The following is a 144,179-nucleotide window of genomic DNA, read 5'->3' on the forward strand; positions in this document are numbered from 1 at the left end:
TGCAACGATAACGAGAAGTGAAAATGAGAAACGTTTATTAGCGAATTATTGTCTTTTGTTTTTTACCTTCGTTTATTATATATAATTAATTGCCTCACCCTATTTATGTATTTCCTGTAGAGGCTATTTAAGAATTATAAGTACTTTAGGCGGTTCTGCATTAACGTAAATAATGACAATCATGCTAGTAAAGTATTATTAATTCTGACTGAGTTTAATTTTAATTTTAATTTTACTTCATATACACTTGTCCCTTTCTCACTTCATATATCTATTTACCTCATCCAATTTAATTTCAATGGTGTCTATTTGGCACTACTGTAAATGCTGACAACCACACACAAGTAAAACGTAAAAGACGACAACATGGCATCTATAAACCTACTGTGGCTTACTGATGAATCTGCATTTTTAAAAAGGCCAAAATCACTTTCACATCAGGTTCCAAAACATGTATTCAAGCGAACTGAAAACTTCATGATTCTTCAGACTCTTATTTTGTAATGTGTAAGGACTTGGCAACATACTAAGTGTTTGTGAAACGAAGTTATTCATGTAACTACCAAGTATCTACTGTCGCCTTGTCAGGTCACAGTGACATTCTCCCAGCTTCATGTCACGGCTCAGATGAAACAATGTGTACATTATTTCCGTCAAGAGCGCATCCCGTTCTCAGACTCAAGCAGCATAGATTGTGATCGATACATCAGCACAAGCTGAGCTGAAGCAGCACTGCAAAACATTATCTGACACAGTAACTCATATACAATCTCCACATAGAAACAACAGTAGAAGTGCGTTTCTTCACTGGCTTACAAAGCGACGTGGCTGGTCAACTTACCCTTCTATGTGTCGTTCAAGGTGTCTGAGAACAGGTCCCCCGCCGATACAAACACAGTCAACACGTTATTGACTTCGCTAAACACCGTTTAAGAGATTAAACGCTTTTCTAAAAAGCTCTTTTCCAACTTTTCTGTCAGTACCAACACGCAGCCTACAGTGGTCTATGCGAAAATGGGCTGCACATTTCCAGTTTCTCATTGATTGACAGGTCTTTGACGCTCTCACGGACGAGATCAGGATTTTGGCCAATCGCTGAGCTAGAACGACGCACAGTGGGCGGGTCATAGAGCAAGCGAGCTCTAGACCGCTTGTGTTTATTGCCCTGACTCGGATGGCTGTTCCGAGTGCTCTCTCCTCCTCTCGTAACGCGCTGTTCTGAAAGTGAGCGCGGCGGGGGGAGGACGAGCTTCTAGAACAGCACGCCTGGAAGTCATCTGAATTACTGGCAGTACCTACGTCATCTCAACTTTTAATTCAGTGGATGTAAAACGCGTACTGTGGTGACGTTTACTCAAATTATTTCTCCCCTTTTCACAACACGGTGTAGGTTTAAAGTGTGCCACTGGACACATACCTCACAACGAAACTAAATGACTACTTTGACAATACAATCAAAGCGCGTTTCATTTTATTTGAGAGAAAAATAGAAAATTCAAACCTATAGAATGGATCAAAGTGCTGTACATAAATGCACAGGACTTTAAAATGATTAAAAACATGAAATAACAGCAAATCACAACAAACAATTGCATATTAAATAATTAAATATCTAAACATGTATTTATTTATTTATTTATGTATTGAATGAATGAATAAAAAATGTATTGCTGCAAATGCAATCATTTTAGAAACAATATGGCTCAGCAAACAAATATCAATAAAGTTTACAATAAAGTTTTCCTGAGTGGACTATAGTTTTGTAATTACAGATGTTTAGTTCGTAGCCTCAAAACCTTATATAGTAGGTTAGGTTCAGGAATTTCTAATGGGTTTTTAGCAAAGCAATGGTTTCAAAATTCATGTTTCAGGTGTGACTGCCTGTAATTCATAACAAATCGAAAGCTTCTTCAAGTAGTGTTAACCACAGTCCTTTTTTACTCAGACATCAAAAAATGTTTTTAAAAACCCTCTGAAATTCCCAAAGGAAACCATGTGTTCGCCTACAAATTGACGTCATGATTGAGCTCTGATGTGTTTCTATCAAATTCAGGTTAATCTGTTCCCGCTCACACATTTCGACTGAACTTCGTCTTTGATTGATGGAAAATAATCTTTAACACAATGCTCCATTGTGTTCAGACCATTATCAGATATGTTTTTTTAAGTAGCTCTTCCAATCATATTTCCTTCAAGTATAAGAACTGGGTGTTACCAGGTCATATTTTCATCTGTTTGAATCAAACAGAGAGGCTTCTAAGGAAACGTCAAAGGATGTTTTCTACAGTCCAGAAGTCCCGGTCTAACTTCAGCAGGCTCTTGTTTTTTTCCCCCTTCGCATCTGGTTTCTCAATGCTGTCTTTAATACCAAACAGAAACTGTTGATGACAAAACACATTACTGTCTGTGTCACATTACTGATGCTGTGTCAAGAAATGATTCTGGAAATTACACATCACATGAGGTATATTAATACTGAAATGAAGGTCTTGTGCACATGCTTTTACTGTGAAAGAATGGTGTGTCTCATTGTTCTTAAAGGTGATTAATTATGCCCCTTATTACAAGATGTAATATAAGTCTTAGCTGTACCAAGTATTTATTTGTGAAGTTTCAGCCGGATTTTGAAAATGCCTATTTTGAGTGGAAGCAAAAACATGTGGTTTTCATGCATGGCTCTTTAAATGCAAATGAGCTGTTTCCCACCCCTTTTTCCACAATAGAGCTGTGCCTTTACAGCCTGGACCTCAGATATTCTGCTAAAAACATCTGTTTGGTTTTGATTAACATGTCTATTATGCTGAAATCATGCATTTTAAAGCCATATCTCTTAAAACTTGAGTGCACACATGAGAAGCACACATACTAGTGAGTACTAAACTAATTTCTCTTTCACGTCTTATTGCGCTTAAACTGTCAAATACAAACAAGTCTATGCTAAAAACAGACAGAAGTTACAAAAACAGTTGGTAATGTCTGTGAAGGTAAACAGCTGGGAAAGAAATCACATGTTTGTATTAGATCTGTGTGGCAGCAGCGCAATATACAATAGACAAAAAAGTAAATTCATTGCTCTCTTGTCTCTTCCAGGGCTGGGACTCCAAATAGTGTTCTTTGCAGCCAATGACAGAACAGTTTGCATGCTTTGCTTAAACTTTTGCCATTGCGTTAGAACTGGTAGACCATTGCTGCTTAAGAAAACAAAATGGAGGCGCCATGTGGAAACATGCTGATTAATGGGCGGTAATATTATAATAAGATCCCTTTATTATAGCAGCTCGTTTTTCACGTGTTTACAGAGAAAGGCTTACCAAAACAAAGTTGTTGTCCTTTATTTTTCACGTTTTCTTAGTTGATAGATGCACCTTTGACCCAATTATAGCACTTAAACACGGAAAAAGTCAGATTTTCATGATATGTCACCTTTAAGTTAAAATCTCACTTGGCTTAAGAATAAAAAAAATACACAGTAAACAATGTGAATATTTCACTCTTTCACTATGACAGAATTTTCATTGTTGCATTAAGTATTTCTCTAACACTTTTGCACAGAGCTGTTAAAAAGCTGCACATAGGCCTGTTGCTCACTAAATATAGCACTTCCTCAAGTTTTATTTTAGAAATACAAAGATATGTTTAGTTATGTTAACCACTGCAGAAGACAACAATGATGATGGAAGCAGAATAAAGAACCAGGAAATAATGAACATGTATTTACTGTCATTTCTCGCTAGTCAGCGCAGACGTCCTGTCACAATGGCACAAGTAAATATCCCCAAACATTCAGAGCATTTGATCTGGTTATTCAACAATGACTTACATTTTAATCATCCTCGTTTAAGTCACTTCTTGCCTGTCATCTCTCATCTGTTTATTTACCTGCACTTATCCACACAGCTGAATATATGCATGTAAAAAATTTTGTACAGAGTGATATAGTATGTGGTATGTATAGTATGTGCATTTCGAGTCCACAATACAAACTCACACAGGAAGAATGAGTATTCAGGAATGAAACACAAAAGATTTAAATTTGCATTCACACCCACAAAATGTTTGACTTATGATCTAATATGGTTAAGTGAAGTAATTCAGAAAGTGGCACATATGATTAATAACCAATGTATGCACCTCCCACATATTTAATAGTTTTATTTATTGATATAAAACAAAACTCATGCACACAATTTTTTTCTGTGACTGCAAGCCTCACATATTTTTGTCCTGGTGGGAAGTTCACATACAGCATTTACAGTATAGAGAAAATGCAGATAAACATCAGCTCAATGGGTTCTAGTTTGTTCTTCCTGCTGCTCTCTGCAAACACATAGCCATCTGTTCTCCTGAGACACTGATGGAAAACACAGATGTGCAGCAGTGCATGTTTGTGTGGTGCAGAGACCAATCCATACTGATGTCCATCTCATGCATCATTTATATTGCAAACAGTTTTCTTGCAATGAACAATATCGACACATCTGACATATATCCACAGAGACTGTAATCTATTTGAGTGATCATTATTTGTTCCATCATTAAGATTTTAAGACAGTTAATAGTAGCAGAGGTGTTATTAATAATAAAAAAGATACTCTTTACATAAGGCTAGCTAGCTAGATATAGATAGATAGATAGATAGATAGATAGATAGATAGATAGATAGATAGATAGATAGATAGATAGATAGATAGATAGATAGATAGATAGATAGATAGATAGATGCTGCTGTCCTGCTCCCCTTTTGGAAAAGCACTCTCCTTAATCAGATTCCTCGCATTGATTATTTAATGTAATCCCTCTACGACCAACACGACACCACCAAGGACAGAGAACATGAGGGAAGAAGCAGAGAAAGAGGCAGAGGCAAAAACAGCACACAGACAGAGAGTAGTCTGTCTTGCTTCTTTTAAAACCAGCAGCCTGTATAGTAATGCATTATGCCTTGTTACTGTCCAAACATGGCATCTATTTTTAGAAAACATGCTTTTACTTTTAGTGTAGTACTACATTGCATTAATAAGAAGCTTTTAAAACCTTCAAGTTAAATTATGGATTCACTTATAAATGTATTCATATCTGGTCTAAAGATACGAGAAATACTGCATTATTATGTAACATATTTAGAGCACTATAATCTGTACCACCATCCTTTTTTAACACTTTAAAGGCTTTAATTGTGGTCAAAAACATACATGTTTTAGTATTTTTTTGTTGTTTTATTTTTTAGTAGGGTTTGTTCCTGGCAAAAATTGGCCCTTAAAGGGAGAGTTCACCCAAAAATGAAAATTCTGTGTTACTCTAATGAATGTGTGTTGAAGACTGACACAGAAGAGAAGAAATTGTTGAATTTTTTTTTTCTTTGCACACAAATAGTATTCTCGTAGCTTCATAACATTACAGTTGAACCACTGATGTCACAAGGACTATTTTAACCATTTCTTTACTACCTTTCTGGTCTTGAACGTGTCAGTTGTGTTGCTGTCTATGCGGGGTCAAAAAAGCTCTCGGATTTCATCAAAAATATCTTCATTTGTGTTCTGAAGATGAACGAAGGTTTGGAACGACATGAGGGTGAGTAATTCATGACGGAATTTTCATTTTTGTGTGAACTATCCCTTTAAGGGGATTTTAATGCGGTCATCAGCTAAATCTGTTTGTCTGCAGTATCCAGCTGTTATTAGGGTGGATCACTGTTTGTACTCCACTTGCAATCCACTTGCATTCACTTGTCATTTTGCTGCACATTTGCATGTAGTTACTGTCACACATGTATAATTGAAAATGAAAATGAATTGCTTACTTCAATAAAAACTCTTTTTAAACTGGGGAAAAAGTTGGAAGTTTCTTAGTGTTGAAAGCTGCACATTGATTTAACTATTTAACCCTATGAAGGGCTGAGAAACCAAAATTCCCTTGATATTTTGACATATAAGAGGTCATTCTACTATAAAAACATCCTGTATGTTTCAGAACTCAAAACTTCCTTATTAGTCCAAAAACAGCTTATATTAAAGCCAAAATGATAGGTTGTGGAATGTACCACTTCATGATGTAATAATGACTAAACACCGCCTCAGCAGCAGATAAAGAAGCCACGCCCACCAATTCACACATGTAGTGTAATGCTGCGTTCCAGGCAGGTTTTTTAACTGGTAAATCACCACTTCAAACCACGACTCACGACTTTGTAGCGTTCCAGGCAAGTCATGCCAAACTGTCTGGGCACATTTATGAATTATTATTATTAATTTGATTGCAACGTTATATTGTCCTAAGATCTATTTTTCCACCGTGTGCCACTTGCATAAACACCGTACGCATTAGGGCTGACTTTGTTGTTTCGCGGGCTATGTTGTGTCAGAACTCGTAACTGGGAGTACATCGATCTAGTACGAGTTCACGAGTGGGAAGTCACGGGTTTGACTGCCGTTCCAGTGCACTTTCACTGGTAGAAGGTCGGAAAAACAAGGGTTACGGGTTGCCTGGAACGCGGCATAAGTAGCCAGAGAGGCGAAAGCAGGCCTTTGCAGATACCAAACGATAAAGATCGCTCTGAAGCGCCAAGATGTGGGAAAAACATTTGCATTACCTTCCTTCTAATCCCAACATTAGGAAAGAGTGGATGCACTTTATTTTTAATGAAATTCCAGACCGCATCAGTAAGAACTTGGTCTTTTGTTCACTTTATTTTCAAACAAGGAACGTTTAAAAATGTTTAAGGATTTTCAGAAAGATTGAAACTAAAATAAAACATTGTGCTGGCTATATTTATGCTGCGTTCCAGGCAGGTTTTTGAGCCCGTAAATCACGAATTCAAACCACGACTCACGACTTTGTAGCATTCCTGGCAAGTCACGACAAACTGCCTGAGCGCATTTATTATTATATTATTATTATTATTTTGATTGCAACGTTATATTGTCCTAAAGTCTATTTTTCCACCATGTACCACTTGCATAAACACCACACCAGTAGGGGCTGACGCTGTTTCGCGGGCTGTGTAATGTCAGAACTCGTAAATGGGAGTACATCGATCTAATACGAGTTTACGGGTGGGAAGTCACGGGTTTGACTGCCGTTCGAATGCACTTTCACGGGTAGAAGGTTGGAAAAACACGAGTAACGGTTTGCCTGGAACGCGGCATTAATCCAACAGTAATTGTCATGACTCTGGGCTGTGGGTTCCCTCAGCCACCTGAGGTCGCTGTTTCCCTTTCCCTTGCACTGCACTTTCCTGATTGTATACACCTGTCTGTGATCGTTAGCACTCATCATACCCACACCTGTTCACTATTATATGGACTATAAGAACTCTCATTCCCCACTAATCATCCTGGCTGCATTGTCTTCGTGTGTCTTCAGTTCTGTCTGTGTGTTCCCGGATCCTGTTATCTTGACCGTGTTTCAGTTCTGTATATTTTGTATTACATTTAAGTCGTGTTGTGCCATGTTGGCCTTTTGTTTATGTTTTGGTTTGTTTGTTTAATTAAAAATACTTACCTGCATTTGGACCCAGATCTCATCTCCTTCCAACGTGACAGAATGCAGCCAGCAACTATGGGTCCAGCAGGGAAGTTTTTTTTTTCAAAGCAGCGATGCCCGCTCACCCTATTCCCGATGCAGCGGCATCCGATTACGCTGTGCCCGAGTGGATGGCAGTCATCAATGCTCGCTTGGCGGCGGCGACCGCTATCTCTGTTCCCGAGGCGGCGGTGACCGCTCTCTCTGTTCCCGACGCGGCGGTGACCGCTCTCTCTGTTCCTGACGCGGCGGTGACCGCTCTCTCTGTTCCTGACCGCTCTCTCTGTTCCTGACGCGGCGGTGACCGCTATCTCTGTTCCTGACGCGGCGGTGACCGCTCACTCCGTGCCCAATGCGGCGGTGACCGCTATCTCTGTTCCCGAAGGGGCGGTGACCGCTTTCTCTGTTCCTGACGTGGCGGTGACCGCTATCTCTGTTCCTGACACGGCGGTGACCGCTATCTCTGTTCCTGATGCGGCGGCGACCGCTCACTCCGTGCCCGATGCGGCAGCGTCCGCTCACGCTGCACCCCAGTGGAGGGCGACCGTGTACGCTCATCTGGCGTCGATGGACGTTCACTTGGCGGCGGCGGCACGGGCGCGTGTCTGCCACACGGCGGCGATGGAGGCGTTCTTTCGGAGGAAGGCAGCCGCGCAGGGGCGCGCTCACGTTCCTCTGACGGCGGCGATGTCCGCAGACGTTTCTCTGATGGCGGCGATGTCCGCGGACGTTTCTCTGATGGCGGCGATGTCCGCGGACGTTTCTCTGGCGGCGGTGCCTGCTGACGTTTCTCTGACGGCGGCGATGTCCGCGGACGTTTCTCTGCTGGCGATGCCCGCTGAAGTTCCTCTGGCGGCGGTGCCCGCAGACGTTTCTCTGGTGGCGGCGCCCGCTGATGTTCCTGTGGCGGCGATGCCAGCTCACGTTCCTCTGACGGCGATGCCCGCTGATGTTCCTCTGCCGCCGATGCCAGCTCACGTTCCTCTGACGGTGATGCCCGCTGAGGTTCCTCTGGCGCCGATGCCAGCTCACGTTCCTCTGACGGTGATGCCCGCTGAGGTTCCTCTGGCGCCGATGCCAGCTCACGTTCCTCTGACAGTGATGCCCGCTGAGGTTCCTCTGCCGCCGATGCCAGCTCACGTTCCTCTGACGGTGATGCCCGCTGAGGTTCCTCTGGCGCCGATGCCAGCTCACGTTCCTCTGACGGTGATGCCCGCTGATGTTCCTCTGACGGTGATGCCAGCTCACGTTCCTCTGACGGTGATGCCCGCTGATGTTCCTCTGACGGTGATGCCCGCTGATGTTCCTCTGACAGTGATGCCCGCTGATGTTCCTCTGACGGCGATGCCCGCTGATGTTCCTCTGGCGCCGATGCCAGCTCACGTTCCTCTGACGGTGATGCCCGCTGAGGTTCCTCTGGCGGAGATGCCAGCTCACGTTCCTCTGACAGTGATGCCCGCTGATGTTCCTCTGGCGGCGATGCCCGCTGATGTTCCTCTGGCGCCGATGCCCGCTGATGTTCCTCTGACGGTGATGCCAGCTCACGTTCCTCTGGCGGCTGTGTCAACTCACGTTCCTCCGTTGCACGGGCCTGGCCCACCATCCCTCCCCCTGTTTTCGCCAGTCCTCCGTTCCACCTCCCACCAGACATTATGGAACGTCTGGTATCCCTTCCGTAGGGAGGGGGTACTGTCATGACTCTGGGCTGTGGGTTCCCTCAGCCACCTGAGGTCGCTGTTTCCCTTTCCCTTGCACTGCACTTTCCTGATTGTATACACCTGTCTGTGATCGTTAGCACTCATCATACCCACACCTGTTCACTATTATATGGACTATAAGAACTAATCCCCCACTAATCATCCTGGCTGCATTGTCTTCGTGTGTCTTCAGTTCTGTCTGTGTGTTCCCGGATCCTGTTATCTTGACCGTGTTTCAGTTCTGTTTATTTTGTATTACATTTAAGTCGTGTTGTGCCGTGTTGGCCTTTTGTTTATGTTTTGGTTTGTTTGTTTAATTAAAAATACTTACCTGCATTTGGACCCAGATCTCATCTCCTTCCAACGTGACAGTAATGTCACAACACATAAGCGTGAGTAATTGTTTTTATAATGTGGTCACTAATGCTTTGTCTGTTTTTACAGATCGTTTGATATGTACTGAGTATTTATGCATTTTTGACCCAAAGGATGACAATGACTGTGTGTAATGTAGACCGTTAGCCAATCATAGCAATGGGCATTTACTTCTCAGTCTACAATCTGCCACAGAGCGTTCTGATAAGGGGGTTAAAACAGGACAGAAAATGGCCTATTACTTCTAAATTATGTTTAAGTGTTTTTTTTTTTTTTTTTGTAAAAATTTTGATAACATTATAAGGGAACCTCAGAGAACAGTACAAAATAATAAAAAAGGCAGTTCATGACCTCTTTAAGGCCTATAAATTAGCTATGTGACTGTTGGGTCATACTTTTTAGCTGAATTCTCATGTTATTTCTACTGTTAAAGAGTTGGAGTATCATAGTAAACATGGCGAAAGTTCTTTACAACATCATGAAGCGCGGAATTCCTTATATGGGCACTACTTTCCCCATAGGTACGCGCTCGCGCACACATCGACTAAAGCGAGAGCAAGAGCGCGCCCATCACTGACTGTGCAGCGCTGCCGAGGAGACTCGAGAAGAATGTCTCCAAAGAAGTGTGTTTTTTGTTGTTGTTGTTGTTGTTGTTGTTGTTGTTGTGAGGGAACGTTAAGTTAAGTCTCCCAAAGAACCAAGCGTTACGTGAACAGTAGATGCAGTTTGTTATCCGGGGCAGCAACGGAGTTTAGCAAGTGTTTTTGATTGTTTCCGTCATTTCGGTGACGACTGCTTTATAAAAAAGGCCGTCGTTTGATACTGAAAGATAAACCGTTCCAAGCATGGTTCCAAGTGATAAACGATCCTGGTCATGATTCGGAACTGCAGGTGGTAAGTGAAACTGCATTTAATTTCTGTGTTTTGTAGAGATTTGTAGACTCTTTAGCTCCACCCACGACACGCCTGCAGGAACTCGACTGTTTTTGGATTTAAGTGTCAAAACTGTCCCTGCGTCCCAATGTTGATACTATACACCCTATCTGCCATAAATAATATTGGTAATGTCTAATATCACATAGAATTTAGGATGGATAGTATGCACATTGGGACGTAAGCGGTATCTTTCTTTGATAAATCTAACAAAACTAAAGACTCTTAAGAGATATGAAGGATGCAGTAGGTACTACTCTATAATTACTCAACATTAACATGAGATTGGCTGAAACTGTGTGTTATGTCTGCTTTAAGTAACATTAGTCTGTAATGCAGACTATAAAAAGATCTCATTGAATGAATGTAACCTTACATCTTCTGACCTTATAAATACCAGATTGCATATTTATGCCATTTGGGCTTCTGGAAAAAAAAAAAAACTGAGGTGTTTTATTCCTCACTGTAATGGACTCTTATATCTTGATTGTCATACAATGACACTCTCTGAAAGAATGCTGCATTATTTTTAGGAATGTAATGTCCATATTCACATACCATATAGACATCTTTTCATGTTTAAAAAAAAAAAAAACTAAATTTGAAAGAAAACATCCACATTGGACTGCAGATGCCTTGCTGTATGTCATGACTGTTTATCTGTCTGTGGCCAATGTCTGCTTCATCACAATACCACTTTTTACTACTGCTCACCAGAGCAATAACACAGGTGCTAATGATCTACAGTGTGCAGCTTCTGCTTTCTCTGATAGCTGTAAACAGGTCAGTAGAGAATGAAAGAGAGAGAGAGAGACTCAGGTCTCACAGCACAAAGGTGGGCACTTTTATTTGTTTATTAAAAGCAACCTATATCTAAAATCCATTTATACAGCCACAAATCTCACAAGGATAACAGCAGAGCCATAAGCAGCTTCATTCAGACCTTCATTTTCTCATAACACCAGATCATAAAAAGCATGATATAAAATGTGTTTTCAGTGAGTGTGTTTGTAAAAAATTAGTCTAGTCAAGCTATATGCAATAACGTGGGCCAATTGTTTGACATTAAAGCTTTTAAAGTACAATGAAATGTCAGTAATGGAGCTGAATACTCAGGAAACAACTATGATGTATTTCTCTTTACTTCAGTGAGCTGGACTACACAATGACTATTATATCAACACTACTTTTCCATTGAGTAGGTCCCTGTTCACTTAATACTCTATCTATTTGTGTGTATGAAAGATACCAGTTTTACTTTGAGCATGTAAAAGTGTATATGTACAAACAAGGTAAACATTCAAATGAATTTACCTCAGAATGAATAAAACTGAAGAGTGATATTCCGCTTGATTTTATAGGTTGTTGAGAGCTTCTTGTTTACATGTACAGATCAAAGATCAGATTGCGCCATCTGTAGACGTCAATTAAAGCAAGTCCAAGAGTGAAGCATTTAAAACCTTTGGAGCTGGGATTACATTCAAACCAGTGATTAGACCACAAAAACAACTCGCCATATCCACGTCATAATTAAATCTTTCAGTTTCAAAAGAAAAAAGTTCAGTCAGCAGTAGATATTTATAAATGTTTCTTTCCTTTTGTGTATTCTCTCTTCAATTAGAATATTTTACAATTAATTTCCCTCACAACATTTCTATCAGACAACTCTCTAGCACCTTAAAGTTTTTACTTTCAACAGCTTTCAACATTCATGGCATTAAAACAAAGCCCAGACGTTTTACAAGATCCATAGGGCCTGCTATTAATTTACACTGTTGAAATAAGCAGCCGTCACATCACATGATAGTACAAAGAACACAAGGTGTTTATTAAATACAGGCACTTATATAAATATATATTGGCAATATCTGGCTGCAACCGGGTAGCCTTGATTACAAATTAAGTTCATGTTAAATGTCTAATAGGAACTAAATGCCATGAGAGTGTTATGAAAATATCCTTACGGAGTGCAAAACTCCTCACATCCACCTTTTCTGAAAATACTATATGTTTGTTTTTTTTAAGATTTTGAATGTAGATTAAATCTTGTTATAAGGTATTTTATCTTTTTGAGCATACACACACTTGACCATTGGTCAGTTAAAAGATTGACAATTGAACAAAACAAAAAATGCAACCTTGGGGTTGAGAGAATAATAAGAAACAAACAAACAAAATGTTCATCCAAAGGTCCAGTCGATTCCATTCGTTAACTCTTTAAACCGTCCTCAAGCACATCTCAGTTCCCTACATCCTTTTAGCCTTATTTATCTCCAGACCTCCACATTATTTTTCCATTGGATTGAGCTTTTCCCAGGATTCATCATGTTGGACTTACTGTCCGGCCTTCTCTCTTGGCCTCACCGTCTCCTGGAACGCCAGCCGTGATTGATCAGCCGCCTCTAGTAAGGCCTCCATCTCTGGGCTGTCAAGACTGACCAGTTCACCTTCCTCCACCCCTGACACAAGGCCTCCTTCCTGAACTGCAAGACCCTCCTGGACCTCCTCATTCTGCTCCACCTGCTCCTCCTCTTCCTCAGGTTCTGGTGTGGGCTCGATCTCACCCTCACGGACCTTTTTGACGTGGAAGGTGAAGGGCGGTACGCGGTAGGTGGTTGATTTGGAGCGGGCGTAGATGGTGTGGTCAGGCGTCAGTGACTTCTTCATCTTCTCTCTGGAGCTACGGATCTTCTCACGGCGTTCAGTGGTGGGCGTCATCTTTGTTCCTATCTTACCCATCTTCATGCCCAGGGTCTTCTTGGTCTTCTCCAAGTTCTCTCGGGTTCTCTGACGTGTCTTCTCCAGGTTCTCCTTAGTTCTCATTCGGGTTTTCTCTAGGTTCTCCTTGGTTTTCTGTCTGGTCTTCTCCATCTGCTCCTTGCTGAAGGCCATCTTCACCTTTTCCACCTTCTGGAGGCCGCTGCGCTTGATCCGCTCAGCACGAGATTCCTCTATGATCTCCTCTACCTCAACTTCCTCTTCAGAGCCATGTTCTTCCTCTCCTCCTTCACTCAGCACAAGCTCTCCTTCCTCTCCCGCAGCCACTGGCTTCTTAGAGACCTTCACCGGTTTCACCTTGTCCTGAGAGAAAAGATGAGAAAGATTAAGGAACTAAGATTAGACCAGACAGATCAGAATATTTTTGAACTTCCAGATTTGAATTAGGCATTAATAGCACCATTTCATACCACAGTGAATCAGAGAACGTTTCACTTTCAGTATTACTGTCAGACAAAAAGTACTGAATATAAAAAGCAAGTATGTGCAAATATATGTTTCATATGAGCATAATCAGCAGGCTTTGTTCCTGTCTATACTCAGGGGGATTCATGACCCTTTTAACCAGAGCTTTTCAGCTAGTTTCTTTTGAGGGCTGGATAACAGGGTTGTACAGGGGGTGAGCCCAATATTTTAGCAATATTTGTCCTTGATTTGATCAATTACAATAATAAGATATATGCTTTTATGGTGGCTGGTTTTCTTAAATGTCTATATATCCACCTAATTTTCCCATAAAGGGGGCATTGTCATTTGTAAATGTTATATGCAAGGCTTCCAGGCTCATCCGTGTCTAGCTATTTCTAGCTGTACAAAACAGCTTGTTTTGCTGCTTGATATTGCAAACAGGTGTGTCTTATCATATTATTTTAATGTAGGCCTATTATCTTAATTATAAACACACTGGTTTGTAGTGGAAACAGTTTTACCGTTTACTATACTTTGTTATTCTTCACTCTATTTCCCAACAGCGGCTAACGAACAGGAAGTCTTGCACATTCAAAGAAAACGGCTAACTTTCAGGATAAAAACGTAACGTGGACAAAATAATAATGACAGCTGACAGTATCTAACAGTTTAATGATTGTACTCTATATCACTCTATATTGTTACCCTCTAAACCTGTTCTTAACATGTTGTATTATATCCCATTGAGTCATTCGGTCCTCGTTTGCAGATAATGCAGATAGACTGATATTTGGAATTCAGGACGTGCTATAACTCGTCGAGGCACTGGGAAAGATAATGACCATGATTACACGGGTGGAGGAGCTTTGTAGTAAGATAATGAACTGATTTCTATGCAACTAGAATGAGAAAATGTCAATGTGATTAATTTTAAATATGGGCCATTATTAAAATCATATCGAGTTCACAGACGAGTTAAGCACTCCCTCTAGAGGGCACTGTGAATGCGAACACTTTTATAACATTTTGCAAAGTTAGTTTTTTTTTTAAATTATACAACAGTGGATATATTACAAATTTGAACAATATCTAATATATAACATACAAACAGACTTTGAACAATATACACTACCAGTCAAAAGTTTTTGAACAGTAAGATGTTTTTTTTTTTAAAGAATTCTGTTCTGCTCACCAAACCTGCATTTATTTGATTCAAAATACAACAAAAACAGTAATATTGTGAAATACTTTTAAAATAACTGCTTTCTATTTGAATATATTTTAAAATGTAATTTATTCCTGTGTCAAAGGTGAAATTTTCAGCACCATTACTCCAGTCTTCAGTGTCACCTGTCACGTGATCCTTCAGAAATCATTCTGATATGCTAATTTGCTGTTAAAGAAATATTTCTTTTTATTATCAATATTTAAAGCAGTTGAGTAAAAATTTTTTATATGATTCGTTGATGAATAGAAAGATCCAAAGATCAGCATTTATCTGAAATAAAAAGCTTTATAAACATTAAACACTATACCATTCAAAAGTTTGGAGTCAGTATACTTTATTTTTCTGAGAAAGAAATTATAGAAATGAATACTTTTATTGAGCAAGGATGCTTTAAATTGACCAAAAGTGATGATAAAGACATTTATAATGTTACACAAGAATTCTATTTCAGATAAATGCTGTTCTTCTGAACTTTCTATTAATCAAAGAAACCTGAAAAACTCTACTCAGCTGTTTTCAGCATAATAATAACAGTAATAATAAATGTTTTTTGAGCAGCAGATCAGAATATTAGAATGATTTCTGAAGGATCATGTGACTGGAGTAATGATGCTAAAATGCAGCTTTGAAATCACAGGAATAAATTACATTTTAAAAATATATTCAAATAGAAAATATTTATTTTAAATAGTCAAAATATTTCAAATTGTGTTTTTTTCTGTAATTTGAATCAAATAAATGCAGAGGTGGACAGTAGTGAAGTATTTTTACTTTACTCAGGTAAATTTTAAAAAGTATCTGTACTTTGTGTTTATCTTTGGAAAACTTTTACTTCCCTACATTCCAAAGCATAATATATCATACTTTTTACTCTACTACATTACATAAATAAAAGTAGTTTTTTTGCCTTTAATATTTAAGAACATAAAAAAAATGTAGTACTCAAGTAAATCTTTGAATTATTTTTACTTGAGTAAAAAGTAAGAAAATAATAGATATCGAATGTAATTAAGTATTAAATGATAATGACAATATTATGCTTTGGAGTTTATAATGTTGTGAAGTAAAGTTTTCTTAAGAAAAACACTTTGATAAAGAACAGACACTTGAAAAGTACTTTTAAAGCAGAGTAAAAATACTTCACTTCTGTCCTCCTCTGAATAAATACTGGGTTGGTAAGCAGAAGAGACTTCTTTAAAAAAAAAAAAAAATTAAAAATCTCACTGTTCAAAAACTTTTTACTGGTAGTGTATATCAATTCTATATTTTTGAACAAACACACACACACATACAAAGCTCAGGTGCATATATAGTTTTAGAATGTGTAACAAAACTATAAAAAATATTAATAATATATTTGTTTAAAATAAAATAAATGTTATATTACTGTGTGACTTAAGTGTCCAAGTGCATTTTATGGCAGTAAAAACAGCACTGTATCACCTATAAAGCAAAGAATCAAAGTCCTCTGAAACACTGAAATGATAAAGCTCTAATTCAGTCTCTCTTGCACATTTAACCAGAACCGTGTGAGCAATCCAAAGAGATTTATCATCCAGAAAAAAGGCATCCCAGAATTTCCCTGGAGGACGGCTTCAAATAAATACACTCATTCAAGCACACACAGAAAAATGCGAAGTCATTTTACATTTGAGTAAGACAAGCCAACATAAGTTATTTGGTATTCGAACACAACTTGAAAACATCTGTGCTTGAAAAAGGACAAATGTGCTATCTATAAAACAGATACTTTTTTGAGAAGGCAAAACTCCCAGCTCAGCTTGTAAGTTGTCATCTTATGTAAATTTATGTTAAAGACAGCTGCTTTATTTTGTGTCTTGATCATAATGGCTGTATCCAAATGTACAGCACACCCTCTGCTGGTCAAAAGAAGAATAGACATTATACAGAGCTCTCCTTATAGTTTATAAACATTCAAATGATTCTGTTATCCCCGAATATGTTTTTCTCTGGCACTGCGCCAGTGAAAGTCCTTGTAAACTTGCATGCAGTTCCTTATGTGGTTGTGAAGGCTAAAGATGTGTGGTTATTTTAGTCCGGCCTTTCCTCTCTTTGCATTCCACCTGTCTCATTCCCTGAACAGTGCTCATTCATTCACTCCTTAACCACCTATTAATGTATCACTCTTCTGTTTTGCACCCTAGCCAGTACATGCTGATGCTGTCACCATAGTAACCGCATCCACTGACTGACTCACAGGCTGCTTAGAGACAAGCACTGGACTGAAGACCTGCAGGTAATGTGCTGTGTGTATGAGAACGAGACATAAGAGACACCTAATAAAATCCCACATAAACTGCATAGTGTTAGATGTGAGCTTTACTTTATGTCTTGGCTGACTTTGGTGACGCCAGTTCAGCAGCTGCTGTTGTTTTACAGTCATTTGCAATGTCAAAACAAACCATTTCCGGTTTTTGATGGAAAAGAGAAAGTCCTTATGTGAACCTTGGTTCAATAAACATCATAAAACTCCAGGACAAGCCAGAATATACAGGAACAGAGATGTCTGAGGTGTTACACAATGCTGGAAATGGGCAGTGATCATTGGACATACACCGCAAACAGCCAAAGCCAACAGAGAGAACTCAGTGCAAACACACAGAGCTACTGAGAATGTAAATACTGGGGAGGAAATCACATAATTGGAAAGATCCTTTTTCCAAAACAATTTTTTGGCCACAACAAATACCAGTTGCTGAGTAATACGGAAAATTAGCAAATACCATATGGATTACATCATATTTTGCAACTGAATCAGAGATATTCAGTGTTTGGGGTAACGCGTTACTTGTAACGCAGTAACATAATCAGATTACTTTTTTTTCAAGTAACTAGTAAAGTAATGCATTACTTTTACATTTTCAACCAAATATTTGACTTTTTCAAATAAGTAACACAAGTTACATTGTTTTTACATTTATTCACTGATACTTTCATGTTGAGAGAAATCGTGAGTAAGTGCTTTTCCTTCAGCCTTTTGGTGTGAAAGGACTCTTACAGTTGGCAAAGATAAAACTTTTCTCTTATAAAGCAACAGGCAACTTTTAATGCAGTAAACCATTGTCAAAATCATTAAAATCATTCCATTTCTTTCCAAATTATTCAGTTTCTTGCCATTACTGGAACATTTCACCCGGTACTAAGGCTAAAAGTGCCAAAACCCAATCACATGCACAGGAAAGTCCACTTTTAGAAAGATTCTTGTAAATATAACAATTTCAATTATTGTAAATGTACCAATCCTAACAAACCAAATGCCTAAAGTTGAGTCACTGGGTACAAGGCCAATACCAGAATCTGTTTCTTAGTGGAAGTTCTTCTAGGAAGTTTAAACTTTCACTGTGGTTACATTTTTAAGTTGACTGAAGGAAAAATGCAGCAAAAAGCAGTTGCTTTTTATATATATATTTTTTTGTGACAGATGCAGTGTTTTAAATAACACAGTGACCTGCGCTATTTTCCACTTAAATGTGGCTAAATAGTTCCAATGTAATAAAAATAAGTAGTCTCTTTTGTTCACCAAGCCTGCATTGACTTGATCCAAAGTACAGCAAAAACAGTAACATTCTGAAAAAGTTGTACTATTTAAAATAACTTTTCTATTTGAATGTTTTAAGATATAATTTATTCCTGTGATCAAAGCTAAATTTCCAGCATTATTACTCTAGTCTTCAGTGTTACATGATCATTCAGAAATCCTTCTAATATTATGATTTGCTGTTCAAGATTTTATTATTATTATCAATATTTAAAACAGTCGAGTAAAATCAACTCAGGATTCGTTGATGAATAAAGTAATGATGCTAAAAATGCAGCTTTGAAATCACAGGAATAAATTACATTTTAAAACGTATTCAAATAGAAAACCGTCATTTTAAATAAAAATATTTCAAAATTGTACTGTTTTTACTGTACTTTGTGTAAAATATGTGCAGGCTTGGCAAGCAAACATTAAAACATTAAACAAAATCTTACTGTTCAATCTTTGACTGGTAGTGTGTGTGTGTGTGTGTGTGTGTGTGTGTGTATGCAGGTGCTGGTCATATAATTAGAATATCTTCAAAACGTTGATTTATTTCACTAAGTCCATTCAAGAAGTGAAACTTGTATAATGCATACATTCATTCACAGACTGATATATTTCAAGTGTTTATTTCTTTTAATTTTGATGATTATAACTGACAACTAATGAAAACCCCAATTCAGTCTCTCAGAAAATTAGAATATTGTGAAAAGGTTCAGTATTGAAGACACCTGGTGCCACACTCTAATCAGCTAATTAACTCAAAACACCTGCAAAAGCCTTTAAATGGTCTCTCAGTCTAGTTCTGTAGGCTACACAATCATGGGGAAGACTGCTGATTTGACAGTTGTCCAAAAGACGACCGTTGACACCTTGCACAAGGAGGGCAAGACACAAAAGGTCATTGCAAAAGAGGCTGGCTGTTCACAGAGCTCTGTGTCCGAGCACATTAATAGAGAGGCGAAGGGAAGCAAAAGATGTGGTAGAAAAAAAAAAAAAGTGTACAAGCAATAGGGGGAACCGCACCCTGGAGAGAATTGTGAAACAAAACCCATTCAAAAATGTGGGGGAGATTCACAAAGAGTGGACTGCAGCTGGAGTCAGTGCTTCAAGAACCACTACGCACAGACGTATGCAAGACATGGGTTTCAGCCGTCGCATTCCTTGTGTCAAGCCACTCTTGAACAACAGACAGTGTCAGAAGCGTCTCAAGACAAAAAGGACTGGGCTGCTGCTGAGTGGTCCAAAGTTATGTTCTCTGATGAAAGTAAATTTAGCATTTCCTTTGGAAATCAGGGTCCCAGAGTCTGGAGGAAGAGAGGAGAGGCACAGAATCCACGTTGCTTGAGGTCCAGTGTAAAGTTTCCACAGTCAGTGATGGTTTGGGGTGCCATGTCATCTGCTGGTGTTGGTCCACTGTGTTTTCAACGCAGCTGTAAACCAGGATGTTTTAGAGCACTTCATGTTTCCTGCTGCTGACCAACTTTATGGAGATGCAGATTTCATTTTCCAACAGGACTTGGCACCTGCACACAGTGCCAAAGCTACCAATACCTGGTTTAAGGACCCTGTTCTTAATTGGCCAGCAAACTCGCCTGACCTTAACCCCTTAGAAAATCTGTGTAGAGGAAGATGCGATATGCCAGACCCAACAATGCAGAAGAGCTGAAGGCCACTATCAGAACAACCTGGGCTCTCATAACACCTGAGCAGTGGCACAGCCTGATTGACTCCATGCCACGCTGCATTGCTGCAGTAATTCAGGCAAAAGGAGCCCCAACTAAGTATTGAGTGCTGTACATGCTCATACTTTTCATGTTCATACTTTTCATTTGGCCAAGATTTCTAAAAATCCTTTCTTTGTATTGGTCTTAAGTAATATTCTAATTTTCTGCGATACTGAATTGAGGTTTTCATTAGTTGTCAGTTATAGTCATCAAAATTAAAAGAAATAAACACTTGAAATATATCAGTCTGTGTGGAATGAATGTAATGAATGTATACATTATACAAGTTTGACTTCTTGAATGGAATTAGTGAAATAAATCAACTTTTTGAAGATATTGTAATTATATGACCAGCACCTCTTTGTGTATATATATATATATATATATATATATATATATATATATATATATATAATGGCCAGTAAATTTTCGATTCTCTCAAAAAGTTAATTTTGGTTCCTGGTTGCAATTATGTAGTACTGGTAAAAACAATAGTAATACAGTGTCTATTAACACCACATTAATGCTGCTGCCAGTGTGTCTGGTGCTGTAATACCCTCAAACTCCTGCTCAAAGCTCTGGGCTAAAAAGAATGTCAGTCCATACTGTATATATAGAAGAATCCCCATCTAACCCCCTAAAACAGGCGAACAATTACCCAGATTATCAGCTATCTGTGGACCATGGCACCATGACAACCGTTACCAAGACATCCTTAAAAACATTTGGTGCTGTAGTTGCATTACATATACAGCTAAACAAATCAGCCGGTGATGAGTAGATAACAGCTGTGTGTGTGTGTGTGTGTGTGTGTGTGTTAGAGGCATGATGTTGAAAGGCATGTTAAGGTTGAGGCCCTGAGTAGCAGCTGTACAGCAGAACTCCCACTGAGAACCTGAAACAACCATAAATAACTTTAACCATGATTTTAATATGGGTTTTATAACAGGTGTTATAAAAATACTGTCTCTCTTGCATAAGAGATTAGATCTGTGTCGTGCCAGTCAGGACACCAGAACCACAGGCGCACATGCACTAGTTTTTCAAAGCTCAAAGAAGCCATTAATAAATGAATCAAACAGGCACAATAACACGCACTATTAATTCTCTCTTTGGCTGAAGGCTATATTAAACTACTGTGGTTGAAACAGGAGCCATCAGCTGTTTCTATGTATCTGACGGCTTCATAATGTCAAAGAGGTAAAGGCTTTTCACCCACTAACCTCCTTATGCATAGTAAAACACTGCCAATATTACAAAATATAACATTAAAAAGTGTATAATTTACTTATTTTTCAAAAAAAAAAAAAATTGTCCAACAGCGACATCAGCAGGTGAAGTAACAGTGGGACTCTGCGTCTCTCTCGCCTCACCTGAGGCCACTAAGTTTTAACAGACCCCTAAAGCATGTGGGAGGTAATTGGGAATTAATGGGGCAATGCCTCCATCACAGTATGATTGGATATGACTGGTTATGATCGGCTGTGATTGGTTCCTGCCTCGTGTTTGCGCGCATTCGCAAATCAGTCTGAATGAACCATACAATGGCATTAATAGGAAGACGTTATGCAACCTCAGTTTTTCACTCAATCTGAAAAAAAAAACACTGCAGTACAATTCTCTGTACTCTCTAGGTCAATAATTGACAAAAAACTGTTGTGATTTACCCTTTAGGGTCGTTTAGAAAAGGGGCCTGTCCAAAGATACCCAAAAGCCTATAAAGCTTAAACGAAAACTTCACAAAACCTGGTAAGCGCATGCAACATATGATTCTAAACAAGCATGCAAAGTTGAGGGAGATTGGACCACAGCTGGTGCTATAACAGTCATAACCATAAAAAAAAAAAAAACATTTCTATGGTAAATTACCTGGATTTGCTAAAATGATTTTTTTATATGATTGATTTAGGTCATTACAGGTCAATAAAATAACTCCTAATCCTGGTTTATTATAAGTAAAGGTGAATTTTAGCTCCAGTCTGGCTCTGCACTACCATATTAAGTGTTGCTCCATATTCATCTGCAGCCCTGCCCCATGCAAGCGATATGAAAGAATGCAGTAATTCCAAGACCTGGACACGAATGCAGATGTTATTTCCTGTATCTCATATTTGACATATTACATAACATGTTAAAATAAATAAAGACTACCTCTTCTGATGCATTTTTAAACACATGCACAAATAACATACGGGTGGCAACTCATGCCTCATTTATTCTCAGCCCATTCATCAAACATCACATTCTGCCCCAGACTACTGTATCATGCAATACACAGTCTACCTACAGTCGTGGCCAAAAGTTTTGAGAATTACATAAATATTGGAAATTGGAAAAGTTGCTGCTTAAGTTTTTGAGAACTTGTGGTCAATCCTCAAGAGGCGGTGGACAAACAAAAAGCCACTAATTCTGACAAACTCCAAGAAGTGATTATGAAAGAATGGGTTGCTATCAGTCAGGATTTGGCCCAGAAGTTGATTGAGAGCATGCCCAGTCGAATTGCAGAGGTCCTGAAAAAGAAGGGCCAACACTGCAAATACTGACTCTTTGCATAAATGTCATGTAATTGTCGATAAAAGCCTTTAAAAATGTATGAAGTGCTTGTAAATAAATTTCATTACATCACAGAAACAACTGAAACAAAGATCTAAAAGCAGTTTAGCAGCAAACTTTGTGAAAACTAATATTTGTGTCATTCTCAAAACTTTTGGCCACGACTGTACACACACGCTCACAACTGAACACACACACTGCTGTCTGGGTAAACATGATACCCTGAATTCAGCGCAAAAATAGAGCAGAGGCCAACCGTAATGTTGGAGATCACGCAAACCCCCATAAGTCACAGCCACACCTCAACATCATCCACCCAGCAGACACTTCCACCAACCCCACTTAGCATTCAGCCTTTTTTTTATCAGACTTCGGTAGAAATGACACGGCTGTCACAATATCCTTGTCTGTGTGCACGAGGAACGTAATACCAATCAGATGATGTGCATCACTTAATAGTAGGCAAGCCGAAGGTGCACAGCTGCAAAAGCAAACCATTTCAAATAATGCAATGAAAAAGTCTTCAAATGTGGTCAGTGGATATCTCAATCAAAAACGGAAAGTTCTGTTCATGGATTGTTCTGGTAATAACTTCCAATGATAGCTTCTGAGAATGATGATGCTAATGTCAGTTCTGAATAAATCAATTAAAATGTCCATTTATTTATAACATATGAAATATTTATGTGTACTCTTGCTCTCCCTCTCTCTCTCTCTCACACACACACACACACACACACACTTGTCACCTACAGGAGTCCAGTTTTACAGGGGTAATTTATGTAGGTCTCAGAAGTCTGTGATAGATATCTGATAAATGCCAGTAGTGTAACCTGCAGCCTCAGTGGACATTCCACCAGAGACTGAAACTGAGACTTTGAGCAAATCAATCCACACACACAAACATATATGCACATGCCCACACACATGCATTCACTGTCAAATATTATTACAATTTAGAAACTTTTCTATTTGAAACTATATAAAATCAGAATTTATTCCTATGCAATTCTGAGTTTATAGCATTATTATTCGCCTTCAGTGTCACATGATCCTTCAGAAATTCTAATATGCTGATTTGCTGTTCAAGAAACACTTTTTATTATCAATGTTGAAAACAGTTGTGCTGCTTAATATTTTGTTGAAACTTTTTGAGGATTTCTTTGATGAATATAAAGCTCAAAATTTGAAATTATTTGGAATAGAAATCTTTTTAAACATTAGAAATGTCAGTTCACTCCATCTGGGCTGAATAAAAATATCAGTTTCTTTAAATAAAAAGTCTGACACAAATCTTTTGAATGGTAGTGCATACCAAATAGTGAATCTGAATAGACTGTTTTTACAGTGCATCAATTGGCCATACTGGTGGCACTGAACATAAATGATGCCACTGAACTGAACGAAACTTGCATATTTTGCTGATTATTGCTGCTAAAAATGGTTAATTATTGTCATGTTTTGGGCTGTACTAATCGGTCCAACCAGGAAAAACATCTGGAGTACTATAGACTGCCAAAAGTGATAACAAATCAAGGAGAAGAGTGCAAAAAAACTGAGGAACAAAAGCCATGTGTGGTTGGCCAAACTGAACCAGGATTTCCAGAGCAAGAATCTTGACAACATTCGTGTTTGTTCTTATCACTTCCAGTCAGGAAGGTGAAATATTAGTCTAATATCTTAATAAATACTGCTCATACACCTCTTTACCACCTATTATCTTTAGTTTACCAATTATTGTGCCCTTTCCTGCTTACTAAGTCCTTCTCTATATGGTTTAGCAGCTTCCACGTGTTTTTTTCTGTGGTTTGGACAGCATAAATTAGCAGAACAACGTATTCAGCAGTACATTAACCACAATTTATACAGTGTAATTCCCCTGTGATACAATTGCGATTGAAAGCATTGAAATGTTTTTTCCTACAATCCCATATTTATTCCCTTTATTCCAAATTCTGTGTCAATCAATATACTAGTAATATAACTTGTAATTGAAAGCATTTTTACATGTGGTTTCAGACGTTTGGACCCACTGTTTGTATATGTGACCCTGGACCACAAAACCAGTCATATTCAAAACCAGGCTCAATTTTCTTCATGTATGGTTTGTTAGAATAGGACAATATTTGGCTGAGAGACAACTATTCGAAAATCTGGAATCTGAGGGTCCAAAAAAAATCTAAATATTAAGAAAATTGCCTTTAAAGTTGTTCAAATGAAGTTCTTAGCAATGCATATTACTAATCAAAAATTAAGTTTTGATATATGTATGGTAGGGAATTTGCAAAGTATCTTAATGGAACATGATCTTTACTTAATATCCTCATGATTTTTGGCATAAAAGAAAAATGGGTCATTTTGACCCCTACAGTGTTTTGTTGGCTGGTTTTGTGGTCCAGGGTCACATATGTAAACATTTGCCTACTGCTGAATAAATATGCATATCTAATTACACATGCAGGAAATTGAATGGATTGCATATATCTACAGAGCCCATGCTTTTCACACAGCTAATGTATGTTTGTGATTTTGCTCATTCCCAGGAGAGGCACACAGAAAGCGTTCTTCATATATGCTCCCTCTGGTGCATCTTTTCTGATTATCCCAAACAGACTATAATGCACCTCATTAGGCAACATCTGCCTAGAGAAATGATGGGAACTAGCAAACAGAGCAACATCTCACAAATATACCAATAAATGACCTCACTCCCTCCTGTCATCTTCCATTATTCAGTTCCATCTGCATTAAAAACATTAGAGGCCAATTACATCACCACTGTTTTCCCCCCTGCAGCATCTCAGAGCAGCGCTGGAAGGAAATGACTCGTTAGTGGGGCTAAATGCAGTAACGCCGGTGTAGGGTAAACAACAGCAAAGTGCTGGAACACACTGAACTCAGTCTGTCTACATGTTACATGCACATTAGACGCTTCTGCTCTGGCACAATAATGTCAGATCACAGATGGAAAGGAATAATAACTTAATTACTGGGACAAAATGACATTGGTGGAGTTAAAAGAGTCATTAAACATAACTATGTAATGTACTATCCACTGCACTGTCAATCAAACAGCTATAGCAATATTACCATATAGGCCTAGATGACAATGGCTAATAGAGGTAATTTGCTATATTTAATACTGTAAAAGGGTCACGAAAAATGTTTATTTACTTAAATAAAATGAATATAGTTTATTAAAAATACAGTTCATATTCATCTAAAATATTTGATATAATTTAAACCACAGTTCTTTCTGGTCCTCGAATATGATTGGCCGAGAGGCTTTTTCTAGGCGTGCAATATTCTAGTGAGATTTTTTATCAGCAGTAAAGACTTTTATATTGACAGAGACTGAAACAGTGTTTTAAATGAAGTTATTTTTTACTTTAAACAACACCTTGTAAAATTCAGCCAACAAATGCACTGAGCAATGCTATCATCGCAAATCACCCTAACTGATGAAAGGATAGTACGACAAAGATATCGCTTTCCTCAGCAGACAATCAAGCTAATGTTTTATTGTGAATATGAGACTGAGCTAAAGAATGAATGCTGTATCAGATGCAGGTAATCACACTCGTTCAGTCCTTCTCTCTCATAATACTCTAATACAATAAGCTTTCAAGTGACATTTTCCAATTTGCAACAGAGGCTTGGGCTCAGCTGTTCAACTTGTCAACTATAAATTTGAATCTGTAGTGGAAGGAAGTAGTTTGCACAAAACAGGTTTTTTTTAAGACACTCTTGTTGTTTCCAATGTATTTACATGCTTGTGTCATCAAACTGTTGTATAAGCGCAATATCACACTTTTAGCCGTGCAATATGGCTGTTATTGTATATTGAGAACTGTGAGAAATGACAAAGCTCAATTTAAGAGTCAAGCGGTGCTTCTAAAACTTAAGGATTCTCTTTCCCTCTGGACTGACGGTAGTGTCGTTATGGTAGCTTTGCAGACATTACCGCATTCTGCACTATAATTAGACCGTAAGAGAGAGTTAGAAGGGGGATGGGGGTCTCGAGTGAGTCTCCATCCGTCCATACTGCGATCCAGCACGCTCTAAACACACTTAATCTGACTCCAACACAGTCCAGCTCGCTTGCACAAGACTCTCTTTACAACTGCGCGAAATCCTACACCCTACACACTGATCTAGCATTTAAGCAAAACACGAAGAATACACTTTCTACATATGAAGTGTGTGGTGCTATTTTTAGAGCAGCCAAACACTGTTTGCACCGTTGCACTTTTGCACACAGTACTTCAGCACAAAAACGTTTGCTAACATTATTCATTAATCACAAAAACCATTTTGTTCACACAATTTTGTTTAACTAAGCGTGAATTGGCATTGTATGGAGTATTTAAATGTCATGGTCATACTTTCAGCTCAAAGGTGTCTATATGCATATTTCTTTTTCATAAAGTTCAGTAACATGTTCTCATATTTTTTTGATGATTCTTTGCATCGCAGCCTACATGGTGGAGAACTGCATTATGCAAGTTGCATATTCATATTTTATTGAAGTACAGTAAGTTCAGTTAGAATAAATAAGGTGAGCAAACCATACACTTGGGAGGAACCATGAGGTACAAAAGCCACAAGGTGACTTAATTATGCCTAAATGCTACATATTATTAATTTTTGAAATGGTATTGCCCTAGAGAGAGAGTTTTGTACTTTTTCCCCTTGTTTAAGTCATGCAAAAGATATAGATATCAATCTTAATGTCTTCATCCTATACTCTCAAATGCCAGCCAACTATCTGTCACAGCCAACTATCTCACACACCACAGCGAGGGAGACACATTAAAGGGATGGTTCGGAGTAGAATTTACTTCATTGCTATGCACTCCGAAGCCCATGTAAATACCCCATCCGAAGTTTTTTTTTTACCTTAGTCAAACATTTATGGAGATATTAGAGTTTTTCGAATTGCTTGTTACAGGAGTGAATGGTACATGTGATGTATCTCGTAAATTGCACCACTAAACGTGCAAGTAATCTTACCAAACTTGTACAGTAGTGTAAATAGGTTATGTACTCACAAAACGCTGCATCGGAACATTTGCAAGTCCACCATGAGTGTTTTAAAAACACGTTTTAGCCGATCCCTACTAGTCTCAAACTACAAATGGCGACACGTCGACGTCACTTCCCTGGTTTGAAAAAAGCACGTAAAAGTCCTCCTACAAGTTGACATGCACACAGATGTAGTAGGAGGACTTTTACATGCTTTTTTCAAACCAGGGAAGTGACGTCGACTTGTAGTTTCTGAGACTAGTAGTTCTCGGGTAAAACGTGTTTTTAAAACACTCATGGTGGACTTACAAATGTTCTGATGCAGCGTTTTGTGAGTACATACCCTATTTACACTACTGTACAAGTTTGGTAAGATTACTTGCACGTTTAGTGGTGCAATTTACGAGATACATCACATGTACCATTCACTCCTGTAACAAGCAATTCGAAAAACTCTAATATCTCTATAAATGTTTGACTAAGGTAAAAAAAAAACTTCGGATGGGGTATTTAGATGGGCTTCGGAGTGCATAGCAATGAAGTCAATTCTACTCCGAACCATCCCTTTAAGAAAACGTATAGGGCTTCTCTTTGTGCAGGCAGTATACAATTACCTTATTTCCCAGAAAGCACATCTACGTTGCTAAGACATCTGTGAAAGAGTGCATCATCTGGAAAGCACTGCAATCTATTTTAAGCATCATATTTTTGAGCAAACACAATAATTAAATCTTATAAACATCTTCATTCAGAAGACTATCACTCAGAAATTTGGGGTCAGTAAGATCGAATTTATAATAATAGAAACTTCGACATTGTTACACAAAAATCTTATTTCAAACAAATGCTGTATGTATAAATGTTTATTGAGCAGCAAATCAGCATATTAGAATGATTTCTTAAGAATCATGTGACACTGAAGACTGAAGTAATAATGCTGGAAATTCAGCTTTGCATCACAGGATTAAATTATATTTAAGCAATAAGGTACGAGAGGCCGTGCTGTATCATGAATAAATCACGGCTGAAGGGCGTTGTTAGGCACGGCGCGAAGCGGCGCTTTTATAAAACGGTTACCACACAATAAAAATATTAAAATCAAAAATATATATTAATTTATATATATTAAGTTGTACTTTTTCATAAAGTAAAATCATTAACTGCCTTCCGCTGTAAAAAGTAGTCCCTAACTGCTGCAGCTGTGTTTACGTTGCTAAGGGTGGTTGCTAAGGGGGTTCAATGATAAACAAAACCGTTGAGTGAAGCGGTCATAGCAGTGCCGTATCATGAATACGACACAGCTGCTGACCAATCAGAATTGAGGAATGGAAATAACCGTTTTATAATTTGAAATAAATTCTAATAGTAACAGAAATAGTCATTTAAATTGTAATAATATTTCACAGTATTACTATTCACACTATATTTTTGATCAAATAAAGGCAGCCTTGCTGATCATAAGAGACTTTTTTTTCCTACTGGGCCCCTAGTTTTGAATAGTACATAATAAATTATAAATTTATTACAAAAATATGTAGTAAATGTTACTCATCCAACAACAAATCTTTTAGATGAAAGTGCATCAAATGATATCTAGCAGTAGACTTGGGTGATGGCAACACTGATAACCTACCAAATATTACTAGATAGATAGATAGAACGATATAGAATGATAGAATGAATGACAGAATGAACGATAGATAGAACAATGGAATAAACGATAGATGGAACGTTATAACAATAGAATGGACAATAGAACGAATGATAGAGCGATAGAACAATAGATAGACAGATAGATGGAATGATAGAATGAACAATAGATAGAATGACAGAATGAGCAATAGAATGATAGATACATATAGACAGACAGATGACAGAACAATAGAGTGAATGATAGATAGAATGACAGAATGAACAGTAGATAGATAGGTAGATAGATGTTAGATAGAATGAATGATAGATAGACAGACAGACAGATAGAATGAACGATAGAACAGAATGAACGATAGATGATAGATAGATAGATAGATAGAATGAAGGATTGATAGATATCTAGACAAATATACAGAATGAACGATAGATAGAACAGCAGAATGAACGATAGATAGATATACAGACAAATATACAGAATGAACGATAGAACAATAGAATGAACAATAGACATAATGAACGATACTGTATAGATAGAACGTTAAAACGACAGAATGAATAGAACGAATGATAGAATGATGGAGCGATAGAACAATAGATGGATAGATACATAGATTATACATAGAATGATAGAATAAATGATAGAATGAAAGTTAGATAGATAGATAGAACAAAAGAGTGAACTATAAATAGAACTGCAGAATGAACAATAAATAGACAGACAGACAGACAGACAGACAGACAGACAGAGAATGAACAATAGAATGATAGAATGAACGATAGATAGATAAAACGATGGAATGAACGACAGATAGAACGTTAGAACAAACAATAGAATGATAGAGCAATAGAACAATAGGTGGAATGATAGATGAATGATAGAATGAACAATAGATAGATAGAACAACAGAATGAACGATAGATAGAATGTTAGAATGATAAATAGAATGAATGATAGAACGATAGAACAATAGAATGAACAATAGATAGATATAGATAGAACGTTAAAATGATAGACTGGACAATAGAACGAATGATAGAACAATAGAATGAATGATAGATATATAGATATAGATAGAAGATTAGAATGACAGAATGAACAATAGAACGAATGATAGAACGATAGAACAATAGAATGAACAATAGATATAGATAGAACGTTAGAATGATAGAATAAACAATAGAACGAATGATACAATGATAAAACAATAGAACAATAGAATGAATGATAGATTTTTTTTTTTTTTTTTTTTAAAGTCTCCTTTTGACGAACATGCAGTATTTGCAGTTCACTCATGGTATGTGCTGATCCAGCATTGTTCAGAGGTTGCTGTGAGGTTAGAAAGGAAGCTTTGAAGGTTTACTTAGGAGTGGACTGACACTTTATGATACTGAGCGGGGAATTCAAGGCCAAGCCCTACAGAGGAATCCATCTGTACTCCAAAAGAGACCTGGGAAGAAAGACTGCAAATACACTCATGCAGCAGACCCTAGCAAAACAGCACAACCATGTTTATCATTTATATTAGTAAAGCACAATTATATTAGTATAGTACATGAATTATATAAGTGGTCTCGATCGATTTAAGAAACATATCATTGAGGAAACCTTCTGTTTTTGTCTTTCCACCTCAAACACACAGCTTGAAATTAGATTTATACATTTACAGCTGGTTTGAAATCAAGTCATTTGTTAATGCGTCTCGGTCTGAGTGATAAATAAAATTACATTTTTTTCCCCTAAATGTCTACAAGTTTGCATGATTACTATGACAGCTTGAGTGGAAATTTAGCAAAAACAACTGAACAATAAAAGAAAGCACATCTGGTCACATTTAACTTGCCATTTCAACACTCAGATTTCTTCTAGAAAACTACCACAGACCAGCTGGACACGAGCTTTCACAACCAGCCTGAATTAGCTCCAGTTCCACAATCAGAATGTGGCCTAGCCCATTGGTTAGAGCTGGGAATGATGTAACCTAACTACAGCAGGTTCAAACCCTACTAAAGTGAGCCAGTTGACTAAGGATTGCTTGAGGGTTCCTTTGAGTTGCTTTTAAATTAAATATGAGCTAAAAGACTGATTAGTATCATTAGTTAAGACAAATAGATATGGAATGCCAGGCTTGGATATCCAAGACTTTGCAATCTGACACTCTTGTCAAACTCACCTGGAAAATAAGCACTTTGAAGTTCTTCCTCTTGAGGAGCTCATGCTCATTGTTCTCCAGTTTTTTGATCTGTCCCGCTTGCTTCTCCAGGTCCGTGCGCACGCTCTTCACGTTGACGTTCACTTTCCGCACCTTGTCCAGGAGCTTGTTGACTGTTCCGGCCGTTCCTACGTGACTCTTCGCAAGCTTGGCCAGCTCCGTCTGGATGCTGCTCATGTTCTTCTCCATGGTCTCCTGCTTGGCCTCGAGACCTGTCTGAGTCTGCTGGATCTGGTCCACCACACCTATGATTTTGTCTAGGAGTGCCAGGACCATCATGCCAGTAGCTTGGGCCTCAGACTTCTGGGCCTCACTGCTGCCGCCTCCGTCGAGTCCCGGGCCCAACACCAGGTCCACCTCTTCTTCCGAGTCGTCGTCGTCGTCATCGTCGCCTCGTTTTGACTTGTACACCTTGGAGGTGGTGGCGGGTTTGGTGGCAGCGGGCACCAAGGCGACCTCCTCATCGTCATCAGAGACTTCGGCGAAGACGGCACGCTCCAGTTTGAATTCTGTGTCGGCCATGGCTCGGTTTCAAGTAGACTCGGATGAGACGCAAACAAGCTTACTTGCAGACAGAGAGCTGAAGCATGCACACTCGTTGCCCGGTGTGCAAGAACGCAGTCCTGGGGTAAAAATAAAGTACTAAAAAAAGACTTGAATGACAGTAGACACCCAACGATCAGAGTGGAACAACTTCAACTTGCAGGCAACAATCTTCGACAACTCTTCTTAGCTACTAATTTTTCCTTCAGGTCACCTGTACTACCTTCTACAACTACTCTCTAGGTTGGCTGTAATGCCTCAAACTTTCCCTCCCTTCCTCTTTTCCTCAAGTCTACTCTGGGACCTCGGCCAGACGGTGGAAGCGGGCTCTCTCTCCAAGATGTGTGGGAGTGTGAAGGTGGTAAGGAAGAGTGTGACCACAGCTCCTCGTGAAGCCCGTCCGTCAGGTCTTCCCTTTCCCTCCTTAGTCCAGCCCTTGACTGTGATCACTTACTGTAAGGTCACACCCACACTGACCCTTTAAGGGGAGTCTCCACCCTCCCTAGAGCCTGGCAACAGATACAAGAACACATGCCCACCAACTCTTTTACACAAGGGTATGAGACAAACAGCTCAAAATCGATTCATGACTCATTAAAGCGTAAACCTGATCCTGAGAATTACTATCAAACACACGCTGCATTACTGGAAACACCATAGGCATTACAATAAACAAGTCTATATAGTGCACACTTTTAACTTTGTGCTCTAAGTGCTTTGTTATTTAATTCATCAGGACTAAGATGTTAAGTTTAATGTACACCTTGCAGAACCATTTAGAAAAATGACCCAGATCAAAAGTTTACATACACTTGATTCTTAATACTGTGTTGTTACCTGAATGATCCACAGCTGTTTTTTTTTTTTTTGGTTTAGTGACAGTTAAGTCTCTTGTTTGTCCTGAACAGTTAAACTGCCCACTGTTCTTCAGAAAAATCCTTCAGGTCACAAATTCTTTGGTTTTTCAGCATTTTTGTGTATTTTAACCCTTTCCAACAATAACTGTATGATTTTGAGAACCATCTTTTCACACTGAGGACAACTGAGGGATTCAGTATTAAAGAAATGTTCAATCAAAGAAGGTTCAAACACTCACTGATGCTTTAAAAGGAAACACAAAGCATTAAGAGTCGGCGGAGAAAACTTTGAATTTGAAGATCAGGGTAAATTTAACTTATTTTGTCATCTGGGAAACATGTAAGGTCAGTACTAAATGAAAAAAAAAAACATGATTTTTAGGCAAAATGTAAAAAAATGTACACATTTTCTGTTCAAAAGTTTACACCCTTGGCTCTTACTGCATTGTGTTTCCTTCTGGAGCATCAGTGAGCGTTTGAACCTTCTGTAATCTTTGCAGGAGTCCCTCAGTTATACTCAGTGTGAAAAGATTGATCTTAAAATCATACAGACATTGTTGGAAAGGATTCAAATACACAAAAATGCTGAAAAAACAAAACAAAGAATTTGTGGGACCTGAACGATTTTTTCTAAAGAAAAGCAGGCAGTTTAACTGTTCAGGACAAACAAGGGACTCACGCATAACTATCACTAAACAAACAACAAAAAAAAGTTAGATGTTTGCTTATCAGCCAAGCATCATTGGAGTAGGAGTTTCCTCTCTAGCAAGTGTGAGCGATTAAAGGACTCTTTAAGATGGGATAGGGGGAATGGCTTGGTACTTTTTGTTAGCATAGAAAAATTTTGTCTGAAATGTAATTAAAGGATTAGTTCACTTCTAGAACAAAAATTTCCTGATAATGTACTTGCCAACATGTCATTCAAGATCATATCTTTCTTTCTTCAGTTGAAAAGAAATCAAGGTTTTAAAAGAAAACATTGCAGGATTTTTCTCCATATAGAGGACTTTAATGGGGACCAACAGGTTGAAGGTCCAAACTGCAGTTTCAGTGCAGCTTCAAAGGGCTCTACACGATCCCAGTCGACGAATAAGGGTCTTATCTAGTAAAACGATTGGTCGTTTTCTAATAAAAAAATAAATAAAAAATTATACCTTGCACTAGCTTTATCTCACCCATTACGTAATCCCACATGCGTGATGTAGGTGGAAGTACCGACCCAGTGTTTACAAAGCGAACGTGCAAAGAAAGTCAAACTCTCTTTAAAAAAAGAGGTAAAACAACAACGTCTGACAATTTTCTAGTTGGAGGAGAAAATGAGATGGAGTTCTAAGACTCACACAACCTTTTGAGTACACAGACAGACTGAAGTACACAGACGAAGAACTAACCACGCATGACTTTTCCAACGCAATGTGTGTAGTTGCGGATTCACATTGCAGAGCTAGTGCAAGACAAGCATTTGTGGTTAAAAAGTATATACAATTTTTTATTTTGTAGAAAATGACTGATCGTTTCGCTTGGTTGGGATTGTGCAGAGCCCTTTGAAGCTGCATTGAAACAGCTTCAACCGGTTGATCCCCATTGAAGTCCACCATATGGAAAAAAACTTGAATTTCTTTTCAACTGAAGAAATAATGAATTTTTAATCTGGAAGTGAACTAATGCTTTAAGAAATATCACAAGAGTACGAGTGCTTTCGTTCCAAATATCAGCTTGACTAATTTGAAACCACAGCAATAACACTTAGGAAAAAAAAAAAACAGAAATATTATTACATCATTTAATGTTTATTAACATTAATATTTTAGGTATCATAATTATACTATATATAATTAATAATGATTATTAAATTAATTGTATCATACATGTATTGACATGATTTATGAACAGATATTTTTTCCACATGTATGCAAAAGAAAAAAACTCAATTATGAGTTCAGATCCACTCCTTCCTATTTATTGACAAACAAAACAGACATAATCACTCAGCTTCACTTACTGCTTTTACTTGGTATAGTTAATTTCTCAATGACTCCCTCTGGCATCTAGCAAACCAACACATTTTCTTCAGGAGCCAATGCATGTGCATGTTGTAAACTCATTTATAAACAACGATCAAAAAACCCAGAAGTGGGCACTGCAGCAGATTTATGAGATTAACAGAGTCTATATGTGTATTTGCATTTAAATCGCAATAGCAAAACACACAAAAACAGCAACACAGTTTAAGGCCAGCTAAAATATAATTACGCTTTACTTACGCTTTTGAGGGAATGCAAATATCTGCAATAAATCTGGGGGATCATCTGCATGTTATTCAGATATGCTTGATAAGGATATCAGAAGCTTGTGAAATTCTATCAAGGGAAGCTTTCTTAGTTGCATTTGAAATGAGGTCCCTTTGCATGAAAGCTATTATATAAATGTGTCAACATAAAGGATAAAAGATACATAAAAAACAACTAATAATTTAAGAGACCGGAAAAATACTAGAAACAGACACATCTCCATCTATGCAATGTATGGCAACGCCACTTGAGTTTGTGTCATTACATACCATATACATTGATGCAAGAACCGAAGAGTTATGAAATCATCTTGCAGTTCTATCTTAGATTATTTTCAGCTTTAACTAATAACATCTAGTTTACCTGCTAGATTTAAATTATTCCGTTTATGTCCTGATGTAGAACACCTGAGAGATTTAGAGCCTTACAAACTCACAGTGTTCACACAAATCATCAAATCTCACAAGCAATCTGATGGGCTCCTGTGGTTTGAAGGTGTGGTAGTTGGGGAGGGAGAGAACGTGGGTATGGTTTAGTCTTCAAACGTGCCCTCCAGAATGCTGTCAAAAGTAAAAGGCATGAACTTGAAGCCCTGTCCAGTGTAGAATTTATTCTGGAACTCCACCCTACAGAAAATAAATGGAAAAACAAGGTCAGTGAATTGCAACTATGAGTTAATAAAATAAAAGAATTTTCTGATAATTTACTTAAAAACATTCCAGGATTTTTCTCCATATAGTGGATTCAATGGGTTCAAATTGCAGTTTTTTTTAACCACAAATGCTCATCTTGCACTAGCCCGACAATCACAGATGTGTGACGTAGTAAGTAATAAATATATAAATTGTAATTTTTTTTTTTAGAAAATTACTAATTGTTTTGCTAGATAAGACCCTTATTCCTCAGCTGGGATCGTGTAGAGATCTTTGAAGCTGTAATGAAAATGCAATTTGGACCTTCAACCCATTGATCCCCATTGAAGTCCACTATATGGAGAAAAATCCTGGAATGTTTTCCTCAAAAACCTTAATTTCTTTTTGACTAAAGAAAGTCATGGACATCTTGGATGACGTAGGGGTGAGTAAATTTTTATTCTAAAGTGAACTAATCATTTAATACAACTATTTTTGCTTGACTAGCAGTGTATGTGGCCATTGATAGGGGCGACAAAGGGTAATCTGCTCTTTAAAGTGTTAACTGCTTAAATTTATAAAGGCAAGCATTGTGTCTGTGCACTTACCAATGCAATCTGAGAGCATGAAGGAAGGCAGACAGCCCTTCCATGATCAACAGGATAAACACTGTTAGTGTAGCAAAGAAGGCAAAGATGAATGACAGGGCAACGAATCCACCAAAATTCCTAGAAGCGAGGCCCATGTGCATCACCATTGACCACAGGACCTCAGAGAGCTCTGTAATAAAACAGAAACACTTTTTAAGAATCACTTTGTAAAGAATTACTTTATTTCCCTACATTTCATATTGAGAGGAAAATATGATGGACTTTAATTACTTGTCTATAAAGAAGAATTGAGCATAATTCAATTTTCATACATTCCCTGATATTACCAGCTTTTTCATGATTATGGGAATTTACCCTTCGCAGGGAGTTTGATTGACAGGCGATCTGACCAATCATAACGCAGAATCTAACATTTTGTCCGACAAACCAACCAGACAGAAGAGTAGATTAACGTTGGTGGACTTAGGCCGCGATCACACCGAACGCGTCTTTTAGTTCTAAAAACGCGAGGCGCACAGCACTGCCTTGTTTGGTGACTTTTAATAAAAGAGCAGTGTGCTGCGTTTTTTTTTTATGTTGCTAAGCAACGACCAAGACAGCTGTCCTGTCAGTCAAATCAAAGGATTATAGCGCGAGCGCTCTAAAATCTTAGTTTTTTTTGCTGTTAAGTAAACTGTCATATTATCAGAAAGCCTAAATAATACAGCTCCGGGTTACCCACGATAGACACCAAAGGTTTCTCCTCTATTTCTTGCAGTCTCCCGACTTTTTAAGCAACGGTAAACTTTCATCACCACAACAGAAGGCCCGCCTCTCTATTCATTCGATTGGTCAATGGAAAAGAACGCGAATGACGTTGGGCGTTTTTCCGCTCAGAGTTGATTTTTTTTTCAACTTCAGGCGCTCAGAGCGCTTCTGCAAAAACGCGAGGCGCAGCAGGCGGCGAAAACGCGAGGCGCCTGGTGCGCATAAGCGGCGCGCAGAACGCTCACTGCCAACAGAAAACCATTCAAAAGAGGCGCCTCCAACTGCTAAAACGCGTTCGGTATGATCGCGGCCTTAAAGGGCTAGTCCACCCCCCCAAAAAATTAGCCCAATTATTTACTCACCATCCAGGCATCCTAGGTGTATGTGACTTTTATTATACTGCCTAAGAACTGCATGGGCGGGTGTTCTTCTTCATCAGTCCAAATTCCAATAAAGAGCATCAATCCATAATAAAAAGTGCCTCACACTTTTAACAATAAAGGCCTCCTGTAGTGAATCGATTAATTTTTGCAGTTCTGGGCAGGTGACGTAGGATGTTGGCGGTGCGAATGAACTCAGAAGTGACGAATGTGAACGCGCCTTGGACAGATCAAAACAAAACACTGGTCACGACTTAAATGTACAAAATGAGGATTTGTAAAGAAAAATGTCAGAGGATTTCGATATAAGCCAAAAGGAGACTGGTTTCCCTTTGCTGAAGTAAAGAAACTTTGCTTCCTTTGCGCTTGTTCAACGTCGTTGTCCTACGTCATCCACTCGGAAGGGCTTCTGTGTACGACCAGTTGGCAAAAGCTAGATTAAGGTGATTATTATGTTTTAAATATGGGTATTTTTCTTACAAAAATACATCGATTCACTTTATTCACCCTGCCAAAGCAATGTGAGGCACTTTTTATTATGGATGGATGCACTTTATTGGACTTGTTCTGGACTGATGAAGACAAACCCCTGCATTTCTAAAGCTTGAAAATGCCAGTATAATTTTTAATTTACCTATGATTGGATTCGTCTGAAAGAAGGAAGTCATATACACCTAGGATGCCTAGAGGTTGAGTAAATAATAGGCTAATTTTTGTTTTAAACCCTCAAACTAACCCTTTAAACTTAAAAAAGGTGTATTGATGTCTTTTCACGGTTGAAACAAAATACCTTGTGTTGTTTTATTCATGTTTATTTCATACTACAACTAGTAAAGACGAGGAGATGATGGTTCACGTGCTGTTTGAACTGAGCTGCTACAGTGATCTGTCATGCCACATTAAAGAGCCACAAAACGTTATTTATTGTATTATGTTTCTTACAAAATGACAAAACTTAAAAGCTGAAACCTTGTTTCAAGCCAAAAGTAACCTGCTCTGTCTTGTTTGTTGGCACGTTATCAGTTTACTCTTTGCTTCGCAATGTTTTTCTCAAGATGTGTGGCATGAGAGCACCATGGTTTGTCGGACCTAGAAACAGTAACGAAGAGAGGCGGGACTTTGCGAAGGGTCAATTCTGTTCATACTTTCTTTGGGTGGAATCGGTACAATAAATGTACTTACACATGTGTGTGCATTACTTACGCGCATGGGCCAGACTCAGCGCCCAAAGCCGTAGATAAGAGGCGGTATTTGAGATGCAGCCTAGGCAGTACTCTATAGTGTGAATGGCTTGATGCACTGCAACATCTGCAAAATCAAACTAACGACAGAGAGAAAGAAAGAGAGCAATAAGAGCTGTTCAGACTAATGAAAACACAAAAATCAAATCCCACTCCCAGCTCAATCACAGCATGATTAGCAGCCCTGAATCTCATGGGCACGAGGGCCTTTCAGATCATCAGCATCATTTGGTGTGATACATATCACAATCACACTCCATCACGACTCATTGGATTATGCCCATGTAACGGTGGTGGCTAAAACAAAGGAAATTGAGTGTCTAGAAAAGAATCTAGTTGTACTGGAAAAGGACCGAACACCAACTACAGGAGACTACCCAACACTGAAGCCTGCAGGAACACACACACAAGCCAAAGTGCAAGAGAATTGCACAAGTAATGGCGCACACACACACACACACACACACACACACACACACACACACACACACACACACACACACAAATGTAAAGAAATGACAACAAACGTCTACACAGAGAGTCGAGAAGGCTGTGTGCTCTTACCACTTCCTCCTCTGACTGCTTGAAAGGTAATCAGACACATGCACAGACAGACACACAGGGTTAAAACAAGGTTAATGACAGAGTTAGAATCTGATGAAGAGACAGTGAGAGGAAAAATACACCTAGGTTTACAGAAAATGCAAAGATGTAATAACCAACACATTTATTGCCAGTCACAGCAAAATGCAGTGGCCCCACAAAGTATTCAGACACTTAAGCCACACTTACAAATGCATGAATGACAGTGCATGACATAAAATATAACAAAGCAAGTGGCATTTATTTTTTAAGAGACACATAGCTCACCAACTAAAACATTTCATAAAGTGATTTAGGTTTGAAACAGACAGTTTGGACATTTTCTGTTTGTCAAAATAGGAACGTGATGTGATTAATTACACCTGTTAGGACACCTTCGTGAAACTGAGAGGGACTGACTTTATATGTCCACTTAAAATCGCTGTGACCAGTAATTACAAAAATAGCAAAGAAATCACCTGGTGTCATTTGTTTGCAAATGCCACTTGGTTTTTGTAAATTTAAAAAGGGTAGTTCACCCAAAAAAAGAAATTCTGTCATTAATTACACTTATGTTGTTCCAAACCTGTAAGGCTTTTGTTCATGTTCAGAAATTAAGATATTTTTGATGAAACTGAAATTAAATTAGTCCATGCAACATCAGTATTTCATCTGTAATTTTATTAACTACTAGAATATTATAAAAATCCCCCCCCAAAAAACAAAATTCAAGTTTTTTTTTTATTTTTTTACAAAAAACTAAAAACAAGAATTTAGCTAAGGGGGGAGGAGCTGTTTTCTAATTTTTCTACTTCCCATATTGAATCAAAAAACAAGTGAACAAATTATACAAAACTTAAACGTGTGTTCAGGAAAATACCACAATGCATGCGGCATGCTTTGTTTACAAGTAGAAGATGACGCACACCATACATAAAACAGTCTTCGGAAACATCTGAAGATTTCGACAGAGAGGACGACTTGCAGTTTTTTGCCCAGCCTTACTTATTTGAACCAGAATATACAGACGATTAACGAAGAGAGATGGACTTCTTATGTTGAAATTGTTGAATTGTTTTTTTTTGGTATCTTTTCGCACAAAGAGTATTCTTAGCTTCATACAATTTTGGTTGAACCGCTGATGTCACATGGACTATTTTAACAATGCCCTTACTACCTTTCTGGGTGTTAAACGTTCCAGTTGCGTTGCTGTCTATCAGGATCAGAAAGCTCTTGGATTTCATCAAAAATATCTTAATTTCTGTTCTGAAGATGAACAAAGGTCTTATGGTTTTGAAACAACAAGAGGTTGACTATTCTTTCAAGTGCGGCTTCAGTGACCAAATACTTTATAGGGTCACTAAAAACGCCAAAATGAGAGAGTCAGTCTCCAGTAAAGTGACTTTAATGGCTGACTGTGACTGTGGAACGGAAGGTGGAAGAATATTTGGCACTAATGCACTAAAAAAGAAGCCTGAAAATATTGCAGGTTATCTGCTTCCATTTTATTTCCAGAGAAGAGAAACCCTGTTAGCCAGGTGGGTGTTTGTTTATTGTTTTGAGGCTGGTTGCCATGGGATACAGTGGTTGGAGGGAGAGATAGTGCTTTTAAAAGGGGCTGCCCCAATTTAGACCAGCACTGGTATGCAGATCACAGATCCAGTGAGTCACAGAATGGAATGCCCACTGCAGACGAACGACCCCACTGACAACTGCAGCGGCTTTTACTCGGGTGTGACTTGTCGCCGTGCGGGTGGGAACAAGTTTCACATAGAATACTAAAAAGAAATTCACTTTAATTATTCTTATGATAAAGCGTTAAGATATTTCCAGGATCAACAGATGACCTCACGTGGAGTGTCAGACAGAAAAACCCGACCCAAACAAATATCCAGATAAATGGGTTGGCAGAACATGCATCATAGAAAGACTATTGTTACATTTCACAAAATAAAGCATTTTTGTAAAATGAAAAGAAACAAGGATGGGTAAACTATTACATTAGTAAAATGATTAGTTATTCTATAGGCTAGTTGTTTGAGAGATAGACAGACATATATAAAAAAAAGAGAGATAATGTTCCCTCACCTCAGGTGAATCTTCCTCTAAGTTTTGGGAAAGCTGGTCATGTTGAATGATCTCAGCTTCATCCTCTGTGGGGCCGTTACCCACATGTATTCCCCCAAAGTTTTGCGTTCCCTGCAGAAAAAGTCACACTAGGTCATGGATGTGTGTAGAATTAATGTATAGGTTTTAGCTGAGCCTTTACATAGTAATCATGGTTTCCACACTTTATAACTAATAAAAAAAGTCAGCAAATTAAAATGATTTCTGAAGGATCGTGTGACACTAAAGGTGTAAATTCAGGAATAAATCACATTTGAAAACATTAAAATAGAAAGCAGTTATTTTAAATGGTAGTAATATTTTACAACATTTGTTTTTGTGTATTTGTGTTACTTTCAAATTTTTAAAATATCTTGACAATACAACTACACTTATGAGACATCCATGTGGACATTAATGGCTATTTTAAATAATTTCACTACTGGTGTAGCAATGATTATTCATGTTCACAATCTAAACACTCCACATCCCACATACGACTTATTCTGGATACAGATATTACAAGATAAAAACACTGTCTAAAAATAAATGCACTACCGGTCAAAAGTTTTTGGACAGTCAGATTTTTAAAGGTTTTTCAAAGAAGACTCTTCTGCTCACCAAGCCTGCAATTTTTTTTTTTTTTTTTAACCAAAGTACAGCAAAAACAGTAAAATTTTGAAATATTTGTACTATTTAAAATAACTATTTTCTATTTGAATACATTTTTAAATGTAATTTATTCCTGTGATCAAAGCTAAATTTTCAGCATCTTTACTACAGTCTTCAGTGTCACATGATCCTTCAGAAATCATTCTAATATGCTGATTTGCTGTGCAATAAACATTTCTTGGGGGGGGGGGGGGGGGATTAATAATTTTATTTAGCAAGGATGCTTTAAATTGATCAAAAATTGATCAAAATAATGTTACAATTTTTTTTTTTATTTCAGATAAATGCTGTTCTTCTGAACTTCCTATTCATTAAAGAAGCCTGAAACAAATTCTACTCAGCTGTTTACAACATAATAATAATAATAGTTATTTTTGAGCAGCAAATCAGAGTATTAAAATGATTTCTGAAGGATCGTGTGACTGGAGTAATGAAGCTAAAAATTCAGCTTTGAAATCGCAGGAATTAATTACATTTTAAAAGAAGTTTTAAAAAAAAGCAGTTATTTTAAATAATAAAAATATTTCTACATTTTACTGTTTTCGCTTTACTTTGGATCAAATAAATGCAGGCTTGGTGAGCAGAAGAGACTTCTTTAAAAAACAATAAAAATCTTACTGCCCAAAAAATGTTTGACTGGTAGTGTATCTTTAAAACTGGTCACGTAGGAATCTCTAATGTGGTGTGTCGAACAGGTCCTTACCAGATTTCTTCTCCAGAGGTATTGCCTGCGCATTACTAAGGTCTTTACTATAAGCATACACGGTACACAGGCGAGGGCTATAATAACTAGCAGACACTGAATTACAACCTACAGAGACAAAGAAAAAGAGAGAAACAGTTTTAAATGTCAAGTTGACTCATTTGCCACATATACCGATGAGTTCATGTCAGTGTGTGTACCTGTCCCGTGTAAAATGGTTTGTTTGTGGGATCGTTGTAGCTGAAGAGGCACATGTTGATGAAGGTTATTAGAAGACTGGGGGCTTCTTTGGAGCTCTTGGCATCATATGCCAGCCACTTGTAAAAAATGAGGAGTACCAGGTAACCAAACAAACTGACCAAGAAGACGATCTCAGGAATGAAACCCAGGAAGATATTCAGAGGTTTTTTGAAGTACCTTAACATAGAGACAAATAGACTTCAATTAGAATTAAATGTTAATACACATCTACTAAGAGTAACAACAGACATGTGCGTACATGTGATTGAAAAGACTGAGAGTAACTCCAAACGTCATGTGGACGACTCCCAGAATTATCGACATCTTCATCTTGAAGGAGTTCAGAAACGTGAGCTTATTGGCGGCAATGTTCCAGATCTGTAAGAGGAGAAAGGAAACAGATCTTAAAGGGCTGAAGTTAGACTATCTTTGTCTCAGAACTGTTTTGAAACTAGGTGCTTACTGGGTCAATGCCAATTGGATAGGGTCCATTAAACACTTTTGGCACATCAGGGTTTAGCTGCAATACCCGGTTATCCTCCAGTGTCTTAAACCTGATTGAGATAATGGAAAAGCTGCGTTAAAAATAATCATGTCCTAATGGCTATGCATGAAGATTTAATCTGAATAATCAGTTCAAACTCAAACAAGTGGCTAATTATGAGAACCCCCATAAAACAACAATGAACCCTCAGAGAAAGAGAAAGGTAAAAACAATGGGAACAACTCACGTCCAGTTCTCTCCTTTCTCTCCAAACATGGGTCTGACACTCCAGCCCGAGCCGAAGACATTGAGAGATTTGGAGAAGCAGTCGTTGTAGATAATCCCAGTATAAACTGAAAATAGTCCCATCAGGAGAATAATGTAACGGCCCGCAAAAATCATGTTAAACATCTAGAGACAGAGAGAAAACTGTGATTTGTAATGGCCCAAACTATCAAATAAATGTAGAATCTATAAAAAGGAAGTATATTTAATATAAAGCTTGTTAAATTGCATCTTTTTACCAATTACTATAAAGGCCAGTATGACCAATAGAAATACAGTTTCTTATTTATTTTCCGATTTTCTGAATAAAAGCCATAAACTGTACATTTTTAGATTTTTAATTACCAGATAAATGATCAATCTTACACTGCCTTTCAAAAGTTTGGGGTCAGTAAGATTATTAAATGTTTTTTATGTGATCAATAACTAAAAAAAAAGGTAATATTATTGCAATTAAATTTTTTTTTTTTTTTTTTTAAATGTACTTTAAAACATTACGTTATTCCTGTTTCAGCATCATTACTCCGGTCTTAAGTGTCACATGATCCTTCCGTGCTGGAAACAGTTGTGCTGCTTAATATTTTGTTGGAACCTGTGATACTTTTATCAGGATTCTTTGATGAATAAAAAGTTAAAGAACAGCTTTTATTCAAAATAGAAATCTTTTATTAACATATATAAGCACTTTTGAACAATTTAACACATCCTTGCTGAATAAAAGTATTAATTTCTTTCAAAGAAAGAAAAAAAAAAGACCCCAAACTTTGAATGGTAGTGTACATTATTACAAAAGATTTCCATTTTAAATAAATACTGTTCTTTTAAACTTTTTATTCATCAAAGAATCCTGAAAAATTATCACAGGATCCAAAAAAAAAAAAAAAAAATGCTGTTTCCAACATTGAGAATAAATCAGCATTTTAGAATGATTTCTGAAGGATCGTGTGACACTAAAGACTGGACTAATTATGCTGAAAATTCAGCTTTGCATCTCAGGAATAAATTCTATTTTAAAGTATATTTTATTATATTATTTTATTTATTGTTCTGTATTTTTAATAAAAAACACTAGCAGAAAAGTCTTGAAAAACATTACAAATATTACTGATGCCAAACTTCTGAACGGTTGTGTATAACTTTTAACCTAAACCTAAAACTATCATCACACAAATCCATTATGATAAATGTCACATTTAGATTTGCTTCTATTTAGTGTGAAATAACCCATAATAAAAGTCTGTTTTATTCTTTACTTCAAAACTTAAACATAAAATCAATTTAAAAATCAAAATAGTTAAAACAAGTAAGATCAATATTTTCTGTATTCAGTATCTACACATAAATAAAGACTATGAATAATAATTCATTTGAACAAGATGATCAAACAATAATTATGAGATGGGTGGATACATGGACAGGAGGATAGATACCTCATTGTCGTTTTTCTGGGCAATTAGTCGGGTCTCTCGCAGTACCAAATAAAGTGCAGCGCAGGTCATGAGTATACCGTGACCCAGATCGCCAAACATGACCGCAAACAGGAAGGGGAATGTGATGATGGTGTATGGAGCTGAACATGGATACAAAAAATATGTTGTGACACAAAAAAACAAAAAAAAAAATGAAATAGCACACCAGTAGCACACCAGGATCGGCTGATCAGCAGCTCATTTTAATTACTACAAAGGATATTGGGACTTGCTCTGTGACAGAATTATTAAAGGTCAGGGTTACCAGGGTTGATTTCCCGGTAGTTGCTGATGCCATAGGCATCAACGATGCTCTGAAATCCAGAGGTGAACTTATTGGTTTTGTTGTAGGTGGGTGGGGTCTGTTTGGTCTGCATTCTGTTCAGGATGGAGGGAACGGTGGATCCACTTTTCTCCTGCATGAAGTAGAGCAAAATTTAACACAAACAGCCATGCGTCAACTTTTTATTTACAGTTGAGGTCAAAAGTTTACAATACATTCTGAATTTAAAGATCACGGACATTTTTGTCTTCTGGGAAACATGTAACTATCTTCTGTAGCCTCTAAATGGCAGTACCAAAAGAAAAAAATATGATATTCAGGCAAAATAAGAAAAATGTACACATCTCCATTCTGTGCAAAAGTTTTCACTCCCAGCTCTTCATGCATTGCGTTTCCTTCTGGAACATCAGTGAGCGTTTGAACCTTCTGTAATAGTAGCAAAAATGCTGAAAAACCAAATGGACTTTTCTGAAGAACAGCAGGCAGTTTAACAGGACAAACAAGGGACTCATGAACTCTTATTTAAGCCAGTACTAAAAAAAACAAACATGGATTTTGTATGAGCCATCTTATTTTGGTAAATTTAATTAACATTTTGCAGATTCTGAAGAGGGGGGGGGGGGGTGTAGACTTTTGACCTCAACTGTATTTAGTCATATATATAGTCAATCTTGACCTGTTTTTGTTTAGTCAAGTTTCTGTCTAAGCATTTTAGTCTAGTTTTGGTCAATAAAATCTTCACATTTTCATTATTCTGTATTATGGTTTAACTGGTTAGACTAATGCACTCTCTCTGCCTACATTATGAAAACTGGTAATGAAACAAAAAATAAGTCTATTATAATAAAGGTGAAATTCCTAACAGTAATTCCAATAATTCCAAATTTCAATAATGCCTCTCTATTAAAACAACAGCGGGTATGCTGTTCACATTTACTCAGCAACCACAATCGCAAACAATATAGTCAAGATCTCATGACAGAACACAGACTGGCTCAATGACACTTTCATTTAAGCTGAACATCTCACATGGAGATGCTCCAGCTTACTTGTTTGTCGGTGGTTTCAAATTATCGCTGCACTTCATTAAGTAAAAGCAAGCATGTGGCATGGGGATTTGAACTTTTGATATCTGGCAACCGTACACATAACAAATAAATAGAGATTTTGTTTTTCTTAAAAAAAAAATACATTTAGTCTCATCGTTTATTGTCAATGATATTACATGTTGATATAGTCACAGTTGTCATTTATTGACAGTATTGTAGTCTTGTCATCGCCTCGTTTTAGTCATGGGAAAAAACCTAATCATGGAACATTTTTCATGATAGTTTTCATTAAAGAAATTAACACTATTTGTAACTCTACATTGCTTTTACACAAATGTTAATTTATCTGCGGAAAATGTGTCACTTATGGGCTTAAATTTTAAACAGATGCTGCATATTATAATCTGAACTTGAGTACCAACTTTACAGCATGCAAGTGCGTATGAAGGCAATGTGTAAGACAGCTGATATTAATAGCCACTAGTTAAATAAGGCATGAGGAAGAATGCCATGTGTAAGGACAGGCTTTGAACTAGCACGCAAGCACAATCCCTCACATTTCAACACACTGCCTACATGGACTTAACACTATTACACGTCTAGTTTAAGTTCAGAAGGAAGCTGCTTTTTTGTTACCAAACAATGCCTTACATGGATTTACACATTAGTAAGAATCCACTTGTAAGAATCCCTCTGTAGGTTGCTGGCTATAAATCCACAACCCGTTTTAACCCTATAAAGACTGAGAGGCAGACACAGAAGAACAGAAGGAGAATTTGTGTGAGTAGTTAAACCTCTTACGATGTGACTATTACAAGGTTAACACTGTAGTGACCTCTGACCCTTACACTACAACTTCTCACCACAAGGATTACAGGTATTACTCCCACTCCACCCTTAATGTCCTGCTGTGAGAACCTGGACCTCACAGAGGCATCATACCATCTGCTGTGAATAAGCTATGAGAATCTACAATTCACCACTCAAGCGATCTTCAGCACACACTAGATCATCCCGAGACCAAATAATTCACTGAACTGTGTAAGAAATCAGAAAAAAATACTATGCAAACGAACCACTTAGTAACATCATAGCGGAGAACATACTTGTATATACAAGTATGGCTATTAAATGAAGGCACTGTTTACTGGTATGCAATAAAAACACAATATAAATATCTTTTAAATGCACATTACAACTTTTTCATAAAGCATTTATGTATTTTCCAATATATGCAATGCACATCTGGAAAAGAAAAGAGCAGAAGTGATGGACAGAGTCCACTTGTGGTGCTGTGTGAAGGGGCTCAGGTTTCAGCTGCTCTTGACCACAGGAAAATTCAAACTTTGATCTGACGGGTCCCATGACTCAATGTAAAAGCATCTGGGCATTCCGTCCTAACACTCAGTCCCCTGTGCGCATGTGTCTGTGTGTCCTGGGATAATAGAAGCTAAAGCCATGTTTACAAAGTGTGACTCATTGTATGTGATGACAAGAACAAATCGGCTACTCCTTAGAGATAACACATGCGTTGTGGTAATATATGTCATCTAACATACCAATGTAAAACGGACTAAATACAGCCTCTATGTAATGCATCTTACATCAGGAGTCTTGTGAAGGCCTGCACAAATATAATTAATATTTTATGTCCATACATATCAAAGCCACACAATCTTAAAATAAATAGATTTTTTTTAACTAAAGCCCGGCTCACACTACAGGAGTTTTAGCCCGATTTTGCCCCGATTTTCCCCTTCCGAGAATCGGAGCAAAAATCTTGTCAAGCACCTCTATCGGCCCCGATGTTCGGCGCAGATTATCTTGTAATGTGAGGCGTTCAAAGATCGAATCTTGCATCTCCCGATCTGCTAGCTCACAGATCGGGGCTGCCCCGATCAAATCAAATATGTTTGATATTTAAGATTTTAAATCGCGATGATGACGCTATGTGCTTATCAGTACTTTCACAACAGCCAATGAGTGACCACAAAACACGGGTCGTTTGATAGTGGAGATGAAGGAAACTGCTTCTTGAGTTTTTGTAGTAACTGTCTTGTCAGCATAATGTGTCGAAAACGTACCAAAACTGTAAGGAGAAAGAGGAGCTATGCTGAGGTAAAATTGTCTTATAGTTTTGAATAGGCAGATTTTTACCACAGCGGTAGCGAAGTGTTTTATAAATATATATACTGACGTTTGTGTACATAGGCCTATATATAAATACAAATGTATATAATTTTGAAACACAAAATAAATTAGGCTCAAACATTATTAATAAAAAGTGCCTGTTTATTTTAGCACTTACGTCAGTGAACAAAAAACGCTCAAATAAATTAAAGAAATAATATATTTAAATAAGAAAGTAGCCTAAATACAATGTTAAATAGGCTATTAAACAAACATTCGTTGCAAAAATGTCGGACAGCTCATCAGAACTACTGGCCCAAGTCCGACTGGAACCTGTCTTTTTTCCTCTTTCTCTTCCCCATTACACAGCTGCTGTCTTTAATAGCAAAGTGATTACATTTATTTTCGTTTCTTTAGTTTATAAAGTGAATTTAGAGATATATTTGGAACATTTTTTGTTTGTTCAATTCAAGTTTTTTTTTTTTTTTTTTTAAAGTAATGCGACCAGCGGCAAACAGATCAATTTAGCCTTCTCAAGCCATCATGATTTAAATTAAAATCTATATCTATATCTATATATATATTTATAAACTTAAAGCATATCATAATATTTGTTTAATCGTTTAACCTAGATAATGTGTGCTAATAGGCACATATCCAATCGTTTGCGGAGATTGAAAGCTGGAGCGCACCTACATGCATTCGCCGGTGCAATGTGAAACTTCATTTTTGCTCATAAAGCGGCCAGAGTAATATATCATTCAGAATTGTAAAGGGTCTACCTTAGTTCGTGTGTACACAGCGTTAACAAAACGTGCTTTTGAAGAAAACAAACAGGATACGCTTTCTGATGTCTGGTGTTAAAAAGGAGCGCTTCACAATAATTAATATACGCTTTAAATTATTACTTCACTACTATAAAACGAAATAATTAAAATCGAAAACAAAACTCTTTCATAAGCTATAGGCCTAATTCATAAAGATGCATTTAGGCTTTAAAAGTGAGCAGATGGTGAGTCAAGATAGTCAACTTCATCTTTGCGACACGGACTTATTATTATTAATTCAAATATCTCCTTAATTTTTGCCCCGACACATTCATGGTAATTACTTTTTCTGGGGCCATTGAGACCATCACAGCCCTAGTTTTGAACATACCAGGTGAGTGCACAAGTTAACCTATGTAAACATTAGTTGCTGAAATGGAGATTGGCTGTGTGAGATCAGGAGGCATGATAATCCTAATAATATCTTGTAGTGTGTGATGCGCCAGGATTTTCAAATCTTATAGTGCGTGCATGTTTAAGATTTCAGGTAAGATAATCTGCGAAGATTCTCCTTATGTGTGCGCTGCAACCAGATTTCATAATCGGTTAGGATTTTAAAACTCCTGTAGTGTGAGCCGGGCTTAAATTAAAACAGGCTAAGGCACACATTCAACTGCAAAAGAGGTTAACTGCTAATGTTAATTTTTTCAGCCATTTCATTAGTCTTAGTCCTGGGTCAAATGTACTTTTTAATCATCATATTTAGTCAACAGTGTCCTGTTTTTGTTTTAGTTAAATGTCTGAGCATTTTAGTCTAAAATATTAGTCACATTTTCATCATGCTGTTTAATAGTTAAACTGATCAAAAAAAAAAAACTATTTGCTCAATATTATAATCATAATGATTGTTGTCATTTGACATTTATTTTTGCATTTCAGGTATTGCACTTTCATCATCAATAGAATGTTGTTTATCTTACCTCATCTAGTGTACTGATTTATTAAGATATTTATTATATAAATTAATATCAAAGACTTATTTAATTTCTAATAATTCCAAAGGGCAATAATGTATCTCTATTAAAACAACAGCGGTTGAGTAATTGCACTTATTCAGCAACCACAATCGCAAACAAGTCGAGATCTCATGACAGAACACAGACTTGCTGAATGACACTGAAATTTAGCGATCTCCACGTGAAATGTTTGGCTTAAATGAAAGTTTACTTGTTTGTCAGTGTTTTTAGATCATTGCCTGCGCTTCCGCACTGAAGAGCGAACGTGTGCGCTTAGTTGCCAGATTGCAAAAATTAAACAAAACACTGGACAGAAACTGTATGATTGTAACAGAGAAGCTCTGATTTGGGGATCTGAACTCTTGTCTGGCAATCACATACATGAAAGCTTGCATAATAGAGGCACGTATAGCATTGTGCAATAATATATTGTCTCTTGTTCTGATGAAAATAAAAAAGATTTGGGTCAAGTTTTATTTTTATACAAAAAAAAGAATGTCAACGAACATTTTTCATTGTTTTTGTTAACAAAATTATCACTATATTACTGCAAGTTTAAAATACTCAAGACGCATTTTATTCACCAGATGCATATGTATTAAAAATATTATATGTACTAATAAATCAAAACATACAAATTAGAGGTCGACCGACATTATATTCTGCAGACGCGATGGGTAAAAAAGAAAAGCAGTAAACAGATTGTGCTGATGAGTAAAATCTTTATACTGAATGTGTTAATGTATTATGTGGTAATGTCAAAATAGCTCAAAGAAAAGCCAACAGAATTAACACTAAATTAAATGTTAAATTTTACTCTAAAAAACTGACATTGTTATATTTATGCATTTAAAATGTATTCTACCTCTCTTCAGGGAAAAAAACAGTCAGAAATATTTTCCCCTCATCATGCATTTAGAAAACAAAAAAAAAAATTCCCCCAATAAAATGCTCCTTCAAATAAGAATGACCTTCCCTCTAATATAACAAACTAGTAACAGCAAGTAGCAAATCGTGGTTAATGGCTATTACATAAACTTAAGACGACTGGCTGTTAAATACGTCCCTCAAAAATGTCCAAAAACAATATTCTGTTTTAATAGGATCTACCGTCTCAAGCCATTTCATGGGGTCTTTAAAATATCCATAACTCCATAAACTACAACTGTTCCAATAGGCCTATGTTAAATTAGCCTAAACACATCTTTAGTACAGTCCTAACTAGAGTTTAAATGTCAATGACACAAACCAATTGTAACATTTAAGATGCTGATTTGAGAATAGATATCATTCTTATGACAATGAATGTTTTGAAGAGTAAATGTAATTATAAAGAGTTACCCTGTGATTTGATTTGCTGGATTCAGTTATACTAGGTAGCAGCCTGAAGACACTGTACCTCTGGCTTAAGATCTTAGTAGGTTTACAGAAACAACCAATATATGTTACCCTGGACCACAAAACCAGTCATAAGGGTCAATTTTTTGAAAATGAGATTTATACATCATATAAATCCATTTCCATTGGTGTATGGTTTGTTAAGATAGGACAATATTTGGCCAAGATACAACTATTTGAAAATCTGGAATCTGAGGGTGCAAAAAAAAAAAAAATCTAATTATTGAGAAAATCGTTGTGGAAAATTAAGTTCTTAGCAAGGCATACTACTAATCAAAAATTATGTTTTTTTTTATATATTTATGTAGGAAATTAACAAAATATCTTCATGGAACATAATCTTTACTTAATAATGATTTTTGGCATAAAATAAAAAAAAAACGATCATTTTGATTCATACAATGTATTGTTGACTATTGCTACAAATATACCCGTGCTACTTATGACTGATTTTGTGGTCCAGGGTCACAGATGTGTATGCATGAGTGTGGGTCCTCACCGTGCCCCGACGCAGGGCAAACTGAATGGAGTCTAGATCTGACACGGGGCACCAGATCTCAGCAATCAGACACTTCTGAGTGACATCGATGTTGCAGAGGTTCAGAGTGTGATAAATGGCTTTCATCTTCCGGACCTTAATGAACCATACTCGGACAGTCTTGGCAGCCGCCTGTAAAACACGCTGCCTGTGATCCTCCGTCTGATTCAGCACCTGGAACACACAACAGAGAGGAAGAGCAGGGGTTAAAATGGGAAATATAAGATCACTGAACAAGTGAGAAGATATAGTCACAATTAGAGCTAAAAAGAGCAACCTCAGAGACATGAATATCTCAGCAGACTGCAGTTTAGTGACAAGTCTGATATGGAAACATACTGTAGTGATTTTAAATATCCTATAAATGTCTAAATGTTTTTTTGTGAATATATATTTTTTACAGCTGATTAAAAATATCTTAATTTGTGTTCTGAAGATGAACGAAGGGTTTACAGGTTTGGAACAACATGAGAATGAGAAATTAATGACGGAATTTTCATTTTTTAGTGAACTACCCCTTTAGGTCAGGAGAAGTACACAGAATAACGGTTCTTCATTTAGTTTGAAAAAAAAAAAGCTTTGGGGTTAGTGAGGAAGTTCAGTAATGACTCAGTAATGATTGGATTCAAATCATTCATTTGCTCATAAGCTTGTGAATATTTTTGAGAAACCATTAGACAAGAAAGATTTAGCAGTAGCCAATGCCACCGCACTTTAGTTACAGGTGTTATTCAGAGCTATTGCAAGAATAGCAACAAACAATGGCTCAACTTCAATTATTTGTTCATTGGGAAAGTATACAAGCTGCCTCTGTATGCTCTTCTATAAATAGGATAATTCAAGAGCCACACCTGTTGGTAAATATGTTTGTGAATCCCAAACATTGGTGGTGTGAACATAGCCAATATGGCTTCTATTTAAGTAAGGTGGATTTCTCAATCATTCAGGAGTGGCCAGGGAAGTGTGCCAGTGTCTGGCAACATTAGCATCCAAGTGCGCATTCTCACTCACACGGGTGGGACATACGCAGCCGCCCACTCTGAAATCAGACACACTCGGCCAGGCTAGAATATCCCACATGCTCACCCACACTGAAAACATACGGAGACTCACCCACGCTGACAAATCAGGCAAAATTGCCCACTCTGGGATTCATATAATCCTTAACAATGTGGCCTGAAGCGGTTCTGTCTTCCTCAAACAGCAACAGAAATGCAAACAAGGCATGTGTATCCTACTATAGGGTACTACATTTTCTCTAAAGCTGTGAGAGAAGCACAGGGACATTAACGATTCCTGCCCAACAGACGTACACACACACACCTGCATAGTGACCATTCTCTCTCACCTCAGGGGCACACAGGCCCGCTAATAGCTCGAAGTGAGTCAGCGACATGGAACTCGAGCGTGCACTCCATCCCGGCCCTGTCAGCACTCTTGTGCTTGGATGTGTTCCTTCATTTCTTTTGAATAGTCAGCGAGCAAACGGATATGTATGTGGGATTTCAGAGGGTGTGGGATAAGAGAGAATCAGCAAATAAGTGTGGTGAACAAACTTCCTCAATACGTGGATATGCACAGACATTTCTGTTGTCATGTTTTGACGGTAGCCCTACCTACCTACAAAGGCCTAAAATCTTGCTCCACATGGCTGGCTATAGACCTCAGTCAGGTATTTAGAATTTTAAAACAGGTGAAAACAAGGCTGTGAGGGACATATATCTCTAAATTTGGACTTTTTCTCAGAATTGCAATAATTCTTAAAAAAAAAAAAAAAAGAATTGCAAGTTTGTATTACACAATAAAAATTCACAATCAGGGCACACAGGGCTAAAGGCATGCCCAAAGAAAAACGTGCTTTTCACTGTGCTCAAAGTGTACGAGTCATTTATTTTGAGGTGGCAAGGGGGTAAATGGGGGTAAAAGGCACACAGAATTGATACAAATACTTTAGCTAAAATAATGTTTTTTTTTTTAATAATGTATACGTTAATACTTGTTCGAAACAATCACTAGAAAAGTTTGAACTATTTTCTGCTTATTTTAATAAATAAAATAATTTTTTTCAATAAATATACTGTAATTAAACTGTTAATATAAAACATTTTAAAATACAGAAAAAAATTATTTTTAAATGTAAAGATTCTGAAAAGCACTGAAGGAGATCCAATAGTAATTTAATATAGATTTACAGTAGTAACAACAAATTATATGTTATTATTTGATTTGTTTCATTCTTAACATGGTGATTATCTTTAAGATGGACACCCAACATAATATGTGACCCTGGACTACAAAATCAGTCATAAGGTTAAATTTTACAAAACTGAGATGTATACATCATTAATAAGCTTTCTCAATAAATAAGCTTTCTATTGATGTATGGTTTGTTAGGATAGGATAATATTTGGCCGAGATACGCCTACTTGAAAGTCTAGAATCTGAGGGTGCAAAAAAAATCTAAATACTGAGAAAAACACCTTTAAAGTTCTCCAAATTAAGTTCTTAACAATGCATACTACTAATCAAACATTACATTTTGATATATTTATAGTAGGAATTTCACAAAAAACTTCATGGAACATGATCTTTACTTAATTTCCTAATGATTTTTGGCATAAAAGAAAAATCAATAATTTTGACCCATACTATGTATTGCTACAAATATACCCCAGCGACTTAAGACTGGTTTTGTGGTCCAGGGTCACATATATGATATTTACCATTTGAATCTAACAGTGTCATGTCAGCAAATAGAAAAATCAGCCTTAATTATCATGTTAATTATTGTGCCTTTTAGCCCCAACAGCAGGGGTGCTTTTTACCTCAATTACCATACTTTTACATATTCTTTCGTTATTTAAAAAAATGTTGCTTTAATTATATTAAACAAAACTGAAAAACATTAAGAAGACCTTTGTCTCAAGACATACATAATTTTAGCGATTCTCATTTGCTACTTAAATCTACAGTGCATTTTTCTACTATCTAGTGGTTTAGAGAAAAATAATATCAAAGGCGCCTTTTATCCTGGGGCGCCCTCAGCCCCGTCGTACCTTAGCTTTTTTATCTGTTATTAAGTGGTGGAAACGGGCTTCTATATAGTTTTTAAACAAAGTCCTAAATAATGTAATTTTCACAACTTTCAAATCTGTTTTAAGGAGTTTTGTCTATAAAAGTTTATTTTGAAAAGACGCTTTGTAAGTTGAACAATCATTTGTTGTTAAACAACAGTACAAACCATTAAACTCATTGAACTTCATTTCGAACCCTTTACAGCTTCGCTGTCATTCCTGTCAAAAGTTAAATATGGCACAACCCTGACTGTAGTTTATTAAAATTCAAATTCTGATTGGCTGATTTGATTGTTTAGAACAGCATGTCACTGCCAGCAAGCATTGAAAAATGTCATGATGTGGAAACTTGTACATGCCACTGTGCAGAGACTGAGTGAAACTAACGTGAGAACTAAGCGGCAGTGATAAACTGCCATGCCATGTGCTGAAGGTCTAAACTGTGCGGGCATCTGTGTGGGTGGGAAGGTATGGGTACTATGTAAATGTGCGAGGACACACTCACCCAAAGTTTTCCTTCCCAAATAAGGCACTGTGAGAGATTCTCTCAAAGACCCAGAGCTGTAACACCACACTAGCAGTAGCCAATTATGCCTACTAGTAGCCCCTAATGACTCACTGAGGGAGATTCCCTCAGCCGTACAAACCGACAGACAGCGACTGTGTGCTGACACAGCCAGTGGATAATTCAGTCAAATCAGCCTGCACTTTACCGTAAATCTGTTAATTTAATCTCAGCTTATCTTTTATCTCAAGAAAAACAGAAAAGGAAATGAGAGGGACAAAACAGACACACACAGAACTGTGTAGACTTTTGGGATCTAAAATCGAATCCAGAGGTTTTAAAAGTGACACACCTGTAGGAGGCGCCACAGTATACCAGGGAAGCCAAAAAGAAAGAAAAATTGAGTTTAACATGAAATAAAATAAATTAAAAATAAATACATCAAATAAATAGACATACACTCTCATACTGTAGTGCCACAGGGATATTAACCGTGACTAATACAAGAAAAATTTAAATAATCGTATTGACATAAGAACAGAAATACATCAAAATTGTAATTATGTGGGCAACATGAAATATGTGGGGTCTATTTACAGTATAATGCAAGTCACTATTGATAAAAGCATCGGTCAAAATTTGTATGGATCAAAATGATTGATTTTTCTTTTATGCCAAAAATCATTAGGATATTAAGTAAAGATCATGTTCCATGAAGATATTTTGTAAATTTCCTACTGTAAATATAACAAAACTTAATTGTTTAGTAATATGCATTGCTAATAATTTCATTTGGACAACTTTAAGGCAACTTAAAGGCGATTTTCTTAGTATTTAGATTTTTTTTTTAATTAGATTTTTTTTTTTTGCACCCTCAGATTCTATATTTTCAAATATTTGTATCTGAACCAAATATTGTCTTATCCTAACAAATCATACAACAATGGAAAGCTTATTTATACATCTATACATTTATACATTAAAGGTCCCATATTGTACACATTTCTGGAGGTTTGTTTTAGTTGTTGATGTCCTTAAGAATATATATCTGCGGTATAAGTGCCAAAATCCATCTCAATATATTTTTACAGCTCCTTTTTTAGGAGCTCTGTCAAAAACAGGTCGATTTTGGCCCATCTAATTAATATTCATGAGCCTCTCTTCTGATTGGCCTGTTGTTTTCTGAGTGACGCACAGCCAGGCCAATCACAGGTAACTACGGTCATGTATGCTGTAAGCGAGCTCAGAGCCATAGAGAGAGCCTAGCTTGCTGATACTCAACAGGATATTTCAGAATGATCATTAATGTTTTTTCTTTTTCAAACACCGAATGCAGTAAGCTACATAACTGTCGCTTTAGTAAAGCCCCTTTCACAATGCGCGCTGATTCTGGAAAATTACTGGACGAGCGCTGTGTGAACAAAAGCCAGAACCATAAAGGCAGTGTTGTAGTGATTGATGCACGTTATCATGCGACTCTTCACGATGAAAAAATACGTGCAAAGTGGAATGAAGCGGCGATCAGGCAGAGCCAGCTCCGCACTATCAGCGCTGAAGCACAGTTTGTTCAGATTAGTTTAGGTTTAGTGAATCGTACGCGTCGCATTACATCTCACATCCAAACGTCACATGTCTTTATGGGTTGTGTGTAAAGCACACACAGATTCCGGAAAACAACTGTGAATGAACCAAATTAAACAACTTCGGAAAAAATCATGGGACACATTATCCGTGTATTTACCGGAATCGCTGTGTGAAAGAGGCTGAGTTGACTGCCTCTGGTCTCTTATATTCACGTTGTTCTGAAGCCTGTGCAATGATGTCGTTTCCTGACATCCATGGACTGAACAGCGTTTTCTCGACTTGTTTTCGTGTTGTTGTTGCTCAACAATGGAATGGATGCGTTGTTGTCTGGGTTTGACAAAAGGAGGGTGGGACGTGATTGGTGCTCGGGGTGGTGACTGAAGGCGGTGACTGAGTAGATTGGACGTCACATCTTTACGGAAGTCACAGCGTCTCGTGAAAAGAAACAGCTACTTTAAGCAGGCTGTGTGCAGTTTACTGTGGATTGACTGCTTTGAAACTCATATGGTAGTTACATAGCCCCTAGACCTCAGTTATCATGAAAAAAGCCAGGAAATTTAGATTTTGACAATATGGGACCTTTAAAAAATTGACCCTTGACTGCTTTTGTGGTCCAGGGTAACATATTCAGAATGCAGTGTTTTTTAACATTTGTTTGTAATTTATTGTTTAATCATTTATTTACTATAGTGAAATCTGCCCTGCTCTAATCTAATCTGTGTTTAGATTAGATCAGACGTTTCTAATCACACTCACATGTCATGTAATTCCATTACGCCACTCAGCTTCAGTTTATGAAACAAATGAAATCAATTGATGTCCTGTCAAATCATATTCAGTCATGTCACTTCAAAACTAGCATGCATTCATTGGTTTGTTGGCTCTACTGTTTGGTTCTTTCAGGCACTCTGTAAACAGCTACGCTTTGTTCTCTGAACTTATGTTATGATCATCAATAAACCTCTGACTAGATTGGGTAGTGCAGAGACAGAAGGAAATCATTTTAACAATGTCATGGATGTTGCTACCATTATAATTTCACATGTTTTTATCAGGGCCCAAGATCAGGTTAGGACTGTTTGTTCACATACCACTCAGGAAGAAAGAGATTAAACACATACACAGACAGACACACTGAGATGAGGATATATTGACTTTGCTCAGACAAACAGGTGGTCTTGCCATTGTGTCAGTGCTTACGTTGTTATTATACCAACTGACGCAGATGCATCAGATATTGGCACTACTGTCTGAATAAGCAGATCAGATTTCATCATTTGTAAAATGACAGGTTTTGAAAACTAAATCAGATTTGTGGGAGGAGTGAACGAAGCAATGGAGAGAACAATCCTTACAGAACTAGAACAGGTCTGGATGCATCCATAAGTTTTAAGTCAAACCTTTAGAAAAAATAAAGACCACATGTGTCTACATGCACTAATTTTGGCCAAAGAAATTAAAGAGAGATATAAGCTTTGTTTATGAGCAGAATTCTTTGTGAGAGAATGTGTGTGTGTGTGTGTGTGTGTGTGTGTGTGTGTGTGTATGCATATTGCACATATGTCTTACCATCTGGAGATCATCAATCCGAGTGTTGACTCCAGCTGCCATTTCCTTCCTCTCTTGAGGGGTCTCAGGACAGGGGTACAGAGATGCCCGAAACCTAACATAAAAATATTGGTAAAATGTATGAATACAGAATATTACATTTTGAAGAATGTTAAATATACACTACACTATCAAAAAAGACCATCAAAATACACAATCAATAGTTTGGGCTCAATACGATGTTTTAAAAAGAAATTAATACTTTTATTTAGAAAGGATGCATTATATTGATCAAAAGTGACAAAGAAAATTATGTTACAATATATCATGACATGAAGTAAGTTGAACATTAATAATAAGAAGAAATGTTGGAATTTCAGCCTTTTAAAAATATATTTAAATAGAAAAACAGTTATTTTAAATTGGAATATTTCACACGATTACTGTATTTTTGATCAAATAAATGCAGCCTTAGTAAACATAAGACATTTCTTTCAAAAACAACACTTTTCTAAACAACTAAAAGTAAAAAAAAAAAGAGAACAATCTCATGTTTTTAAAAACACTTTTTCCTTTTGTTTGGGTTTAGTCTGTATTGAGACTAGTCAATGATGTTCTCATACCCTTCACAAATCTTCTTGACTCTGTTTTTCAGCTGGTCTCCTTGGAAGAAAATGATGAACACTGACTTGTGGACATGGTCTCCCTAGAAGAAAGGAAAATCAAACATGCATAAGAGGAAGTTCCTATTAAATATACACTTAACTAATAATGCTGAATGAAAGGTATATCTTGAAAGTTATCTAAAAGTTATTGATTTTTCTTTTTCACAGGGAACACTGACTGTGGCAGGGTCCTCAAGTGGGTCCTCAATGTCTGCCTGTCGGAGGAAGACATTTCCACGGCAAACTCTCCACAACATCCTCTCGAAGGTAGGAATCCTTTCTCTGCCTATCACCCCTGCAACAAACCTGCAACCACCAATAAAGATGAATGAATTATATCAGGATCCTCTAACAGCAGACGTCTGAATAATGAAACCAATATCCAGGAGCACCAAACCTAAAAATATTGAATAAAAACCAGAAAACTTTTTTTTTTTTAATTTAGGTGGGATTAATCTTAAATCTGCATTAAATCAAGTTTTATTACATAATTCTGCCACACCAAACTTAAAATCAGGGAGTAATGCATAATCATATTTACATTTAAACAACATTTCAATCTTATGATCTTAATGCTCCTGTAACTTTGGGTTAACCGTAATCCTTTTTCTCCATTATCTTAAGCTCAGAGATAAGTCTCAGGTAGAGATTACATAAAAAATTGCAGATGGAGTTGTGTAAATTCACAATAAATCAAACTACAGTATTATTTCTATTGAGTGGTGAAAGACAAACACAGTGGATGGATTGTCAGGCCTCTCAAACACATTGTGTGCAAATCTGCACATCCATTAGTCTGCCATCTGGCCACAGTATCAAGTTTCAGCCCAACATCTAACAAATGATCTGCATGCTATACTGCAAAACTATATTACGTTAAGATACATCGCCATTCCTCTTAATTGCCCTCCCTTAACTATCCTGATGGGGCTTTCCTTTTATCCAGAGCTCTGAATGGAAAAGTGTGTTTCGTGTTACATATTAAAGGCATACCAGGATTATTGATCACAGATCAATGACAAACCCGTTGGCATTAGCAGCAGTTACATAAGGATGTGTGTCACTTCCCCCTTTACTACTACAGTTTTACTAGCATAAACCTTTTAAAAAGCTACCTCTTCCACTGTACTAACTTTTTATAACTCAATCCAGAACAAGACGACCATATAACCAGCAACAAAATATTTAATGCATTTACCATCCCCATATACCCTTACATTTAGAGACATTTACAAGCCCTGTTCTGGATTCTTCTTGAGCTGTGGTGAGGAAATAAATAAATTCATAAATTCATCCAAGCATATGCACACACAGAGAAACTGAATTTCTAGTGTTCAAGCAGGCCTGTTTCACTGATAGTGAACTGTATCTTTAAGAGATGCAGTTTGTGAGGTTATATCCACGTATGAAGCATCCATGTTTTACCTGTCCATTTAACAGAGATCAAAACCCACTGACATACTTACCCAAGCCTGAGAGGAGCGGCACGCCCAACCTCGTTTGGATCCAGTAGAGTGGATGACTCTTCCAAAAGTGAAGGATCTTCCATCTAACATAAAGGAAAGGAGAACAATACTTTAATTTATTCATCTCTTCCTGTAGAACTAATCTGATTTTGAATCAAAGTTCATTGTAGTATTGATAATATTGTTTCAGGAAACTTCGAATAAATAAAGGGCCCTTTACAAACAACAGGGCAAAGGTACATTCAGAAGGTATCAAGCTGTTGTAATTAACTTAACATTGATAATGCTGTAACAGCTCTACGTGTTAAGGTAAAGTACTTCTTTTATGGTATATAAAAAAAGACTTAAAGACTTAAGTTTATCTTCTCTAAATGTTTTAATGGAATTACCATTAAAAGATGGATTTACAGTGGCGTCCAAAAGTATTAGAACACTAGTATTATCACCAGCAAAAACATGATTAAGTCAGTTATCATTATCTATTATTATTGCTCTAGTGTGTCAGTAGGAAATACAAGTTTACATTTCCAAGCATTCCATTTGCCATTATTTGTAATAATCCAGTGAGATTTTTGTTTGCACAAAGAGTCTGACAACATCCAGATCTGATCTCATCATCATCTGTCTGTCTGGAATGACATGAAGAACAGAACAAACTGAGACAGACTAAACCAGAAGAACTGTGGCAACATCTCCACGATGCTTTAAGAAACATACCTGCAAAGCTACAGTACTGTTAAAAGTTTTAGACACTTGTGTAAAAATGCTGTAAAATGAGGATGCTGTTAACTTCTGTTAACTAACCTAAATCAACATTTGGTGTGACCATCCTTTGTGTTTAAAGCAGCTTCTGCCCTAGGTACAATTCCACATAGTATTTCAGGTAGCTTTGCAGGTAGGTCTCTTGATGCATGGAGACATTGCCACAGTTTTCTGGATTTAGTCTGGCTCAGTTTGTTCTGTTTCGTCATATCATTCCAGACAGACTGGATGATGATAAAATCAGATCTCTATGTGGAGCACTGGCTGTTGTCAGACTCCTTGTGCAAGCAAAAATTTTACTGGTTTATTACAATTAATGGCAAAATGAATGTTTGGAAATGTAAACTGATATTTCCTACTGACACACTACAGCAAAAGATAGAAATAACTCATTTAAAATCATTTTTATCTGGTGAAAATACTAGTGTTCTAATCATTTTGGCCACCACTGTATTTTAGAGTCAATCTTGATATTTAATAATACTGAATCAGCTCACAATTTTTACCCAAAGCAATGTACAATACACGTATTACAGGGATAAACCAGGGTTGATGTGCCCAACTCAAAGGGCACTGGGATTGTATTATTGTTGGTCCTTGTAAAGTTTAAAAACAGATCTTTTTTTCGATTTTGAACCACCGAACCACACCACCCACCACCACTCTGTGTGAGAGCCCAAGTTAGTGTAAGTGTAAAGTAAATGATTACAAGGCAGCTAACAACTCTCAAATGATCTTTTATAACTTGTAAAAGAAATATCACAATAAAATGTTGAAGTTTAGATCAGTGTTCAGGAAGCACAGAAATGCATGGTCAAAGATCTCCAACAGACTGAAAGACAGAAAAGAAACACCCTGGTAGTAGCTGATTATCACGGCCACAAAAAGCTTTTTTTCAACGTGTGAATAGGGAGTCGAACACCTTGCAGAACTGGTCTTGGGAAGGGCGGTTTGACATCATCGTCAGCGGCTGAGATGTGACCAGGAATTCAGAGAATGGCCTTTCAATCTGTTAGACATGCATCTATCTTTGTCAGCTTGAACATTATTACAGACATAGGGAAAAACATGGTTCCTCTGTTTGTGTAACTGCGTTTGTGCATTTGACTACTGAATAGTGCTAATTATCTTGATCTGATAGTTTGTATTCATATAAAACCACTATATGGCATTTCTGAGTAAAGGCCATTTTACACGGTAAAGGGGAACAGTGAGTTCCCAGTTCAGGTTAAATGGAAGAGAAGTGGAAAGAGGCAGAACAAAAAGATGACGTAGAAAGCACCACAGTAAAGCTAAGCACAAAAATAGAGTCTCTGTTAGCTTTCTTGTTTCTTTTAAATGTTACATGCCACTGACCAATCCAAGGTGATTTTGCTAACAATCAATTAAATAGTGTTTTGCTTTGGTCAAAGAACAACATGGAGGAGAGGTTTATGGCAGTATTTTATGGCTTCATTATCGCCTCATTCAGAAGCAGCATATTTTTGCTCAAGCTGAACCAGCAGCAGATACTGTTGCGGTTGCACAGGCACGTTTCACACCATCTCTCAAGAGTGTGGGAAATGAAAGAAGACAACTAAGACTGCAAGATCACAAGCAAAGCTTGCCGCCTTCTCATACCGTGTAAAATGCCTCTTAGACCACAGGAAACTCTACAGGCTGAAGGTTTTGTAAGAGATGAGGTGTTACAGACCTCATCAAAGAACTGCTGTGTTCGTCTGAGGATGTGCTTAAGCTCAGTCAGCTCCAGGAAGTTCTTCTTCAGGGCTTCCTGGTTGGTGTTGATTTCCTTCAGCTCATTCTCCAGCTTTTCAAAGGTGGCCTACAAAGAGTGAAAAAAGGATGCGTCACATTTTATGCATTCAAAACTGTTCAGTATAAGTACTATCAAATTCACACATATGTGACCCTGGATAACAAAATCTTAAGTAGCATAGGTATATTTGTAGCAATAGCCAAAAATACATTATATGGGTCAAAATTATTAAATGTATTATTAAATGTATAAGTAAATTTCCTACTGTAAATATATTACAACTTAATTTTTGATTAGTAATATGCATTGCTAAGAACTTAATTTGGACAACCTTAAAGACGATTTTCTCAATATTTAGATTTTTTTGCACCCTCAGATTCCAGATTTTCAAACAGCTGTATCTCAGCCAAATATTGTCCTATTCTAACAAACCATACATCAATGGAAAGCTTATTTATTCGAAAAATATTGAGCCTTATGGGTCACATATTAGCTGTTCCAGCTAATAATTAGCTAATAACCACAAATAGAGGTAAAATAATCACTTAATAACAGTTTATTTGAATATATTTCAAACACAATTTCTTCCTGTGATGGCAAAAAGCTGAATTTTCAGCATCATTACTTCAGTCTTCAGTGTCACATGAAACTTCAGAAAACATTCTTACATGCCGATTTGCTGCATTTACTGTTATTATCAATGCTGTGCTTAATATTTGTTTGGAAAAAGTCATACATTGTTTTCAGGATGCTTTTATGAATGTATCACAGTGTATTATGGGATTGCCTTCTCGGTCAAGGATACATACAAAGCTGCCTTAGACATTTGGCCAAAATAAGGTATCTTAGAAGGCAGCATAATTAAAACAATTAAAATTAACCCCTTTAGAATGACTATTACATCATCCCTTAAAAATAGGGGAGGCTCTGTAGGCAGGCTCACAAAGTTTTGGAACAGGATGATTTTAAGTATTGTTATTTTTATTTCTAATTCTCATTTTTAGCCTTATTTTGAGTTGTGCATCAAGGTTTTATACCTCCAAATCAATCATGTCTCGTGGAAAAGGGACTTCTGGGTTCTCCCCTGTGTCTACAACAGGTATGTTAGCCTTTTTGATTTCCTTCTCAACAAATCCTTGAAAAGAAAAAACAAGATCAAGCAGAGAAAACAGCAAAGGATAGAAACTAAATGTTCTTAAAAGGATAGTTTACCCCCCCCCAAAAAAAAAAGAAAAAAAAAAAGTGATTAATTACTCACCCTCATTTCGCTCCAAACCCGTAAGACCTTTGTTCATCTTCGGAACAGTTAAACAGTTAAAATAGTCCATGTGACATGATTGTTTCAACTGTAATTTTATGAAGCTACAAGAATACTTTTTATGCATAATGAAAACAAACAAAAAAACTATATTCCACGATTTCTTCCATAATGGTGGAGGACTGCCCCGGGAGAGAAGAAATCATTAAATAAAGTTGTTATTGTTTTCTTTGTGCGCAAAAAGTAGTCTCATAGCTTCATAAATTACAATTACGGTTGAACCACTAATGTCACATGGACTATTATAACAATTTCCTTACAACGTTTCTGCACCTTGAATGTGGAAGGACCCTTGCTGTCTATGGAGGGTCAGAAAGCTCTTGGATTTTATCAAAAATATCTTAATTTGTGTTCATCTTACGGGTTTGGCGCGATATGAGGGTGAGTAATTAATGACAGAATTTTCATTTTTGGATGAAGCAATCCTTTAAATCTTTCCACTGAATTTAACCAGAACATATGATGTCCAGTTCATTATGTCAGCAAAACTCACTCAATCACTCACTTAGTTTGCGGTCCATCTCCTCACACCGACGGACTTCATTCACAAACTTCCTCTGGAAAACGTTCACATCGGGGTTTAACTGCATTTTAAAGAAAGAGAAAAGATAACTAACTTATTACCATCCTCTCCAAGACAAGGAAACCACATTCACACCCTGGGGTGTAGGGAAAAACTGCAAAGTAGTCATATCCACTGCAGAACAATGAATACACATGAAATAAAAACAACACAGCTCACTGGTTCAAGGATGAGTGTGCGCTCTAAGGCCACTGAGCATTTTTTCACAATCGCTTCCTGTATGAAGTCATAACGTTTGTGTATCTGATAGCCATTTAAATCTTTCACAATTCAATTTCATCTGCTCTTAGTCTCACACTCTACTGAATAATATTTCCTCTACTGAATATCTCTTTTCCATCCCAGTAGCAGTGAAATTGAGTTGCCACACTAAGACAATGCTTAAGATCTTGTCCACAACATAATCATAAAGGCTGCAGGGGCAAAAAAAAGGAGGAAGGAATAACAACACCACTGTACATGTCTGGTCCTGAAAGATTTCCAGTAGTGGTATTTTTGTAACCAAGAACTGTCAAAACAAATTAAGTAGTGAAAACTTTTCGAGTGTGGCTAAAACAGAACGGATATGATATGAAAATAAACAATGTAGTGTCAATACCGGATATTTCAGGGCATCAAATGTTTACCTGAAGTGACACAAAAAAAGACTTTCAATTTGTGTTGACGCTTATTTCCTCAGCAGAAAAGTCAGCAATATTTAATTGCTCTCATTATTGCTATTGCGTAATTGCTTAGTATTAATGTTGTTAACACTGCAAGTGCATAACTTTTGCAGCTTCATTCATTATAATCAGACGAATCTAACTTTTAGATACTGTGAAGAAATATTCTAACTAGCCAACTACCTATCAAGCTGGCAAAGATAAAATGTTGCAGAACTTTTAGTTTTCCAGTCATGGCTTTTCACTGCTGTACTGTACATGTCCTTTCATCAAATGCTTTAAATATTTATTAATTCAGGCATCCAGAATTTAGCCACCAAATTTGATGACAATGGCATCAATGTTAGTGCCATGAGTCACTGTGAATGAAGCGCCACCCTCTGTTGTTTTAAATGGGTTTGTCAATCAACAGTAAATTTTCCAGGAATGAATAACCAGTGAATATCATTATGACATGTCCATACTTACATCTCTGAACTGCACCATGCCGATTTCCCCCAGCTCACTGACACAGCAGTAGGCGGACTCAGACTGGAGGAACAGCTGGGCCAGAGTCATCTCCTCACTGCGGAACAGCTCCCCCATAATGCACTGCTCTCTACCCAATGCACTATGGGGAGAATGTCTAGGGGAAAAAGGAGAAAAACACAAATGATATTAATATTAAGACAAAAAGGAATAGAAACAAGGTTTTGCATTAACATAGCAATATTTCTGTTTGGCACAAAGCAGTGGTTAAACCACACTGAGTTTATCTTTAACCAAAAGGAAGGAAAACAGCCTGCTGCATGTCAGCATTTTTTGAACTCATAATACACAAACAATTCTGATGCGTTTACTGATTTTGTGCAAGTTCCGTTATGCTCACAGTCTTGTGAGCTGAGCTTCATTGGATACGGCCGATGGCTTACGTCATGAGAGTCATATGAATGTTCTGTTTTCAAGGTTTTAACATTCAATGGTTATCTGACAGTCCTGTACAAAAAGCTTGCTTATAGAGATTAGCAGATTAGCAGGTCTGAAAAACTAACCACACACTAGGGCAGCTCAACTATGAAAAATAAAATAAACAACTGAAAAGATCTGAACCTAAATTTTATAACTTTAATTTTATACATGGGGCATTTTACATTTTACAGTCCAAAGTCAGAGTTGGAAACGTATTAAAAAAGTGTCTTTTTCCAAAAAAAAAAATGTGTATGTATATAAATTGTATAATATCCAAGGTACACTTTTCTAGTAATTGTGCCGTTAATTCTCATATTGTATTTTCAGAAAGTTTTGGAATATTTGTCCTTCCCCAAATTTTTGACTACCAAAACACAGTAATATATAGTTTAATTAGAAAGGTTATACTGACCTATTTTTCTTACATCTACATTGTAAATATACTTTTTTGCAATTATATATTTTTTTAGAGGTAAATTAATAACAATTAAATTAAAAAATATATATTTCAAGTGTAACTTATGAGATTTGCTGTACTTTTAATGCAATTTTTCTATCTTTTTTAAAGGCAAAAAGTTGATCATACTGATTTCAAACCAAAAACATCTTAGTTGATATTTCAGTATACTTGTTGTGACAGCACATTTTCAGTAGTGACAGTAATGCTTTAGAAACGTCCACATTACATTATATTAATAATATTAATTGCATAACTGTACAAAACAACTCCTTATTTCCCCCAAATAAAGGATTTATGTTTCCTTTTGTTACTACCGAAAATAATTATGACATGACGTTGGTCACAACTGTTTCGGTAGTGACAATTTTAGATAGTTTTGAACCTAGCTCAAAGATGCTAATCAGCACATAGTTAGCTAGCACAGTTCTGAACAGTGGTACAAATAAAAAAAAAAAAATTAAAAAAAAATGTTATGAAAAACTCCCAAAAAAGTGTGCTTGACTGCACAAAAAAAGGTGTTTGGTAGTGACGCTCCTTAAAGTTACAGACACTTACTTTTAGACTTTTAAACATTTACCTCAAAATGATGGGATATATCTACTCACACCTTGTAGCTATGAGAGAGGGGGACACATGAATGTTTACTGAGCATAAATTTAGAGGTGTACACTGTAAAAAAACTGTTAAAATTTGTTGTCAACTTAAAATAATTTGTTACCCTGCTGCCTTAACATTAAGTTCAGTCAAGTCAAATAATTTTAGTCAACTTAAAATGTTAAGTTGTATTACATGACAACTTAGATACTTGATTTAACAAAAAAAATTGGTTTGTTAAACTTATAAGCTGGGTAAGTTACCTGGGTGCCTTAACATTTTAAGTTGAATCAACTCAAATAAAGTTGTCACTTAGTACAATCTCAAGTTGAGTAAACCTTGAGTTGACTGACTGAAGTAAATTTTAAGGCAGCCAGGTAACAAATTATTTTAAGTTGACTCAACAAACAGTTTTTTTTACAGTGAAAATCAGTCTCAGCCAATGGATTCAAACATACATGGTTTCGGTACTGACATGAAAATGCAGGGCACATAAAGTTTCACAATTTACAAAGAAAATATAAAATAATATTTTTTTAACTTTACTTTTAAAAAAAGAATCAAAAAGATCATTTTAAAAACAACAATGGAAAAAAAAAATACAGAAATTGTTTCAATATCATTTTCATGAATTGAAATTTAGGGGTTAGGGTTCGGGACAGCCAGCTCCCAATTGAAAGTGCCTACTTAATGATGATTTTATATTAAACTTACTGATATTTCAAATGTTATTGTAGGTAGGAATAATAGATAAATAAATGATAATAGATAATAAAAGGATCTTATTAAACATGCAAGATTTGAATACTTGAATGCTTTTCAAATGCGTTTTTGTTTGTGGGACAGCACTTTGCACCAGTTCAGTAGAATGGCCCATATAACAATAATCAAATAATAATAATTATATCCCCATTATCTTGTTTTATTAATTGTTGAAAGCTAAAATGATAATTGAAAATACATTTTGATGAATCTGTCAGTCCTACTACTACTCAAGGCAAAGCTTCGCCCTCATTTTATAATACCAAGAGCATTATGCATTTCCATCCAGACTATCTTGAACTAATGACTCAGAAACAATAAGACAATCCAGAAAAAAGCCTTAGGAAAGATTCCACAATTCCCAGTGGGCACGCAAAGAATGTTACGCTTCTGTGTCATTTCACCATTCTCATGGCATGTGATGCTCCAAACAGCTGAGGGAATGAGCACATGCTTTCTCAGAAGAATGAGCAAAACACAGGAGCATTCAGCGATTACAGAGTGAACCGATGAACTTCACTTTCCCCGGACCTACCGCTACAACTGCATGGAATGTGCTCTCCTAGGGCAAATCCTGATCTTCTCAGTGAAACGCATGTGGTCCAATCAAAGGAATGAATTGTAAATCGTAGCACATTTTTTCAAAGCAGTAAAAGAAGTTTACTATTCATTAAGAGTGATTGTACGATGGACTCCACTCACGGGGAGAGGATTATGGATTAAGCTGCGCCATGTGACCCTCCGTACTAAACATTACCAACACAGAGGCACTTTGTGGCACGTTAAGACACAAAAAAAAATCGATTAAATGTTTTCGTTAGGTCCTTTTTACAACTTTTAAGTGGTAGAAATTGGACATAAGTAGTTTTTGTTTCATGGGTAATTCCACACGTGCTGAATAATGCAGCACCTCTGGGAATTATCAAGATGCAGATACTCTTTCAGCTGTCTCCGTGTATCCTGCTCTTTTTTCCATTCTGCCGTACAACTACATACAGCCGTCCCAGCATCATCAGGTATCAGTGCAGTGGACCAACGCAAGCTCTTTCAAAAACAGATCATACAATGAGACATCAAATTAATAATGTGAACTCCTGTCCTGTGGCAGACCATCTTATCAGGTTTCGTTAGAATAACGAATAGAACAGAAAAGAATAGAAGTATTTCTATTTATCACCTCACAAACCGAGGAAACTGTTAAAGGTACAGTTGTCCAACATATCAGCACAATACTGTAGCATTCAACAAGAGTTGATCCCAAAAATATGATCAAGATATATTTGTAGCAATAGCCAACAATACATTGTATGGGTCAAAATGATCAATTTTACTTTTCTGCCAAAAATCATTAGGATATTAAGTAACGATCATATTCCATGAAGATATTTTGTAAATATCCTACCTTACATATATCAAAACTTATTTTTGATTAGTAATATGCATTGCTGAGAATTTCATTTGGACAACTTTAAAGGTGATTTTCTCAATATATTAGTTTTTAAATAGGTGTATTGTCCTATCCTAACAAACCATATATCAGCTTATTTTGCATTCGTATGATGTATAAATAGCAATTACAAAAAGTTGACTATAATGATTGGTTTTGTGGCCCAAGGTCAGAAATTTTATTTATGTCAATATCATACATAGATGACAATTACACATAGATTACAGTAGCAGTATACAGTATTAGCTGCTTTGCTAAATTGTGAGCAGTCAAAGTTTTCTGAACCCTTTTTTAGTTACTGCATACTAAACACCTAGCAGAAATTACTTCCGCAATGAAAAGTTGTATTTTGTCGTTGAACTGTAAGAAGGGGTAAACACAGACACCGGCTTATTAACTAGCCTGACAGAGGATATTAGTGAAGCTGTCAAGCCAGGCTTAAATGCGTCAACAAGTAGTAGGGCAAAGTGGCACTTTGTTCACTTCGATGTTCTACTGAAATCAAAGAAAGAGGACCCCTATGGGGTTCAAACTTAATCGTAAACATTAAAAAAAACTAAACAGCAACATTAGAGAGTTAAAGCGCTAATGCTAATTATCCTCGACAGGTTGTTACCTCAGATAACGTAAATACTCAACAACGCATAGCAGAAGACTGAAAGAAAACACGCTCTTCTCTTCTAAACATCACTCACTGGACGTTTCAAAACACTTAATTAGTAAGAAAAGAGTTATTTTAACAAGAATAATGTAACTTACTGAGTTTAAACTGTTGAAATGGAGTGCTGCCTTCTCCGAATCCTGCGACGCGAGCATCAGCTGACCAGAACGAGGCAGAGCGAACGTGACGTCATGAACAGCCCAGTCCTGGTCACGTGATCGAGGTTACCTGGCCAGGGTGGTTCCGAGAACGGTGAGTGTGGAAAAGGGAGTGTATCTGTTTATTATTAACTGATGCTGTCCTACTTTCTGTCCACTTTTATTTCTTTATTTAGCATATTTATGGTGCCGATAAATATTGGCTATTATTTTGACAGCATCTGTTGAACTGTAGATTTAATATATTGCCCCATAGTGCTAGAATAAGACTTTACCAGAGTTTAAAAGGCAGTTTTTCTCACTATTCCTCACTCTGTGGTTTGCTTTTTGAATGATGGTGGTTACCTTGGTAGGAGGTAACCACCTTGGTATGAGGTGCTCTTCCTGTGGTCTCATTGTCATTGTTGTTATTGACCAATTTTGTGCCTTTGAACCTCCTAGGATCACTACACTATTTTCCTGTAATAACTGCTAATACTTAAAACCGCTTTAAACTATTTTTTTCTATCACATCAATCTACACTCCATACACCATAATGACAAAGTACAAAACAGGTTTGTAACAAGTTTGCAAATTTATTATAAATAAAAACTAAAATGATTCCATTGCATAAGTATTCATACCCTTTTTTGGGACTCTTAAAATTTAGCCCAGGAGCATTCTTACCGCTTGTAGATGTTACTACACTTAAGTGAAGTTAACCTGTGGCAAATTTATATGAATGAGTATGATTTGGAAAGGCACACACCTCTCAATAAAAGGTCTAACAGATGAAAATGCATATCAGAGCAAAAACCAAGCCCTGAGGCCAAAATAATTGCCTGTAGAGCTTAGAGATAAGACTGCATCAAGCCATCAAGGGGAAGAGTTCAGAAAAATGATTCTGCATTGAAGGATCACAGAAGCATGTCTTCATTATCCACAATGGAAGATGTTCGGAATAATGAGGACTCTTCCTAGAGCTGGCCTCCTGGCCAAACTGAGCAATTTATGGAGAAGGGCCTTGGCTAGAGTGGTGAGTAAGAAGCTCATGGTCATGTGAGAAACTTACAGAAGGACAAACATCACTGCAACACTCCAATGGTCTAGGCTTTATGGCAGTGTGGCCAAAGTCAATCCTCTCCTCAATGAAGACACATGAAAACACCACTTGGAATTTGCAACAAAGCACCTAAAGAACTCTCAGTTTGTGAGAAACGAGATTCTGTGGTCTGATGAACCTCAATTCCAAGCATCGTGTTTGAAGGAAACACAGTAGCATCTCAACAGTATAATTGTGGTGGTAGCAGCCTCATGCTGTGGGGCAGCACAGCAACACTTAGTTTTGGAATAAGGGACGCATCAGAGTAGAAGGAAAGCTTAACTTAGCAAAATATAGAGATAGCCTTAATGAAAACGTAGTCCAGAGCATTCAGAACCTCAGACTGGGCAGAAAGTTCACCTTCCAACAGACAATGACCCAAAGCACACAGCAAGAGTGTCTTATAGACAACTCAGTGAATGTCTTTGAGTGGCCCAGCCACAGCCTGGGCTTAAACCCAATCAAACATTTCTGGAAAAAACCTAAATAATGTCTGCCAGCCCCCATCCAAACCGACAGAGCTTGAGAGGTGAAGAGGTGAGAAGAATGGCAGATAATTGCCAAATGCAGATGTGCAAACCTTGCTGCATCATACCCAAAAAGACCTTCTACTAAAGTACTGAATTAAGGGTATGAATACTTATGCAATGTACTTATTTCAGTGTTTTATTTTTTAATAAATTTGCAAAGTTGTTACAAATCTGTTTTGTGCTTTGTCATTATGGTGCATGGAGTGTAGATTTATCTGGAAAAAAAATAATAATTTAAAGCAGTTTAACATAAGGCTGCAACATAACAAAACATGACAAAAATGAAGGGGTATGAATACTTTTGCAAGACACTGTATTTATATAGCGGTTTAAAATAGCGCTTGATGTAACCATCTTCTACCTCATACAGCCTGATTTTTTACATTTTTTAATTCAAAAGTGACCAATATTCATTGGTTCATCAGAATCTCAAACAGCGGCTTGATCTTGGGAGCTCAAATGCCAAGAGGTCACTGTCTGTAGAATCTGTCACTGTCTCTTTAATGAGGGAAGAACTACACAGAGGAGGATGGGTGAATTAGCACTAGCGTGAAAATTTAGAGTCACAAGGTTGACGGGACTATTCCAAAGTGCTGTGAGCTAACAAATCACAACTCAGACAGCTCAAATCATTCAACCCAATAAATGGCCTGTGACAAATATGGCCTATGGAGGCTAATTAATTAAGGAATGTTATCGATTTTAAAGGTTAACTCAGGTAATGTCAATAGGAAAAAGTGGGCTAATTTACCTGAATTCACCCTAAGGGAATAACAGTGTTAATGACTGTTGATATATAATATAATATAATATAATTTTTAATTGATCTATTTATATGGGAAACCTATATGATTCATAAATTTTGTGAATTTTGAATGATATGGTTTTCAGTTTAATTTCACTGATTCTGTCACATCCAGAGCAATCATATGGCCTCAGAAGACATATATAAATACAGTAAATAGATGTATAGCACACAAGTAGCAGACGTTTTTAACTACTTTAATGCTGCTTTGTGACCTTTTTAAAGCTTAAAATCTTCAGCCCTTATTAAGTGTAACTGCTTAGAAAAGAGCAACACGTATGTTCTTCAAAATGTTTTTCCATCACTTATAAGAGTGCATATTACAAGTGCACGCATATAGAGTTACAGTTGAATTCATAGTAGTCATGATCCACCTCAACATGTAACTTGAGGCCTCAAGTGTGTTTGTTAGTGCAGGGCAGGCTATGAATAGTGACATCTGTCGGTGGCAAAAATGACTCTCAGTCTCAGAGCAAAAAAGAATAGCATTCACCTATATGGAAGACTGATTAATGGTTGCTATTAAGAGCATTGAGGACTTATATGGAAGAGCTATATGGAAATTGCTCATCTATGAAGCAAGTGTCAGTAGATATGCAACATGTGCGGTTATTAGTATAGTATTCTTAGGCCATGCATTTGTGCGCATGAACATGATAGTGTGTTTACGGCATATTATAGCCTTATTATTAGGCTAACATGCATTTCTCGTCTCTACGATCCCAAGTATATCAGGGCCATCTTTTAGTAGCTGTATTTGAGTGAAAGTGTGTCAGAGACAGTAATGGAGCAAGATAAACAAGAGAAAAAGGTTTAAAAGAATGATGATTGATGCTTTCGAGATCCACTAGGTAACATCAACAGGCTGCAGGCTATTTATGGTTCGAGTGCGCATGTCTGTGTGCCTTTAACAGGTAACAAACTCCCTCTAGAGGCTACTAATGGCATATGCAGTACACCCTCAAACCACCAGGAGGCATTACAGAACTACACATTAGCACAGGTCATAAAACTACAACTTTAAGCGGAGGACGGTTGTGAAAATGAAAAGACACAGATGTTTTAAATACCGTTTGGTTATCATGAATAGCTGCATATACGACTATTAATTATATTTTACTAGCAGCACTTTAAAAGGAGGACATTTGAGTTCTGGTTTGATGTTGTAAAATATCTCATTGGCCTAGAATGAGATACAAATTTAACTGTGATGCCTGAACCAATGTATTTTATTCTTAGACAGAGCCAGGACTATTAAACTCATCCAATATTTCCCAAGATACCAGGCTATTAATGTGAAATTCCGAAGTCTATTAAAAAAGACTTATATGAAGTGCAAAGAAAATGCCTAGGCGTACACCGGTGAAATGAACCGTGCAAAACCACTTGAGGCCAAATGAACCAGGTTTCCTGTCTGTGAGGTTTTTCACAAGTTGTATTTCACTTAACTGATGCTGAGATTATTTTGTCTTTGAATTATAGTGAGATATAATTTCCCTAACTGCCAGGCCAGAAGCTCTACTCTCTTGCCAACCTTTTAGCCAGTTTTATGTTTTCTTATAAATGTGTTTCGATTATAAAGGGTTTTATTGCTTTTTCACAGTTATACATTTCTTTGCCTGAACGAAATGTGAGCATGCCATTGGCTTATCTTATAAATAAACAATAATATAAACATAAAAAAGGCTGAAGGAGGTTAAAACAGCTTGTGAAATCTTAGAGGAACTTATGCGAGCATGTGCTGAGCTGTTTATTTGTACAGTATGAAGGCCCCAGGAAGCATAATAACACACGGAAGCAGACCCAACAAGGGTTGAAGAGGGTTGAAAAACCTTCCTACTGTTTTTCAGGGTTAAAAACTGAAATTTTTAGTTGCACGGCTTTGTGAGACGTGTCAATGTGCTGTCCCACAAGAGACTGCATGGGCTTCTGCAGAAGCCTCTGGTTTCATAACATTACCTCAGGCTCTTTGATCTAATTTGATGGTTCCGACAAAAGCATGAGATATAGCTGGTTTGTTGCTCTAAAGCTGCCTATCACTCTCCTAGAATCTCAGTCTCGTATATTATTTAGTATAGGATATTAGTATATTTTCGCCACAGAAAAAAAGTAATTGCAACTTTTTATCTCAAAATTCATTCAGTGTCAGAATTGCAAGACACTGGATACTTCTAGCTCACAATTCTGAGTTTATGTATTGCAATTCTCTTTATTTCTTGCAGTTCTGACTTTTTTTCTCAGAAATCAGAGTTAACATCTAACATTCCTCCCCTTTGTCTGACTATTTTCAAAGTAGGCCTAACATTTTACAACCTTTTACGTTTTTGCTGTTTAATGAATTGTTTTGTGTTTTAATCATTTTTCAGTTGTTATTGATAATTGTTTTAATGCCAGGTTCCGCAGTGACATCATGCCCCACTATTAAAAAGTATATAACATCCATTACATTCAGTACATTACATTCATCAACTGAATTGTACATGCTGTTCTATATCTTTATGATTGACAGACTTGGAGAGAAAGTGTGCGTTTCAGAAAATGCACTTCCTTCTCACATTCCTTGCTCGAAGGCTTAGAATTCCATTGATCTGTTTTTCAAATCCGTTGTGATTTAGCACCCACTGGAGACGAGTTTAGTCTGAGCGCTGTATCCTCCTTCGCCTTAGGTCGCTCGTATTTCAACAGAACCACCACTAGAATATGTCCTAATTTACTTTAAAGGATTGATCAACTGAAGAAGGCAAGATAATGCTGTTATTTATGGACACATACACTCAAAGGAATTTTCTGGTGATTGTCATGTGTTTTCTGTGGGCTGGAACTCAGACGATCACCCTACTAAAGCAGTATTGGATTCTACAGGCTCACTTTCTAGAGCTATAAATAAATAAACCCCATTAATGTGAAATTCTCTAGCAGATGGATGGTACGATAGCAGGGGAGAAGGTTTGTTTTTCCTCATTCACATGTTGGTGGTTGAGGAGATACCCTGACACTGTAAGCGCTTTGAGTGTCTAGAAAAGCGCTATATAAATGTAACAAATTATTATTATTATTAATTATTATGTCTAGTTGCGACCTGTAGAGACTAAACAATTATGCAATTGATTAACAACTATGCAATTAATGTTTGCATTCTTCAGGGCAAAAATCTGGGGAAAAAACTTTAGTGTCCTCGACCATCCTTTAGGTGTGGACATCACAGAGTAAATGTGTAAGGCCTATTCAAAAAACAAAAAGAAAAACATTTTAAAAAAAGTGTAAATGATCAAGTAGCCAATGCATTCAACTCAACAGTTAGTAAGAGTTAAATAATGGACTTAAATTTATGGCCAAAAGCCAGTTTCTCCACAACAGTTCAGAGCTCCTCATGGTACAGAACAATCCCTTGAAGCATTGCAGATGACATAATCAAACTATAAAACTTTTGATTTAAAGAGGTTTATTATATATATATATTAACACACACACACACACACACACACACACACACACACACACACACACACACACACACACACACACACACACACACACACACACACACACACACACACACACACACACAGAAACATTTACAGCTTTGCATACAGACGGAACATTGTCGAACATTGTTTGCAAGGCCAGTAATTGGTGATGTCACTATGTAAAGAAACAGTTTTCACAATCTGTCAAATCTGTCAATAGTCAGCCATATTGGAGGCACTGAATGTCAACAGTGCCACTGAATGGAACTTTAGCTGATTATTGCTGGTGAAATTGGTGTCATTGTCATGTTTTGGCCTGTACTAATCGGACAGACCAGGAAAACTATTTGGAGTACTATAGACTGCCAAAAGTATAACAAATAAAACAAATCAAGGAGAAGAGTGCAAAAAACTGCCTGAGGAACAAAAGGCATTTGTGGCTGACCAAACTGAACCAGGATTTCCAGGGCAAGAATTTTGACAACATTCGTGTTCGTGCTTATGATTTCTGGTCAGGTAGGTGAAATATTAGGCTAATATCTTAATTAATACTGCTCGTATGTATCTTTACCACCTATTATTCTTAGTGTGTCAAAATGTCATGCCTTTCCTGCTTATTAAGTCCTTCTCTATATGATTTAGCAGCTTCCACACTTTTTTTCCATGGTTCAGACAGCAAAAAAATTAGTTGCAAAATAAACAGGTGATCATTCTCTTGTAGAGCACAAATAACACCGTGAGAAGAGGCAAGGTTCAGAAACGAAGTGGGCGTCTCCGACTGACATGATTGACAGCTGAGTGGGTGTGGTCATGATTTATGTTGTACAGCAGTACAAATGCTTCTCAAGGTAATTCTGGAATGGGGGTCTGAAGTAATCAATTGGGATACACCTTTTCCTATCAGCCTTGTGAGTGACCCTGCCTCTGTGATAACATTGTTTCTCACACACATTATTATGACCTGCCATCCCCTTTCCATTGTTCTCATAATAGGAATGTGTCCGTTTATTTTTAATGGTGTAAGATTTAGATGATTACAGAGAAAAGTATTCGGCGAAATATGAAAAACTGGCAGAAACACTTAAATACTCCTATTCTTTATAAACACAGACAAACCCAAGCGCTCTCACATCAATAAATCATAATTGCATAACCTCAAGTAAACTTGAAGTACATGCGAGGCACAACGTTTCAAATGAATTCTCGCTGGCACTCCTGCAGAAATGAAGTTCAGGGGAAATGAACTCAGATCCATTGTAAAGTACTGATAAAGCAGCTGCTAAAGAGAGATCATACCTTTATAATTCTTCATGCTGCACGCAAGCACATGGCACAATTCCGTATATAATAGATAAGATATAATAAACAAACACACACACACACACACACACACACACACACACACACACACACACACACACACACACACACACACACACACACACACACACACACACACACACACACACACACACATGTTGGGTTTACATGTTGTATGGGGACATTCCATAGGCGTAATGGTTTTTATACTGTACAAACCGTATTTTCTATCGCCCTACACCTACCCTACACCTAAACCTAGCCTTCACAGGAGATTGTGCAAACTTTTACTTAATCAAAAAAACTCATTGTGCATGATTTATAAGCCTGTTTCCTCATGGGGACCTGAGAAATGTCCCCACAAGGTCAAAATCTACTGGTATTCCTATCCTTGTGGGGACATTTGGTCCCCACAACGTGATGAATACCAGGTGCACACACACACACACACACACACACACACACACACACACACACACACACACACACACACACACACACACACACACACACACACACACAGACTCTTTCAGGCATGATCCTGGAATGATGGTCTAGATTCCGATTACACATCTGCTCGCCTTTACAGAGGCTGAAAAACTAATATTATTTTGAGATAAAGAAATTTACAAGGGAAAAGCAGGTAGACAAGTCTAGTTCAAAAGTGTTTTGATCTTTTGTAAGACATTTTATGTTTCAACTGGTAGAAAAAGCAGAGAGTGACCAAAAATAGCTTTGTTCTGTGGGAAAATGTGGTTGTGCCACAGGGGACTAAACGCAATTAACATGACTTACACTTGGAAATAAACAGAAAGTTTAAGGACTTTTAAAAAGTAATAAAAACAAAGAAAGATTATGATAAGAATGAATAAGAAATATTTTAACTCTAGATTAAATACGCAAAAGAATTTGTGGTTTTAAGAACGTAATTTTCCGTGAACTTCTTTAAACAGAAGCTGAGATGTTCTTGCTTCCATTGAGGAACATGATGTTCTCTGAATCATCTCGAATTATGCTGGAGAACATGATCATCAGATGTGACACAAACATGTGGATTTCATGCAGCTCAAATGCTCAAAATTTATTCTGCATAAACAGTTTTGCTGATTGTAGAAGATGAGGATATTATAAACTTGTTAAAAGCTTAACTTTGTCTAATGTTCTTCAAAAAAAAAAATATATATATATATATGAGTCATGGATCTATTTTCATAGCTAGTACAAAATAAACAAGTAAACACATGTCTTTCCACTTTCAAGAGTTATTAAACTGTCTTCAGTGTTTAATGTTGAACAGATCTGTTTATGTGGGCAGACATACAGCAGATTACTAGGGCATTAGTCAATACAGCAGAAACAAGTCAAAACGGCTTTTCTTGCATAATACCTTCAGCTCTCATTTAATGATTGAATAAAAAAAAATTATATGACAATTTGAAATGCCCATTTGCATTTTGCATTGACATCATGCAACCCTAATTAAAAAAAAATGATGTACTTGATCAATACAATGCCAACACAGATTTCCTCATATGACTGAGATCAACACAAAGTTTGCTTCAAGTATCCTTACATATCCTATATATACAGTATATGGTAGGTTTGTTTGAACAGTGAGAGACAGAATAACAACCAAAAAAATAGAAAACGCATTTTAAAAAAGTTATAAATTGATTTGCATTTTAATGAGTGAAGTAAGTATTTGATCCCCTATCAACGAGCAAAATTTCTGGCTCCCAGTTGTCTTTTATACAGGGAATGAGCTAAGATTAAGATCACTCTCTTAAAGGGAGTGTTCCTAATCTCAGCTTTCTACCTTTATTAAAAAACACCTGCCCCCAGAAGCAACCAATCAATCAGATTCCAAACTCTACACCATGGCCAAGACCAAAGAGCTGTTCAAGGATGTCAGGGAAAAGATTGTACAAGCAAGCAGTTTGGTGAGAAGGTGCCAACAGTTGGTGTAATTATTCACAAATGGAAGAAACACAAAATAACTGTCAATCTCCTATGGTCTGGGGCTCCATGCAAGATCTCACAGCCCAGAACTATACATGAGGATCTTGTCAATTATCTCAAGGCAGCTGGGACTATAGTCACCAAGAAAACAATTGGTAACACTATGCCGTAAAGGACTGAAATTGAACATCCGAATGATTCAGAGGAGAACTGGGTGAAAGTGTCGTGGTCAGATGAGACCAAAATCGATCTCTTTGGCATCAACTCAGCTCGCCATGTTTGGAGGAGGAGGAATGCTGCCGATGACCCCAAGAACACCATCCCCACCTTCAAACATGGAGTTGGAAACATTATGCTTTGGGTGTGTTTTTCTGCTAAAGGACGTTGGACGGGGCGAGAACCTCCTTCCCTCAGCCAGGGCATTGAAAATGTGTCATGGATGGGTATTCCAGTATGACAATGACCCAAAACACACGACCAAGGCAACAAAGGAGTGGCTCAAGAAGAAGCACATTAAGGTCCTGGAGTGGCTCAGCCAGTCTCCAGACCTAAATCCCATAGAAATCTGTGGAGGGAGCTGAAGGTTTGAGTTACCAAACGTCAGCCTTGAAACCTTAATGACTTGGAGAGGATCTGCAAAGACTAGTTTGACAAAATCCCTCCTGAGATGTGTGCAAACCTTGTGGCCAACTACAAGAAACATCTGACCTCTGTGATTGCCAACAAAGGATTTGCTAAATCATGTTTTGCGAAGGGGTCAATTACACATTTCGCTCATTAAAATGCAAATCAATTTATAACTTTTTTGAAATGCGTTTTTCTCACTCTGTTCAAATAAACCTACCATTAAAATTATAGACTGATAATTTCTTTGTCAGTGGGCAAACATACAAAAACAGCAGGGGAAACAAATATTTTTTTTCCCTTGCTGTAATAATCAAAGTTACCATGTGCTCCAGTGACTAGGAACACTCTTGATCTATAGTGTGCCATTATTGCAGGTGTGGTTGAGCTATGCATTTGACAGGTTGAAAATGTCTAACATACAAGGTGGCTCCAGGTAACTTTGATGTAAACATAAATATAAGATAAGTCATGAATATAAGTCATTTAATGAGCTGGAACAGCCTACTGATTTCTAGATGAACTAGATTCCAATTGGCTGCTCTTGCTGCTCCTGTCACATCCTAAACCTTTACTGAATGCTTTTGAAGATTTTATGATTGTAAAAGACAGATTTTAGAGTACATCTTTATTATTTCAAATGAAAAACCTTCAATGCATTAACTGACCCAAGCACTATGTCAAAAAAACAACCCAGCAAATGGGTTGGGTATTAAACCCAACAAGATGGGTCAAAATACCTCAGCATGTGTTAAATGGTATTTATATTTGTAATTTGTATTGTAATAACTCTATTTTTTTTTTTTTTTTATAGTGGTGGAGGAAGGGAAAATAAGGTCAATGGAACTACAAATCCGAACTGGTCCAAACAGGCCAAAAATCATTATTGTTGAGCCCTGCATTGCAAAGGTGTTTTCTGCATCCAATGCATTAAATCCACCACAAACAGAGCATGAAATATGTTGATAGTTTGGATGGCAAGAATATATCAAAACTATTTTAAAGGCAGGACATGTAGCATAGAACAGACATCTGTTTTCAGAATCAAAAGCAGGTCATGTCAAACAGGATGAACTTAAGGCAGCGCTAGCGTAAACAAACTCATATTCCATCACTGACCTCAAGATATATGATATATTACCCTGTAAAAAGTAATTTGAAACATTCATTGCCTCATGCATGACAAAGGACACTCGCACACACAGTATGAATGCACTTCCATGAGTCAGAGATGGCTCCCACCTTTCATCTTTCAGTGCTCATTAATGTGATCATCTCCATGATCACTTTTCGCTCTCGCTCTTGTTCCTTTTTCCTCTGTGCGTCTCACCTTAATGAGCTGTAATGGGGTCAGAGGCGTAAAGGAATGTCCTGGTTACGCAAGAGTTCGGATCTGCCTCCAGGGAAAGTCACAAGGTTAAAAATGAGACGGTGAGAAAGAAAGGAGGCTTGTCACACTGACAAAAAGTCAAGGGAGACAGAGATTGCTTAAATACATAAAAACAGCAGAATCCACCCAACTTTAACAAGCTTGGGCGTTTAAAGCGGCGGATGACATAACTCATTATAGTTATCGAGTTATCTTTATAGCGTACATATCAATGCTATTATTGGTTACAAAATGAAAGAAAGTTAACAATTTGAGAGATGCATCTTCACGCTCAAGTGAAGATTCTTCGCAAAGCTTCACTCTGCGAGTCCGTGCTTAGTACTTTGCAAATTCGTATCCTAAACATGATTTAGGGATTATATGATCCAACGTTGCCAACTAGTTTTCAGGTAAAATGACTAAAGACAAGCTGATTTGTTTCTCAAAGTTGCTAAATAATGTTGTGATGTAAAACAAGTACTCTTTTGTACTAATCTATTTAAACATGTAATCGAGAACATTACCTGCCAAACAGACAGATTATTTTGTCTGCGCTTCTGAATGTAGTTTCTAAAAGTTGTGCTTCATCAGTTTCACAATGCCCTTCTGGCCTCCATAGGTTATGTAACTCCAAAGGTGAGCGGCTCAGACCACTGATCTAATGGATATTATGAGATTCCTCTTTGTTCCCATATGTTTTGAATTTCTGATCACTTTACAGAATTTTCCTTACTGCGGCCCTCTGCTGTGGGGAACTGGAGGATGAGATTAGAGATGACATTTCAGAATGAGTTTTAGTTGCACCGTAATGTCACAGTATGAGGGAGGGCAGGGGAATTGAAGAAAGGTTCAGAGATTAAACAAACACAGAGCGGCCAGTTACTGCTATGCGTATTAAAGATACATAGAGCTCCTTCAAACTTGCTGACAAAATCTAATGAAAACATTATATTTCATTTACTGTCCTTATTTTAGGTACATATCCATATTATATTGGCCAACATTGTATTGGGAGTGAGAAGAAGTAATGTAGCTTCATTAGAAAGTGAAGGAAAAAATGGAATGAGAAAACAAAGGACAGGAAAGAGAATCTGCTTGTCTGAAAAACAGCATTGCGTTCCTCTAACTCCTCTGTGAAATGAGAACTCCAGAGACCGGAGTGGAAGTGTGTGTCTGTGCGTGCAGGAAGAATGCTAACATTCAGAGGAAAAGCACATTAAAACAAGAATTATTGGCAGACATCAATGTTGTTTACCTGCGTGTGTGTGAGGAATGCAGGAACATGTTCTCTTCTTAAACAAATGGCATTTCCTGCTTGTGTGTTTGAAAATTCTGAGTAAGACGCACATTATTGTGATGAAAACACCTTTCTTTTATTAGTCGGGGAACGTCTGGTAAGATGTGTCACCAAAAGCATCCAGCTCTATAAGAGTTCATTTTCGATTTGTCAGGCACAAGAAGTTTTCTCTCCAAGCATCTTGGAAGACAGAAGATAGATCTTTATTCAAATCAAAATTACATAACATTTTCCTGTTGTATTATTTTATTTTCCCACAGCTGGTTAAAGCATTCCAGACACTTCAGGGTAAGAGTTCATGGCTCAGCTAATATTGACAGTAAGCTTGGCATCCAAATGTAGAAAATACTACTGTTCTGAGGGAACACTGGCAAAGGAAATCTCACCTTTCAAAAAAATGATGGATTTTTCTTAGTCATTTCAAGAGGTTACCTCAGCCTCACAAGGTTAAGAAAACTGCAAGGAGCAGCAATATTTAATTTTTCCCTGTAAGCTTGATGACTGGAATGTGGAAACTTGATGCCTAAGTCCAATAAAGGATTATTTTGCACACTATCTTTTGTAGTCTATCAAGATTTTTAATTTATGTTTCTTAAAATTAAATTGGCTCTATTATGCCATTTCGAATATTGTCTTTTTAATGCAGTGTGTAATATAGTCGTTAGTAATTTGAATCCCACTTCTCTGATGGTTACACATCACAGGGTAACACATTTGCATAATGCCCACCTATGTTCTATGTTGGCCGGCAGCGAACAACTTGACCCGTCCACAAACATGTCATTTTACTGACGACTGCTTCTTGAATTTTGAGGAGTTCAATGCGGGATTCACAAAACACTTGAAAGTTGACTCAGTACCCAGTTTATTTGGACCAGCTGGGTACGTTTATGGATCAGGGGGGTGGAGATGGGTACGTTTATGGATCAGGGGTGTGGAGATGGGTAGGTTTAAGGATCAGGGGGGTGGAGATGGGTATGTTTAGAGGTGGAGATGGGTGGGCTTAGGTATCGGACTGGAGATGGGTAGGTTTAGGGATCGGGAAGTCGAGATAGGTAGGTTTAAGAGTGGAGATGGGTAAGTTTAGGGATCGGGGGGGGGGGGGGGGGGATGGGTAGGTTTATGGATCAGGGGAGTGGAGATGGGTAGGTTTAAGAGTGGAGATGGGTAAGTTTAGGGATCAGGGGGGTGGAGATGGGTACGTTTAGAGGTGGAGATGGGTAGGCTTAGGTATCAGACTGGAGATGGGTAGGTTTAGGGATCGGGGAGTGGAGATGGGTAGGTTTAAGAGTGGAGATGGGTAAGTTTAGGGATCAGGGGGTGGAGATGGGTAGGTTTATGGATCAGGGGTGTGGAGATGGGTAGGTTTATGGATCAGGGGTGTGGAGATGGGTAGGTTTATGGATCAGGGGAGTGGAGATGGGTAGGTTTAAGAGTGGAGATGGGTAAGTTTAGGGATCAGAGGGGTGGAGATGGGTACGTTTAGAGGTGGAGATGGGTAGGCTTAGGTATCAGACTGGAGATGGGTAGGTTTAGGGATCGGGGAGTGGAGATGGGTAGGTTTAAGAGTGGAGATGGGTAAGTTTAGGGATCAGGGGGTGGAGATGGGTAGGTTTATGGATCAGGGGTGTGGAGATGGGTAGGTTTATGGATCAGGGGAGTGGAGATGGGTATGTTTAAGAGTGGAGATGGGTAAGTTTAGGGATCAGGGGGGTGGAGATGGGTACGTTTAGAGGTGGAGATGGGTAGGCTTAGGTATCAGACTGGAGATGGGTAGGTTTAGGGATCGGGGAGTGGGGGGAGTGGAGATGGGTAGGTTTAAGAGTGGAGATGGGTAAGTTTAGGGATCAGGGGGTGGAGATGGGTAGGTTTATGGATCAGGGGTGTGGAGATGGGTAGGTTTATGGATCAGGGGTGTGGAGATGGCTAGGTTTATGGATCAGGGGAGTGGAGATGGGTAGGTTTAAGAGTGGAGATGGGTAAGTTTAGGGATCAGGGGGTGGAGATGGGTAGGTTTATGGATCAGGGGTGTGGAGATGGCTAGGTTTATGGATCAGGGGAGTGGAGATGGGTAGGTTTAAGAGTGGAGATGGGTAAGTTTAGGGATCAGGGGGGTGGATATGGGTACGTTTAGAGGTGGAGATGGGTAGGCTTAGGTATCAGACTGGAGATGGGTAGGTTTAGGGATCGGGGAGTGGAGATGGGTAGGTTTAAGAGTGGAGATGGGTAAGTTTAGGGATCAGAGGGTGGAGATGGGTAGGTTTATGGATCAGGGGTGTGGAGATGGGTAGGTTTATGGATCAGGGGCGTGGAGATGGGTAGGTTTAAGAGTGGAGATGGGTAAGTTTAGGGATCAGGGGGTGGAGATGGGTAGGTTTATGGATCAGGGGTGTGGAGATGGGTAGGTTTATGGATCAGGGGAGTGGAGATGGGTAGGTTTATGGATCAGGGGGGTGGAGATGGGTATGTTTAGAGGTGGAGATGGGTGGGCTTAGGTATCGGACTGGAGATGGGTAGGTTTAGGGATCGGGAAGTCGAGATAGGTAGGTTTAAGAGTGGAGATGGGTAAGTTTAGGGATCGGGGGGGGGGGGGGGTGGGTAGGTTTATGGATCAGGGGAGTGGAGATGGGTAGGTTTAAGAGTGGAGATGGGTAAGTTTAGGGATCAGGGGGTGGAGATGGGTACGTTTAGAGGTGGAGATGGGTAGGCTTAGGTATCAGACTGGAGATGGGTAGGTTTAGGGATCGGGGAGTGGAGATGGGTAGGTTTAAGAGTGGAGATGGGTAAGTTTAGGGATCAGGGGGTGGAGATGGGTAGGTTTATGGATCAGGGGTGTGGAGATGGGTAGGTTTATGGATCAGGGGTGTGGAGATGGGTAGGTTTATGGATCAGGGGTGTGGAGATGGGTAGGTTTATGGATCAGGGGAGTGGAGATGGGTAGGTTTAAGAGTGGAGATGGGTAAGTTTAGGGATCAGGGGGGTGGAGATGGGTACGTTTAGAGGTGGAGATGGGTAGGCTTAGGTATCAGACTGGAGATGGGTAGGTTTAGGGATCGGGGAGTGGAGATGGGTAGGTTTAAGAGTGGAGATGGGTAAGTTTAGGGATCAGGGGGTGGAGATGGGTAGGTTTATGGATCAGGGGTGTGGAGATGGGTAGGTTTATGGATCAGGGGAGTGGAGATGGGTAGGTTTAAGAGTGGAGATGGGCAAGTTTAGGGATCAGGGGGGTGGAGACGGGTACGTTTAGAGGTGGAGATGGGTAGGCTTAGGTATCAGACTGGAGATGGGTAGGTTTAGGGATCGGGGAGTGGGGGGAGTGGAGATGGGTAGGTTTAAGAGTGGAGATGGGTAAGTTTAGGGATCAGGGGGTGGAGATGGGTAGGTTTATGGATCAGGGGTGTGGAGATGGGTAGGTTTATGGATCAGGGGTGTGGAGATGGCTAGGTTTATGGATCAGGGGAGTGGAGATGGGTAGGTTTAAGAGTGGAGATGGGTAAGTTTAGGGATCAGGGGGTGGAGATGGGTAGGTTTATGGATCAGGGGTGTGGAGATGGCTAGGTTTATGGATCAGGGGAGTGGAGATGGGTAGGTTTAAGAGTGGAGATGGGTAAGTTTAGGGATCAGGGGGGTGGATATGGGTACGTTTAGAGGTGGAGATGGGTAGGCTTAGGTATCAGACTGGAGATGGGTAGGTTTAGGGATCGGGGAGTGGAGATGGGTAGGTTTAAGAGTGGAGATGGGTAAGTTTAGGGATCAGGGGGTGGAGATGGGTAGGTTTATGGATCAGGGGTGTGGAGATGGGTAGGTTTATGGATCAGGGGCGTGGAGATGGGTAGGTTTAAGAGTGGAGATGGGTAAGTTTAGGGATCAGGGGGTGGAGATGGGTAGGTTTATGGATCAGGGGTGTGGAGATGGGTAGGTTTATGGATCAGGGGAGTGGAGATGGGTAGGTTTAAGAGTGGAGATGGGTAAGTTTAGGGATCAGGGGGGTGGAGATGGGTACGTTTAGAGGTGGATATGGGTAGGCTTAGGTATCAGACTGGAGATGGGTAGGTTTAGGGATCGGGGAGTGGAGATGGGTAGGTTTAAGAGTGGAGATGGGTAAGTTTAGGGATCAGGGGGTGGAGATGGGTAGGTTTATGGATTGGGGGTGGAGATGGGTACGTTTAGAGGTGGAGATGGGTAGGCTTAGGTATCGGACTGGAGATGGGTAGGTTTAGGGATCGGGAAGTCAAGATAGGTAGGTTTAAGAGTGGAGATGGGTAAGTTTAGGGATCAGGGGGTGGAGATGGGAAGGTTTATGGATCAGGGGTATGGAGATGGGTAGGTTTATGGATCAGGGGAGTGGAGATAGGTAGGTTTAAGAGTGGAGATGGGTAAGTTTAGGGATCAGGGGGTGGAGATGGGTACGTTTAGAGGTGGAGATGGGTAGGCTTAGGTATCAGACTGGAGATGCGTAGGTTTAGGGATCGGGGAGTGGAGATGGGTAGGTTTAAGAGTGGAGATGGGTAAGTTTAGGGATCAGGGGGTGGAGATGGGTAGGTTTATGGATCAGGGGTGTGGAGATGGGTAGGTTTCTGGATCAGGGGAGTGGAGATGGGTAGGTTTAAGAGTGGAGATGGGTAAGTTTATGGATCAGGGGGTGGAGATGGGTAGGTTTATGGATCAGGGGAGTGGACATGGGTAGGTTTAAGAGTGGAGATGGGTAAGTTTAGGGATCAGGGGGGTGGAGATGGGTACGTTGAGAGGTGGAGATGGGTAGGCTTAGGTATCAGACTGGAGATGGGTAGGTTTAGGGATCGGGGAGTGGAGATGGGTAGGTTTAAGAGTGGAGATGGGTAAGTTTAGGGATCAGGGGGTGGAGATGGGTAGGTTTATGGATCAGGGGTGTGGAGATGGGTAGGTTTCTGGATCAGGGGAGTGGAGATGGGTAGGTTTAAGAGTGGAGATGGGTAAGTTTATGGATCAGGGGGTGGAGATGGGTAGGTTTATGGATCAGGGGAGTGGACATGGGTAGGTTTAAGAGTGGAGATGGGTAAGTTTAGGGATCAGGGGGGTGGAGATGGGTACGTTGAGAGGTGGAGATGGGTAGGCTTAGGTATCAGACTGGAGATGGGTAGGTTTAGGGATCGGGGAGTGGAGATGGGTAGGTTTAAGAGTGGAGATGGGTAAGTTTAGGGATCAGGGGGTGGAGATGGGTAGGTTTATGGATCAGGGGTGTGGAGATGGGTAGGTTTAAGAGTGGAGATGGGTAAGTTTATGGATCAGGGGAGTGGAGATGGGTAGGTTTAAGAGTGGAGATGGGTAAGTTTAGGGATCAGGGGGGTGGAGATGGGTACGTTGAGAGGTGGAGATGGGTAGGCTTAGGTATCAGACTGGAGATGGGTAGGTTTAGGGATCGGGGAGTGGAGATGGGTAGGTTTAAGAGTGGAGATGGGTAAGTTTAGGGATCAGGGGGTGGAGATGGGTAGGTTTATGGATCGGGGGGTGGAGATGGGTACGTTTAGAGGTGGAGATGGGTAGGCTTAGGTATCGGACTGGAGATGGGTAAGTTTAGGGATCAGGGGGTGGAGATGGGTAGGTTTATGGATCAGAAGGGTGGAGATGGGTAGGTTTAGGGATCAAGGTGTGGAGACAGGTAGGTGTAGAGTTCGAGATGGGTAAGTTTAGGTATCAGGAGGTTTAGATGGGTAAGTTTAGAGTTTAGGGGGTGGAGATGGGTAGGTTTAGGGATCAAGGTGTGGAGACAGGTCGGTTTAGAGGTCGAGATGGGTAAGTTTAGGTATCAGGAGGTTTAGATGGGTAGGTTTAGAGTTTAGGGGATGGAGATGGGTAGATTTAGGGATCAAGGTGTGGAGACAGGTAGGTTTAGAGGTCGAGATGGGTAAGTTTAGGTATCAGGAGGTGTGGATGGGTAGGTCTAGGAATCAGGGGTGGAGATAAGTAGATTTAGGGATCAAGGTGTGTAGACAGGTAGGATTAGGGGTGGAGATAGGTGGGTTTAGGGATCAGGGAGTGGAGATTGTAGGTTTAGAGGTCGATATGGGTAGAGTTAGGTATTAGGGAGTGGAGATGGTTAGGTTTAGGGACCAAGGGGTGGAGACAGGTTTAGAGATCAGGGAGGGGAGATAAGTAGTTTTTAGTATCAGGGAGTGGAGATGGGTAGGTTTAGGGATATGTAAGGTGGGAGGAGTTGGATCTGGATCCAACCTCGCTCCCTGGATCTTGTGTTCTACAGTGGGGACCATCTCTAAAGGAGGGGTTTAGAGTGACTGAATCTTTGAACTGCTTCAAAGAATCGTTTAAGAATTGCTAGAAAATGAGGTTATGTTGGTAAATGAGGTTTACTATGCATATTTTGAGAAAACTAAACTCTTTTTTTGGCCTTTTAGGCATATAAACTTGTAGGAGGTCCCAAAACAATATAAAGAACCTTAGAAATTCCATAATTGGGGTACTTTAAAGGTTGTATCAGCGATTTCTAGCCTAAAACATAAAGTGTCAATTTCAGCTGATCTTCCTTCACGATCCGCTCGCTGCCTGCCCCATAAATTGTCTGTGAAAAAACCGCATCTCTCTGGTCAGCCTAGGGTCCGAGATATGCCAAAAAAACAATCGATCAACAAACCAATCAGCGTCAGGGGTTTGGTGTTGTGGACTTTCCTACTGGTGCAGGGATGTGAGGGAGGCGGAGCGAAAGTCCACAACACCAAACCCCTGACGCTGATTGGTTGGAACACTGTTTGTTTATGTGTGGAAAGGTTGGTAGTGCCGATTGTTTTTTTGGCATATCTCGGACCCTAGGCTGACCAGAGAGACGCGTTTTTTTCACAGACAATTTATGGGGCAGGCAGCGAGCGGATCGTGATGAAAGGTCAGCTGAATTTGACACTTTGTTTCAGGCTAGAAATCGCTGATACAACCTTTAACAAATGTTGGAAATTGTTTCACCATTTTACAATGTTAATTTTTGTTACGGCTGGTTTATGGATATCTATATATACACACACTCAACTATATGACTTTAGAAATTAATACGCATTCAGTAAGGCCAATAAATTGATAAAAAAATGACAGCAAAGCAATTTATGTTACAAAAATATTTTTCAAATAAATGCTGTTCTTCTTAACCACATTCAATCATAATGTATAAAGGTTTCCAAAAATATTAAGCAGAACATTGATGAGAAATGTTTCTTGAGCATCAAATCAGCATATTGAATGATTTATGAAGGATCATGACACTGAAGACGGGATGGGTAGGTTTAGAGGTGGAGATGGGTAGGCTTAGGTATCGGAGTGGAGATGGGTAGGTTTAGGGATCAGGGGGTGGAAATGGGTAGGTTTAACGATCAGGGGGTTGAGATGGGTAGTTTTAGAGAGTGGGGATGAATAGGTTTAGAGGTCAAGATGGGTAAGTTTAGGTATCAGGGGATGGAGATGGGTAGGTTTAGGGATCAAGGTGTGGAGACAGGTAGGTGTAGAGGTCGGGATGGGTAAGTTTAGGTATCAGGAGGTTTAGATGGGTAGGTTTAGAGTTTACGGGGTGGAGATGTGTAGGTTTAGGGATCAAGGTGTGGAGACAGGTAGGTGTAGAGGTCGGGATGGGTAAGTTTAGGTATCAGGAGGTTTAGATGGGTAGGTTTAGAGTTTACGGGGTGGAGATGTGTAGGTTTAGGGATCAAGGTGTGGAGACAGGTAGGTTTAGAGGTCGAGATGGGTAGGTTTAGGAATCAGGGAGTGGAGATGGGTGGGTTTAGGGACCAAGGGGTGGAGACGGGTAGGTTTTGGGGTGGAGATGAGTGGATTTAGAGATCAGGGAGTGGAGATAAGTAGTTTTTAGTATCAGGAAGTGGAGATGGGTAGGTTTAAGGATATGTAAAGTGGGAGGAGTTGGATCTGGATCCAATCTCGCCCCCTGGATCTTGTGTTCTACAGTGGGGACCATTTCTAAAGGAGGGGTTTAGAGCGACTGAATCTTTGAACTGCTTCAAATTAATTGTTTGAGAATTGCTGGAAAATTAGGTTTTTATGCTGATAAATGTGCATACTGTGCATATTTTGAGAAAATTAAACTCTTTTTTTGCCTTCCAGGCATATAGACTTGTAGGAGACTCCCAAAACAATAAAAAAGAACCTTAAAAATGACTTAAACAAAAGTTGGAAATTGTTTCAAATTTAAATTGTTACAGCTGGTTTATGGATAGATATATATGTACATATATAAACACACACACTCATCTATATGATTTTAAAAATTAATACGCATTCAGTAAGGCCAATAAATTGATAAAAAAATGACAGCAAAGCAATTTGTTACAAAAATATTTTTTTCAAATAAATGCTGTTCTTCTTAACCACCTTCAATCATAATGTATAAAGGTTTCCAAAAATATTAAGCAGAACATTGATGAGAAATGTTTCTTGAGCATCAAATCAGCATATTGAATGATTTCTGAAGGATCATGACACTGAAGACTAGAGTAATGATGCTGAAAATTCTTAAGTTTTGCATCACAGGAATAAATAACATTTCCAAAATATATTAAAACAAAAGTTGTATTAAATTATATATTACAATGCTGCCATTTTTACTGCATTTTTGATCAAAATGAATGTAGCTTTGGTGTATTTCCAAAGCCATTAATAAATCTTATTAACCTCAAACTTAGAGCCTAATAGAAGGTAAACAAACAAAAGTCTTCATAAGTTTAATACAAAAAGACCATTTATTTTCTTGCCAGGCATGCCAATAATACATAAGTAGTCCAACTGGACGCAAGTGCAAACTTTTATAAGCACAACCGGTTAAAAAATAATCTAAATTATTATTACAATTTATTTTCTCATATTTATCATAAAATACCACAGCTGTAGAAAAATACTTTAACATTCTTTTTTTTTTTAAATAAGAAATATACAATTATCAAAGCCTTTTGTTTTCTTGTGCTCTGTTCTTCTGAAAATGCAAACATCTCCCACAAACGCTCAAATCCCAAAAGACTTGGAGCGGCCCTCAGTCATAAGCCCCACAACAATGAGAACTTGGAAAATTTTCCTCAATACCCATGATGCCTTACCGGACACAAAAATAACATACAGACTATATTACAAAAAGGCAAAAATAGCCCTTGAAAACAACGTTACAAGACATCTGTGCAATATAGCAAACTTGTTATGAATATGAACAGAAAAAAGTGGTACAGAAATGGTGCGAGAAACCAAACACACAGTGGCTTGTGGGTATGCATGACTATGCGATGTCGAACTACTTAAATGTGCTTGATGGGAGATTCGAGTATAAATTCATTCCCACCAAAAGTGCTAGAACAAAAGTAGTCTCTGTGAATCAGTTCACTAAAATGCAGGTGCCACTTCTAAAGAAGCAGAATGACGTCAAATCTACTGTTCTGAAGAAGCAGCGTCAGTTCTTCATCATATTTTATAATACGTTGGTCCAGCAAAGAGCGGTGTTGAATAAAACATCAGTCGGTTTATCAGAGCTTTCCGTTTCCTTCCTACAATGCAGCAGGCACTTCCTGGGGAGACTCCGACTTGAGTTTTGGACCAAGTACAGACAGCAGAGAAGGTTCAATCCACTCTAAACGTATAAACAATTCATTGCGGTGAACTGAGGAGTTAAGAACCTTGACCAAGAGCTTAAGAATGCTTTATTAAGGGGCTTAAAAATCTCATTCAGATCTGTTGCAGACACACGCGCACACCTCTGCGGTCATAAGGGAGGTCAACTCGCATTTACAGACCAGGACGGCTATGTATCCCACACAAGACGAAACAAAGACTTCACACGCACATACTACGGTGCTGCAAACACCTGAGTAGACCACCGCTGTCCAGTCCAAACCAGTCTGGCTGGTTGAGTCTTTCGGTCGTTAACACAGATGCCCTCTGATTGGGCAATAGAGTCCGCTGCTTAACAGATGAGCTCTTGTTGTATCTCGGGACGAGGTGGGAATGGTTCTGCGAAACTGAAAGTGTCCCGACCTGTCTTCAGCTCCCCCTGGCCTGGGCAGGTGGGATATGAAGGGATGATGACAAGTTCTGGGGAAGGGACGGGACTTTCAGGCTCTGATTCGGACTGGCTAGCTTCTTGCTCGTCTAGAGTGGCTTCCACAGCGTGGTGATGAGAGTCAAGCCGTAACCAGGGATGATTTAAACACTCCTCAACTGTTGCTCGTTTTCTAGAGAGAGAGAGAGAGAGAGAGAGAGAGAGAGAGAGAGAGAGAAAAGGACTGTTAAACACACTTTGTGATTTTTTTTAAATTATTTTAGTCAGATGTGTAATATTATGCAAATAATAGGTTGGGTTATTATTATTTAATAAAATGGGGAAAAAGCAAGAAAAGTATGCTGTTTGTGTAAATTAATAAAATAAAAATACCTATCTATTCTATTTTATATATTCATTCACAAAGTATTCATAATTTAATTTATTTTACTATATTTGGAAAATTAAATAAATGTCTTATTATACCAAAAATGGCAACAACAACAACAACAACAACAACAACAATAATAATAATAATAATAATACAAATAATACAAATATGGATAAAGTGAAACTGAATAAAATAAATATACACACAAAAAAAATAAAAATATAGACAGGTCTATTTTCAAAAATAATAATGTAATTAATAATAAAAGTATAGAAAAAGTAGAACTGAATAAAATAAAATAAAAATATAGACACATTTAATTAAGTTATTAATAATAATAATGCTAATAATAATAATAATAATAATGCTAATAATAATAATAATGCTAATAATAATAATAATAATAATAATACAAAAAACATACTTTGCTCATTAAGTGCAAACTTGGCCTATAATGAAAAAGGTAACACTTTATTTTAAGGTCTCTTAACTAGTTGCTTATTAGCATGCATATTAATAGAATATTTGCCATTTATTAGTACTAATTAAGCACATATTAATGCATTGTTCTACATGACCTTATTCTACATCCCTAATCCTACCCAATACCTAAACTTAACAACTACCAAACTAAATATTAATAAGCAGCAAATTAGGAATTTATTGAGGAAAAAGTCTAAAGTGTTACCATGAAAAATTATAAAATGTGAGAAAATGTTAAGAGTTTTCTATTTCTCATCAGCATTGGATTCACCACCAGTCCTGGAAAAGTGAAAGACTCTCACACTCTCGCGTTTAGGTTCCCAGATTCTTCCTCCCCCAATTACTCACACTCAGAGGAATTTTTCCACATTGCTTTAAGCTATCATTTTTCCTCTCCAGCTTTCTCAGTGGCGATGATCTACAAGCATTAAGTTTTATGGAGTGCAGATTATGGTTCTGGATCAGAGACCGGGCTACTATCAGTTCCCATACAGCAGGTCTGGACTGCCATTTGGTTACACCAGCAGACCCAAAAATGCTTTCACCATTCATCAGCTGCAGCAAAAGAGCCCAGGGATGCGGGACAAAAAGCTAAGACTGCAAGGATCATTTCACTGTATATTCAAGACCAAGAGTCCATTGCATTTTAATGAGAGATCGAAGCGTGAGATTACATGTTTGGAGCAAAGCCAACCAAAGCCACTCCATCAGTTAGGTTATGTAAGTTTTGCCTAAACAAAACTAGAGTGTCACAATGTCGTTTCATATCCACACTCACAAACAACTGCCAACTATCCTTACCCAGGGTTTTTGATGAGCAGTGACTGGATGAAATCCACAGCGAGGTCAGAAATGCCCTGAAAGACATCCTGCGAGTAGTCCACGTTGACCTGGGAGATGTTCAGGAAGGTCTCCTGCTTTTCTTCTCCCAGAAAAGGCGACTCGCCTGTCAGCATCACGTAAATCAGCACCCCAATGCTCCTGTAGGAGAAAAAGCAACAACATAGATCAGTATGGCAAAAAAACATGCCTTCAAATGTGTGACCCTGGACCACAAAAACTAGTCTTAAGTAGCATGGGTGTATTTGTAGCAATAGCCAAAAATACATTGTATAGGTCAAAATGATACATTTTTCCTTTCATGCCAAAAATCATTAGGATATTAAAGTAAAGATCATGTTCCATGTAGATATTTTGTAAATTTCCTACTGTAAATATATCAAAACTTATTTTTTGATTAGTAATATGCATTGCTAAGAACTTTGCTTGGACAACTTGAGGTGATTTTCTCAAGATTTAGATTTTTTTGCACCCTGAGATTCAAGAGCTTCAAATAGTTGTATCTCAGCTAAATATTGTCCTATCCTAACAAACCATACATCAGCGGAAAGCTTATTTATTCAGCTTTCATGTAAATCAAATCAATTTCAAACATTTTTGGGTATCCTTTTAAAATGGGACAATGAGCGTCAAATAAAATGCGTGTAAAGGTTCTAGGCAAGGTTCTAGATTATCAGTGGGTTGTAAACTGATTGCACATGCTGACTTTTTACCAGATTTTTTTTTTTTTGCAGATAAACACTGACACGTTTATTGTGCTACTAGACTTGCTTTTATAGGCCCATTTTTCAAGATGTCGCCACAGCAATAAATGACCTTTATATAACATTTCATATGCGTGTCAAATACCACAAACTCTCACGCACACGTCTGGACTCTGGACACTCAAAGAGTTCAACTTACCACATGTCAGTAGCTGTGGTGATGGGTTCATAGTCCAGGACCTCAGGAGCTGAAGGAAGAAGAGAAACAATTTCCAAATCAATCAATTTTCATCTCAGCAGTCTGATACAAGAGTTCAAAACAATCAATGATTGTTCATCCCTGACATAAATGTACTGTAGGTAAGGCTAAAAAACAACACAGTTTATTCCTGATTACCAGTTTATTCCGGATTTCTCTAAAGATTTTATGACTGAAGGAGTTACAACCAAGTCAATAGTCACATGAAGTTTCACTACTCTTACACAAGTTTTCGGTTCACCCCCTCCTCTTCACTATACGGAGTCTTCACATATCTGTTTTTGTGTGCAGGAGGATTTGAGGTTTGCAAATGAAGGAGGTCCGACTTACCCACATACTCGGGAGTGCCCAGGATCTCCCGTACCTCTGACACACTGTCCACCCGCCGAGACAAGCCAAAGTCAACAATACGGATGTCACCTAGCGGCTGAGCGCTCGTCAACAGGATGTTCTGAGGCTGGAGAAGACATTACAAGTGTGAGAGAAAAGAAAACACTGAATTACAGGAGAGCAGAACCTGCTTCCCCAATACAAAAAAAAAAAAAACCACACACAACAACATGGCTGCCTGACTAAATTTTTCTAGTCGTAATTCATTTCAAGCATTAGTGTACTATTAGTCACATGGTTATTAATAAACCATATAAATCCATATAAACAATGATGAGTCTTTAATTACCTACATGGCCTAATAAGCGCTCAAGCACACAGAAATAAAGCCTGCCTCAACGCACTGGCACATATAATGATTATGAATGTGTCAGGGAAAAAACAGCAAGGAGACTGCATTAACATTTTAATAATTATTGATAAACTAGTGTTTTCTTCATTTTCAACTTAAGAGATGAAGTTGGCGACACCGACTCGTGGATGTGCCAGTATGCGTGTTTCATACGGATTACATAATGTGAGAATATTTGTTTTCTATTAGAATTGGTTCATTTAAAAGTAGACATTTCCTTTTCTATAAATATATTTTATGTCTGTAAGGCAAGTATACACAGAGTTTCAAAGTTTTGCGCTCCAGTTCACAGAGACCGAGACGACAGAAAGCACATCCTGTTTGCTTTCATTATTTTACAAAAGCGCAATGTTTCGTTGCTATTGCGAGTGCACACAAATAAACGTAGAGTCTTTACAGATACAAAAGATGTATTACTCTTCATTATTTTACAAAAGCGCAATGTTTCGTTGCTATTGCGAGTGCACACAAATAAACGTAGAGTCTTTACAGATACAAAAGATGTATTACTCTTATTTGTATGACCAAAAATGACAGCATTTAAGAGCAAGTGACCGCACCTTCATCTGTCATGACACTTGAATAGCGCACATTTTTCTAGGTTCACTTTAGATTGAGCAGACAAGTAAAGTTGCTACTAAATACTAATTCAGATGAAAAGCCATATTTGAGGTCGATGAAAAATAGGTGAGAGTTTAGATGTCCTGTCTGATGTACTATATTTCCACATAGACCAGCCGTTAACGATCTGTCCGTCACGGACAGTGTGACTTCGCCACTTCTTGTGGATTTTTTTTCTGCAACTAAGTGACTAATAAAACTTTGGTCGACCAAGCCTCTTCTTGAATGGTTAGTCAACTATTAAAGGGCAGCACTAAAAAACATTGAGAAATTACTAGTTGCCCATGAAGAGTACTGTACCCTTTTTTAAACGCCCCATTAAAACCATTTATCAAACACTGAAATCAAACGTTTTCATTCAGCCTAACATCCCGAGGCACAAAACGAGCACGTGTGATGCAAGATTAGCGCTTGAAAGCTTTTACACACCCAAACAGGCATACTTGATGTAATTAGTAACATTACAATTAGATTGATTAGATTGTTATTACAACAAAGTGTGTTTAAACAGGTTTGGATAATTGTCTAAAGAACACTGTTAGAAGTCATTCAGTCCCTTTACTTGGCCAAATGTACTTTTTTTTGCTGCCCTCCACCTTTTGTTGTTACGCAATAAATGTTATTAAACCAAAAAATAAATAAATCCAGGGTGTACTACAGCCCAAAACAGAACAGAGGGGAAACTATTAGTAGTTCCTTTCTTTGTTACGCCCACGTACACAGACATAATACAGCGATTTAATCAATTACTGTGGACATTAGTGTATTGTAACGTATTGAATTTCACACTCACACACGAGAAAAAAATTGGGAGCAGAGACATTTTAGACCATATTAGTTACAACAAAATGGATTTGATTCAATCCCACACTGCCAAGAATGGACAAAAAGATGTTGGCGACGATCCAGGTCTCTGGCTGAATCATTATGGTGATGTACATGTGCACAAACAAACAATACACTCACCTTAAGATCCAAATGAACAACGTTGTTTTGATGTAGACAAGCCACTCCCATCAGAATCTGCCTGGCCAATCGGATGACGTCTTTCTCTGTGAAAGCCTCGTCATTATCAGCAACACACTGGTTGAAAATTTCACCTCCGGCAGCACTGAAAGACAGAAAAGTTACAAATTAGATATCAAATTACATTCTCACATGTTTCACGGCCCGACAAGCTGAAGTTCTTTTCCTGTGCTAAAAATCCTATTAAATGCATTATGATTAGAAACACCCAAAAAGACACAAACACGCCCTTAACCATCCTAGAATAATAGTTTCAGAGATAAAGGCAAGGCTTGTTTCATTATCCCATCTGATAACAGGGTTTAAGCCATATCAAGCATATAATGAGTTTAGTAAAACAATAACTCATTAAAATTACCCAGAAGTCAACAGTGTATAGGTGCACCACCCACGATTGGAGTGGTTTGAACTCTAGACCAAGTGTTCCCGCTCATTTCTACACATTATAATTGGACCTCTCCAGCTAATTATTAAATTAGAGGAGACTTCTGGGTACCGACGGATGGGGAACTTCATTCTTGCATAACCGTGACGAGGGTTACCATGACGATTAGGATTTGCAGGCGGATACTCCTTTAGGCGATGAAAGACTGGGAAAATCAGGGCCATGTGTAGTGGATTTCGGGCCTATCCAATAGACAGAAGTTTCATCTACAGTGGAAAGTCTGTATGTATGTGTGTGTGTGTGTGTGGCGTCAGTTGCATAACAGCCGAATCCAGCTGTATAAATAGAGGATTCTGGGTTTTGCTTATCAGATGAGCATCTAGAGGCTTATAAAATAAGGACACTGGGATATTGGGAACCTTTCGCCTCCTTTTAATCAAACACATCACAACAACTCAAACCCTTCACCCTAATGGAATAAACCCTCCACTTTAAATTCCCCAGAAGTGAGTGTCTTTTAAAGTAACAGCAGCAAAATACCCCAAAGAGGTCTTTTAATGCTCACACATGTGCCGGGTCAAATCCTCAAAGCCTTTCATGTACGGAAAAACATGTTTTGGTTTTGGTGCATGTGAGAAAAAAAAAATCTAAAGCATCTATAAAGTGGTTCCACAGACTGACTCGGGTAAAATAAAAATGACACGTACAAGCTGGTAAAGCTTGATGTGCCATTTTTATTGATTTCACCTGATCAAAATGCCACTCCATTGCTAAACTATAAATCAAAGCTAAACGCTCAATAGAGGAATTGCAAGTGTACTCTGTGGTTTTGAAGCCATGAGAATGTGAAGCAAAGACAAAGATTCGTCCCTCAAATAAACTACTTTTCTGGAACAGAAGCAAGGATAAAAATACGCTCATCCACTGTCCAAGACCACCAAGAGCGCACTTCCCCTCTTACGAGAAGACGAGAGTGAGCACTTGGACTTAAGGAGTCTTGCAAAAGATGTGAAGAATGCTCTCCAAAGGCAATCTATCTGGAAACTAACAACTCTGAGAAACACGTTTGTCGTCAATTGCAATGCACTTCCACGAATTTAGAAAGCCTTGTATACATATCTACTGTGAACTGCATCAAAATGGCTTTCGTACCAACCAAATGGTAACAAACTCGACAAACGAATTCAGTTCTAGTTGCATCTCAAGCAAATATTGTCCTATCGAACCATACATCAATGGAAAGCTTATTTATTCAGCTTTCAGATGATGTATACATCTCAGTTTCAAAAACATATAATCATTAGAACCAACACCAGATTCACAGAGAATTAAGCGATTTTAAGGTTGATGGGGCATCTGGTATTGCTACTAATAATTATTCTGTTTCGGAAGAGCCTAAAATTCCTACAGCAACTAAACAATGTGCTTAGTCTTATAAAAACTCACTTTCCGAAGATGCTCAAATACTGTTTTAGAACAAAAGATCTGTGAAAAAGTCTACAAGTGCCAGATGTCTTGTCCTGGCTTTATTTTGAGGTATTAACGGTGTGCTCAACCAAAGACAGCTGGAGTCAAAAGGACTTACAGCCATTGAAAGGTCCATTTCAGAGACTTCTGAGGACGTTTGATCAAGCAGATGAAGAAAACAGAGGAGCGTGATGAAGAGGAAGACATATGAGAGACTTACATCACAGCTTTCCTAGAAAGATAAATGCCAAACTCTGAGCAAGGGAGGGCCCCTTTCATTTTGTTTAAGGAATGAAAAACAGATCACCACAGATAGAGTAACTCAATTTTTTTTTCCAAAGAACATCACTTGTCTGCGATAAACTCTATAGTGTTGTGGGTGGTTACCAATGTGTTTTTACAGCCCTAAACAAAAGAGATCACCCTAAAATCTCTTTTATAGTCTCTAGATTCTTTAAAGTAAATTCAGACTGCTTAAAAGTGTGAATAATAGTTGATGAAGGCCTGTTACTTGATCTGACCCATTTTAAAAACATCCTGAAAAAAAAAAATGCATACATGTGTCCTTTGAAAAAGCCGTGGCTAGTGTGTTTATGTAATAGTCGGGGCTGGTGTTTCGCTACAAATTTGTGTGGGGTGTCTGTGTATGTTTGGTAAATGTAATTATGACCTGTCCTATTCTCAGTCTTACAATAGTTAGGGTTTTAACTTTAAATGGCAGAGAATGGCGAGAACTCTGTTTGTTTCTGACAACAGAGGATGTGGCGATGCATTGCACATGCAAGTACGTCGCAGCTCCGCTTTTAGAAGAAAAGCCACAGGAAATGGAAATTGAAGTGTATCTTTCTGTGTGTCTCTTCGGTTTAACTGGTTTTTACTGCTAAACCTGCCCACATCAAGTTTAAGGATTTAACGAACAACAGAATACCAGAGTAAAACGAATTGGACGCATTGTTCCTTAAACCAGACAGACTGTTCTAACACGAAAGCAGACACTGAAATATGCAAACATGCAAATAAAAAAAAAAAAATAAATAAAAAAAAAAAAGATTGGGACTGAATATTCTCGGACTGATTTTTTGTATATACATAAAACAAAAATTAATATGCTCATTTAATTATTAAAAAACATAAATAAGTCTATATATGAGCAAACAGATCAACCAGACCATGAATTTACACAGACCTTGCCTGATGTGACTGAACTTGCACACCGATTGGCGAAAAACAAGCAGCGCTACCTTCCTTATAAGGTAAACTTTCTCCACAGGTTGTTTGCACACATACCGATGTGCGTGCTTACAAGTGACAGATTGACATACAGCTGTCTTTTCAGAGGAAGTGGGTTAGCCGTGTGCAACATGTGGGTTGACTTTTTTTTGTGGCGTGTTACCTTTGAGACTGAAAGATATAATCGAATTCTCAAAACCTTCGTCATTCAACCAGTCAGCATCCTGCCTCTCTATACAGATCAACATACAAAATACGCAACAAGCAGGCTGTTGATATTACGCAGAATTCGCAACAACACAGATAGTAGGGGGAAAAAAAATATTGTCAACAAATCAAGGGGAAAAATTAAGGGAGATCTGAATGATAGATAGACAGCTTACGAAAGACATTTAAACTTAACGACCTGTCATTTCCTCCTCATTAGTAAACGTTATCAGTTTCTGTTTTACTGGAAAAACTAAAATAGTGTGATCACGCCTCAGCAATTTTCTCAAATATGTGGTGAACACCAGAGTGTTAAATAAATAACTCACAAAAAGGTCAACATTTACAGCCCATGTTGTTCCAAAAACAATCTTTTTACTAGTGCTGTCAAGTGATTAAATCATGACTAACTGCATCCAAAACCAATCATAAGTCTATTTTTTTTTATTAAGATTTATACATCAGTCGAAAGCTTATTTATTCAGCTTTCAGATGATGCATGATTTGTTAGGATAGGACAATAGTTGTCCCGAGATACAACTACTTGAAAATCTGGAATCTGAGGGTGCAAAAAAAGCAAAACATTGAGAAAAATCACCTTTAGTTGTCCAAATGAAGTTCTTAGCAATTCATATTACTAATCAAAATAGTAATATCCTAATGATTTTCGGCATAAAAGAAGAATTGATAATTTTTACCCATTCAATATAATTTTGGCTATTGCTACAAATATACCTGTGCTACTCAAAACTGGTTTTGTGGTTCAGGATCACTTATTTTATTTTATTTGATTAATCGTTTGACAGTGCTACTTTTTATGAAGTATTTTACATTTTTGTTGACCTTTTTCAAATGTTCAGAAACTTTAAAGAATGCCCTGGCTGCTCTTTTGCATTTAATTACAATGAATGACAAAAGCATCAAAACTTCTCGTTTGTGTTGCACAATGAAAGCCATATGGGTTTGGAACAAAAGGATAAGCTAATTTTATTTGTAGCTAAATGCATGAGTAATACTGTGAAATTAGGTTATCATTGCTTTAAATAAAACTCACAGGGCTTTGCACTTATCGGTCAGGCATGAGTCAAGAATGTTTTTGTGATTCTTATGAAGTTCAGCCCGAAAACGGCAGGGCAAAGGAAACAGGTTTGATATGATTTTGGCCAAGCTGCAGTGCGGTCAGAAAAACTGCAGTCAGTTTGCGGTGCTTTCTGAGAAGCGTTTGGATTTGACCTTTCACAAGGAGCAAACACAAGAACACCACATTCTCACTTGGGAGTTTATACATTTTGTTTCATTTTTTTACGGTTATTGTATTGGAACATTCAGCTCACTCAGTTAAAAGAAGAACTAGTTCAATTGTGGCCTGCGGTGACATCCAGAAAGGTACAGACAACAACGGCGTTATGAAAAATTCCCGTTTTGATTTGCCCGTTGTGCCATTTCTTTGTGCCTATAATTCTAATCTTCAAAAGCCCTGGTGACTTGGAATAACAAAATTATGGTGCACAATGTCCAAGTCATCATAAAACACTCGGCGTTGAGCTTGGCTTTCGTGGTCAGGGCATGTAACTGCATAACTATGCGAGTGCGAGCCTTACCACTCTAATACGAGGATGATCTCTGTGGTGGTCTCGTAGACCTCGTGCAGTGCCACCACATAGGGATTCGCCTCGGCTGACTCCAGCACAGCGATCTCGTTCAGAATGTCGCCGCGGCAGTCTTGACCCTTCCGTCTTTTTCGCAGGAACTTTGCAGCGTGCTCCTTGCCAGTAGTCTTCTCCACACACTTCTTCACTACTGCAAACTTGCCCCTGCGTGCACACAAACATACACAAAGAGCGATTAAATAAACAGTTTGGGAAATGTTTGGGCAATGACGAGGAACTCAAAATACAAGCACTTTGAGTAATGATTTATGCGTTGTACTATTAAACAGGAGTTTTTTTATTACACAGCTCTCCGGAACAATTGGTTCTGATCAGGCATTTGCAGCATATTTAAAGAGGGCATCAGACGCAAGATTCACATTTACATTGAAAATCCATACCCTTGTTTTTTAATCCCCAAAACACCTAAACAGTCTCAATCATCAAGCGTTTTGGATTTATAGAGTAGTATGATGTCACAATGATCAGGCTCTGCCCATGAGTCCTGATGGATTGTCCCGTATTAGCATTTTTTCTTTGCACTCGAGCAGCTGTAGTGACACCAATGTCTGGTAAGCAATGCAGGTGTTTTGTATTTGGAAGTAAAAGTGAACATAAGATTAGTCATTTTCTTTCGACATCAAAGAAGAGGGGGTGGAGTGAGCAGTAGCTCATTATCATTTAGAGACAAGCACCGAAAACGGGTCGCTGTGAACACACACGAACACACACACACACACACACACACACACACACACACACACACACACACACACACACACACACACACACACACACACACACACACACACACACGAACACACACACACACACGAACACACACACACACACACAATATTAAAATAAATATTAATATATTTTTAATTATTAAATTTGATATTATTTCTTATATATGCAACACACAATTTTTTTTAATAATTTTTATATAAATCATAATTTTAAATTATTTTAACATTTTTATATAATTTTTTTTCTTATATATGCAACACATACATATATTTGTATTAAACAGGGATGTAACGATATCTCACGGTACGATCAGATCGCAATATGAAGTCCATGATATGATATTTATTGTGCTTTTGGTTTTAGTTCATTTGACAGAGACTGTGTCAAAGCATAATGGCCCAAAACACAACTTTAAAGACCTTTTATATCAGAATAATGTTTAAATACATTTTAAAACTACACTTTTTGCCATGTGACCATGATAATATCGTTACATGCCTAGTAATAAATATTAAATGCATTTGTATTAAATATAACGGTTCATTCTTTTCTTTATAAGGTTTCGTTCATCAAACAACAGAGGGTACTGAACATGCAAAGTCGGTTCATAAAGTTAGCATGGTGATAACCACATGGTTTATGTGTTACAGACTGATAAGACACTTGTCTGTCATTTTAAAAGAAAATGTTGCATCTTTCTCTCTCTCTCACTCACACACACACACACACACACACACACACAGCAAATCTTCAATCCACTTTTACAAGTGGAGTGTTCACCAAAAAAAGGGAGAGTATTTTTAATTGCATGACATTAGAACATGAGTCACACAGACTAATTATTGCGCTTTTATCATATTTGTCTTTTTTTTGTAGATTAACAGCCATGACAACCCACGATTTGCTGTAATAGGACAAAAAGCTTTAAGAAGATTCTTCAAAATCCCTTTTTATACTGAGGGAAAAACAGCAAACAATTTTGGAATAGAATAAGGGAGTGACAAATAACGGGTGAACAGGCACAGTACGAACTGACGCCACAGTTGGTGCCGTCATCATTATTAGGTCATCATCCCATTGATGATGAACTGTGTATTCATTCTTAACCTGTCAATTTTGCACTTGTCATGATCATTCCCTCCCTCTCTTCTTCGTTTGCAACGAGAGCCTGACACCCAGATGATAAGAATGACAGTTGGAGCCGTCTGAGGCCACAGGCTCATTCACACCGATTTCCTGCCACCTCCCTCATCTGACCTCCCATCACCTCATCTATCAGTCAAAAGACACACAGGGCACTGCACACACACAAAGAAGAGGCCTGTCAGCGTGGACATTCTCTTGTTTGACAGCGAGAAGGACAAATGGCTCTTAACCACACCTCCTCTTCAGGCCATTTCATAAAAAGACACTGGTTTGTGTGTGGGGTAGAGACCCCAACAGACAGACCACCCAACTCTTCCAACACTCCTCCACTGAGAGGCAATGGTGTCCACTCCTCCTACCATCTAGTTTAGCCAATGAGCAAACATGACACTTACAAACAAAAAAAAAGCCCCCCCCCCCTCCCTCTGATGACCTCTCCTCTGTCCATTGCTTGTCTCTTACCATCTATGTCTCCATTAACACCCTACTTAAAAGTTTAACACGGACACGGACACAATATTTAATTAAACAAAATGTAATTAATAATGACATTTTTTTTTATTAAAATCAACAAAATTAAAAATTGTTTTAATTAAACCAATAGAATTAAATAAAATTAAAATGTGACCCTGGACCACAAAACCAGTCATAAGGGTCAATTTAAAGGTTTCCATTAATGAAATAAACTTTCCACTGATGTATGGTTTGTTAGGATTTGGCTAAGATACAACTATTTGGACAGCAGAAATCTGAGGGCCCAAAAAAAAAAAAAAAAAAAATAATAAAATAATTGAGAAAATTGGCTTTAAAGTTGTCCAAATAAAAGTACTTAGCAATGCATATTACAAAATATCTTAAATGGAACATGATCTTTACTTAATATCCTAATAATCATCATTTTGACCCAAACAATGCATTTTTGGCTATTGCTACAAATATACTCGTGCTACTTAAGACTGGTTTTGTGGTCCAGGGTCACAAATAAAAGTAACTCAAAATAAGATTAAAATAAAATAAAGATATAAATCAAAATTAAAAGTAATATAAAATTAAAAAAAAAAAAAAAAAAAATTAAAAATATTTTAATAAAAAATAGAATAAAAAAAATACATTTACATAATTACAAAAATTCACTTACAAATAAAAATAAATTAATGATTAATACTAAAATGAATGCATAATTAATAAATAAAAGCAGAGAATGGAACTGATTGTGGAAAACATTTTTTGGATTCATAAACTGAAACATTTTGGCCAATTTTGCTTTAAGAAAGGCTAGCTATATTTGAATATGTTTATCTGCTATAGATCCTTTTTCCCCCCCAACCACACAACATTACATTTTAAGATTCTGGCAGCTTTAAAAAGCTTTTGTTAAGTCTTGGTGTTAACAATTCCCATGACTGCAAACCATCGCAAAGCCCCAGAAAATTTCCATGGGTACAAGCCAAAATGCATCCATTGCCAGCATTATAGTGATTTTCCTGCTAAACGTGAGTCTGGTTGGCAGGGTCAGGGTGAAGTGAACACGTTCCAGCGTCCGAACACAGAACACCGTCGCAATACTGAGTTCACATGAAGTACCGCATGCGGCGATGCCAACTACTCAGTAGTTCAACTTGTAAGGAAATCATCCTAAACAAAAATGTTTGGACTGGAGCAGACATTAAGATTTACAATTTCTGAATTGCAAAACACCCATAAAATTTTGGATTGAGTCGACAAGGTCAAAGGACATCCATAATTCTGCCAAATTTCTCCTGAATGGGTGAATAGAGCAGATTTGAAAAGTTCAAAGTTCTTCCAAATAAAAAGAAGACCAACAATGCTCAGCACTGATAAAGATGAATGAGAACCCAGTAAAAGATCACAATACTTGGAAATACCAATGAATACGGTCAGCCTCAATCTAAAACGTTGACTGCAGGAAGTGTACATTCATCTTTGGAGATGACCCAGATACTCTGGTGGTTAGACTTCCTGTGCTAAAAATCACACCGTCTTCTTTCACTGTCTATCTGTCTCCATCTCTCAGTTTCATTCTCAAGGCCAGATGGTAGAAACATGTTCACTTTCAGTCAAAGAACGGATAAACATTTAAAAAGACCAAAAGCATGCACGTGTGCATGAACACACAAACACAAGACCATTCAGACACAAAGATATACAACCTCAATCCGTTATTAAAGGGAAAATCGTACAACCCCATTATTAAGCGAAGGACTGAATCACATGCACAGCTGGCCTGTCTGCTACCGGTATGGCAGAAGGCTCAGTCAGCAACCCAGAAATCTGCAGTAAAGCATTCCTCACACAGACCACCTCGGATAGAGGATCACCGAATTCTCAGCTGAACTCATGAACTTTATTAGCTTCCTGACGATAAAAAGTGCATATTACCAAAACAGCTGCACAGCAAGAGAAAAAAAAAAGTATTGAGTTTAATCAAATTTTTGTTTTTGAAAACATGAATGAAGTCAATGGAAAGCTTGCTAAGTCTGATATTGTTGTATATGCAGTAGGGCTGACATGATTTCTTGATTTAATTCAAGTACTCGATTTAAAAAAAAGTTCCTCGATTGCATTTACCCTTGCCAAGTAACTGACAAAATAACAGAAGTGGCGCATTCCACGAACGAGAATCTATGAAAGGCATTATTAGACTGTTTTCCATGGCTGCATGATATATTAAACCCATTTAAAATCCAAAAGCATAATGCTAAGGTGAACAAACGCTGAGTCAATTAAATAAATGGATTATGTGTGGAGCATCTTGAACTTCATCTCTGCATATTGCTGTGAGTTTGGGTTGATTATAACGTTCATCTGGGAACCAAACATCGGCCATTTATGAGATTTGTAAGGAAAATTTAATCCTTTATAATCCCACACAAACAAAGAAGAATACATCAGTATCTTTCCCAATCTGCTAACTGTTTACGGTGATTTCAAAATTAGTTTAAACCCAGATGTCCAGATATTTAAGAAATTACTGTGGCTGTAGAATTTCTGTAGAAAAGATATGGCCAAATATTGAAGATTAAGTGGAAATTTAAATTTTATTGTTATTTAGTCAATATTAAACAAAGCTTAGATTGCGCAGTAAAGTAAAATGAAAGACTGAGCCGCCTCAACTGAAAGAAACTTATAATGACTGATCTTAAAATATGTCAGTACATTTGTTTTTGTCTCAAGATGCACACCAGTAACGTTTTTTTCTAAGGTACGTTTATAAAAATTACTTATGTCTTAATTGAACTATGGCCTAATCCTGGTTTAGGCTAAACCCTGACTATGAAACTGGGCCTATTATGTATTTTAACAGTTTTGTTCAATAAAACCATACGATTATTTGCTTTTGATACTTTATTTGAATAAAATTGTTATCTCATTGCTATTATTTATGTATTTTAAGACATTTTAAAGGCTATTGTTTGCTTAGGCGTATTTTTATCACCCAAAAATATACATAATTTTCCAATCACTCGATTAATCGTCAGAATAATCGACAGATTACTCGATTAACAAAATAATCGTTAGTGACAGCCCTAATATACAGTTCCTCAAAAAGATTTTGGTGCATGATCAGAGGTAGAATTTTGAAGGTTGGGGTTAAATTCATTTTTGGATACTCTAGAGAAGCTCCAAAGATGAAATGCTTAAAAATACCCTCTCATCCCACCGAATTGGGACACAACTCTGAAGAACTTTAATGAAGTAGGACATCCACTACACTGTATGTCAGGTGACCAACTCTGCAGACATTCAAGGGGAATAGGCATAAGTTTATAACAGCATTCCACGCTTTGTCCATTTCCAAACCAGGTACTCAAAACAATAAGGAGAACAAGTGCTATTGTTAGAAATCCAAAGAATTTAGAAATAACGGGAAGAAAACAACTGGTAATGGAAACAAAACCAATCCAAACTGAGATAACTAAACTGATCTTCCATCTAATAAACAAACAAGCTGCCTGAGAACAAAGTTTGGATTTGATTTCGGAGAATAATACGGAAATTGCTGTTGGAGCTTTGTCTCAAATGAATGGAGTGCTGACAACTGGGCCAGATGGTTCGGCCATTCAGTAAAACGAGTGTGTTCAGCCGTGCACACACACACACGAAATATATATCTCACTGTCTGTGGGTTTGAACGCAAGTGTGTACATGGGACTTTAAAAAACTAAATCTAGGCCAATGACTGTTATGGTCATCTGGAGAGCTAAAAATGATTTTAAAAGGTGACCTATCACTAAAAAAAGACTTTGGTTGTACTCACAGGAAATCACAAGACAAGCTGGACCACTGTGACCATCTCTGATACTTTTAGAACAAGTCTACTTTCACATGAAGACGATGTTGATATATGATAAAGGAAAAGAGGGAAATCAGATTAGGTTACACTGAAGGAATGCAAGATATTTGTGTGACCGTCTGCCTCTGCCTACCTAATCTTCACATCAGTATCCACCAACATCTGCATTCCTCCATTCCTCCTCATTCAATTCACCACGATGGTAAGCAAATCAGTTAGGCAGCGTTATAAAAATAACAGCTTGCCTTGTGACTCACGCATGTGGTCTTTTTGTGCGCTTTAATTACAGGAAAAAACTTGTGAGGATTCTAAGGCATGAGTAAATAGTGCCATCTCGCAAAGTGTGGGGCAAAACGTGACATGCCAGCTAAATCCAGTCTGAATCGAGATGTTTTACAACCCAATCCACAAATTACCCATTAAATTGGGTTAAATGGTGCGGAAAGGCAATGAGAATTTAAATCCAAAAGGTTGGAAAACAAAATTCAGCTGAAGGCACCAGAAACAGATTGCGACTGTCAACAAGCACAGCCCGAATGCTTAGCTCTAAACGAACACATCTGCCCAAGAGAAAACAAGTTACAGTGGTCAGACGATACCATCTTGTCTATAATTAGTCAGTTGAGCATTAGAGAACAATGTCACGGCAAGCAGCGCCGTATCCATCACACATTGGTCCCGTGCGGCTCTGAAGTAAGATGTTTTAAATTCTTTGTTTACTTGAGAACACACACTGAAAGGATCCAAGTCTGGTTTTAATGCATGAGGGGGCCCTGGAAAACACGGATAAGAATGTAAGATGCTTCACCTTTGATTGATTCAACCCGGCGAACCGAATCATTTGAATCATTCACTAAAACGATTCATTATGATTTGTTCAGCATCCCTTGCCTGTAATAATTGAGTCCGTGAGTCTTTTACTCAACTGTTCCAATCACGAATAAAACAAGTCTGACTATTTTTAATGAAAATGTGTCTATAGATAGACTAAAATAAATAAGCATTTACCTCACAAATAACAACAAAGATGTTTCAGTTTTCAACTGTGGTGCGTGACATCAAGCTATACCGTTAAAAAACAAACAATTTAAATGTGAATCTGGACCACAAAACCAGTCTTAAGTAGCACGGGTGTATTCACAGCAATAGCCAAAAATACATTATATGGGTCAAAATTATCGATTTTTCTTTTATGCCAAAAATCATTGGAATATTAAGTAAAGATCATGTTCCATGAAGATATTTTGTAAACTTCCTACCATAAATATATCAAAACTTAATTTTTGTAGTGTATATTCCTAACAAACCATCAATGCGAAGCTCATTTATTCATCTTTCACATGATGTATAAATCTCAAAATCAAAATAATGGACCCTTATGACTGGTTTTGTGGTCCAGGGTCACAAATAACGTCTTTACGTAAATTTATTTGTTTTCTTTAAAATAGATTTATAATGGAGACTCGTTCGTTTACATTACATTACATTAAACGCAAAGGTGCGCAAGTGTGTGGGCATAACATACAGTATGGTTTATTTAATAAATTCGCGTAGTTTGTTTGCAGTATTGACAAACTGCAATTAGGGCTAAAATCTATTTAGTTGATCCTCAGATTACACGTGCCGGAGCCAAACAAATCTCTTTTGGCTTCCAGCTGGCAGTGATTCACTGCACCAATTAAATCTCACACCGGTTCTCAACTTTGTGAAACTGCCTGCAGGCTTATGACTACATTTATCGTACACATTTTAATCTTTTAAACGCGCTAATTTGTCCATAGAGTAAATCATTTACAGTGCTTTACCTGCCCAGCTCTTTGCCGACCAGGTCATAGTTGTTCTTAAAGGGGTCGGTCCTTATCCGTGTCCGAATCTTTGTGACCATTCCGTTCCTGTTCATCATTGTGCTGTCTGTCGTTACAGTCCTGCTGCAGGATAATGCCTGGCGTTCTCCGGAGCACTGAGTAAGTTAGAAATACAAACGTTTACTCCATCAGGTCACTATCACAGAGCGGATGGATGATGCTTAATGTTAGTTAAATTAACTGTTGCACGGGCAAAATTGTAAAAACAAGTTAGGTTCTGAAACTATTTCCAAGAAACTCACAGAACTTGTTGAGAACCGCGACAGATCACCGATATGCCAACGTCCAAGCAGCGGTAACTCAGTTTGAGAATGCGGACAAACATTCCCAAGCACAAGGCTCATTACAAACCCCGCCTCCAAAGATGTGGCCAATGGAAGCGTGGATTTTTTTGAAGGAGGCGGGGTTACTGAATGTTAATTCATAGACAAATTTGTATATGTTGGGAACTCACATGTAAGATGCAAGCTTAATTTGTCAACCATGTGAAATGATCTGATAAAATTCCTCCAGAACTTTGTACTACATTCAAAGCACACATTTGGAACATATAGGCTACATATATAACAAAAGTGTTTATTATTTCTTTTACTTTTGTTGTATTTTGTAAAATGCAAAACCTTATATTTCAGCAGTAATATATTTTGAAATGGTTTCAAAGACATATTTTGAGGAAAAAATAATATTTCTTATCTCACATTTTCTGTCACACTCCGAAAAACACATCTTTTTAGGTTTGTTCACTCAACTCTAAGTCTGTTTATTACTTTGTTGTCACTGGCAACCAAACAGACAGTGCCCTACCTTGACTTGCCTTATACTTTGCTAAATCTTATCTCTCTCTCTCTCACACACACACACACACACACACACACACACACACACACACACACACACACACACACACACACACACACACACACACACACACACACACACACACACACACACACACACATGTTGGGTTTACATGTTTTATGGGGACATTCCATAGGCGTAATGGTTTTTATACTGTACAAACCGTACTTTCTATCGCCCTACACCTAAACCTAGCCCTCACAGGAGATTGTGCAAACTTTTACTTCCTCAAAAAAACTCATTGTGCATGATTTATAAGCCTGTTTCCTCATGGGGACCTGAGAAATGTCCCCACAAGGTCAAAATCTACTGGTATTCCTATCCTTGTGGGGACATTTGGTCCCCACAACGTGATGAATACCAGGTACACACACACACACACACACACACACACACACACCTTTGATATAAAGAAGAGCAAATATAGTAACATCAATTAAATCTCATATGTCTTAGACTATAGTGTACCAACTATAAAGCAAGTCGCTTAGAAACAAAGGGGATGAAAGTATGAAACCAAAAACAAAGATCAGTGGCAGACAGGGAGTGAGAGAGGGTGTGTTCTGAAGCTATCTGGAATGACAGGAATCCTGACACTCATAAGGTAATTAGTTTTTCCAGATACCTATACTGTGTGTGTGTCATAATTAACTTTCATAAACAGTTTTGGTATCCAAGTGATACAGCGCTGACTGTGATGATCAAACAGGCCACAACTTTACAAAGAGTGACAAGATGACTAAACAGACAGAGAGATAACAGATAGATAGATAGATAGATAGATAGATAGATAGATAGATAGATAGATAGATAGATAGATAGATAGAAAGATAGATATTTGTGAACTTATGTTCAGCTATTGTTAGTTGACTTTTAACTTGAATTTTTCAGAGCATCAGTCATCAAAGCTCTATAAATATTGGTCACAGACACAGAGATTTACTTTACATTTCACCAAGCTTATTACTCACTAAAAACTCTCACAAATCATGTTTTCTTATTTTGATGCAACAAAATGGTTATATCTAATGAGTGTGTGAGTTGTTTACTTTTTTCCCCCATGCAATCAAAATTGAAGTTGTTTTTTTTTTTGGCTTTCAGTATGTATATGTTAGCTTTAAGGTTATCTATAAGCTAGTGTGCTCCAAAACAATGACAAAATTTGCATTTAGAAGATTCCGGTGATATCACCTTGCACTTCAGCTTCTCATTAAACTTTCTGTCCAATCAAATGCTCTCTAGAATCCGAAAGCATCCCGCCCCTTCACTATAAATAGACACTGAAGCTGTGGCTGATATCGGTCACTTGTTCACTTAATCGCCATTTATGGATACCATAGAAATGAATCACAAAAGTCTGTAACTTCTCTTATAAAACTGCATTTTTTGTGTGTAAACTCTAAAAATAATTCAATCCAAAAGTATATTTTAGTGTAAAACATGTTGAAGATTAGCCAATAGGCTGTCAATTTTGTTTAAATAATGAGCCTCTCCTCTATTGACATCTATTAAAAAATATAACCTCTGGTTTCATTTCCCAAACCGGAAGCGTTAGCACTAGCCGTTACGCTTTTTTGGCTAAAGGTTGCAGGCTTGCCGCTTATTGTTTTTGGAAATCACGTCCACACAAAATAACACTGTGTGTTTCAAAGCACTTTGGTGGACCTTTAACACTATTATATTATTCATTCAGACCAATGTGTGATTGTGAAATGTGCACAAACACAAGAGGCGAGATTTATTGCATGAACCAATCACAGCCGAACATAACCGTCATATCCAATCATATCATGATGGAGACATTTGCTGCATCCGAAATCGCATACTACCCTACTATATAGCACGCGAAAAACAGTATGCGAGGCGAGTAGTATGTCCGAATTCATAGTATTCGAAATTCAGTAGGCGAGAAGTACCCAGATGACGTCTCAGTTTTGCCAGAACACATCTTGATGATCCCCAAGACTTTTGGGAAAATACTCTGCGGACTGACGAGACAAAAGTTGGACTTTTGGAAGGTGTGTGTCCCATTACATCTGGTGTAAAAGTAACACAGTATTTCAGAAAAAGAACATCATCCCAACAGTAAAATATGGTGGTGGTAGTGTGATGGTCTGGGGCTGCTTCTGGACCTGGAAGACTTGCTGTGATCAATGGAACCATGAATTCTGCTGTCTACCAAAAAATCTTGAAGGACAATGTCCGGCCATCTGTTCGTGACCTCAAGCTGAAGTGAACAATGATCCAGAACACACCAGCAAATGCACCTCTGAATGGCTGAAGAAAAACAAAATGAAGACTTTGGAGTGGCCTAGTCAAAGTCCTGACCTGATTCCTATTGAGTTGCTATGGCATGACCTTAAAAAGGCGGTTCATGCTCGAATGTCCTCCAATGTGGCTGAATTACAACAATTCTGCCAAGATGAGTGGCCAAAATTCCTGCACAGCGCTGTAACAGACTCACTGCAAGTTATTGCAAACGCTTGATTGCAGTAGTTGCTGCTAAGGGTGGACCAACCAGTTATTAAGTTTAGGGGGCAAACACTTTTCCACACAGGGCCATGTGGGTTTAGATTTTGTTTTCCCTTCATAATAAAAAAAGCTTCATTCAAAAACTGCTTGTTGTGTTTACATGTGTTATCTTTGATTAATATTTAAATGTGTTTGATGATCTGAAACATTAAAGTGTGACAAACATGCAAAAAAATAAAAAATCAGGAAGTGGGCCCAACACTTTTTCACACCACTGTAGATAGATAGATAGATAGATAGATAGATAGATAGATAGATAGATAGATAGATAGATAGATAGGCAAGACTAAATAGGGGAAAATGCTTTCTGTGTCAGTATGTCCATGCGCTTCAGTCCAGTTCATGTTCTTTCAAACCAGAAATGTGTGATCAGTTTAAAACCAAAGATCCAAGTAGCCATGGGACAGCATAAATAGAAATCAGAGCACAAGAGAGAGGGGAATGCAATGGGAAGAAGATTGAGTTTAATGAGAAAAGGCATTCCTGCATTCATTTGTCTGGCTCTCTGGGAATAGCTTATGTAAGACTGTTTTGCTTGACCTAAAGTAGTTACATCAAGTTTTAGGGAATGACAAGCGCTCCCAAGTCTTTCTTTGTTTAAAATGTCTAAATATCCTTAAAACAAGATAAACCTACTTGAGAAGTAAAGTTGTGTAAGATTATAAGGTCGTTTTCAGGGAATATACAAACCGAATGACGTTTATTTTTCTTACCCAATTCAGAAATAGTTTTGCTGTGCAAGTGAGCAGCTATGAGTAACGATGGGGGTCGAGCACAGACCTCCTTGGTAAATCTGACCGCTTAAATAGTTAACCTCTGAGAAATGTTTGCTGGCAGATGTCTGATGGAATCTCAGCTGCTTTGTTTTGCTCTACAGGACCAATGTACCTTGACTGAGCATTTGCTCTCTCACTCTTCACTGGCTGCTTTGGCAAAACAGGGAGCTGCTGGCGCATTTTTGGCTTTGCTGTCCATTCATGTGTGCGTGCGCACATTAGCTTGAAAGGTCACAAGGGGACACGCAACTGTGATGTCTGAGCCAAGCAAACACCTTTTGTCATGCACGTGTGCGTCTGTTTGTGGGGATGCCTGGCTGAGTGTTGCTATATGACGTAGAGGCCTGACGTAGTAACCGCATTGAGGAAGGCGCGCGACATGCCTATCGGTTTCCAATTAATCCACTGGCTGGAACAAATGAAAACAAAAAAACAGAAAACAGAAGAAATCTGGATGAGAGAGAACTGAGGTTTACTGAGGCACTGCTCAGTCATGAGATTAAGCATGTGCTGGGAAAAATGATTTTGCGTTAATGATGATCGTGTTCTCTAGCATGATCCATCTTGTGCTTCAATAGGACTGAGAACATCTGACCATCTGTAGAAAGACTTCACATGATCAATGTCACAAATTCACTTATTTGATTAGTCATCTATTAAATATATACATATTAATATTAACATAAACATAGTATTATTGTATTAATGTTAATGTTAATATATTGACAAACATTAATATTCATTTTATTAATATAAAACTATGAATGAATTAATTTATTTATAAACTGTTACTATTTTAAATAATACATTTATTAAGTTTGTAAATGAATGAATGAACGAATCAATAAATAAATCTTTAGATTTAAGTTTTTTAAAAGTTTTTTTAAAATAAATAAATAGTAGTAATAAATGAATAAATAAATATATCAACTTTAGTTTTTTTTATAAAGTTAGGTTTTTTAAAAAGTTTTTTCTTTACAGTTTTTAAATAAATAAATATTAATTATAAATGAATGAATGAATGAATATTTATAAATTAGTTTTCATGAAGTTTTTTAAAAAGTTTTTAATAAAGTTAAATTTTTAAATAAACAAATATTAGTTATTAATCATATTACTATAAACATTAATTTTATGAATTGTATTTATTTATTTAAAAAAATTACAATTTTTAACTTTTACAATTTAGATTTAGATAAATGACTAAATAAATCTAAATAAATATTATGATATAGTTTATATTATATAGTTTTTTAAAGTTATGTTTTTAAATAAAAAAAATCAGTTATTAATAAATGAATAAATAAATAATTATTTATGAACTTTAGGTTTTTATTATTATATTAACACTAACATTAACTTTAGTTATTTATTTATTATAAACTTAAAATACATTTTTAACTTTTACGATTTGTAAATGAATGAATGAATGATTAATTAATCAAATAAATATTGACTTTAGTTTTTTAGAAAGTTGTTTTTAAATGTTATTAATTAATTAATTGTTATTATTATTTATTATTATTATTATTATTCATTAATTATGAATAAATAAATAAATAATTATCAACTTTTGTTTTTCATAAATGTAAGCTTTTAAAAACTTTTTATAGTTATGTTTTAAATAAATATTAGTTATTAATTAATTCTAAATAAATAAATAATTATAGTTATTAATTAATTCTAAATAAATAAATAATTATTTATCAACTTTAGTTTTTTTATAAATGTAAGTTTTTTTAAAACATTTTTTCTAGTTATATTTTAAATAAATACATGTTATCTATTACTTAATTATAAATAAATAAATAAAGATAAACTTTTTATACATTTTAGTTTTTAAAATGTTTTTTTAAAGTTAAAATTTTAAATGAATAAACATTAGTTATTAATTAAATTATGAATTAATAAATAAATAAATATCAACTTTAGTTTTTGTATCAACTAAAATTCAGTTTTTAATAAATTATGAATAAATAAATACATAAATATTGATTTTAGGCTTTTACTTAAATTTAAGTTTTTACAAACCTTTTAGAAAGCCATGTTTTTAAATAAATAAATATTAGTTCATAATTAATTATTAATAAATACATAAATAAATATCAACTTTAGCTTTTTTATACATTTTTAAACTTTTTAAAAACGTTTTTATAAAGCCATGTATTTAAATAAATAAATATTAGTTATTAAGTTATTAGTTATTAATTATGATTTAACAAACAAATAGGGCTGTCAATCGATTAAATTTTTAATCGCGATTAATCGCATGGTTGTCTTGAGTTAACTCGCGATTAATCGCACATTTTTATCTGTTCTAAATGTACCTTAAATTAACACTTTTTAAAGTTTTTAATACTCTAATCAACATTGGCATGGATGCTTTAAGCAAATATGTGCTTATTATCAGTGAAACCATACTTGACTAGACTAACTTGTTTCAAATGTCATAGATGTTTTTCAAATAACTTGTTCATGTCTATTAGACACATGAAAAAAAGAACATAGAAACACCAGGTTCCCATTACTTCTCTTTCTTTGCACTGAGCAATTTACTTACACAAGCCTGTTTACATTATTTGCAGGACAGGGCAGCTCACTTCTTCTGAACATACAAAATCTACGTTTATTATTACATTTGTTTGCCTCTAGGTGCCCACATACTGTCATTTGATGCAGCCAAGTTCTCAACAAAACTGTTTCCATTGTTTTGATGTAATATTTCTGTTATCAGACAACCAAAGTAATATGAAATAATAACTAAAAAAAAATCCTGAATTATGATCATGATTCAATCACTGAAAAGAATCATTTACCGGCATCTGGACATAAGTCACTATTCCCTGCATTATTATCGTTGTTTTTAACTTCCTGTTTGAATGCCTTCAGGATCCTTTGACTTTTTAGGTGTTTAGCCATTTAAAGTTATGTGATCCCAAAAACCTGCTTCTTTTATGTTTTAATGTATTGTTTTGGTTATAATGTACTGATTGGAGAGCCTGGTCTCATGCAAATGCGCACTAGCACGACTTTCTGTTTCTATTTGGCGTGCTATTAACAAGCTGAAATTAACTTTGGCGTACATATGATATGCAATTATGCATGTGTTTGACGTGCATTTAATACGCCGTTTTCGCGTGCATACTCGTATGTGGCTTTACGCATCAACCCCACAGCAACAATCCTAACGTAGCCCGACTCCGCTTGCATTCATTAAATATGGCAGAAGTGCCGGTGTACGCAAAAGGATAAAATACAGAAGTACCTGCGTACCGGCCCACTTCAAGCACTGGAATGAACATAACATCTGTTTTAACCGAAAGCGCTGCTCCACTGCCGCTCGCTGAACAGAGCAGACGCAGATATGAAGAGAGGGAGGTGCGCGCGCATTCATTGGGAGACCTCACGCACGTTCAGCAAAACCGAAGAGCCTCAGAAACTATATTGGGTTTGTCCAATTATGTGTTTATGTATTGTTGCTAGACACTTTTCGCTAGGTTGGCAGCACTGCATCCATTTCTTTAACTATGGGCTAGGTAGTGGGTCAAACAGAAATGCGCGCTGCGTTAATCGCGCGTTAATAAAATTAGTGCCGTTAAAATGAATTTGCGTTAACGCGCGATTAACGCGTTAATTTTGACAGCCCTACAAACAAATAAATAAATATGTTTTTAAAAACTTTTTAAAAATGTTTTTAAATATTTATGTTATTACCATTTGAATATTGACATTTATTTATTTATTTTAAAAAATAGTTTTGGCTTTAATGATTACAATGTTCTCCAGCATGTATTCGTATTTATTTATATATATTTTTAAAAGTTTTATAATCAATGTGAATAGTTATGTAGTTGTTAGTTTGTTTGTTTACTTTCTTCTGTAAACATTTTAAAACATGTTTATTTGCAGGTTTAAATGACATCTTACTAAGTCACTGATTTCCAAAAACATGAGTTATTTCATTTTCTACAGCTACACCTTCATGCATTTCTGCAGTGTCCAGTGTCCCTGCACTAAAAGAGGTAACCACAAAAGCCGACTGTTTAAAGTCAGCTTACACCCCCGCTACTTCACACACAAGCGTTCACTTGAAGAGTTTCACAAGGTTGACACCAAACCGTTTGCTTTAGTTATTAAACGAATGTGCAAACACAGCTTCAATGCAAGTTGTTAAAATGCAATACTGCCAGTAAAAGTAGTTCTCCGAACAGAAACTTATTTAACAGCCTATAGTCTGATCTAGAGGAAATCTGTTTTATTATTTGACTCAATTTTTGTTTAAATATCATACTGCTGCTGCACATATAACCAACTTTTCCATTTTAATATAAAGCTTGAATTTCCAGTAACAACTCAAGTGACAAACCAAGTTTGGAGGTGTAAGGCGAATGACATCATAGTTCACAATCATAAAATCCAAGTTATCTCTCACAGTGATAAGAGTTAAGAGACAACAGAGCGCTCAACTTCCTGTTTCTTAGGTTCATCTGAGAGCAATCAGCTAGGAGCTCACCGCTGTGTGGGAGGAAGCACCAGAGACTACAGAGAAGTCGAACGCAAGAGATCATTTAAAAAAAAAAAAAAAAAAGATGAAACGGTTTGACAGGTAGCAGCATGAGACAGATTTGTCCACATCCTGCTGTTGTGTGCACATTTACAGACGAGCGCACGCACATGCACGCTTTCAGATACACATGCAGCAAAACAGAACTACATTTATTCAAATCACATGGAAGGGAAATGTAAATGTCACAGCAGGTCACACAAAAACCTCTTGTGTTTGCTGTCATGCAATCAGCAGTGTTGTATAAGCTGCCAAACTAAGAATGCAATTAAATCAGACACAAAAGACTCATACAATAGAGGAGGAATATTATTTTGAAACACACATGTACATGCCTGAAAGAAAAAGATTCCAGCGTTTGTCTTTCAACATCAGTTCTTCCATATAAAGCCAAACCATCTACAGTATTATAATGACTAATGCATTATACTTAAAAGCTCATCCACCTCTGAAACAAACAACACAAATCCATTGTGTGTCTCACAGTAGACTTTATTTCTTAATGTTGTAACTTTTAGTCATATTTATCTATGTTTTATTAAACTAATATTCATCTTAACTTAATCTCACAATTACCTTTTCCTTTTAACTGCAAGGCAGACACAGGCTTCTATAAGTGACTCATTGGATGCAGTGTTATGAATATTTCAGAATCCACCTGGCTTAAAGGAACACACCACTTTTTTTTGGAAAGAGGCTCATTCTCCAACTCCCCCCGAGTTAATAAGTTGAGTTTTACCGTTTTGAAATGCAATCTGCTCCTGTTCTGGCGATATCGCTTTTAGCATAGCTTAGCATAGATCATTGAATCCTATTAGACCAATAGCATCGCGCTAAAAAATGACCAACGAGTTTCGATATTTGTCCTATTTAAAACTGGACTCTTCAGTAGTTATATCATGTACTAATACCAGCGGAAAATGTAATGCTGCGATTTTCTAGGCCGATAAGATTAGGAACTACACTCCCATTCTGGCGTAATAGTCAAAGCGATGCTTTTGGCCTCATAGGATTCAATGATCTATGCTAAGCTATGCTAAAAGTGATATCGCCAGAACAGGAGAACGGCTGAATGGATTTCAAAATGGTAAAACTCAACTTATTAACTCAGGGGGAGTTAGAGAATGAGCCTATTTCCAAAAAAAGTGGAGTGTTCCTTTAAGTTCAGACTGGAGATCTTACCTTTGTTTAATCACTTTATTTTTTTTTACGCAGTAACAGTTTATTTATACAACACCAAACGTTTGGGGTTAGTAAAAATAGATTTTTCTCTGTTTTTGAAATAAATGAAAAATTTCATTCGTCTCTCTGGTCAGCCTAGGGTCCGAGACAGTGTTGCCAGATTGGAAATGTCCAAGTATCGTACCAGAAGCTCAAAATTATCGTATTTGTGAGAAAATTATCGTATTTGAGTCAAACGTTCAAAATAAAGATCGGCTATTTATCTAGATGTTACAGCTATTCTCCTTTTCAGCACTCATTTTCTATACCTTATTGTAATGATAAAAACTAATTATCTTACCCGAGTCAAACGTTCAAAATACAGCTATTAATCTAGATGTTACAGCTATTTATCCTTTTCAGCACTCAATTTCTATACTTTATTGTTAAACTAACAAACTCAGTTTTGAAACAACTGACCTAAGTGCAACAGGAACGTTAACTTGTGCTCGTGAGAGAGAGCCATTCTCCACGATGATTGGTTGAGAAGACGTAAGATTGGATGCGTAACACCACGTTCACGTCTCCTCACAATCATGAAGGTAGACGTAGGATCCCCACAACTACATCTTTGAGAATAGAAGCTCTATAATTACAACGACCATGGTGTCACAAAATTCAGAAATTATCGTACATTGTGGTATTATTGATCGTACATCGTACAGAGGTCAAAATTATGGTACAAATACGATAATTATCGTACGTCTGGCAACACTGGTCCGAGATATGCCAAAAAAACAATCGGCGCTATCAACTATAACCACAGATAAACAAACCGTGTTCCAACCAATCAGCGTCAGGGGGTTCGTGTTGTGGACTTTCCTACTGGTGCAGGGATGTGAGGGAGGCGGAGCGAAAGTCCACAAAACCAAACCCCTGACGCTGATTGGTTGGAACAATGTTTGTTTTTGCTGTGGAAAGGTTGGTAGTGCCGATTGTTTTTTTGGCATATCTCGGACCCTAGGCTGACCAGAGAGACGCGTTTTTTTCACAGACAATTTATGGGGCAGGCAGCGAGCGGATCGTGATGAAAGATAAGCTGAATTTTACACTTTATGTTTCAGGCTAGAAATCGCTGATACAACCTTTAAATTGATCTAAAGTGACAGTATACTTCTAGATTGTTACAAAAACATTATATTTCCTGAGAAAATATGTATCACATACATATGCTTTCACAGAAATATTGAGCAGAAATGAATGAAAATGTTACTTAAGCACAAAATCATATAAAAACATTTGAATGCTTTCTGAAGGATCACGTGACACTGAAGACTAGAGCAATGGCTGACACAAATTCAGCTTTGTCATTACATGAAGAAATTACATTTTAATATACACTGCCGCTCAAGTTTGGGATCAGTAAGACTTAACTTCTTGTTTTTTAAAGAAGTTTCTTATGCTCATCAAGGCTGCATTTATTTAATCAAAAATGCAGAAAAAACAGTAATATTGTTAAATGTTATTATAATATAAAATATTTTTTTATTTATTTTAATATACTTTAAAAAATAATTTATTCCTGTGATATGAAGCTGAATTTTCATCAGCTCTTACACTCTTAAAAATAAAGGTGCTTCACCAACGATGCCATCGAAGAACTTTTTTGTCTCAATGGTTCCATAAAGAACCTTTAAAATCTTAAGAACCTTTCTGTTTCACAAAAGGTTCTTTGTGGTGAAAAAAGGTTCTTCAGATTATAAAAAGGTAGGAAAAGAGATGGTTCTTTGTGGAACCAAAAATGGTTCTTCTATGGCATCACTGTGAAGAATATTTTGAAGCACCTTTATTTTTTAAGAGTGTACTCCAATCATAAGTGTCACACGATCTTTCAAAAATCATTCTAATATGCTTATTTCTTATTAGAATTATCAATGTTGGCAACAGCTGTGCTGCCAGGATAACAAGTTTAAAAGAATAGCATTTATTTAAAATATAAATCTGTTCTAACAATGTAAATCTATGCTATCACTTTTTATTAATTTAACACATCCTTGGTGAATAAAAGTATTAATTTCTTAAAAATAAATAAATAAAATGTATTAACCCCAAACTTTTAAACAGTAGTGTATATTGTTAGAAAACTAACAATATACACTAATAAATTAAAAAGTATTAAAAGTATCACAGGTTCCAAAAAAATATTAAGCAACACAACTATTTTCAAATATTAATAATGAATCAGCATATTATGCTGCATTCATACCATGTCATAATTCCGAGATGACATTACGTGACGTTCCATCTGAATTATCAACCCCCCACGTGCTACTGAACTCGTAATTACAACTTGTAAACTCTGAATGTTCTGAGAGTTACGACTTGGACCATTGACAGCTGTACCACGTGACCGCTGCCAGGCTCATTTTGGCGCTACTTAGGCGCTACCTCTGAGTCCAACAACATGGAAAGCTATGAGTAAAATGTCACGTGTTGTCATCTCGGAATTATAGTAATTACAACATGGCGGGGACGTAACATTAGACTTATTTTTGAAGGATCGTGTGACACTGAAGGCTGGAGTGATGATGCTGAAAAATTAGCTTTGCATCACAGGAATAAATTACATTTTAAAATATATTCACATAGAAAACGGTTATTTTAAATTGAAATAATTCGCAAAATTACAATTCTTGATCAAATAAATGCAGCCTTGATGGGCATAAGAAACGTCTTTAAAAAACATTCAAAATCTTACTGATCCAAAACTTTTGAGCGGTAGTGTATATAAAAATAGAAAACAGTTCTTTTAAAGGAGACCTTTTATGTTTCTTTATACAAGATGTTATATAAGTCTCAAATGTCCCTAGAATGTGTCTGTAAAGTTTCAGCTCAAAATACCTCACAAATAATTTATTATATCATTTTGAAAATGCCTATTTTGAAAGCAGAAACACACTGTTTTCATGCATGTCTCTTTAAATTTAAATGAGCTACTGCTCCCCGTCCCCTTTTCCAGAATAGATTTGTGCCTTTACAGCTCGTACCTCAGATACTCTGCTAAAAACATCGATTTGGTTTTGATTATCATGTCTAATGTGTTGAAATCATGCGCATATCTGATATAGGGTTTTCTGAATGCACACATCCGATGCATGGACACAGAAAGCAGCTGTCACACGGCATGTGAGTACTAAACTAAGTTCTCTTTCATGTCTTATTGCACTTAAACGGTCAAATACACACACGTTTATGTTAAAAACACACATGAGTTACAAAACAGTGGTTTATGTCTGTGAAGGTAAACAGCTGGGAAAGAAATCACATGTTTATATTAGATCTGTGTGGCAGCAGTGTAATATACAGTAAATAAATCAATAAATCCACTGCTTTCTTGTCTCCTCTGCAGGCTGGGACTCTAAATACTGTTCTGTGTTCATCTGTGCAGTCAACAACAGAACAGTTAGCATGCTTTGCACGAACTTTTGCCATGGCGTTAAAATTGATAAACTGCTGTCGCTTGTGAAAGCAAAATGGCGGTGCAGCATGTGGAAATGTGCAGATTAAGGGGCCTTCCAACGTAACGGCTCGTTTTTTCACATTCTTGCAGAGAAAAGCTTACCAAAACAAAGTTACTAGGTTGTCTTTTTTCATGTTTTCTGGGTTGGTAGATGCACCGGGGACCCGCTTATAGCACTTAATCATGGAAGAAGTTATATTTTCATGATATGTCAGCTTTAAATTGTAATAATATTACTGTTTACTGTATTTTGGATCAATTAAAAGCAACCTTGGTGAGCATGAGAGACTTCTATTAAAAACACAAGTAATTACAAACCTTTGAAAGGCAGATTTAAAGCTATGAATAGGTTGTAGCCAAAAAGGTTGTTCCCACAATATTAAAAGTGACATTAGACTTTTAAAGCTCAGGCAAAAAAGAATTAAAAGGGCTCACATGATTGCTGGGGTAAAAGAGGCTGCCAGGGAACTCCAAATTTTCCGGACAGGGTTTGTGGTTTGGTGGGAGCAGTACTTCCAACATTTGGAGTTTAGATTTCTGAATTAGTTAAGCTGTAAAAAATGTGATTAAATGTAGTGTAGTAAAATTTTGTGAGGCATGGGCATGCATGGAAAGTCTGAAAAATGACTGTTCACATAACAAGTTACAATACAGGCAGTCATTGACATTATACAGACTTTCTGGAATGACTTGAAATGTGAAGTAATCATTTGTTTAGCTGAATAACTTTCAGCTAACTTTCACTTTCAAGTTCAGTGTGGACACAATAGCAAAATCCTTGAAAATCCTATTGGATCTGTGTTCCACCTCACACAGAAGTATTTGTATTCGAGTGTGTGTAAGTGTGTGTGTGCTGTGTGCATAACACAACTCCCCGCACAGCGGACGGATTTCCGCATCTCTGTCAGGAATTTCCTAGATTTCCTGTGCAGACTCTGACAGGGAGCTAAACAGTGCTCCCTTGCTCTGCGTCTGCTCCTAAGGGCCTCGTCTGAAATCGAGAGAGGGAAAACCTTCAAGTATAATGTTCCTTCAGCTTAAAACCTCATTTGTAAAGGCATCCAACCAGACGGCAGGGTTCAAAGGTAATGGCTCCACATAAACGGGCCCACATATGAAAAAAAATCATCAGGGGTTTCCCCAAAGAGAAATACACTTTAAGAATATAACAGTTGTCTGCATTTAAAAAGAGTCGTAAAACACTCGAATTGTGACTCTGAGTGTGTGTTTCTGCCTCACAAACAACTGGGCTTTTTGGGAGCTTTTTGAAGACTCAAATAATATATCTCTCTTTTTCCCTCCTTTTCCCATCTCTCCCATAGTTTTCCTGCCTACAAACACACAAACTAATAAATAGACTCTAAAGTTTTATTTCAGAATGCAAATTTTACATTGGACAACAAGTGATAACTCGGCAGTAAAAAAAATGTTTATCTTTAAAAAAGCACAAAAAAATCCTTAGAAGTTTACATACACCTTGCAGAATCTGCAAAATGTTAATTATTTTATTAAAATAAGAGGGATCACACAAAATGCATGCTATTTTTTTATTTAGTACTGACCTTAATAAGATATTTCACATAAAAATGTTCACATATAGTCCACAAGAGAAAACAATAGTTGAATTTATAAAAATGACCCCGTTCAAAAGTTTACACACACTTGAGTCTTAATACTGTGTCGTTACCTGAATGATCCACAGCTGTGTTGTTTTAATTGTTCATGAGTCCCAGTTAAACTGCCAGCTGTTCTTCAGAAAAATCCTTCAGGTCCCACGATTTCTTTGGTTTTTCAACATTTTTGTGTATTTGAACCCTTTCCAACAATGACTGTTTGATTTTGAGATCCATCTTTTCACAATGAGAACAAATGAGGGACTAATGTGCAACTATTAGAGAAGGTTCAAACACTCACTGATGCTCCAGAAGGAAAAACGATGCATTAAGAGCTGGGGGTGAAAACTTTTGAACAGAATGAAGATGTGTACATTTTTCTTGTTTTGCCTATATATACATATTTTTTCATTTAGTGCTGCCCTTCAGAAGCTACAGCAGATACTTTTGCAGATGTTTTTTTTTTTTTTTGCAGCAGATGTTTCCCAGAAGACAACAACTATCACTAATCCAAAAAAAAAAACACACACAGCTGTGGATAATTCAAGAAACAACACAGTATTAAGAAGCAAGTGTATGTAAACTTATGAACAGTTTTTTTTATTTTTTTACAAATTCAACTATGTGAACGTCTTTTATGTGAAATGTCTTATTCAGGTCAGCACTAAAGAAAAAATAACATGCATTTTGCATGATCCCTCTTATTTTGGTAAAATAATTAACTTTTAGCAAGGTGTATGCAAACTTCTGGTTTCAACTGTATATACATAAGCCAAAATATGCTATTTTTAAACAAATCCTCAACAAAACATGTTTAATAGAGACCTATTTCTCACAAATGCCTATAACTGTCTGTCTCTAAGAAATTGTAATGCTGATGTGTGTGTGTGCTTCACCGGCCTATAACGATGTCAGGATTTCCAGGCAGTCATTTACGCTGATATGCTCACATTGCGGCTGCAGCATTTCTGTCAGTGTGAGTGTGTGGAAAAAAACCAAGATACGAATTTGCTGAAAGCTGACAAACTGACAAACCACATAAGTGATGCATTCATATTGTTTTTTTTCTCTGAATGACTATGGGAAAGAAAGAGAGATGCTAGCTTATGTTTCAGAGTGTTGATAGGTCAAATAAAGATGTCAAATGTGAAGATTTGCGAATCAGCAAACAGAACAGGGAAAGAACAGCTGAAGAAACCCACAGCATCACACATTGAACTATATACACAGCGGTGACCCACACCATAAGAAAAAAACTTTTCTAAAAGACCGATATGACTATCCCATGACTAGTTTGTATGATATTTCATAAACGTACGGTCTCCAATGTGCTTTTTTATTAACAAAACATTACTGAGTGCCCTTTTAAAGTATATTATGATCTTCCCAGCTATAAAAGTGTTACAATAGTGGTGAAAGTGAGTTATGACTGAGTTATGTGTTGTGGTGTGCCAGTTGTGTCCTCTGAGAATCCCAGACAAATGTGTATCTCTACACAGCATGACTATCGTGCAGTGAGACGTTTCCTCTTGTGTGGTTTTCTTGTCATGCAAATCAGTCAGCCACACAGACTGACATCTGAGGGGACAGATCTTCTGGCTATTTAAGCAACAGCATATGATCAAGCCTGTGTGTCATAACAAAGTGACGAAGGTAATCACAGTCATTATGATAGTCAGTTGAAAGGCAGAATTGTGAGTGTTATAATGCACTGGTAATTTTCTGTCACAACAGTTTCCTTTAAAGTTCATGGACATTATCATTAAACCTGAAACTACAATACATAATTAAAAACACAAGTAAATACAACTAATAAATCAGTGAAAAATTCCTTCATATTAACACAGGCTTTCATTAGAGTGCACTGTAAAAATGATTTTGTGAAGTTACAAAGAAGACAAAGCCTCCTGGAGTATGTTTAACATGTAATCACTATTTCAGTCTTTCTATATCAAAATTTCAGACCGAATTCAATTCACTTGCTGTTTACTTGCTGTTCTGTATAAAACAAAAAATTAGTGGTGGGCATAGATTAATTCAGAATATCTGTGCTACCCAAATAATGACTAAAAGTAAGTCTTTGAGAATGGGTTTCTCAAGCCAGGTGGCGCATTAGACCAGGGGCTCATCTCCTTTTTCCAAAATGCATCACAAACTGCTTGACAATTGCATTTACAAACAATTAACTATACAAACTTGTGTAACCAACTATTCCTACACTGCATGTACTTCTGCGTAAAAGGCTGTGCGAGTGCGCATTGCAGTTAAATACACAGATGCGCACGGGCATGGATATCTGCGTGCATAGTTTTCGGTTAAACTGCGTTGCTTTTATAAGCGTCAATTCAGTTGTTGCATATAGTTTTATGTCTTTATTTCGGGATTATCAAAGTAAATTATAACTCAAATTTGAGATTTTACTGGGGCACAGCAGATTTTCACTAGGGCACGTGCCCCAGTAAAAAGGGTCTAGCAACGCACCTGCCCTGAAGCAAACCCGGCGGCTTCATACCTTCATCCATGTTAGCACGTCTCGTTTGATGGTAATTTCACAGTAGGCATACACATAGGTTCGAAGACTCGTTCTCGCCCCCTACAGTGCAATTCGGCTAGGTATAGGCTACATCCGCGCTAAAATATCAAGGTGAAAGTCATCGTAGCTTGCGTAGTATAGACCCAGCTCCCAACCCAACTTTGAGAATAGATTAACGGCGATATTTTTTTTATCGCCCGATAAGAGTCTCACGTTAACGCAGCACGTTAACGCCGATAACGGCCCACCACTACAAAAAATACAGAAAAAAGAAACAAAATATAAACAGTTTGGTGCCAAACAGCAGCAGTTAAAGGGATAGTTCACCCAAAAATGAAAATTCTGTCATTAATTACTCACCCTCATGGTGTTCGAAACCTGTAAGACCTTCGGTTATCTTTAGAACACAAATTATTAATGAAATCCGAGAGCTTTCTGACCCTACATAGACAGCAACACAACTGACACGTTCAAGACCTAGAAAGGTAGAAAGGACATTGTTAAAATAGTCCATCTGACATCAATGGTGCAACTGTAATATTTTTATAGATTTCCTTACTACCTTTCTAGGTCTTGAGCATGTCAGATGCATTGCTGTCTATGCAGGGTCAGAAAGCTTTTGGATTTCATCAAAAATATCTTAATTTGTCTTCTGAAGAACAACAACGGTCTTATGGGTTTGGAACGACATGAGGGTAAGCAATTAATGCCAGATCATTTATGGATGAACTAACACTTTAATAACTTCTGCATTTATACTGACAGGGCATTTTAATATCTTCCTAAAACTAAGAGTTTATCTATCCAAACAATCCAACATCTTTCAATTAAACAAATTCAGGTCAGCGATTCAGCGTGAATTCAGGTCATGAATATTTTGGGTCAGAGACTATTTTCAGGGATTCACTGGAAGCACAGAAATTCTACCCTTTTCTTAAAATCCCTTTCTAAGAAACGATCCTTTCACCTGGGGTATTAAGAAGCTCACGGGAGAGGTGTGTCTGTCTAACACACGCAGTCATTTCTGTGTGTAGTCTCATTGTTCATGCCATTTCCGTAAAACATGAGTAATTCTCACAACTGTAATCCTACAGTTGCTGGAGAGATCGTTTAGAATAACAACACACCCGTTTCAAGGCAGTCATGACATCAGGAATACTTATTTAATAAATAAAGAGCTATTTCCTCTTTCATAAAACTCTGAAACAAAAAGCTCAGTGCCACCTTAAGGAATACCAAAGGTGTTATTCATTCCTTGGGCCTGACAAGCTAGGAATGGCTTCCGAAGATGGAAACCAAACCACCTTACTGGGAGATTCCCGATTGAGGCAGTTCTTTACTTTGCATATAAGACTGACTTACATAAGACACTGTGTGCTTCTTATCATTGTTGTGACAACACATCTCATCATGGCAAGGCACAGAAAAAGCAGATGTCATTATGCAATTATTGTCAATGAGGGAGAAGAGGTCATATCCTCTAAACTCTTTAGTCAGGAATTTGTCCAGAGCTCGGGGCCATGCGACACAGCACGTCCTACTTCAGCAAAAAGATGCTATAAACTGCTGTCAGTGAGCATATGGGATATGATAGCTCGGGAGGCATGCACATCCGTTCTGAAAAAAGTACAATGTCGAGTTAATTTTTCCCACTTAACTCGTTCCCTATTTGGCGTTCTCTGTACTCTTCCATTCTTTTTTAGGAAAACGGAAAGGCTTTTGAAAGAAAAACTTCAGCTGTTTAGCCAGTGGAATGCGACATTTAAAATGCTCCAGAGGTTATAACCATTTTCATTTGCTGCACCCCACCTGATTAGACAGACAGACAGATAGACAGATTGAGATAGATAGATGCAATAAGCTCTGTGCTTGATACTTTTGATGTGAAACAAAGTCTCAGGTTTCAAATTCTGTCAATTTTATTACAGTATTCAAAACAATAAATACAATTTTGACGCTGTTTAATGTGGAGTGTCAGATCGTTGTACCTCCTCTGTTCAAGAGAAGCGGCAGCTTGAAGTGCACGTGAACTGATCATCTTCTCCACTTTAATACCAGTTTCATCACAAAATAAACATGAACATCCGAAGTTATGTTAAAAGAAAGAGTACCGAACCTGTATCCTGTCTCATGTAATCGCTCAATCAGTGTTTCAACCATGGAAAACGTCTATACAACAGCTTGTAAACAATGTCAGGTAATGTCACATTTACCTCAGAAAGAAACACATTCAGTGACCTTAAACTTGTTAGTCAACTAGAAAAAAGTAACTCTAGAGAGGAGCTTTTTTTGAGAGCCATTATCCACAAATGACAAAAACATGGAACAGTGGTGAACCTTCCCAGGAGTGGTCGGCCGACCAAAATTACCCCAAGAGCGCAGTGACGACTCATCCAAGAGGTCACAAAAGACCCCACAACAACATCTAAAGAACTGCAGGCCTCTCTTGCCTCAGTTAAGGTCAGTGTTCATGACTCCACCATAAGAAAGAGACTGGGCAAAAAGGGCCTGCATGGCAGAGTTCCAAGACGAAAACCGCTACTGAGCAAAAAGAACATAAAGGCTCGTCTCAGTTTTGCCAGAAAACATCTTGATGATCCCAAAGACTTTTGGGAAAATACTCTGTGGACTGATGAGACAAAAGTTGAACTTTTTGGAAGGTGTGTGTCCCATTACATCTGGTGTAAAAGTAACACAGCATTTCAGAAAAAGAACATCATACCAACAGTAAAATATGGTGGTGGTAGTGTGATGGTCTGGGGCTGTTTTGCTGCTTCTGGACCTGGAAGACTTGCTGTGATAAATGAACCATGAATTCTGCTGTCTACCATCTGTTCTTGACCTCAAGCTAAAGCGAACTTGGTTTCTGCAGCAGGACAATGGTCCAAAACACACCAGCAAATGCACCTCTGAATGGCTGAAGAAAAACAAAATGAGGACTTTGGAGTGGCCTAGTCAAAGTCCTGACCTGAATCCTATTGAGATGCTGTGGCATGATCTTAAAAGACAGTTCATGCTCGAAAACCCTCCATTGTGGCTGAATTACAACAATTCTGCCAAGATGAGTGGGCCAAAAATCCTGCACAGCGCTGTAACAGACTCATTGCAAGTTATCGCAAACGCTTGATTGCAGTTGTTGCTGCAAGGGTGGCCCAACCAGTTATTAAGTTTAGGGGGCAAACACTTTTTCACACAGGGCCATGTGGGTTCAGATTTTCCCTTCATAATAAAAAACTTAATTCAAAAACTGCTTGTTGTGTTTACTTGTGTTATCTTTGATAAATATTTTAATTTGTTTGATGATCTGAAACATTAAAGTGTAACAAAAATGCAAAAAAAAAAAAAAAATTAAATTAGGAAAGGGGGCCAATACTTTTTCACACCACTGTATATGCCCCATATGACATATTCATTATCATTTTTACTACAGTATTCTTCAATGTTTAATTTTTGTTTGAATAAATCTGTCAAGTTTTTACAACAGCCATCATTTAAATTTTGTTTATATTTCAAAAAACGAATTGTAGTAGAAATATAATTACATAATTGTGACTTTATTATTATTATAAAAAAAGTCACTAAGTGTAATTTAAGCATTTGTTTACAAATCAGTTCATTTTAACCATCAACATTATAGTAATGTAGTACCAACTTACTCATGTTTATTTTACAGCATTAGTTGAGTGATTTTTTTTTCTTGAGAAAATTTGACATGTACTTTATCTGATATCCAAAATAATTCATATCGAATCAAATCAGAAAACAAATCAAATTGCAAGCTTGTGAATCAGAATTGAATTGTGGGGGAAGTTCCTGGGAAAGTTTTCTTTTCTATTGAATAGAAACTAAAGTATGTTAGAAACGGCTCAAACAGGTAAAACAATACATCCATAAATCTGGAACTCATCTCACAGACTTCATAAATAACTTAACAGAACATTACAGCTAATGCAGCAAAAGCTGTCTATGCCAAAGTTGTCTCTAAAGACATTCCTAAACACATATAGACCGGCCCTTCTCCATATGTGCATTTGAATCATGGTGCATAAAAGATTGTGATGATTTTAATGCTTTTTTTGTTTGCCTTACATTTTAAGATGTCAGTCCTACTTAACACAAACACATGGCATCACATTTATCTTCTTATCCAACCATTTGTGCCACCGACATGAGTGGTACTTTAATTCATGGGGTTTGTTGAGGAGACCACCAAGTCATGGCCTAACAACCACTCCAAAACCTTTTTTTTAAAGAGTTTGTAGAGTAGAGAGTGAAAATAAAAATGATAAAATGATCAAATTCTTTCACTTTGTTTAACTGAACGTCAAGCTATCACATTTTGTTTGCAAACACTAGACAAATGTCAAAGAGGTTAAACCTTAATATTCAAAAAAGGATGAAAGATTTTGTGTGAAAGTTGTATTAGCCTCTGTGTTAGTCACCAGGGAACTAAAAATACTAGTCAACGTCCTCAATGTTGACGCATAAGGAAAAGCCGCAAACTCAGTTTTGGAGGCAAGACTAATATTTATGGAAACCAAATACTCGATCACAAAGCTGACTATCATCCATACTGCATTAATGCCAGTAGTAACAAAGACAAAAGAAAGCAAATAAGTAAAATCTGAAACGGGGTAGCGACTGTGTTGAGTCTCTTTCCACCGATCTGTCCCCCAGCAGGAGTGAAGCGTTTAAGGGAAAAAGAGGAATGGAAAATCACTCACCCTGCAGAGCACATTTGCATTTAAGATATGATGGATCTGGAGAATTCACAATAACATAATCTCCCATCTCATCTGAAATTAGACTCAAGTTCTTTCAATCTCTTCTGCCCTATTCATACAATAACCACAGTTTTTACTTGATCTCATGATCCGCTGACCCAAGGGGAGCATGAATTCCTCAATGTAGACATTTGAGTATATAGCACTGGGATTTCTTATAATTATTCTCGCAACACACAATGGAAAACAAAAAGACTGAAGTCTTTGCAATTGGGACAAGTCGGCCTAAGGTTATGCTATTGTCTGTCAGTAATTTAATCTTTTGTCTGGGGTTTCTCTGACATGCACAACATTGCACTGACACATTAAAACACAGTGATCTACAAGATATTTCTTTACAAAGTGCACTAAAGAGAAATTTGATTTAGAAGATTTAACCAAGAGATCAAGGTTTGGCTGGTTAACATGACCTATTTAGTATTTACTAAAGCCAAACTGACTCATAAGACTTTGCAGAGAATAAAACTGTACATTATAAGAATTTAAAAATCCTTTCGCTTCATTGCACTGAAAGTTTAAAACATTTTGTGGTTCGTTCAGAATGTAGTCAAGTGGCATTCTAATAGAAACACTTACACAACAGGAGCAGGATAATACATTTGGAATGAAGCGGTTGCCCATATTTGGCCTCCAAGTGCAACTGTTCTACTGTGAAGAAGGTCTATGAAAATGAAAACAGAAAACATACCTGTCGTACCTGTCATTGTGTGAAAACATGAGAAACATACCATACAATAGGTTTCCCAGAACTGACACGAGAAATGTCATGATGTCATTTTTTCTAAGGAAGTTTTATGACACATTGCTGAAATATTTAAGATAGCGCAAGTAATTACATTTACTACTTTCAGTTTTGACATTTTTAGCAAGCGAGACACCCACAGACAGTCTAAAATAATTGTTTTCCTGTGAAAAGAAACAGGAGAATGAAATTCAAAACAAAAATGAGAAGTGAGAGAAAGGAAGGTAGTATGGTTCAGTTAGCTAACGTTTTTTTTAAATAGAAAAATCAGATAAATACCATCTAAAAAACTAAAAACAAGAACACAGAACTGCATATCTCTGCACTGAATTGATTTATGTAATTGAGCTTTCACTACAAAAGGATGTACAAAAGAGTGCTTTATTGGTGGTTTCAGACATTTGGACAAATAAACAACGAGTGTTTATGCTGGTTGTTTATTTGTGTTAAGTAATAATAAGTAAATACATGTCAAATCTGCTGGGAATGGTGACATAACCAAGTCAAAAAAACAAAAAAAACAAAACAAAAGGACATTCTCATACCTCCACTGAGAAAAATCTGAGAAATCACATGACTGACATACCACAAATGAGTTTAGGCTGGTCTGGCATGATGCCTTCTGCCAATCCTGTAGGACATGTTGTCACCCATGTATCATCGTCAAGGTGTCTGGGACTGACTCAGCTTTTCTTCTAAAGTTATTGTGTCTCCCTTTCTTTTGTTCTAGATTTTTGCTTTAAAGCAGTTCTAAATAAAGTTCCGTAGAATAACTTGCTGTTTAGGTGTCATGTGGCGACTAAAGTGTACCAGACCTGCAATTGACATTAAAGGATTAGTTCATTTCCAGAATAAAAATTGCTTCATAATTTATTCACCCCCATGTCATCCAAGAAATTCATGTCTTACTTTCTACAATCGAAAAAAAAAAAAAATATAGGTTTTTGATCAAAACATTCCAGGAATTTTTTCCCATATAGTGGACTTCAATGGTACTCAACGGATTGAAAGTTAAAAATGAAGTTTCAATGCAGCTTCAAAAGGCTCTACACGATCCCAGCGAAGGAAACAAGGGTCTTGTCTAGCAAAAGTCATTTTCTAAACAAATATATAAATTTATATAATTTTTAACCACAAAGTGCTCATCTTGCACTAGTTCAACCTCACGCATACGTAATCACACACACGATGTGGGCAGAAGTACCGACCCAGTGTTTACAAAGTGAACATGCAAAGAAAGTCAAATGCCCTTCACAAAAAAGGTAAAACAGCGATGTTGGGCAATTTTGAAGTTGGAGGAGAAAATGAGATGGAGTTATTCGATATTTCTAATGTGATTATGTATTGTGCGAAGATTTGCATGTGCATAGCAGAGCTATAGTACAAGACAAGCATTTGTGATTAGAAAAGTATATTAATTTTATTTATTTTTTTAAATGATCAATCGTTTTGCTAGATAAGACTCGTATTCCTCAGCTGGGATCATGTAGAGGCCTTTGAAGCTGCACTGAAATTGCAATTTGGACCTTCAACCTGTTGATCCCCATTGAAGTCCACTATATGGAGAAAAACACTGGAATATTTTCCTCAAAAACTTTTCATTTTTATTAGGGGTGGGCATAGATTAATTTTTTTAATCTAGATTAATCTAGATTAAATCTTGAAATTAATCTAGATTAATCTAGATTAAAATGGCTAATTTAAATTCTGCTGAAGGCATTCAGAATATGTGTGCTACCCAAATAATGACTAAAAGTAAGTCTTTGAGAACGGGTTTCTCAAGCCAGGTGGCGCATTAGACCAGGCGCTCATCTCCTGTTTCCAAAATGCATTACAAACTGCTTGACAATTGCATTTACAACACAATTAACTATACAAACTTGTGTAACCAAGTACTTCTGCGCAAAAGGCTGTACGACGTGCGCGTTCCCGTAAAATACACAGGCGCGCGGGTATGGATAGCCTATCTGCGTGCATAGTCTTCCAATAAACTGCGTTGCTTTTAGAAGCGTCAATTCAGTTGTTGCATATAGTTTAATGTCTTTATTTCGGGATTATCAAAGTAAATTATAACTCAAACTTGAGATTTTACTGGGCCACAGCAGATTTTCACTGGGGCACGTGCCCCAGTAAAAAGGGTCTAGCAACGCACGCACCTGCCCTGAAGCGGCTTCATAGCTGCATCCATGTCTGCGCGTCTCATTTGATGTGGTAATTTCACAGAAGTTGAAGACTTGTTCTCGCCCCCTACAGTGCAATTCAACTAGATATACGTCATCCGCGCTAAAATATCAAGGTGAAAGTCATCACAGCTTATGTAGTTTAGACCCAGCTCCCAACCCAACTTTGAGAATAGATTAACGGCGATATTTTTTTTATCGCGCGATATGAGTCTCACGTTAACGCAGCACGTTAACGCCGATAACGGCCCACCACTAATTTTTATACATTTCTTTTTAACTGAAGAAAGAAAGGCATTAACATCTTGGATGACATGCAGGTGAGCAAATTATCAGGAAATTTTCATTTTGAAAATGAACTAATCCTTTAATAAATTGTCCTAAATTGTGTTCTATCAGTGTTCTGATTGGAACTCAGAATATATTCAGACATGGGACACAACAGATTTAAAGGATTAGTTCACTTTCAGAATAAAAATTTACAGATGATGTACTCACCCCCTTGTCATCCAAGTCATTTCAGGATTTCTCTCCTTATAATGGATATGTATGGTGCCACCAAGTTGGAATTTTCAAAATGTAGTTTAAATACAGCTTTAAAAGGCTCTAAACGATCTCAGCCAAGAAAGAAGGGTCTTATCTAGTGAAACGATTGGTTATTTTCAAAACAAATTGACAGTTTATATACTTTTTAACCTCAAATGCACATGCATAGTGTGTAATCCAGGTCAATACAGTTATGGTATGTCGATAAACCCCTATGTCATTTTCGTCTTCTACATCAAAATTGTCCTACAATGCTGTTCTGCCCTTTTGTAAAGAGTGTTTGATCTAAACACTGGGTTGGTACTTCTGCAGTGATGTAGGACGATTTTGAAATTAGGAAAGAAAATGATATGGGAGTTTTTTGACATACCCTAAATATATTGACCCGGATCACACGGACTACACATGCGCATCTGAGTGCTGAGACAAGACGACTATTTGAGGTAAAAAAAAAAAGTGTATAAATTGTCAATTTGTTTTGAAATTAACCAATCATTTCGCTAGATAAGACCCCTTCTTCCTCGTCTGGGATCATTTAGAGCCCTTTGAAGCTGCGTTTAAACTGCATTTTGGAAGTTCAAACTTGGGGGCACCATACACATCCATTATATGGAGAGAAATCCTGAAATGTTTTCCTCAAAAAACATAATTTCTTTACGACTGAAGAAAGAAAGACATGAACATCTTGGATGACAAGGGGGTGAGTACATTATCTGTACATTTTTGTTTTGAAAGTGAACGAATCCTTTAACACACAAATCAGCAGCAGGAGATTTTTTGGCAACTACAATAGTTATTTGCTTCTCTTTGCACTTGCCCCAAGTGCACAAATCTTATAGTGGCCTATTTCGAGACTACATGCTGCACAATAACATCCTATGTCCATAAAGATAGCTGTAGGTAGTTCTACACTGTAAAAAGATTTCACCAAATTACACTTAAAAACCTACGTTCAGCAGCTGCCTTAATTTTTTAAGTTAAATTAGCTTAAAACTACAAGCCATTTTAACTTATTACAATAAAAATTAGTTGATTTAACTTGTGAGCTTAAATGACTTAAGTTGATTTAACTTAACATTTTAAGGCAGCTGCTAAACTTAAGTTTTTAAGTTGAAACTGGTGAAAACTTTTTACAGTGTACATATAAAAGTATACTCTTTCCTCAACCTGTGAAGAGACCAAGGCGTTATTTCACTTACTTTTATTATCTCGCGTGCTACGTCATACCGATTTTTGCCAAATACATGCGGCATTCAGTCGGACATTCGAAAAAATGGATCCGACTAGACGGAAAAAAACATTTAGCTGACATGCTGATATGGTGTGTGATCATGTGATCAGTTCGCGAGTCTATTGACTTGGTTGCGGGAGACAAATAAAACGAGACAAAACAGAAAAACTAAATAGAACTTTAGGTTCTTCACAGCCTCATGTTCATTCATGCAAAATCAAATATGGTGCCAACAATAAGGTCCATTATGAATTAAAATTACCTTTTGAAAAACACAAAATAATTTAATTAACAAGGACCGAATGCTACTTTTTTCTCTCTAAAACTGATAATATTGTCATGGTAAGAGAATGATTATTTTTTAGCTCCACAGCTGTGAGTCATCAACATTTCACTTCTTTTTTTTTTTTGCATCTTTTTAAGTGGTTGACTGGTTCAATAATATTCTTGTTTGTGAATTTTTCTCTGGTGTACTTGATGTTTCCTCATGAATGGTGATGCGTAAACAGCCTGGAAGTTTATTGTCCTAGAGACGGCGGATACACAAACATACATCAGTAAGTAGCAGCAGTTTGCTCTAGGAGAGAGGCAGGAAGTGGATGTTGTGTAGAGGCAAGGAAGGAAAATAAGAAGTTCTTTTTGGCCGCATGCATGTACCGAAGGACAGTTCCCACAGCACCCTTCTCAAGCTCCGTCCACACGCACATGCGCGCAGTGGATGTGCCGAATTCCAGAGCGTCTCGGGGGTGCAAGGTCATGACTTTAATGGTAATAGTTGACGTGGACACTCCTTCCCACAGACCAAACTCACTGAAATTACGCACAAACACACACAAATATACACAGAGTATGAAGTATGTCAATGAGATGGTGACCGGCGGGTCAAGTGGTTAACCAATGAAAAAACCTTTGACCTTGTACAGTGGGGTCATAAATTCCTGGTCAGATTGTGTAAACACAAGTAAGGAACAAATAACAAAACTCGAGTTGATTGTTTCGGGCTAGCCTGACCCCAACCATAGTATTGTTTTTTACTCTAATTACTGCGGTGGAATGAAAGAGGGAAAATTATGTGATTCTGTCTTTCTTTTCACAAACTTTTGGTGTTTTCCATTACTACCGTTGGAGGGTAAAACTGTGAGAGGGCCTGAAAACCTACTTGGCATTAAGCAGATGGATTTTTATAACATTTCTAATTGCCTTGCTCAAGGGTATACCGAGATAAAACGAAGCATAATTCACAGCAACAGCATACCAAGAAATGAACCTGCAACCTTTGTATTATCAGGCCAGATCCTTAAGCACCACCTCTCTTCTATGGATATTCAATATATTTTTACACTTTTGTTTTAACACATTCAGTGAGATCCAAAAGTCTCAGATTCAAAATTAAATATAAACATGGAATAAAACTGCACAATGTTAATTATTTTATCATACAAAATGCTATGATATTTTTTATTTATTACTGATCTGAATAAGATATTTCACATAAAATATTAAATATAGTCCACAAGAGAAAATAATGGTTGAATTTATAAAAATGACCCCGTTCAAAAGTTTACATACACTGATTCTTAATACTGTGTTGTTACCTGAATGATCCACAGCTGTGTTTTTTTGTTTAGAGATAGTTGTCCATTAGTCCCTTGTTTGTCCTGAACAGTTAACTTTATTTATTTTAGTTTTATTCCTACATGCACAATCACACACATGAAAACATTACCTGATCAGGACAAAATTCTTCTATCTCCTGTGGTCTCACCCTGATGACTTTACCAGAGAAAACCACATTTGCCCTGTGCTGACAAATGCTGGAAAAATGCAACACTGGAGGATTTCCAAGCATATATCCACACACTCACTCACACACTCACTCACTCACACACACACACACACACACACACACACACACACACACACACACACACACACACACACACACACACACACACACACACACACACACACACACACACACACACGTTGGGTTTACATGTTTTATGGGGACATTCCATAGGCGTAATGGTTTTTATACTGTACAAACCGTACTTTCTATCGCCCTACACTTACCCTACACCTAAACCTAGCCCTCACAGGAGATTGTGCACACTTTTACTTCCTCAAAAAAACTCATTGTGCATGATTTATAAGCCTGTTTCCTCATGGGGACCTGAGAAATGTCCCCACAAGGTCAAAATCTACTGGTATTCCTATCCTTGTGAGGACATTTGGTCCCCACAACGTGATGAATACCAGGTACACACACACACACACACACACACACACACACACATTCGAAAACACACACATGCCTCTTCTGCTTTGTCAGCATGCGTACTGTATACTCCTTTTAGTTGGGTTTGCTAAATTGAGGCCCCTGCTTCAGATTATTACTGATGAATTTTTCAGCCTCTGGCCCATCCCTAACCTCAGGAAATCAGCACTATATCACCTCAATTGACTGTCAAATGCAGTACATAACTGGTATTGCTCTTTGTATATGTGTGTGTTAATTATGGCTTGTAGTTCCAGGTGTAAAAACAAAAACGGATATCAGTGAAAGCTGATCGCTGTGGCATCTCTCATAGTCTGCAGGTACACATTCTCAGATAAAAACACTGATTATTCAGGGCCAATGGCTGACAATCACAAAACTGAAAACATACACTTGTATTTTGTTCCCTAATTTTTTATGTACCGAATGTTTTCTGTTGGAAAGCATCTGTTGAGGCAGATTCAGATGACACTGATGATTAAACACATGTCTGTTAATTTAACTAGTTATTAAACGTTAGTTTACACAGGTTGCAAGAGCTTCATGAAAGTAAGCTGCTTTCATTTATGCCACTCCATCTGATCATTGCCTCAAAATTTCTGATTTAATCTGTATTAAATCCTGCTTTTCTTGACCAGTGGTTGTCAAATGAGTAGAAACTCGATAAAATAAGATTTTTTTGTGTGCTTTGTCTGATATATACAGCCTGAAATTATTCATACCCCTGGCAAATTCTGACTTAAAGTTACTTTAATTCAACCAGCAAGTTTTTTTTTTGACCGGAAATGACACAGGCTTCTCCTAAAAGATAATAAGACGATGTTCAAGAGGCATCATTGTGGAAAAAAAATATTTCTCAGCTTTTATTTACATTTGAACTAATTATTCATAGCCTGTGCAAACTGTCACAGTCTATGGGAAAATCCATTCTATACCATTCCAAATAGTCCAAGCTGTTCTAAATCATCCTAATTACCCTGATTCATTGGGAACAGCTGTTTTAATCAACTCAACAAGTGAAAAACAGAAGCTCTCTGCTGTTGGCTGCTCACAAGTCAGGAAAGGGCTATAAGACCATATCTAAATGTTTTGAAGTTCCAGTGGCTACAGTGCAAAGTATTAATAAAAAATACAAGACGTTCCGCACTGTGAAAAATCTCAGAGGATGTGGATCACCACCAAGGCCATCCTGATGAATCGGGGCTCAGCTGGTGACAACATCTCAAGGCAGACAGTCCAACAGACACTGCACACCGCTGGGTTCCAGGAACGCAGACCCAAGGAGGACACAACTTCTCCAGATAAGACACACAAAAGCCGTTTGGCCTTTGCAAACAAACATCTGGACAAAGAAGAAGACTTCTGGTCTTCTGTTTTATGGTCAGATGAAACAAAAATTGAATTGTTTGGCCACAATGATGTAGCCTTCATTCATTTGGCGTCAAAAAGGAGAAGCCTTCAACCTTAAGAACACCATCCCCACTGTCAAACATTGTGATGGGAACCTAATGTTTTGGGGGTGTTTTTCAGCCGGTGGACCAGGGAACCTAATCACAGTAAACAGCACCATGAAAAAGGAGCAATACATTAAAATTCTCAACAACAACACCAGGCAGACTGCAGAGAAACTTGGCCTTGGGCACCAGTGGACATTTCAGCACGACAACAACCCAAAACACACAGCAAAAGTGGTGAAGAAATGGTTAGCAGACAAAAACATTAATGTTTTGCAGTGGCCCAGCCAGAGTCCTGACTTAAATCTAATTGAGAATCTGTGGAAGGAGCTAAAGATCAGGGTGATGGCAAGGAGAACCTCCAACCTGAAAGAGTTGGAGCTCATCGCTAAAGATGAATGGGCAAAACTACTGGTCAGCAATTAAAGGAAGCGTCTGATTGCTGTAATAGCCAACAAAGGCTTTTCTATTGATTATTGAGAAGGGTATGAATAATTTTGGACATGCCACTTTTTGTTCAAATGTAAATAAAAGATGAGTAATATTTTTTTCCACAATGATGCTTCTTGTACATCGTCTTATTATCTTCTGGGAGAAGCCTGTGTCATTTCCGGTCAAAAAAAAAAAAAACTTGCTGGTTGAATAAAAGTAACTTTAAGTCAGAATTTGCCAAGGGAATGAATAATTTCGGGCTTGACTGTATATGTATGTATGTATGTGTATATATATATATATATATATATATATATATATATATATATATATACATACACACACACACACACACACTACATGGCCTTATATGCCCCGCATACATGTACTATAGAACTATCACTGCTTCACATCGCTGTGGTGATTTAGCCATTGTTTTGTACTGTAACCTGCAGCTGATTGCTGTCTAAAGACTTTTCTTATCTGTCCGGAGCACAGCGGGACAGCTGCCAATCTGATCTCAGACATACAGCGAGAACACTGCAAAATGGCAGGAAATTCCACTTTGAACAACTCCCAACAGCAGCAGCAGCACAGAAGATGCCTTTAAAACCAGGCCATGAGCCTGTTACATAACGGTACAGAATGAGACTTTAACAAAAGGCGTATATTTCTCTTGGGGACAAGGAAAAAAAAAAAAAAAAAAAAAAAAACATGTTACGATTAAAATAGAAAATGCCCAGAGCAGAATATGGCTGACCAGGGCTGTGTTTCCAAAATGCATTGTAAGCCTATAAGATCGTA

The 144,179-nt window shown here is 37.4% G+C and overlaps 4 protein-coding genes across 8 annotated transcripts in view; all 4 read right to left on the minus strand.

Annotated features, from left to right (window-relative positions):
- The window catches only part of stat3 (signal transducer and activator of transcription 3 (acute-phase response factor)), a 44,522-nt gene extending 43,516 nt beyond the window's left edge, over window positions 1-1,006 (minus strand). The window contains exon 1 of the mRNA XM_073841462.1: window positions 842-1,006. The gene's annotated coding sequence lies outside the window, so the exon portion shown is untranslated. The remainder of the gene's footprint in view (window positions 1-841) is intronic.
- A 10,342-nt stretch (window positions 1,007-11,348) lies between these two features.
- On the minus strand, window positions 11,349-32,604 carry cavin1a (caveolae associated protein 1a). Its single transcript, XM_073833276.1, has 2 exons — window positions 31,614-32,604; window positions 11,349-13,607 (listed from the first exon to the last, which is right to left on the minus strand). Exons 1-2 carry the CDS (start codon window positions 32,172-32,174, stop codon window positions 12,861-12,863), a joined length of 1,308 nt encoding a protein of 435 aa, XP_073689377.1. The 5' UTR covers window positions 32,175-32,604; the 3' UTR covers window positions 11,349-12,860.
- A 2,217-nt stretch (window positions 32,605-34,821) lies between these two features.
- atp6v0a1a (ATPase H+ transporting V0 subunit a1a) lies at window positions 34,822-71,665 on the minus strand. Of its 5 annotated transcripts, XM_073841470.1 has the most exons (23): window positions 71,570-71,665; window positions 67,068-67,224; window positions 65,860-65,938; window positions 65,074-65,171; window positions 63,974-64,102; window positions 63,203-63,289; window positions 61,519-61,601; window positions 60,232-60,358; window positions 60,011-60,093; window positions 59,409-59,502; window positions 52,638-52,850; window positions 45,761-45,911; window positions 45,457-45,596; window positions 43,989-44,152; window positions 43,721-43,811; window positions 43,517-43,635; window positions 43,218-43,434; window positions 43,018-43,125; window positions 41,625-41,735; window positions 39,519-39,536; window positions 38,917-39,034; window positions 36,584-36,755; window positions 34,822-35,969 (listed from the first exon to the last, which is right to left on the minus strand). In XM_073841470.1, exons 2-23 carry the CDS (start codon window positions 67,182-67,184, stop codon window positions 35,876-35,878), a joined length of 2,613 nt encoding a protein of 870 aa, XP_073697571.1. In that variant the 5' UTR covers window positions 67,185-67,224; window positions 71,570-71,665; the 3' UTR covers window positions 34,822-35,875. The 5 variants fall into 5 exon arrangements, with proteins under 5 accessions (XP_073697571.1, XP_073697594.1, XP_073697587.1 ...); XM_073841493.1 differs by lacking the exon at window positions 63,203-63,289 and having other exon boundaries at window positions 39,519-39,533; XM_073841486.1 differs by lacking the exon at window positions 63,203-63,289.
- Window positions 71,666-92,788: 21,123 nt separating this feature from the next.
- Window positions 92,789-112,461, minus strand: stk17al (serine/threonine kinase 17a like). The gene is made up of 8 exons (XM_073833281.1): window positions 112,414-112,461; window positions 112,112-112,266; window positions 104,048-104,260; window positions 99,098-99,242; window positions 97,099-97,225; window positions 96,709-96,757; window positions 95,767-95,946; window positions 92,789-94,284 (listed from the first exon to the last, which is right to left on the minus strand). Exons 2-8 carry the CDS (start codon window positions 112,207-112,209, stop codon window positions 94,017-94,019), a joined length of 1,080 nt encoding a protein of 359 aa, XP_073689382.1. The 5' UTR covers window positions 112,210-112,266; window positions 112,414-112,461; the 3' UTR covers window positions 92,789-94,016.
- Between the last annotated feature and the right edge of the window lie 31,718 nt (window positions 112,462-144,179).

The sequence above is a fragment of the Garra rufa genome, chromosome 1, assembly GCF_049309525.1.
Source record: "Garra rufa chromosome 1, GarRuf1.0, whole genome shotgun sequence".
In the NCBI taxonomy this organism is placed as follows: Eukaryota; Metazoa; Chordata; class Actinopteri; order Cypriniformes; family Cyprinidae; genus Garra; species Garra rufa.

What these genes read in the sequence shown, in the direction of transcription:
- cavin1a (XM_073833276.1), bottom strand. Translation starts at nt 32,174, where the DNA reads ATGGCCGACACAGAATTCAAACTGGAGCGTGCCGTCTTCGCCGAAGTC. An exon ending in TCAAAGTGCTTATTTTCCAG is followed by an intron (nt 13,608 to 31,613) that starts GTGAGTTTGACA and finishes CTTTTCTCTCAG; the next exon opens with GACAAGGTGAAACCGGTGAA.
- atp6v0a1a (XM_073841470.1), bottom strand. Translation starts at nt 67,184, where the DNA reads ATGGGGGAGCTGTTCCGCAGTGAGGAGATGACTCTGGCCCAGCTGTTC. An exon ending in GGATTGATGATCTCCAGATG is followed by an intron (nt 52,851 to 59,408) that starts GTAAGACATATG and finishes TGTGTGTTCCAG; the next exon opens with GTGCTGAATCAGACGGAGGA. An exon ending in ACCTCTGGAGAAGAAATCTG is followed by an intron (nt 41,736 to 43,017) that starts GTAAGGACCTGT and finishes CTTTTTCTGCAG; the next exon opens with GGAACGCAAAACTTTGGGGG.
- stk17al (XM_073833281.1), bottom strand. Translation starts at nt 112,209, where the DNA reads ATGATGAACAGGAACGGAATGGTCACAAAGATTCGGACACGGATAAGG. An exon ending in ACCACAGCTACTGACATGTG is followed by an intron (nt 95,947 to 96,708) that starts GTAAGTTGAACT and finishes TTTCTCCTACAG; the next exon opens with GAGCATTGGGGTGCTGATTT. An exon ending in CTGCTCATCAAAAACCCTGG is followed by an intron (nt 94,285 to 95,766) that starts GTAAGGATAGTT and finishes CTCTCTCTCTAG; the next exon opens with AAAACGAGCAACAGTTGAGG.